The sequence below is a fragment of the Mauremys mutica genome, chromosome 13 (assembly GCF_020497125.1).
Source record: "Mauremys mutica isolate MM-2020 ecotype Southern chromosome 13, ASM2049712v1, whole genome shotgun sequence".
NCBI classification, from domain to species: Eukaryota; Metazoa; Chordata; order Testudines; family Geoemydidae; genus Mauremys; species Mauremys mutica.
This window is the reverse complement of record NC_059084.1, coordinates 38,400,377-38,544,555: the sequence shown is the minus strand read 5'-3', so window position 1 is coordinate 38,544,555 and position 144,179 is coordinate 38,400,377. Positions and strand designations below refer to the sequence as shown.

The 144,179-nt window shown below is 45.0% G+C and overlaps 6 protein-coding genes across 9 annotated transcripts; 4 read left to right on the top strand and 2 right to left on the bottom strand.

The window, feature by feature from the left end:
* Positions 1–548: 548 nt before the first annotated feature.
* LOC123348370 (olfactory receptor 6N1-like) lies at positions 549–1,514 on the bottom strand. The gene has a single exon (XM_044985889.1). The coding sequence runs from the start codon at positions 1,512–1,514 to the stop codon at positions 549–551; it is 966 nt and encodes a 321-aa protein (XP_044841824.1).
* A 30,455-nt stretch (positions 1,515–31,969) lies between these two features.
* Positions 31,970–55,709, top strand: LOC123348368 (olfactory receptor 7G2-like; the record flags this gene model as incomplete). Its single annotated transcript, XM_044985888.1, has 4 exons — positions 31,970–32,227; positions 33,731–33,954; positions 38,858–38,910; positions 55,406–55,709. Coding segments are annotated over exons 1-4 (696 nt in total), but the record flags the coding sequence as incomplete, so codon positions are not given.
* A 75-nt stretch (positions 55,710–55,784) lies between these two features.
* Positions 55,785–56,372, top strand: LOC123348367 (olfactory receptor 11A1-like). The gene has a single exon (XM_044985887.1). The coding sequence runs from the start codon at positions 55,785–55,787 to the stop codon at positions 56,370–56,372; it is 588 nt and encodes a 195-aa protein (XP_044841822.1).
* Positions 56,373–65,244: 8,872 nt separating this feature from the next.
* On the top strand, positions 65,245–67,165 carry LOC123348832 (olfactory receptor 11A1-like). The gene has a single exon (XM_044986493.1). It carries the CDS (start codon positions 65,269–65,271, stop codon positions 66,223–66,225), a length of 957 nt encoding a protein of 318 aa, XP_044842428.1. The 5' UTR covers positions 65,245–65,268; the 3' UTR covers positions 66,226–67,165.
* A 9,802-nt stretch (positions 67,166–76,967) lies between these two features.
* On the bottom strand, positions 76,968–97,385 carry LOC123348766 (olfactory receptor 10A7-like). Of its 4 annotated transcripts, XM_044986404.1 has the most exons (4): positions 91,343–91,534; positions 89,338–89,638; positions 80,962–81,258; positions 76,968–77,421 (listed from the first exon to the last, which is right to left on the bottom strand). In XM_044986404.1, exons 2-4 carry the CDS (start codon positions 89,500–89,502, stop codon positions 77,314–77,316), a joined length of 570 nt encoding a protein of 189 aa, XP_044842339.1. In that variant the 5' UTR covers positions 89,503–89,638; positions 91,343–91,534; the 3' UTR covers positions 76,968–77,313. The 4 variants fall into 4 exon arrangements, with proteins under 4 accessions (XP_044842339.1, XP_044842337.1, XP_044842336.1 ...); XM_044986402.1 differs by lacking the exons at positions 76,968–77,421; positions 91,343–91,534 and adding an exon at positions 97,310–97,358 and having other exon boundaries at positions 79,986–81,258; XM_044986401.1 differs by lacking the exon at positions 76,968–77,421 and having other exon boundaries at positions 79,986–81,258.
* Positions 97,386–106,354: 8,969 nt separating this feature from the next.
* Positions 106,355–130,985, top strand: LOC123347193 (histo-blood group ABO system transferase 1-like). The gene is made up of 8 exons (XM_044984576.1): positions 106,355–106,419; positions 111,594–111,668; positions 116,545–116,583; positions 125,989–126,027; positions 127,024–127,062; positions 127,757–127,792; positions 128,645–128,779; positions 130,034–130,985. Exons 2-8 carry the CDS (start codon positions 111,604–111,606, stop codon positions 130,716–130,718), a joined length of 1,038 nt encoding a protein of 345 aa, XP_044840511.1. The 5' UTR covers positions 106,355–106,419; positions 111,594–111,603; the 3' UTR covers positions 130,719–130,985.
* The last annotated feature ends 13,194 nt before the right edge of the window (positions 130,986–144,179 follow it).

Here is a 144,179-nt window from a genome sequence, read left to right as displayed (position 1 = left end):
TGCCAAGCCCGCCACAGGGGGTATAAGAAATAATTTGGAAAAACAAATCTTATGATACTGTCACTCACTGTGTTTTATTTGTATTAGGCTGTCAGAATTTGATTACCAGATTTCATTGTCTAAAACAGAGAAACAATGAACAACAGGGGATCTACACAGAGATTTGCTTTGATATTTAGTGGAGTTTGTGCCTTACACAATGTGACAGCTCAGTATTATCAGATGTGATAAACCCTCCTCACCCGGGGTGAATGTGCAACTAACACCATGGAGAAAATAACAGCATCTTGTATGTATAAGTGCTGCACTGCTGAACAGTAGGTTAAAACAGGTTAAAGAACTGTACACAAAACTCATGTTCCTATATGTTACATGGACACAGTGCGGGACCATAAACACTCTGCCTCAGTCACTCCATGCAGATTATGTCCATTTCTTTTTCACATCAGCGCTGACATATTCAATGGGAATTTTCAACTTAGTTGCAGTGGGGGCTGTTTGCCTAAATCACTTGGGCAGCTTTGAACATCTCAGCCTCAGTGATTGATCTAGGAATCTCTGCAGATTTTTCTGAATGCCACACATTTACTGTATGTTTTGCTCAAGGCTTCCCTGACCTCTCTGTTTCTCAGGCTGTAGATGAGGGGGTTCACCAGGGGAGTCAGGACTGTGTAGCAAAGAGAGAGCACTTTCTTTACCACACTCAGTGTATCAAGTGTTGGTAGCATGGAGACACTCACTATGGTTCCATAGTAAATTGTCACCACAATGAGGTGAGAGGAGCAGGTGGAAAAGGCCTTCTGCCTCCCGGTGGTGGAAGAGATTCTCAGGATGGTGGTGATGATACAAACATAGGATGTCAGGGTTAGTAAGAACGGAGGCAGGGTGAATACACCTGCTAGGATAAAATCCAGCAACACCATCAGACGTGTGTCACTGCAGGCGAGTTTAATCACTGGGATGATATCACAGTAGAAATTGTCTATTTCATTCGGGCCACAGAATATTAACTGTGACATCAATAATATGAAGATGGTTGTAGCCAAACAACCATTTAACCAGGACCCAGCCACCAACTGGAGGCAAAACCTGGCATTCATCAGAGCTGAATAGTGCAGGGGTTTACATATAGCTAAATACCGATCATAAGACATTGCTGCTAGCAGATAGCATTCTGTAGCTGCCAGAACACCAAAGAAGTAAATTTGTGTGATACAGCCACTGACTGAGATGGTTCTGTCCCCAGTCAGGAGATGGGCCAGCATCCTGGGCAGGATGGTGGAGCTGTAGCAAATCTCCAAGCAGGACAAGTTCCCCAGGAAGAAGTACATGGAGGTGTGAAGGTGCTGATCAGCCACAATGAGCACTGTGACAAGGATGTTTCCTGCCACCGTTGCAATGTAGATCACTAGGAACAGCAGGAAGAGAAAAAATTGCAGGTCAGGAATATCCCTGAATCCCAGGAGGATGAATATTGTGATGGCTGTTTGGTTTCCCCAGCCTGTGTCAGCCATGGGTTGAGTCTAGGAACAATAAAATGAACTGTGCAATCAAATCAGTAGAACATCAAGTGTCAGGAATTCATTTAATAAATTTTCAAAAACTCCTCCCCTGCTTCTGGTTACCCGCTGAAATGTTAAGGCTAAATAGAAACTTAAGAGCAACGTGCCTGGAGTGTCAGTCCAAGAACAGAACTTTGGTCTCCCTGCTGACTCACCCTTGCTGTATCAGAGCAATAAATACGATAACAACAGTCCATTTCTCTGGTAGCCCAATTAGTGATGTGACTGGTCAGTCCTGTACTTGATCTGCTGTCATATCCCATCTACTGACATACTGGGGTTTAACAATGATCCTTCAAAGCAGTGTTCCACTTGTGGCCATGACCAGAATCATGTCATGTCTGGAGGAGTCAAAATCAAAAACTCCATCAATGCAAATCTTGGAGTGTGGTTTTCAATACAATCTAGAGTCTGTTAGAATTTATGGGAGTTAATCTAATAATAGATCTTGGCATATTGAGCATTTCAGTGTCCTATAAGAAAAGGAATAACTATTTTCATCCCCGCACAAGAGATCAGTTTGTCATAAATTATGAAGTGGTGTCAGTTCTTCCTTACTTCATGTAATAATAATAATGAAGAGGAGGCAATGCAGAGGGACTGGCAATGCATTTTGTGTTTTCTATTCGAGTTCCCTGTGTTGCCTATGAAGCAATAATAATATACAGCTCTCTTCAGGGTGGCTTTCAGGACAGGGCAAAACCAGGCTGATCTGCAGTTCTAACTGGGGAGTGACTCTCCGCACTGCGTAAGGACTGAGGGCTGATAATACAGGAACAAGAAGGGCACTGGGCAAGAAAGATGCTGTCTCTGAACTCAGAAACCATCTGACATGTGCTACCCTGGGATCTTGGCTACTCACATTTTATCACCACTCGCCGCCCCCACTCCACCATTGGGACTCACACTGAGCCAGATCCCAGCTGGAGTCAATTGGCTGTAGCTCCATTGGAGTCAATGGGCCAGATCCCTGGCTGAGGACCTTTCACAAGACATGTATCTCAATTTCCCCATTATTAAATGGTTCTATTAACACGGACTGGCACTGCTGTGGGAAGTTAAGGCCAAAACTCTTAATATTTCACAAAACACATTCATGCCCCAGTTTCGAAGGTGATCTAGAAAGGTAGTCAGGAAACTAACCTGGATGGCTCAAGCATGAAGCAATGAGCTCGTATGTCTCTAGGTTTAGCTGCCAGAACTCAGGTTCTTCAGCTGTGGTTTTTGTCTCATCATTCTGCAGAATCTGGATCTTCTCAGTCGAGAGACCTGCATGGACATGAACGGACAAACAGCTGCCGTGATCTGTCTTAGCACAGGCTCTTCCCCCTCAATGTACAAAATGCAGACGTCTCCTCAGACTTGTATCCTTCTCCATGGCAGGCTCCGTCTCCCTTGAGTCCACCTCTGAAGGGCTGAGCCTGGGGAGTTAGCTCTGTGTTTTCTGTGCAGACAGTACAAACAACTGTCCTGATGCAACCAACCTCCCACAACTCAGAATAATTGACTTTCTGCTACCTGCTGTCTGAGATCATTGCTCTGAATGACTGAAATGTAACACAGAGCTCATGGTGTGCATGACCCTGCAGAGACTGACTCTGCTCTGTAAGCTTTACTCATATCAGTTGTCCCATAACCTTCAATGGCAAAAAAGTGCATGAATAACAATGGCTAAAATCAGTCAGGTCTAGCAGACTGGGTGTTGAAGCTGTGAAGTTTAACGAAAGCACAGGAAACTGAATGTAAATTAAATTTAATCTGTAGTTTAAAATAGAAATATTTGGATGAAAGGAAATCTCTCGCTCTCGCTCTCGTTCTATCACACACAGACAGACATACAAAGGCAAATGAAATTTTTCTCCCAAGGAAGTAGGATGTGATTAGTAATTACTACTGTATACTTATTTATTTAACAATATTGTCTCCCTTCTGCTAAGAAGAAGTGGAATTCCAGGCCTTCCAGTGAATTATGGCCCATTGTCCATCACTTCTTGTTATAGGATACTAAAGTGAGCAAAAGTGCATTTCTGTTCGTCGATTACACTGTGACTTGTTATGTCTTTCAGTACATTATTATTAGTCTGGAGAAGAGAAGACAAAGAGGGGACATGATAATAGTTTTCAAGTCAGTAAAAGGTTGTTACAAGGAGGAGGGAGAAAAATTGTTCTCCTTAACCTCTGAGAACAGGAAAAGAAGCAATGGGATTAAATTGCAGTAAGGGTGGTTTAGATTGGACATTAGGAAAAACACTGAAATAAATTTACCAAGGAGGTTGTGGAATCTCCATCATTTGAGATTTTTAAGAGCAGGTTAGACAAACACCTGTCAGGGATGGTCTAGATAATACTTAGTCCTGCCAAGAGTGCAGGGGATTGGACCAGATGACCTCTCAAGATCCCTTCCAGTCCTACACTTCTATGATTCTATGTTTTCTATATAGCCAGAAAAATAGTCCACTATCACCAGGTAATGATTTCCTCTGCATACACATAAACGTGCAGCTACAAGGGCTCTTTGGTAGAGATATTTGTACAGTGTCTTGTTCAGCATTGTTTCTCAATTTGATTTTTACTGGATTGCCTTTCAAAAGTCCAGTATCATTAAACCCTCTCTTGAGTTCTTCCACCTTTCTCACTAGGCCTGTCATGACTGCCTTGCTGCAGCTGACAAGGTTGTTGGTCCTTGATCCTTGATTACATGCACTCTGAATGCATAGGCTTCTGTCTTTGTGAGTTGTTTCTGTGGTAAATGGCCCATAAATATCAGAATACCTCCAGGGCTAGTCAGAGCTGTGTCAGGTGACCTCTGTGACACTGCACACCATATTCGTCATAGTTGTATAGTTATGATATGATTATGACATAATTACGATACATCTTGTACAAAACATGTTTTGTGAGGTGTCTATGGAAAAGTTATAATTTGATGAGTATGAGTATCCTATTTGTGTGCATGTGTCATTTTAATATCTGGAGTTATGAGTATTGACTAGGTATCTGTATTTCAAAAGTACTTATTCTGGGTAACATACATAGCTACCCCTTCAGGTATAACAATGAAGAAGCTAGACAGTGTTGATGGCTAGGCATTAAAGACAATGGACCATGGAACAGCTTAGCCTTCCTGTAAATGTTTCAGCCAGCCGGTAAGTAATGGGTGCTATGAGCCAGCAAGGCATTCAAGGGCATGTGACCAAAGCACTTGACACTGAACTCCATTTTGGTACCTGTATTTTTCCACAAATTAGACTGGGAACTGAGTTTGAAACAAAGGGTTCCTGTCTTATGGAAAAGCTATGGAAGGTGGGTTGTGACATCGTCTCTTGGCCTCACTCCCAACACAAGAAGAACTCCTGGAAACATCTGAGGATCAAAGACTGAACTGGAGGAAGTGCTGGTCTATCTATCCTGGATTTCTATCCTGTATATGGAAACTTGGAGGACTGCTTGTATCATCAGTCAGGGTGAGAAATTGCTAATTCAAGCCCTATCCTTCTAGTATGTTATGCTTAGTTTGTATTTTTGTTTATTTGTTAGGTAATCTGCTTTGATCTGTTTGTTATCACTTATACTCACTTAAGATCTATCTTTCTGTAGTCAATAAACCTGTTTTATGTTTTTTCTTGACAAGTGAGTTTCAAGTGAAGTGTCTGGGGAAAATCTCGCCTTGTTGTGCATATCTTTACCACATCAAGAGGAAAGCAAACTATATTAATGAGCTTACATTGTACAGATCCCTGTGCAGTGTAAAATGGTATAATTCTGGGTTTATACTCCAGTGGGAGTGCATGGCTGGGGAGCTGTGAAATTGGCTGTCTGTCCTTGAGTGGCTTAGGTAAAGCACTCAGGTAGCTTAGTTGGGTTGTGGCACCATCTGCTGTTGTGATGGGAGATAGGGCTTGGAGAGGCTGTGTGTGTGTCACCAGAAGAGCAGTATAAGCGTGGCCAGCCCACCTGGATGGCTAGAGGGCACAGTGGTTCCACCAGCTCCTAGACTGCACTCCAAGGGTGAAAACACACCACAACCTCATTCTGCAATGACTGTGGTGCTGACTCCTGAGTAATTTATAAAGTCATAGCCTTGCCTTGAATATTCATTTTCACTGTCCAGGCAGACTCTGTGTCATAACAGGTGACAGATCCCAGAAACAATGGCTCATAATTGTCTGTGATATGAGTCAACTCCCTGACTGCCTGGGTGAGGCAAATGGCTGCAAAATGTACATATTTCATGCATTTATTACACCATTCCCTCAAGTTCCTGTTTACAGTTTATAACCTAAATACAGGTTTTTCAAATTGATCCTTGATACTGTTAAGTAAATAGGTATACATTAGCAGTTAGTAATCACATCAAGTTCCTTGGGATAAATATATCCATTGCGTTTGTGGGTTTCTGGGTGAGAAAGAGAGAGTGAGATGCAGAGAGCAATTTACTTCATCCAGATGTTTCAATTGCAAAGTACAGCTTATATTTACTCTAAATTCAGTTTCCAGCGTCTTTGTTAAACTGCACATCTTCAACACCTAATCTGGTGAGCCTGACTCATTTTAGCTATTGCTATTCATGGAATTTTTCCATTGAAGGCAAAGGGAGAGTTGCAATGAGTAAAGATTACTGAGCAGACTCAGTCTCTGCAGGACACTGTGTTACATTTTAGCCATGCAGAACAATGACTTCATATAGCAGGGAGCAGAAAGGCAATTCCTCTGGGTGTGGAAGGTTGATTTCATCAGGACAGTTGTTTGTACTGTCTGCACCGAAACCACAGTGCTAACTCCCCAGGCGCAGCCTTTTCAGAGGTGGAATCAAGGGAGACGCAGCTTGCCATGGAGAAGGATACAAGTATGAGGAGATGTTGGCACTTTGTAAACAGAGAACTAAAAAGGGGTTCAAAACAGATTGTGGCAGAAGTCTGTCCATTAAGATAAATACAGGTCTCCGTACTGATTAAATGTAGTTTCTGCAGAATGATGAGAGACAAGAAATTGAGCATTGGATCCTGGGACCTGGCAGCCAAACTCTGAGACATATGAGCTCATCGCTTCAAGCTTCTGCTGTGGTTACAGGTGAGCTCCATCTTCCTGACTGCATTTCTATAGCACCTTCCAGACAGGGCATGAGTGTGCTTTGTGAATATTAGCAAGGCAAGATGGGTGAGGTGATATCTTTAAGTTATCTAACTTCTGGTGATGAGAGAGACAAGCTTTTGAGCCACAGAGAGCTCTTCTTCAGGTCTATTACCTCACCCACCTTGCATCTCTAATATCCTAGGACTAACATGGCTACAACAGCACTGCATACAAGTTTCTAATATTAGCAGTTTCTGCCTCACCATTCCACAGCAGAGCCAGTCGGGGTTAATAGCAACATTTAACATTGAGGAAATTTAGATACATGTCTTGTAAAAGTCCTCAACTGGGGAACTGGCCCATTGACTCCAATTGAGCTATGGCCAATTGACATCAATGGGGGATCTGGCTCAGTGTGAGTCCTCATGGGGGGCAAGTGGTAATGAAATGTTACTAGCCTAGATCACATTTAGCACATGGTAGATTGTTTCTGAGATCAGAGGCAGCATCTTTCTTTCCCAGTGCTTTTCTTATTCCTGTATTATAAGCTCTCTGATATTATGCAGTGCAAAGAGTCACACCCCAATTAGAATTGCACATCAGCCTGGTTTTCCTCTTTCCTAAAATCCAGCCTCAAGAGAGCTGTATGTTATTATTGCTTCATAGTTAACACAGGAAATGCAAATCTGAAACAGAAAAGGCATTGCCATTCCCTCAGCATGTCACCACCACCACCATCAATCATCATCATCATTATCATTACATGAAGTAAGGAAGACCTGACTCCACTTCATAATTTATGACATAAACTGATCTCTTCTGGGGGTGAGAATGTTCATTCCTTTTCCTGTAGGACCCTAAAATTCAGAATTTACCAAGATCTATTATTAGATTAACTCCCATAAATTCTAACAGAAGATCAGAGCCTAAGGAAACTAGATGTTACTGAAAAATCTCAGTCGAAGATTTGAGTTTATGGACTCATTGATTCTGACTCATCCTAAGACAAAACATGATTCTGGCCATGGCCACCAGTGCAATGCTGCTTTGAAGAATCATTTTTAAGCCTCAGTGTGCCCGTAGATGAAATATGACAGCAGATCAAGAAGGGGTCTGATCAGTCACATCACTTATTGGGCTACCAGAGAAATAGGCTGTTGTAATCATAATGAGTGCTCTGATACAGCAGAAGGTGAATCTGCAGGGATACCAAAGATCTTTTCTCACACTGCGACTCTAGGGAATTTGCTCTGAAAGCTATATTTAGCCTTAACATTTCAGTGGGTAAGAGGAAGCGGCAGGGGGAGTTTTTGAAAATTTATGGAATGAATTCTTGACACTTGATTAACTTTCAGCTCTCTGTTCTACCAATTCGATTGCACAGCTTGTTTTGTGGTTCCTAGACTCAACCCATGGCAGACATGGACTGGGGAAACCAAATGGCCATCATAGAATTCATTCTCTTGGGATTTGAGGAGATCCCTGACCTGCAAATTCTTCTCTTTCTGCTATTCCTAGTGATCTACATGGCAACTGTGGCCAGGATCAGGCTCATCATGGTGCTAATAGTGGCTGATCAGCACCTGCACACCTCCATGATGTCCTTATTCATGGGGAACTTGTCCTGCTTGGAGATCTGCTACACATCCACAATCCTGCCCAGGATACTGGACAGCCTCCTGACTGAGGACAGAACCATCTCAGTCAGTGGCTGCATCACACAATGTACTTCTTTGGTGTTCTGGCAGCTACAGAATGCTATCTGCTAGCAGCGATGTCTTATGATCAGTATTTAGTGATATGTAAACCCCTGCACTATTCAGCATTTATGAATGCCAGATTTTGCCTCCAAGTGGCTGCTGGAACCTGGATAAATGGCTGTTTGCCTGTTGCTATCTTTATATTATTCATCTCACAGTTAGTATTCAGCTTGAAACTGGCATCAACATAATGGATAAAAATCAAAATATATATACACTTTAGGTGTATTTCAGGTGCCCAACACATTGGTAACTGAGCATTTTGATGGCTACCTGATGTAATGGCACTATGGACTGTTATTACAATAACATTATTGATCTGTAGTTTTTATCAATTGATCTCTTCAAAATGAAGCTCTGCTGATCAGCTAACAATGAAAGGATGTTCATGTTAATGGGTCCCACGGGGCATTATTAAAAAGTCTTTTACAATGATCATGAAAAATGTTCCAACTTCAAACAGGTTTCAGAGAGGATTGTTAAAATTCAGAGGGCTCAATTGGTGTAGCACCACTGGAGTGCACCATGTTACATTCAGGATGAATTTGGCCCATTGCACTAAATGCATAGAGATAGGAGGTGCTTACGGACTTCTCTAAGAGAAGTCTGCCACCACCTGGGACCCCCAATCAATTCAAGCTTCATGGAGTGATGAGAAACCATCTCTCTCTCTCTCTCTCTCTCTCTCTCTCTCTCTCTCTTTCTTTCTCTCTCTCTAGTTAAGGCTAAAATGAAATTGATGTTAATTTACAGCAATTAAATGAGACTGTGTGGTAGTGATCAAACAGGACGAACAAAACTTGCTGGGCCAGATTCTCAGCTGGTGTAAAAATTGGCCTCACCCCATACAAGTCAATGGAGCTATGTTGACTTTCATCACTGATGCGCTGGTTCCATTATGTGTTGCAGAATTGATGTATGACTTCATTCTAATGAAAGAAATATCCCCAACACTCATCCCCACTGGGCCCCAGAGAAGCAAATGGTAGAAATGTCTTTGGGGCTAAGGCAATGCTTCCTCAGGAGAGACAAAACAGCTATTAACTCCAAAGGGCATTGAGGTGAATCCAGCTAGTTCTATGTAAACATCAGGAGGTCAGATTTGACACCAGAGTAACTCCACTCTAGGCAGTGGAATTACACCATGGGTTTGCTTGGTCCATGTGCTATTAGCAGAACCATGAGAACAGTTAAGGGCTCCACAGCTCCGGGAATGGGATGCAGATTGTGTTTCAAGCTCATGTCACACTGGTTAAAATCTGCCACCAAGGGTGCTAGTGACCAGTGCTTGGCCATCTTACCCCCTTGGTCACATTAATGAATAGTTACACACACAAATAATCCCACTGAATTCAATGGAGCTATGAGTGACAGTAACTGATTTCCAGTATAAGTGAAGAAATCACAATCTAGCCTTTACAAAGCCCTCCAACCGCTGCCAATTTAAAGGCCCAATTCTTCCTTGCTCACTCACATGGGGCAGTACCTTATTCTATGACTAATCCCCTTGATTTAGAATCATAGAAGATTAGGGTTGGAAGAGAACTCAGGAGGTCATCTAGTCAAACCCCCTGCTCAAAACAGGACCAACCCCAACTAAATCATCCCAGCCAGGGCTTTGTCAAGCCTGGCCTTAAAAGCCTCTAAGGAAGGAGATTCCACCACCTCCCTAGGTATCCCATTCCAGTGCTTCACCACACTCCTAGTGAAATAGTTTTTCCTAATATTCAACCTAGACCTCCCCCACTGCAACTTGAGACCATTACTCCTTGTTCGGTCATCTGTCACTACTGAGAACAGCCGAGCTCCATCCTCTTTGGAAACCCCCTTCAGGTAGTTGAAGGCTGCTATCAAATCCTCCCCTCCCCCCAACTCTTCTCTTCTGCAGACTAAATAAGCCCAGTTCCCTCAGCCTCTCCTCCTAAGTCATGTGCTCCAGCCCCCTAACCATTTTCATTGCCCTCCACTGGAATCTCTTCAATTTATCCACATCCTTTCTGTAGTGGGGGGCCCAAAACTGGACACAATACTCCAGATGTGGCCTCACCAGTGCCAAATAGAGGGGCATAAACACTTCCCTCGATCTGCTGGCAATGCTCCTACTAATGCAGTCTAATATGCTGTTAGCCTTCTTGGCAACAAGGACACACTGATGACTCGTATCCAGCTTCTCATCCACTGTAATACCCAGGTCTTTTTCTTCAGAACTGCCGCTTATCCAGTCAGTCCCCAGCCTGTAGCAGTGCAAGGGATTCTTCTATCCTAAGTGCTGGACTCCGTACTTGTGCTTGTTGAACCTCATCAGATTTCTTTTGGCCCAACCCTGCAATTTGTCTAGGTCACTCTGAACCCTATGCCTACCCTCCAGTGTATCTACCTCTTCCCCCAGCTTAGTGTCATCTGCGAACTTGCTGAGGGTGCAATTTATCCCATCATCCAGATCATTAATGAAGATATTGAACAAAACTGGCACCAGGACCGACTCTTGGAGCACTCCGCTTTAACTTACTGGCAAGAATACTGTGGGAGCCTTCATCGAAAGATTTGCTAAAGTCAAGATATATCACATCCTCCGCTTTCCCCATATCCACAGAGCCAGTTATCTCATCATAGAAAGCAATCAGGTTGGTCAGGCATGATTTGACCTTGGTGAATACATGTTGACTGTTCCTGATCACTTTCCTCTCGTCCAAGTGCTTCAAAATGGATTCCTTGAGGACCTGTTCCATGATTTTGCTGTGGACTGAAGTGAGGCTGACAAGTTTGTAGTTCCCCAGGTTCTTCTTCTTCCTTTTTTTAAATATGGGCACTATATGTGCCTTTTTCCAGTCATCAAGGACCTCCCCTGATTGCCACAAGTTTTCAAAGATAATGGCCAATGGTGTACAGTCACATCAACCAATTCCCTCAGCACCCTCGGATGCATTGCATCCAGACTCATGGACTTGTACATGTCCAGCTTTTCTAAATAGTCTTTAACCTGTTCTTTCACCACAGAGTGCTGCTCACCTCCTCCCCATACTGTGCTGCCCAGTGCAGCAGTCTGGAAGCTGACCTTGTCTGTGAAGGCAGAGGCAAAAAAAGCATTGAGTACTTCAGCTTTTTCCACATCATCTCTCACTAGGTTGCCTCCCCCATTCAGTAAGGATCCCACACTTTCCCTGACCTTCTTCTTGTTGATAACATACCTGTAGAAACCCTTCTAGTTACCCTTCACATCCCTTGCTAGCTGCAACTCCAACTGTGCTTTGGCCTTCCTGATTACACCCCTTCATGATCGAGCAATATCTTTATACCGCTCCCTAATCATATGTCCAAGTTTCCACTTCTTGTAAGATTCCTTTTTGTGTTTAAGCTCACCAAAGTTTTCTCTCTTAAGTGTTACCTAGCAGCTCTGTGTTCTTGGGGAACCAGGGTGCAGTACCCAGCCTGTCTAACTCACAAAAGCCCCTTCCCCCCCGGAGCCTCTGCTTGAACCAAATCTGCATCAGAAGAAAGACTTACAAAAAGCAATGAAAAGGCAGTGGGAGACACAGCTAAACCCATGGGATAAGGATGATAAGGATGTTAATTAACCCACACCTGCACACACCCAGCTCAGTAGTTATCAGACCAATTCTAGTAATAAATCCTTTATTGGTATCCAAAATAATGAAGCTTCCTAATTGCATTGTGAGCTCCCTCCAAGGAACACCGTCCATAGCCAGGAATGAGCAGCTCCCATGGTCTAGCCTGAACAAAACAACTTTGGTATCTCCCTTGTTTACACATAAACAAATCTAGTTTTCTCCCTTGAACCATTGTTGTTTCTCTATAAAATTCCCTACTCGTGCTCAAGTAAGTGTTCTGATGCCTGGATCCAAAATCTCCATCAGTTCCACTAGGCTGCATTGGTGGTATAATGGTGAGCATAGCTGATTGCAAAGCCGTTAATCTGGGTTCATTTCCCAGTTAATGCAGTCATGTAATATTTGGGGCAGGAGGAATAGCACAGTGGTTTGAGCATTGATCTGCTAAACCTAAGGCTCTGAGTTCAGCCCTTGATGGGGCCATTTAGGGAACTGGTGTAAAGATCTCTCTGGGGGTTAGCCCTGCTTTGAGCAAGGGATGGGACTCAAAGACTTCCTGAGGTCCCTTCCAGTTTTCATATTCTATTACTTCATCTTCTGATTGATCCTGCTGCCTGTTTCCAGACCTGCCCTTCTCTCTTCTCCCCTTGGGGATGTGTTTTTTGGTTTCCTCATTCACTCTGCAGCAACGCTCCTCATACCTAAGCTAAAAGATTCCTGCAGTGCCCAAAATTCCTGTGGGGTTTGCTCATCAAGTGGGTTACTAGCAGAGCAATTGTAATGTGAAAGCAGGGATAGGGACGTGCTGAATCTGGGACATATGAGGGTGGCAGCTGTGAAGTGCTGCTCGACCAAGTCTGTTGAGTCCAGGGGCCTATGGGGGTGGCAGATTTAAACTGCTGCTCGACCTTGACTACTGAGTCCAGGGACACATAAGGGGTCAGCTTGGGAATGCTGATTAACCCAGTACTCTCAGATGCATTCTGTTAATGTGTTTGTGTGCGTGCTCATCTGAACCTGGGTCCTGCAGGATAGCTCCATTGGGAAGGAACTTGCAGCAGGAACTTGTGGAGAAGTAGAGCTCCACATGAGAACACACGTGACAGAAGCAGTACATTGATAGAAGTACAGGAACCCCCACCCCCAAAAGAGTAACACTAATAAATGAGCATGCCCCAAAGTAATGGGCAAAGCTGGTAACACTTTGGAACCCCCATTCAGGTAGTTGAAGGCTGCTATCAAATCACCCCTCATTCTTCTCTTCTGCAGACTAAATAACCCCAGTTCCCTCAGCTTCTCCTCATGCTCTACTCTGTGCTGGTTAGGCCTCAACTGGAGTATTGTGTCCAGTTCTGGGCACCGCATTTCAAGAAAGATGTGGAGAAATTGGAGAGGGTCCAGAGAAGAGCAACAAGAATGATTAACGGTCTTGAGAACATGACCTACAAAGGAAGGCTGAAAGAATTGGGTTTGTTTAGTTTGGAAAAGAGAAGACTGAGAGGGGACATGATAGCAGTTTTCAGGTATCTAAAAGGGTGTCATCAGGAGGAGGGAGAAAATTTGTTCACCTTAGCCTCTAATGTTAGAACAAGAAGCAATGGGCTTAAACTGCAGCAAGGGAGGTTTAGGTTGGACATTAGGAAAAAGTTCCTAACTGTCAGGGTAGTTAAACACTGAAATAAATTGCCTAGGGAGGTTGTGGAATCTCCATCTCTGGAGATATTTAAGAGTAGGTTAGATAAATGTCTATCAGGGATGGTCTAGACAGTATTTGGTCCTGCCATGAGGGCAAGGGACTGGACTCGATGACCTCTCAAGGTCCCTTCCAGTACTAGAGTCTATGAATCTATGAAACTATGAAAGTCATATACTCCAGCCCGCTCATCATTTTCGTTGCCCTCCAGTGGACTCTCTCCAATTTGTCCACATCCCTTCTGAAGTGGGGGCTTTAGGTGTGTCTCCCACTGCCTTTTCATTGCTTTTTGTAAGTCTTTCTTCTGATTATTTTTGGTTCAATCAGAGGCTGGCGGGGTGGGGAGCATTTTCTGAGTCAGACATGCCGGGTACTGCACCCTGGTTCCCCAAGAACACAGAGCTGATAGGTAACAAAAGAGGGTGAAGTTAGGGTGCTCTCAGTGGTGGCAGATGACAGAACAAGAAGCAATGGTCTCAAGTTACAGTGGGGGAGGACTAGGTTGGATATTAGGAAATACTATTTCACTGCTTTGATCAAGGGGTTGGACTAGATGACCTCCAGAGGTCTCTTCCAACCCTAATCTTCTATGATTCTAAATCAATGGGACTAGTCACAGAATAAGGTACTGCCCCATCTGAGTGAGCAAGGAAGAATTGGGCCTTTAAATTGGCAGTGGTTGGAGTGCTTTGTAAAGGCTAGATTGTGATTTCGTCACAATATTTGAAAGCCTATATTTATTTTTGTGTGTCTCAGCCATTGGGTAGCCCTACTTGAGACACCTAGATTTTTCAGAGTGCACAGAATTTTCATAACCTGTTGTATTTTCAATGGTGGGAAATGGTCAGTTAATGTCACCCTATCTAGCTCCATTACCAGGTCCTCACCAAAATACTAACTTAACAACCCACAGTCATTAATAATGGGATACCTCAAGAAAGAATAGCTCATTGTCGTACAGAGCAGCTATGTGAATATGAAGAAATTTGGACCCCGTTTTTAAAAATATTTGGATAAAGAATGCGGAAATAATTCCAGACTTCCATTCCACCTGACCTCTGCTTTTTCCCTTGCACTTCTCTCCCATTTTCCCCACCTTCTCTTAGTCACAATTTGTCTGTCTTTTTTTTAAGTATTGTTACCCCCACCCTCACATGTGCAATATTTGTCTGATTTTGTATTCTCTCCTCTTGCATCTTTGACAAGAGGTAAAGTTGCATAATGGCATAATTCTATTCCGTATCCTAAGAAATCTGTGGTACTGGTTACCACAGACAGGCTATCACAATGTTTATTGCTTGTTTCCCTCTGAAAATTAATAAAATTGAATCACAAAAATTAAATGACAGGACACCTCACAATTACTGGCAGAAGGTAAGGGAGGAATATCACACATCTATTTTCATCAAAAATGGGTTTGTGCTGAGAATTAAAAAATGGTGAAAATTATGTCTCCCTCCACCCCCAGTTAAAAACTCCATGATGCGACCATGATTATGGTCACCTCCTTCTCTGGCCCTTCCACTTAGATGGAAAACACTGACCTGTGACCTCCAGTCTGTCCTTGGGGCACAAGAAATGATTTACAGCAACAAACCTTCTGATACTGTCACCCACACTGTTTTATTTGCATTAGGCTGCTGGAATTTAATTACCAGATGTTATTGTCGAACACAGAGTAACAATGAACAACAGAGAATATACACAGGGATTTGCACTTTTATTTAGTGGAGTTTGTGCCTTACATGACAAGACAGCTCTGTGCATTATCAGATGCCATCAACACTCCTCACATAAGGTGAATGTTAAGCCAACACCATGCAGAAAAAAAAAAGCATCTTGTATATGTCAGTGCTGCGCTGCTGGACATGAGAGGGGGATAGAATTCTCCACAACCTCATGTTCCTCTTTGTTACATAGACACAGCAGGGGACCATAAACACCCTGCCTCAGTAACTTCATGCAGATCGTCTCCATTGCTTCACCCCATCAGCCCTGACATATTCAATGGGAGTTTTCAACTTGATATCAGTGGGGGCTCTTTGCCTAAATCAGCCGGGCAGCTTTGAAAACCTCGGCTTCGGTAACAATCTAGGAGTCTCTGCATGTTTTTTTGAAAGCCACATATTGACTGAGTGCTTTGCTCAAGGCTTCCCTGACCTCTCTGTTTCTCAGGCTGTAGATGAGGGGGTTCACCAGGGGAGTCAGGACCGTGTAGCAAAGAGAGAGCACTTTCTTTAGCACTCTCAGTGTATCGAGTGTTGGTAGCATGGAGACACTCATTAGAGTTCCATAGAAAATTGTTACCACAATGAGGTGGGAGGAGCAGGTGGAAAAGGCTTTGTGCCTCCCAGTGGTGGACGGGATTCTCAGGATGGTGGTGATGATGCACACGTAGGATGTCAGGGTTAACAGGAACGGAGGCAGGGTGAATACACAGGCTAGGATGAAATTCAACAACATGATCAGGAGTGTGTCCCCACAGGAATGTTTTATCAGTGGGACAGGATCACAATACAAATGGTCAATTTCATTCGGACCACAGAATACTGACTGTAACATGAGTAATGTAACGGTGGTAATAGCCAAACAACCGTTGAACCATGACCCAGCTGCCAACTGGAGGCAAAACCTGGCATTCATCAGAGCTGAATAGTGCAGGGGTTTACATATCGCTAAATACCGATCATAAGACATCACTGCTAGCAGATAGCATTCTGTACCTACCAGACCACCAAAGAAATACAGTTGTGTGATGCAGCCACTGACTGAGATAGTTTTGTCCCCAGTCAGGAGACTGGCCAGGATCCTGGGCAGGATGGTGGAGGAGTAGCAGATCTCTAAGCAGGACAAGTTCCCCAGGAAGAAGTACATGGGAGTGTGAAGGTGCTGATCAGCCACAACTAGCACAACCATGAGGGTGTTTCCGGCCACAGTTGCAATGTAGATCACTAGAAACAGCAGGAAGAGAAGAATTTGCAGCTCAGGGAGATCCCCAAATCCCAGGAGGATGAATTCTGTGATGGCCGTTTGGTTTCCCCGGTCTCTGTCTGCCATGGGTTGAGATTAGGAACCAGAAAACAAGCCGTGCCAGCGAATTGGAAGAACATAGAGCTGAAAGTTAATCAAGTGTCAGGAATTCATTCCATGAACTTTCAAAAACTCCTCCCCCGCTTCCAGTTACCCACTGAAATGTTAAGGCTAAATATAGATTTCAGAGTAAAGTGCCAAGAGTCTCAGTCTGAGAACAGAACTGTGGTATCCCTGCAGACTCACCCTCTGCTATATCAGAGCCATAACTACGATTACAACAGCCTATTTCTCTGGTAGCCCAATTAGTGATGTGACTGATCAAACCCCTTCTTGATCTGCTGTCATATCTTATCCACTGACACACTACGGCTTAACAATGATACTTCAAAGCAGCATTGCACTGGTGGCCATGGCCAGAATTATGTCATGTCTTAGGAGAAGTCAAAATCAATGATTTCAAATGAGATTTTCAATACTTCCCAGTATCCTTAGGCTCCGGTCTCCTGTTAGAATTTATGGGAGTTAATTTAATAATCGATCTCGATAAAATCAGAATTTTAGTGTCCTACAGGAAAAGGAATAATTATTTTTACCTCCACAAGAGATCAGTTTATGTCAAAAATTATGAAATGGAGTCAGTTCTTCCTTACTTCATGTAATGATGATGATGGTGGTGGTGGTGGTTACATGATGAGGGACTGGCAATGCCTTTTCTGTTTCATAGTCACATTCCCTGTGTTGACTATGAAACAATAATAACATACAGCTCTCTTCGGGTGGATTTTAGGAAAGGGCAAAACCAGGCTGATCTGCAACCCTAACTGGGGTGTGACTCTCGCACTGCGTAATGATTGAGGGCTGATAATACAAGAACGAGAAGGGAACTGGGGAACAAAGATGCTGCCCCTGAAGTCAGAGTGCATCTGGCATGTGCTAAATGTGATCTGGGGACTCACACTGTCCCAGATCCCAGTCAATCAACCCTAGCTCCATTGGAGTCAATGGGCCAGATCCCCACCTAAGGACCTTTCACAAGACATATATCTTAATTTCCCCATTGTTAAATGGCACGGTTAACATCAACTGGCTCTGCCATGAGGAGCTGCAGCCAAAAGTGCTAAAATTCAAAAGTTGTATGCAGGTTTATTGTCATCAATTCAGTCCTAGGATATTAGAAACGCAAGGTGGGTGAAGTAATGGAGCTGAAGGAGAGCTCTGTTTGCCTCGAAAGCTTGTCTCTCTCACCACCAGAAGTTGGTCCAAGAAAATATATCACCTCACCCGCCTTGTCTTGCTAATATTCAAAAAGCACACACATGCCCTGTCTGGAAGGTGCTATAGAAATGCTGTCAGGAAGATGGAGCTCACCTGTAACCACAGGAGAAGCTTGAAGAGATGAGTTCTGATATCTCAGGGTTCAGCCGCCAGGACTCAGGCTGGATCTTCTCAGTAAATAGACCTGCACCTACCTGAATGGACGAACAGCTGCCATGACCTGTCTTAGAACATGCTCTTCCCCCTTCGTTTACAAAGTGCAGATGTCTCCTTATACTTGTATCCTTCTCCATGGCAGGCTGCATCTCCCTTGAGTCCACCTCTGAAGGGGCTGAGCCTGGGGAGTTAGTGCTGTGTTTTCTGCGCAGACAGTACAAACAACTTTCCTGATGCAACCAACCTCCCACAGCCAGAGGAATTGCCTTTCTTCTCCCTGCTCTATGAGGTCATTGCTGTTCATGTCAGAAATATAACACAGTGCCCATGAAGTGTATGGCCCCGCAGAGACTGCCTCTGCTTAGTAACCTTCACTCATGTAAATTGTCCCATTGCTTTCAACAGAACAAGTGCATGAATAATAATGGATGAAATCAGTCAGGTGTGCCAGATTGGGTGTTGAAGCTGTGCAGTTTAACAAACACACAGAAGACTGAATGTAAAGTAAATTTAATCCGTACTTTGCAAATGAAAGATTTGCATGACAGGAAATCTTTCTCTCTCGCTCTCTTTCCCTTTCACACACAGACATACACATACAAACCTAATGGAAATATTTCTCCCCGAGAACTTGGATGTGATTAGTGCCTGTTAATGTTTGTTTATTTATTTCCCAATATTGTCTCCCCTTTGCTGAGCAGCAGCAGAAATCAGGGTCTTGCAGATTGGTTTGCCATGGGAGGAGAATCTAGTGATCTGGAGTCTGGTAATTCCTTAGTGTAACTTGTTTATTGACATTATGTGCACCAGTCCTGGAGCAGAGATGGTCACAAATACCATGCAGGGAATCCCATATTTAAGGAATCTCATCCCCATGCTTCAGGAGCAGGGCTAGCCTGCAGAACCTTCCCCCACACAATGAGTTCCGCCAAGAACCATAAGGGTGAATGCTGGGTCATCCCAATGAGTGGGAGCTGGACAAGGGCAGGGTACGATCCCCTCTGGATTGCACAGCACCTGCTTGAGGAGTAGCTTAAAGCTCAGCTCTAATGCTGTTGCTTGAACTAAATTTTTACATACAGAAGTACCTCAGAGTTACGAACACCAGAGTTATGGACTGACCAGTCAACTGCACACCTCACTTGGAATCGGAAGTACGCAATCAGGTAGAAGCAGATTTTAGACATGCAGATTCACCCCTGTGGTGCCTCCTGCTGGTGACTTCCGGGAATTAGCTCATTCCAGCCCTGGAGCACCCTCCGCAGGCCGGTGATCCACCTGACCTCTGGCCCCCCTGGATCCCAGTGCCTCTTTAACTGAGGTGCTGGCCCCTGGCAATACCCCACCAATCTGGGTCTCCCCTCCCTGGGGAACCCCCAACCCACTATCCCCACTTTGCCTCAGTTTTGGCTACTGCCCAGTCTCCATCTAGCCCCCATTCACTGGAGCAGACTGCAGTATCATCCACTCATCATAGGCAAAGGGGTCTGGACTGGCTGCCTTTACCCACCCTCAGGCTGCCCCTCTGCAAGCCCAATACCTAGATGGGCCTAGAACTAGGCCCTGCATCCTGGGGAGTTGCTGGCCTAGGGCTTCCCAGCTCTGCCTCACTCTAGGGCTCCTGGGTGAGTTCCCCAGCAGCCAGGCTTGTCTCCCTCTCCAGTCAGAGAGACTGATTCTTCTGACATCCCAGGCCTTCTTATAAGGCCCTGCTGCTCAGTTTGGGGCATGGCCCCAGCTGCAGCCACTTCCCCCAATCAGCCAAGGTTTTACCTTGCCCAGCCCTGGCCCTCTGCTGGGCTTTTCCAACCCCTTCCGGGCTGGAGCGGGTGGTCACCTTGCTACACAGATACAATAAATAAATAATGCAGTACTACAGTAAAGTACCGTGTTAAACAAAAGCTACTTAAAAATAAAGGGAGACTTGAAAAACAGATTTGACAAGGTAAGGAAACCTGTTTCTGTGCTTGTTTCATTTAAATCAAGATGGTTAAAAGCAGCATTTTTCTTCTGCATAATAAAGTTTCAAAGCTGTATCTAGTCAATGTTCAGTTGTAAACTTTTGAAACAACAATAATATTTTGTTCAGTGTTATGAACAACCTCGATTCCTGAGGTGTTCTAGCTCTGAGGTTCTACTGTATTTCTGATGGGACGGTATGTGGTGAACAGTTTGCTAATTGCTATTCCAATCGCCTTTGTAGTTCCCATGTAGTTCCTGGCGTGAGTTGTATGGGTTGCTTGTCCATTTCTCTCTGTTGGATTCTCATTTTGGAGAGGTTGCTGCCTCTCCCAAAGGAACAGAAAATAAATCATTTGAAATGGGAAATAAAATTTCTGGGATTCAGTCCTGTGGCAAGTGCCCCCAAATGGAAATATTTTGTTTAAAAAATGCTGCCACTGTAGAGGGACAAAATAAGAAAAACTAGGTGCCTAAGCCACTGTCAACTATTGGGAGAGTCTATCAATTACTTTGCTTATTGCTAGGAATAGTTATTTAGAAGGTCTTTGCAGTAACTTAGGTTAGTTAAGGCGAATTCAGAAGGGAGGAGGGGTGAACCTGATCCTCTGTGCTCTGAACCTAACCTTCTGGGCTGTTTTCTTGGAGTGGGGGGGTTCAACTCTGTGAAAAACAGGCAGTCTGGAAATATGTACATCTGCCAGATAAATGACCCAAAAACCACAAAACCCGCATCCTGTTTTGGCATGCCTTCTCACCTTTGCTTTTGCTCCATTTGACCAGCTATGCAATACTCTTGATTGACATGTTTTTGTAATTTGTGGGGTACAAAAGGGGAATTAGGAGTCTGGGTCAAGCAGATCGCTTTGTAGACACATCAAGAAGATCTCCAGACAGACAGGTGGCCACTGGAACTCTATGGCTGAAATTACCCAAACATAAGAATGGCCATAATGGGTCAGATCAAAGGTCCATCTAGCTCAGTATCCTGTCATCTGACAGTGGCCAATGCCAGGTGCCCCAGAGGTAAAGAACAGAACAGGCAATCATCAAGTGATCCATTTCCTGTCATTCATTCCCAGCTTTTGGCAAACAGAGGCTAGGGACACCATCCCTGCTCATCCTGGCTAACAGCCATTGGTGGACCTATCTTCCATGGATTTATCTAGTTCTTTTTTGAACCTGTTATAGTCTTGGCCTTCACAACATACTCAGGCCATGAGTACTTCCTTTGTTTGTTTTAAACCTGCTGCCTATTAATTTCATGACGTGACCCCTAGTTCTTGTGTTATGAAGAGTGAATAACATTTCCTTATTTATTTTCTACACGCCAGTCATGATTTTTATAGACCTAAATCATATCACCGCTTTACTCATCTCTTTTCCAAGCTGAAAAGTCACATTTTTGTTAATCTCTCCTCATACTGAAGCAGTTCCATACCCCTAATCATTTTCTTGCCCTTTTCTGTACCTTTTCCAAATCTGATATGTCTTTTTTTTTCCAGTGAGGCAACCACATCTGCATGTAGTATTCAAGATGTGGGCATACCATGGATTTATATAGAGGCAATATGATATTTTCTTTCTAATTATCTATCCCTTTGTTAATGATGCCCAACATTCTGTTTGCTTTTTTGACTGACACTGCATATTGAGTGGATGTTTTCAGAGAACTATCTACAATGAGTCCAAGATCTCTTTCTTGAGTGGTAACAGCTAATTTAGACCACATCATTTCATATGTATAGTTGGATTATGTTTTCCAATGTGCATTACTTTGCATTTATCGACACTGAATTTCATCTGCCATTTTGTTGTCCAGTCACCTAGTTTTTAGAGATTCCTTTGTAGCTTCTCACAGTCTGCCTGGGACTTAACTAGCCTGAGTAGTTTTGAATCATCTGCAAATTTTGTCATTTCACTGTTTACCCCTTTTTCCAGATCATTTATGAATATGTTGAATAGGACTGGGAGCAATACAGACCCCTGTGGGACACCACTATTTACCTCTCTCCATTCTGAACACTGACCATTTATTCCTACCCTTTGTTTCCTATCTTTTAACCAGTTAACAATCCATGAGAGGACCTTCCCTCTTGTCCTATGACTGCTTACTTTGCTTAAGAGCCTTTGGTGAGGGACCTTGTCAAAGGTTTTCTGAAACTCTAAGTACACTATATCCACTGGCTCCCCCTTGTCCACATGCTTGTTGACCCCCCTCAGAGAATTCTAGTAGATTGGTGAAGCATGATTTTCCTTTACAAAAACAATGTTGACTCTTCCCCAACAAATTATGTTCATCTGTGTACCTGACAAATTTGTTCTCTACTATAGTTTCAACCAGTTTGCCCGGTACTGAAGTCAGGCTTACCAGCCTGTAATTGCCAGGATTACCTTTAGAGCCCTTTTTTAAAATTGGTGTCATATTACCTATCCTCCAATCAGTTGGTACAGAAGCTGCTTTGAATGATAGGTTACAGAGTACAGTTAGTAGTTCTGCAATTTCACATTTGAGTTCCTTCAGAACTCTTAGGTGAATACCATCTGGTCCTGGTGACTTATTACTGTTTAATTTTAAAAATTGTTCCAAAACCTCCTCTAATGACACCTCAATCTGGGACAGTTCCTCAGATTTGTCTCCTAAAAAGAATGGCTCAGATTTGGGAATCTCCCTCAAATCCTCAGCCATGAAGACCGATGCACTGAATTCATTTAGTTTCTCCACAGTGTGCTTATCATCCTTGAGTGCTCCTTTAGCATCTCGATTGTCCAGTGGCCCCACTGACTGTTTAGCAGGCTTCTTGCTTCTGATGTACTTAAAAAAAATTTTGCTATTACTTTCTGAGTCTTTGGCTAGTTGTTGTTCAAATTATTTTTTGACCTTCCTAATTATATTTTTACACATCATTTGCCAGAGTTTATGCTCCTTTCTATTTTCCTCGCTAGGATTTAACTTCCACGTGTTAAATGATGCCTTTTTGCCTCTCACTGCTTCTTTTACTTTGTTCTTTAGCCACAGTGGCACTTTTTTGGTTCTCTTACTATGTTATTTTAATTTGGGATATACACTTAATTTGAGCCTCTATTATGGTGTCTTTAAAACGTTTCCATGCACCTTGCAGAGATTTCACTTTTGGCCCTGTACCTTTTAATTTCACTAACATCCTCATTTTTGTGTAGTTCCCCCTTTCTAAAATTAAATGCTTCAGTGTGGGCCGCTGTGGTGTTTTCCCCACCACAGGGAAGTTAAATTTAATTATATTATGGTCACAATTACCAAGCAGTCCAGCTATATTCACCTCTTGAACCAGACTCTGTGCTTCACTTAGGACAACATCAAGAATTCCCTCGCCTCTTGTGGGTTCCAGGACTAGCTGCTCCAAGCAGCAGGCCTTTAAGGTGTCAAGCAACTTTATCTTTACAGTCCTGAGGTGATATGTACCCAGTCAATATGGAGATAGTTAAAATCCCACATTATTATTGAGTTTTTTATTTTAATAACCTCTCTAATCTCCCTCAGCATTTCACAGTCACTATCATCATCCTGGTCAGGTGGTCAGTAATATATCCCTACTGCTATATTCTTATAATTTGAGCATGGAATTATTATCCATAGAGATTCTATAGTACCGTTTGGTTCATTTAAGATTTGATTCTATACTTTCTTTCACAGATAGTGCCACTCCCCTATCAGCACAACCTGTTCTGTCCTTCCAACATATTTTGTACCCTGAAATTACTGTGTCCCATTGATTAGCCTCATTCCACCAAGTTTCTGTTATATCAATATCCTCCTTTAATACGAGGCACTCTAATTCACCCATCTTATTATTTAGGTTTCTAACACTGGTATTTAAGCACTTTAAAAACTTGTCACTAGTTAGCTGTCTGCCATTACATGATGTAATTGAATGGGACTTTTTTTTCATTTGACTGTTTCTCATCAGATCCTACCTGTTTTTTATCATCTTCCATCCTCTCCTCCTTATTAGGACACAGAGAATCTCCATTAGTAGATCTTGCCATAAGGGATGTCTCTGTTTGAACCATGTGCTCCTCCCCACAGGTCAGCTTCCTCCCAGATCTTAGTTTAAAAACTGCTTAACAACTTTTTTTATTTTAAGTGCCAGCAATCTGGTTCCATTTTCACAGAATATCAGGGTTGGAAGAGACCTCAGCAGGTCATCTAGCCCAACCCCCTGCTCAAAGCAGGACCAATCCCCAACTAAATCATCCCAGCCAGGGCTTTGTCAAGCCTCACCTTAAAAATCTCTAGGGAAGGAGATTCCACCACCTCCCTAGGTAACCCATTCCACTGCTTCACCACCCTCCTAGTGAAAAAGTTTTTCCTATTATCCAACCTAAGCCTCCCCCACTGCAACTTGAGACCATTACTCCTTGTTCTGTCCTCTGCTACCACTGAGAACAGTCTAGATCCATCCTCTTTGGAACCCCCTTTCAGGTAGTTGAATGCAGCTCTCAAATCCCTGCTCATTCTTCTCTTCTGCAGACTAAACAACCCCAGTTCCCTCAGCCTCTCCTCATAAGTCATGTGCTCCAGCCCCCTAATCATTTTTGTTGCCCTCCGCTGGACTCTTTCCAATTTTTACACATCCTTCTTGTAGTGTGGAGCCCAAAACTGGACACAGTACTCCAGATGAGGCCTCACCAATGTTGAATAGAGGGGAATGATCACATCCCTCGATCTGCTGGCAATGCCGCTACTTATACAGCCCAAAATGCCATTAGCCTTCTTGGCAACAAAGGCACACTGTTGTCTCATATCCAGCTTCTCGTCCACTGTAACCCCTAGGTCCTTTTCTGCAGAACTGCTGCCTAGCCATTCGGTCCCTAGTCTGTAGCAGTGCATGGGATTCTTCTGACCTAAGTGCAGAACTCTGCACTTGTCTTTGTTGAACCTCATCAGGTTTCTTTTGGCCCAGTCCTCTCATTTGTTTAGGTCCCTCTGTATCCTATCCCTACCCTCCAGTGTATCAACCACTCCTCCCAGTTTAGTGTCATCTGCAAACTTGCTGAGAGTGCAGTCCACACCATCCTCCAGATCATTAATGAAGATACTGAACAAAACCATCCCGAGGACCGACCCATGGGCACTCCGCTTGAAACCGGCTGCCAACTAGACATGGAGCCGTTGATCACTACCCATTGAGCCTGATGATCTAGCCAGTTTTCTATCCACCATATAGTCCATTCATCCATACTTCTTTAACTTGCTGGCAAGAATACTGTGGGAGACTGTATCAAAAGCTTTGCTAAAGTCAAAGAATAACACATCCACTGCTTTCCCCTCATCCACAGACCCAGTTTTCTCATCATAGAAGGCAATTAGGTTAGTCAGGCATGACTTGCCCTTGGTGAATCCGTGCTGACTGTTCCTGATCACTTTCCTCTCCTCTAAGTGCTTCAGAATTGATTCCTTGAGGACCTGCTCCATGATTTTTCCAGGGACTGAGGTGAGGCTGACTGGCCTGTAGTTCCCCGGATCCTCCTTCTTCCCTTTTTTAAAGATGGGCACTACATTAGCCTTTTTCCAGTCATCTGGGACCTCCCGCGTTCGCCATGAGTTTTCAAAGATAATGGCCAATGGCTCTGCAATCACATCCGCCAACTCCTTTAGCACCCTTGGATGCACCGCATCCGGCCCCATGGACTTGTGCTCGTCCAGTTTTTCTAAATAGTCTGGAACCACTTCTTTCTCTACAGAGGGGTGGTCACCTTCTCCCCATACTGTGCTGCCCAGTGCAGCAATCTGGGAGCTGACCTTGTTTGTGAAGACAGAGGCAAAAAAATCATTGAGTACATTAGCTTTTTCCACCTCCTCTCTCACTAGGTTGCCTCCCTCATTCAGTAAGGGATCCACACTTTCCTTGACTTTCTTCTTGCTGCTAACATATCTGAAGAAACCCTTCTTGTTACTCTTAACATCTCTTGCTAGCTGCAACTCCAAGTGTGATTTGGCCTTCCTGATTTCACTCCTTCATGCCTGAGCAATATTTTTATACTCCTCCCTGGTCATTTGTCCAATCTTCCACTTCTTGTAAGCTTCTTTTTTGAATTTTAGATCAGCAAGGATTTCACTGTTAAGCCAAGCTGGTCGTCTGCCATATTTATTATTCTCCTACACATTGGGACGTTTTTTTCCAGCAACCTCAATAAGGATTCTTTAAAATACAGCCAGCTCTCCTGGACTCCTTTCCCTCTCATGTTGTTTTCCCAGGGGATCCTGTCCATCAGCTCCCTGAGTGAGTCAAAGTCTGCTTTTCTGAAGTCCAGGGTCTGTATTCTGCTGCTTTCCTTTCTTCCTTGTGTCAGGATCCTGAACTCGACCATCTCATGGTCACTGCCTCCCAGGTTCCCATCTACTTTTGCTTCCCCTACTAACTCTTCTCTGTTTGTGAGCAGCAGGTCAAGAAGAGCTCTGCCCCTAGTTGGTTCCTCCAGCACTTGGACCAGGAAATTGTCCCCTACACTTTCCAAAAACTTCCTGGATTGTCTGTGCACCGCTGTATTGCTCTCCCAGCAGATATCTAGTAACTTCCGCTAGATCTAGTAACTTCTGCTAGTTGCTGGAAGAAAGCCTCATCCACCTCATCCCCCTGGTCTGGTGGTCTATAGCAGACTCCCACCACGACATCACCCTTGTTGCTACACTTCTAAACTTAATCCAGAGACTCTCAGGTTTTTCTGCAGTTTCATACCGGAGCTCTGAGCAGTCATACTGCTCTCATACATAAAATGGAACTCCCCCACCTTTTCTGCCCTGCCTGTCCCTCCTGAACAGTTTATATCCATCCATGACAGTACTCCAGTCATGTGAGTTATCCCACCAAGTCTCTGTTATTCCAATATCATCATAGTTCCTTGACTGTGACAGGACTTCCATTTCTCCCTGCTTGTTTCCCAGGCTTCTTGCATTTGTGTATAGGCACTTAAGATAATTCGCTGATTGTCCCGCTTTCTTGGTCTGAGACAGGAGTCCTCCCCTCTTGCACTGTCCTGCTCGTGCTTCCTCCCGGTATCCCATTTCCCCATTTACCTCAGGGCTTTGGTCTCTTTCCCCCGGTGAACCTAGTTTAAAGCCCTCCTCACTAGGAGGGTGGATGACTAGAGGCTGTCATGCTTGTCGATCTTCCTCAGAAGCGGTTGGGTTTCGGGGTTGGGTTCCGACGTATCCATCAATGGCTGAGCAAAAGGGTTTCCCTCAGCTGCTCCCTCCTCTTCATCAGAACTATCGCTGATGTAGTGCTTTCTCTGCGGGTGGTTGAAGGCCCTCGGAGCTAAAACAAAATCTGAAGTTCTCATGGGGGTGGTGAAGGAGTCCATGTTCCCTCTCACTCTTTCCACAATTTCTAAAACATGTGTTCTTGGAACAACATGGACTCTTTCATACAGCACTGGGACTTCCCAGGGCAGTGCTGCTCTCTGATTGATACAGGGCAGAAGGGGAAGCTCTTAGAGGGGGTCACATGACCCTCTTCTGGGCAGGTCACCCCCCACCCCAGAACTTCCCCCAATTGGTCACATCCACTCCTGGGGAGGTCCTGTGGGGGTGAAACCCATCCTGGTTGGTAAAGGGTGGTGGGATGAGGTCTTAGAGGGGTCACATGACACGCTTTGCTTCCAGTCATGTGTCCGTCTTGACCTCAGAAGTAATACCCTAGGGAACGTGTCTTAGGGTGACAGGTGGGTGGGGCCTGATGGGTCATGGGGCAGGGCTACATTTGATTGATGATAGGCCCTGTCACAGGGTCCACACAGGTTTCTGCCTTCTCACACTGTGCCCTGTGCATAGGCTGGTAAAGTAAGAGTCCTCACGCCGGCTTCTGATGTTCACCCTTGCGCTTTATCTTGCAGTGCCACCATGCAGTCCCCTTTATCCCCCAACAGTTATCCCCTTTCCAACCCGTTCCAGGGTCTCTTGGCCCTTGAGGCTCCCTTCCTGTGGTGAGGAGACAGAGCTGTAGCCTCCTGTCCCCTCCCAGGTTAGCCTCCTGACTGAGTTTGGTTCAGGGCTTTTATAGCCCGCCCAGCCTTCAGCCCAACTGTCGCTGCTTAGCTCAGTCTATTGCAGTGAGCCAGCCCTCGTTAGGGCCCGCAGCTGGGCTCCCTGCTGGCAGCTTTGCACCCCTGCCCGTGGCCTCTGCCTGAAAGCAGGGCTTAATCAGCATTTTAGCAGGGCAGTCAAGGGGTTTTACCCCTGCCCTGCCACAGGCCCCTTATTATGTCTTTTAGTACATTATTATTAGTCTAGAGAAGAGAAGACAAAATGGGGACATGATAACAGTTTTCAAGTCCATAAAAGGTTGTTACAAGGCGGAGGGAGAAAAATTGTTCTCCTTAGCCTCTGAGAACAGGAAGAGAAGCAATGGGATTAAACTGCAGTAAGGGTGGTTTAGATTGGACATTAGGAAAAACACTGAAATAAATTTACCAAGGAGGTTGTGGAATCTCCATCATTTGAGATTTTTAAGAGCAGGTTAGACAAACACCTGTCAGGAATGGTCTAGATAGTACTTAGTCCTGCCACGAATGAAGGGGACTGGACTAGATGACCTCTCAAGATCCCTTCCAGTCCTACACTTCTATGATTCTGTGTTTTCTATATACCTTGAAAAATAGTCCACTATCACCAGGTAATGATGTCTTCTGCATACACATAAATGTGCAGCTACAAGGGCTCTTTGGTAGAGATATTTGTACAGTGTCTCGTTAAGCATTGTTTCTTAAGTTGACTTGTACTGGATCACCTTTCAAAAGTCCAATATCATCAAATCCTCTCTTGAGTTCTTGAACCTTTCTCACTAGGCCCGTCATGACTGCCTTGCTGCAGCTGACAAGGTTGTTGGTCTTTGATCCTTGATTACATGCACTCTGAATGCATAGGTTTCTGTCTTTGTAAGCTGTTTCTGTGGTAAATGGCCCATGAAATTCAGAATACCTCCAGGGCTAGTCAGAGCTGTGTCAGGTGACCTCTGTGACACTGCACACCATATTCATCATAATTGTATGATTATGATATGATTATGATGTAATTATGATACACCTTGTACAAGACATATCTTGTGAGGTGTCTATGGAAAAGTTATGATTTGCTGAATAAGAGTATCCTGTTTGTGCACAAGTCATTTTTATATCTGGAGTTATGAGTATTGACTAGGTATCTGTATTTCAAATGTGTTTACTCTGGGTAACACACATAGCTACCCCTTCAGGTACAACAATGAAGAAGCTAGACAGTGCTGATGGCTAGGCATTAAAGACAATGGACCATGGAAGAGCTTAGCCTTCCTGTAAATGTTTCAGCCACCTGTAAGTAATGGGTGCTACTAGCCAGCAAGGCATTCAAGGGCATGTGACCAAACCACAAGACACTGAACTCCATTTTGGTACCTGTATTTTTCCACAAATTGGACTGGGAACTGAGTTTGAAACAAAGGGTTCCTGTCTTATGGAAAAGCTATGGAAGGTGGGTTGTGACATCATCTCCTCATCTCACTCCCCACACAAGAGAACTCCTGGAAACATCTGAGGAACAAAGACTGAACTGGGGGAAGTGCTAAAGGGATATCTAGCCTGTGTATGGAAACTTGGTGGACTGCTTGTATCATCAGTCAGGGTGAGAAATTGGTAATACAAACCTTATCCATGTAGTATGTTAGGCTTAGTTTGTATTTTTGTTAATTTGCTAGGTAATCTGCTTTGATCTGTTTGTTATCACTTATAATCACTTAAAATCTATCTTTCTGTAGTTAATAAACTTGTTTTATGCTTTATCTTTACCAGTGAGTTTCAAGTGAAGTGTCTGGGGAAAATCTCACCTTGTTGTGCGTATCTTTCCCACATCCAGGGAAAAGCAAACTGTATTAATGAGCTCACGTCGTACAGATCCCTGTGCAGTGTAAGATGGTATAACGCTGGGTTTATACTCCAGAAGGGGTGCAAGACTGGAAAGAGAAATTGTCTGTTTTGTCCTTGAGTGGCTTAGGTAAAGCACTCAGGTAGGTTTGTGGGTTTCTGCTTGAGAAACCTTTTTCAGCGTGGTAGCCGTGTTAGTCTGTATCAGCATCTTCATCATCTGGACCCATGGAAAAGAAGCCCTTGAGGAATTCCACCATAAGTTCAACAATTTCCATCCCATCAACAACCTCAGCCTGGATCAGTCCACACAAGAGATCCACTTCCTGAACACTACTGTGCTAATAAGTGATGGTCACATAAACACCACCCTATACTGGAAACCTACTGACCACTATACTTACTTACATACCTCGAGCTTTCATCAAGACCACATCACACAATCCATTGTCTACAGCCAAGCTCTAAGATACAACTGCATTTGCTCCAATCCCTCCAACGGAGACAAACACCTACAAGATCTCTATCAAGCGTACTTAAAACTACAATACCCACCTGCTGAAGTGAAGAAACAGATTGACAGAGCCAGAAGAAAACCCAGAAGTCACCTACACAGGACAGGCCCAACAAATAAAGTAACAGAACACCACTAGCAGTCACCTTCAGCCCCCAACTAAAACCTCTCCAGTGCATCATCAAAGATCTACATCCTATCCTGAAGGACGATCTCTCACTCTCACAGATCTTGGGAGACAGACCAGTCCTCCCTTACAGACAGCCCCTCAACCTGAAGCAAATATTCACCAGCAACTACACACCACATGACAAAAACACTAACCCAGGAACCAATCCCTGCAACAAACCCCGTTGCCATCTCTGTCCACATATCTATTCAAGGGACACTATCATAGGACCTAATCACATCAGCCATGCCATTAGAGGCTTGTTCACCTGCACATCTACCAAAGTGATATCTGCCATCATGTGCCAGCAATGCCCCTCTGCCATGTACATTGCCCACACCGGACAGTCTCTACGTAAAAGAATAAATGGACACAAGTCAGACGTCAAGAATTATAACATTCTAAAACCAGTCGGAGAACACTTCAACCTCCCTGGTCACTCAATTACACACCTAAAAGTTGCAATTCTGCAACAAAAAAACTTCAGAAACAGACTCCAACAAGAAACTGCAGAACTGGAATTAATTTGCACACTGGACACCATTAAATTAGGCTTGAATGAGGACTGGGAGTGGATGGGTCATTACACAAAGTAAAAACTATTACCCTATGCTAATTTCCCCCCTACTGTTACTCACGCCTTCTTTTCAACTGTTTGAAATGGGCCAGCCTGATTATCACTACAAACATTTTTTTCTCCTGCTGATAATAGCCCACCTTAATTGATTAGTCTCGTTAGAGTTGGTATGGCAACACCCATTTTTCATGTCCTCTGTGTATATATATCTTCCTACTGTATTTTCCACTGCATGCATCTGACGAAGTGGGCTTTAGCCCATGAAAGCTTATGCCCAAATAAATGTATTAGTCTCTAAGGTGCCACAAGTACTTCTCATTCTTTTTGTGTGAGAAAGAGAGCGTGAGATGCAAAGAGCAATTTATTTTCATTCAAATGTTTCAATAGCAAAGTACAGATTATATTTACTTTAAATTCGGTTTCCAGAGTCTTTGTTAAACTGCATGGCTTCAACTCCAAATCTGGTGAGCCCGACTCAGCTATTGTTACTCATGGAATTGTTCCACTGAAGGCAATGGAAGAATTGCAATGAGTAAAGATTAACAAGCAGAGTCAGTATCCGCAGGGTCATGCACTGCATGGGCACTTGGTTACATTTCAGCTATGCAGAGCAATGACCGCAGACAGCAGGGAGCAGACAGATGATTCCTCTGGCTGTGGGAGGTTGGTTGCATCAGGACAGTTGTTTGTACTGTCTGCACAGAAAACACAGCGCTAACTGCCCGGGCTCAGCCCTTTCGGAGGTGGACTCAAGGGAGACGCAGCCTGCCATGGAGAAGGATACAAATATGAGGAGCTGTCGGCACTTTATAAACAGAGGGAGAAGAGCGTGTTCAAAGCAGATTGTGGCAGCATTTTCATCCATTCAGGTAGATGCAGGTCACTATACTGATTAAATGCAGTTTCTGCAGAATGATGAGAGACAAGAACCTGAGTGGTGGAACCTGAGACCTGGCAGCCAAACTCTGAGACATATGAGCTCATCGCTTCAAGCTTCTCCTGTGGTTACAGGTGAGCTCCATCTTCCTGACTTCATTTCTACAGCATCTTCCAGAGAGGGCATGAGTGTGCTTTGTGAATATTATTGAGACGAGGTGGGTGAGGTGATATCTTTAATTTGGCTAACTTCTGGTGGTGAGAGAGACAAGCTTTCAAGCCACAGAGAGCTCTTCTTCAGGTCTATTACCTCGCCCACCTTGCATCTCTAATATCCTAGGACTGACATGGCTACAGCAGCACTGCATACAACTTTCTAATATTACCAGTTTTCTCCTCACAATCCCACAGCAGAGCCCATCAAGGTTAACAGTGCCATTTAACAATGGGTAAATTGAGGTACATCTTGTAAAAGGACCTCAACTGAGGATCAGGCCCATTGACTCCAACTGAGCTATGGCCGATTGACATCAATGGGGGATCTGGCTCAGTGTGAGTCCCCATGGGGGACAAGTGGTGATAACATGTTACTAGCCAAGATCCCATTTAGCACATGACAGATTGTTTCTGAGTTCAGGGGCAACATCTTTCTTCCCCAGTGCCTTTCTTGTTCCTGTATTATCAGCTTTCAGTTATTAAACAGTTCGGAGAGTCAGTCCCCAAGTAGGATTGCACATCAGCCTTGTTTTCCCCTTCCCTAATATCCACCCTGAAGAGAGACAATGTGTTATATTTGTTTCATAGTTAACACAGGAAATGCGAAACAGAAAAGCCATTGCCAGTCCCTCATCATGTCACCACCATCATCATTATCATTATCATTACATGAAGTAAGGAAGAACTGACTCCACTTCATAATTATTACATAAACTGATCTCTTGTGGGGGTGAAAATGTTTATTCCTTTTCCTGTAGGACCCTAAAATTCTGAATTTGCCAAGATCTATTATTAGATTAACTCCCATAAATTCTAACAGAAGATGGCTGCCTAAGGACACCAGATGTTATTGAAAATCTCAGTCCAAGATTTGAGTTGATGTATTTATTGATTTTGACTCCTCCTAAGACATGACATGATTCTGGCCATAGCCACCAGTACAATGCTGCTTTGATGTATCATTGTTAAGCCCCAGTGCGTCAGCAGACGGGATATGACAGCAGATCAAGAAGGGGTCTGGTCAGTCACATCACTAATTGGGCTACCAGAGAAATGGACTGTTGTTATCATAATTATTGCTCTGACATGGCAGAGGGTGAGTCTGCAGGGATACCAAAGTTGTGTTCTCAGACTGAGACTCCTGGCACTTTGCTCTGAAATCTATATTTAGCTTTAACATTTCAGCAGGTAACCAGAAGCGGGGGAGGAGTTTTTGAAAATTTATGGAATGAATTCCTGACAGTTGATTAACTTTCAGCTCTATGAACATTCCAATTCAATTGCACAGTTCATTTTATTGTTCCTAGACTCAACCCATGGCAGACTCGTCCTGGGGAAACCAAACAGCTGTCACAGAATTCATCCTCCTGGGATTCGGGGATCTCCCTGACCTACAAATTCTTCTCTTCCTGCTGTTCCTAGTGATCTACATGGCAACCGTGGCCGGGAACAGCCTCGTCATGGTGCTAATTGTAGCTGATCAGCACTTTCACACCCCCATGTATTTCTTCCTGGGGAACTTGTCCTGCTTGGAGACCTGCTACACTTCCACCATCCTGCCCAGGATACTGGTCAATCTCCTGACTGGAGACAGAACCATCTCAGTCAGTGGCTGCATCACACAGCTGTATTTCTTTGGTGGTCTGGTAGGTACAGAATGCTCTCTCCTAGCAGTCATGTCTTATGATCGTTATTTAGCAATATGTAAACCCCTGCACTATTCAGCACTTATGAATACCAGATTTTGCATCCAACTGGCGGCTGGGACCTGGATAAATGGTTTTTTTGCTGTTACTATCTTTATATTCTTCATGTCACAGTCAGTATTCTGTGGCCTGAATGAAATTGACCATTTCTATTGTGATCCCGTCCCATTGATAAAACTCTCCTGTGCAGACACACACCTGATCATATTGTTGGATTTCATGTTCTCCTTTATATTCACTCTGCCTCCATTTCTACTAACCCTAACATCTTACGTTTGTATCATTTCCACCATCCTGAGAATCCCTTCCACCAGAGGGAGGCAGAAGACCTTTTCCACCTGCTCCTCTCACCTCATTGTGGTGACAATTTTCTATGGGACCATAATGATTGTCTACATGCTACCAAAACGTGATACACTGAGAGCGCTAAAGAAAGTGCTGTCTCTTTGGTACACAGTCCTGACTCCCCTGGTAAACCCCCTTATCTACAGCCTGAGAAACAGAGAGGTCAGAGAAGCCTTGAGTAAAGCACTCAGTCAATATGTGACTTTCAAAAAAACATGCAGAGACTCCTAGATCATTATTGAGGCTGAGGGTTTCAAAGCGGCCTGGGTGACTTAGATAATCAGCTCCCACTGAAATTAAGTTGGAAACTCCCATTGAATATATTAGTGGCAATGTGGAAAAGCATAGAGTTACTGAGGCAGGGTGCTTATGGATCCCTGCTGTGTCCATATAACGAAGAGGAACATGAGGCTGTGGAGTATCAGAGGGGTAGCTGTGTTAGTCTGGTTCTGTAAAAGCAGCAAAGAATCCTGAGGCTGTGGAGAATTCTATCCCACTCTCATGTTCAGCAGCGCAGCACTGACACATACAAGATGCTGGTATTTTTTCTCCGTGGTGTTGGCTTAACATTCACCTTATGTGAGGAGCATTGATGGTATCTGATAATGCACAGAGCTGTCTTGTCATGTAAGGAACAAACTCCACTAAATAAAAGTGCAAATTGCTGTGTATATTCCCTGTTGTTCATTGTTTCTCTGTGTTAGACAATGACATCTGGTAACCAAATTCTGACAGCCTAGTACAAATAAAACACTGTGGGTGACAGTATCAGAAGGTTCGTTACTCCATATTATTTTTTATGCCCTCAGGGACACAAAGGAGAATCCAGCCAGAGTTGGGATCAGTGTGGTCCATCTAAGCTGAAAGACCAGGGAGAGAGGTGGCTATCACCATCTTCCCATCATGCAGTTTTTAACTGGGCACTGGTCAGAGTGGAGACAACATTTTCACCAATTTTTTTCTTGCCAGCAAAATGCCATTTTCCATCAAAATAAATGTTTGGAGAATAAAAACACTAACTCCTGGTGCAGCATGTGGGGACATTGGCCTGGGAAACCTGCCACCCCAAACACGGTGCCTCTTGCCATCACCACCATATCCCTTGCAAACCAGCCACCTCCATTCCACTCCCACAGGTGAGATGCAAACAGCCAGACCTCTGGGCACTTCAGCAGGAACAGCTACATAGCTTGTATCTAGGCTACTTCCGGCTGTGACCAGCTCTGGCAAAGCACCAGCCCCAGGCTCATCAGGCCCATGGTGCAGGGAAGTTGGGCAACCACTAAGAAGTAGACTCAGAGCCAGGTCAGTGGGGACAGTCATACGCAGCTGAGGGTTTGTCAGGGCGCTAGGAGATGCGCACACATAGAACGGAGGTCCTGAGTCTGGCCTGTCCAACGGTCACTGAGAAGGGACTGGCATGTAGCACTGTAGGTCAACAGCTGCTCGGCTGCTGCCAACCGCACGGAGCAGTTCAAAGGCAGGGATCTATTCCAGTGAATGTCCCCAAAACTGGTTGCAACAAGTGCAATGTCTGTGGGAGCAAGTTCTCAGGGCATGGTGTCTAGCCAGCCCCAGGTGCCATATAGATTCCTCTCTTTGGGGCATGAGGCAACCTATGGCCAGAGGAAGCTACCATCTAGAAATAGGCAGAACTCCTGTGATGGAAAACACAGACGTGCTGGCTCAGTCACTGGGAGCACATCAGGGCTTGGCTGGACCCAGGGGAGCTGGGCACCAGTGAGAATTGTAGGGCCTCAACTCTGCAGAATCAATTTCCCAAGGTGCCTAGTGGAGTTAGGGTCCCAAATCCCTTTGACACAGGTGCTGTTTCAATGTTCAGCTCTCTATAGAGTTGGAAAGTTTTTCCTGATATCTAACCTACAATGTGACAGTTAATGTAAATAAATCAATAGATATATAAACCCCCAGAAACCTTCGTTCTTAACGTTGGAATTTTCAGTATAGTGCCCAAATCACATTTCAATAGGCACCTAGTTCCCTTATCCAAAGAACTGAACAGACACACCCAGAGAGGAGCTGTTTAATAAAGGCCAGAAAAGATCACTCCTGAGGGAATTCTGCATCAAAACACACAAAATTCTGAACACAACATTTTAAAATTCTGCCAAATTCTGAATATTTTATTTGTCAAAATAACACAATCCAGAAGAACCTCAGAGTTACAAACCCCTCGGGAATGGAGGTCATTCATTACTCTGAAGTGTTGATAACTCTGAACACAATGTCATAGTTGTTCTTTCAAACGTTTACAACTGAACATTGACTAAATACAGCTTTGAAATTTTATTGCAGGGCCGACTGGGGGGGGGGGGGCAAGAGGGACAATTTGCCCCAGGCCCCACAGGGGCCCCCACGAGAGTTTTTCGGGGCCCCTGGAGTGGGGTCCTTCACTCGCTCCAGAGGCCCCGGAAAACTCTCGCGGGGCCCGGGCCCCCAGAGCTTCTTCCGCTCCGGGTCATCGTTGGCAATTCAGAGGTGGGGGGTCCTTCCGCTCCGGGACCTGTTGCTGAAGTGCCCTGAAGACCTGCAGCGGGGGGCCCTGCTGCCGAATTGCCGCTGAAGACCCAGCACTTCGGCGGCGAGTCCCGGGGCGGGTCTTCAGCAGCAATTCAGCGGCAGGCGGGTCCTTCCAAAGTGCCAAAGACCCCAGGCCCCTGAATACTCTGGGCAGCCCTGCTTTATTGTACCCCCAAATTTGCAGATGACACTAAGCTGAATGGGATCCTGAGCCCATGCCCCAGTCTGTCTCCCCTCACTAGCACTTCTGGAATCCCCCAGTAGCCCCATGTGCACTGCTCTGTCCATCCTGTGCCTCTCACCTGGGACAGTTGTGAGGAATGCAGCCTCTCGCCCTCCCACTCTGCCATCTGGCTGCTCTCTCTTCTGGTGCCACAGCAGCCCCTAGTGAGCGAAAGGTGAAACTGCAGCACCTTTCCCGCAGCATCTATATTCTGCGGAGAAAAAAATTCTGTGGAGGACATGAATTCTGCATGTGTGCCATGGTGCAGAATTCTCCCAGGAGTAAGAAATCAGATCAGCACCTTTGAAAATTCCAGCCTACACTCCACTCAAACCAAGCAATTGTCCCATCCTGCAAGCCCAAGAAGAGAGGTGTCCTTTGTCTTTAGAAGTGTAACCCTTCTGCCGGGCCGAAACGATAGCAGCAAGGGCCGAGTTCAATACATAGGGGTCCCTTCCCCACAACATAATGCAAAACCAGCTCGAGCCCCCACCCAGTGACCTGGGAAAAACTTACACACACCCCTGGGTGCCTCGAGGAGGCAATACTTCCCCTCTCGCAAGCACAGAGTCTTGGTGTAGCAGAAAAGGTTTAATTACATGTGATAAACAACAAGCATTAAATTGGGAAAATACCTCAGCTAGGTACCTCATAGGTCAAACCGTGAGCAAAGACCCACCCCAGCAAATTGGGCCGTGTCCTTCTCTCTGGGCCCTTGAGTCCAGCAACCCCCAAATCACCCACAGTCCCAAAAGTCCCACAATCCCAAAAGTCTCTGTCCCGGGTCAGTGCAGCCCCAGAGTTCCAAGAGTCTCTCTGCAGAGGTCCCCCTCCCCAGCCTGGGTAGAAAGGGGCACCTTACGTGGTTTCGGGGCCAACTGCCCTGCCTCTTCGTGGGGTTCTGCTTCCACTAGTCATCCCCGCCAACAGCTCAGCTCCGCTTGCTCTGTAGGCTGCTCCGCTCTGCCAGCTGCTCTGGTTCACCAGCTGTCCTGTGATCCACTCCAGCCATCCTCACGAGCTGCTTGGCTCCACTCACCCAGTGGCTGCACAAACTGCTCCACTCTGCTCTGCCAGCTGCTCTGCTCCATGGTATTGCTTCAGGCTCCCCCACTCATTAGCACATTGCTCAGTGCTCTCAGCTCAGCAAGTCCAGCTCTTCAGTGATTTCAGCTCTTAGTGATTCCAGCTCATAGTAGGGGAGCCCCAGTGCCAGTGAGTTCAGCTCATTAACCTGTATCTAGAGTCTTAAGGGAATCAAAAATTAACTCTGACATTCCACAGTGGAGAGAGGCATAGGTGGAACTGGTGCTTCTGGCTCACACAAGGAGCCTGCACCACCAAGTACAGATATCTGTCCCCAACCTCTCTCTCCTGATTGGGTTTTGGAACCCATGTCCCTTGTCTAGCAAGTGCTATTTAGTTGATAATGAAACCCTCTATCGTAAGACAGTTTAGTAGTTCCTCATTTACTTAATTGGGGTGACAACATTTTATTGCTCCTGCCCCAATAACAACGAAATTGGGGCTCCCATAGCTGTGAAAATAACCATCCCAGGCTGCTGTGGACTATGCTAAGTGCGGTGGGAGTGCCAATGCAAATCTAATATGAATACTTGACACTTCTTTCTGCACTCCCCATACTCTACCACCAGATGTCAGGGTAGAGCTCATCCTGACTCTGCTTACAGAAGACTGAATGCATCAGGGCTGTTCTTTGTTCTCTCTACACAGACAATTCAGGAGGAACTGCCCAGACTCAGGCCTGATCTACACTACAAAATTAGGTGAGCTCAAATATGTCGCTCAGAAATCCATTTGTCTGAGCAGCTTAGTTAAGCCACCCTAAGCCTCCCTAAGTCCCTGTGTAGACATCTCTGTTTGGTACACGGTCATGACTCCCCTGGTAAACCCCCTCATCTACAGCCTGAGAAACAGAGAGGTCAAGGAGGCCCTAAGGAAAACTTGCAGGAAATTCAGGTTTGGACGATGCTAGCTGATCAGTTTCCTTAGGTTAAAATGAAATAGATATCCCATAGGCTGGTTTAGGGCCAGAATCAAAGCCTACAAAAATACAAGGTCATGTTTCCATTTGCTTCCATGAGCTTCTTGTCATGCTCTTATGGAGTCAAAGCTGTGGAAGAAATGGAGGTGTGTAGACCTTTAAAAATCTGTTACCCCGTTCCTGTCAGGACCCAATGCAGATGCCACAGGTGGGACACAACTGGGCGGGTGGGAGACTTGAACTGATGGCTGGTCAAAATAAAGAGAGTCGGGGGAGACTGTAGTCAGTGAGAGGGTGCAGGTATTGTACATCATTCGGCTGTGTGCGTGTGTCCTCTCTGTGTGCTGCACCAGCTCTGTGCAGATGGCCAACACAGCAGACCTCAATCAAATGGCCCAAGAGGACCACCAGACTCCAATTCAGTAGTGAAGTTGCTCAGCCAGGTTTATTATTAACGAAGCACGATCCTGGTATCCCGTAGACTCCACAGGGCCACTAATACATGTAGGCCCATTACAATGGACCAGTTCAGTCAGTGATGGGACTTTCCACTGCCCGCTAGGCCAGACAATGGGTTAAGGTAAGGTATCCCAACATTTTTAGGCTGAGACAAATAGCCTGGGATAAACAACTTACGCGTCACTTTATGCGTTTCATGATGTGTTTGTTACCTCCCCTTGTACATTTCTCCTGATGTTTCAGATAAAATACCACTCTTTATCACTTCTGTCAAACCATTATACCATGATCTAGGTTAGGGGGTTCTTGTGCTGGCCTGCTGTGTGTTTTAGCAATGCATATTCCGTATGTTTTAGTAATGCTAGAAACACTGGTGCCGAGTTCATGTACCAGACGCTGACTTGCCAGCAAGCACCTGCTTTTGACAGGGCCTGACTGTTGCTCATAGCATAACTTCTGCTGACTTTGGTTCAGGTTTCAGGTCTTGCACCAGGCCCATGCTTCAGGCTGTCTCTTTCTACTACAGCATGCAAAATGGACACAGTGAGAAGTACTCCCAGACACACACAATGCCTACATTATAAAAATATAACGTTAGCATGGAACTCTAGTGTTAGGAAATTGTACAATTAACTTTTTTTCTGATAGTTAATCTCCTCCCACTGGACATTGTTCACTGCTCCAGGCCAATGGGGGCTGCGGGAAGCGGCGCGGGCCAAACTCTGATAATCCAAGAAAAATGACTTCTTGCATTAAAATGGAATGCTGAGAATCGACACTGATTTTCCAAGTCAAAAGGGATTGACTGATGGAAAGTCTGTTCTTTAAAAAATACAATTATGTGAGCAACAAATATTCAACACTGGGCATTATGAAAAAAAAGCTTTGGCAACACAAAATTACTCACATAGGTGATAAACTGGACTGAGTCCTTATTACATGGTTAGGGAGCCAATGATGCTAGAAGAGGACTGTGGATAACAACATTCTAGTTTGTTTTGCATTCAGAAATAAGTGGATATTTGTATTCTTCTGTAAAGGCTGGAACAAACCTTTCCTTCAGGGCTAGAAGTGGCTGTATGTTAAAAATGTTGTGCTGAAAAAGCCCAGTTTTTAATCAAATTGCAGAATATGCTGTAATACACACAAATGGAATGATCGCAGTCACTGTATCCAAAAAGGATCATGAACTGGCTGGTGGGAATATATAACCAATCCAGTAGAAGAGAGTAATCAATAATTTTCTGATGGTTATCATACACTCCAGTAGACCAGCAAGGTGTCTATAATTTTGGTACAAGATTCTCTAATTTGTATAATTGCCATGACACTGAAGATCCCTGAAACTTTTCTGGGATATGTGAAGAAACCATTTGCACTTTACAATCTCAGGTGGTTAACAATTCAGTGGGAGCTGGGTGTTTATTGTATTTATTACCCCTCCCCCTTTAAAAATCCCAAGCTATATTTGTAAATCACTTTGTTACACCTGCATTTTATCTGAGCAACAATCTTCATTTGCTCTTTTCAGCAATGTCTGACCAGGAGGCTTTGAACTAAGGATAACATTTTGAAAAAACACTTGAGCGAATTTCAAAAGGGGTTTAGGCGCCTAAGACGCATTGACTTTCAGTGAGATTTGGCTGCTAAGGCTTAGTAACAAAGATACTATTAAAGCAACAAAGAATCCTGTGGCACCTTATAGACTAACAGACGTTTTGCAGCATGAGCTTTCGTGGGTGAATACCCACTTCTTCAGATGCAAGAATACCCACTTCTTCTTGCATCTGAAGAAGTGGGTATTCACCCACGAAAGCTCATGCTGCAAAACGTCTGTTAGTCTATAAGGTGCCACAGGATTCTTTGTTGCTTTTACAGATCCAGACTAACACGGCTACCCCTCTGATAAAAGATACTATTGAATGTTGTATTCTTAATGGCTGCATCCTTTTCACTGGGGTATTTAGGTTCCTCGTGGGTGTTTCTAAAGCACCGAGGCTCCTCAAACGCACTGATTTCCAGGGCCGCCCAGAGGATTCAGGGGACCTGGGGCAGGGCCAGGTCTTCGGCGGCAATTCAGCGGACCCGCCGCCGAAGAATGAAGCGGCAGCAGTAGAGCTGCCACTGATCACGGCTTTTTTCTTTTTCTTTTTTTTTTCTGCCTCCTACTCACTAGGCAGCGCTCCAAGGCTTTGGCAGCACTTCAGCGGCGGGTGCTTCACTCACTCCGAGTCTTCCGCTGCACTGAAGGACCCTCCACCAAAGACCTGGAGTGAGTGAAGGGCCAGCCGCTGAAGTGCCACCGAAAACCTGGAGTGGCTCGCGGGGCTCCTGCGGGGCCTGGGGCAAATTGCCCCACTTGCCCCCCCCGCCCCCCACCGGGCGGCCCTGCTGATTTCAAAGGGTGTTTGGCACTTTGAGATTTTCAAAAATCCTGCCACAGGCTGGCTTCCACAAAGGGTCTGGGGTAATTATCTCAATCTGCAATATTTCCTCCATAGATTAATTGAAAAATATAAACCAAAAAAAAATAGAATCTCTTTGTGAAAAATGCAGTTATGTGCGACACAAATATTCAACATTAGGGATTATGCTTTGGAGACACAAAATTGCTCACTTGATGGTAAACTGGAATGAGATCTTATTGTATGTTTGAGAGCTAATTATGTTAGAAGAGTCCAGGGAATACCAATCTTCTCATTTGTTTTGCATTCAGAAATAAGTGAATATTTGTATTCTTCCGTAAAGTCTGGAACAAACCTTTCCTTAGAGGGAAGAAGTGGCAGTATGTGAAAACACATCATGCTGAAGAAGCAGCTTTTGGAATCAAGTTGCAGAATATATTGTCATATATACAAATGAAATGGTTATATTGATAGTACCCAAATAGAAGAATGAACTGGCTAGTGTAAATGTATAACACTGACCTCTACAGGACAGGATGAGAACAGTTCTGTTGCTTATCATACTCCCCTATAGACTACTAAGGAGCCTGAAGTTCTGCTATAAGATTATAGACTCATATAAATCAGAAGGGACCATCATGATCATCTAGTGTGACCTGCACATTGCAGGCCACAGAACCTCACCCACCCACTCCTGTAAAAGACCTCTAACCTCTGGCTGAGTTACTGAAGTCTTCAAATCAAGGTTTAAAGACATCAAGTTACAGAGAATCCACCATTACACTAGTTTAAACCTGCAAGCGATCCGTGCCCCATGCTGCAGAGGAAGGCAAAACATCCCAAGGTCTCTGCCAATCTGACATGCATGCATCTGACGAAGTGGGTATTCACCCACGAAAGCTCATGCTCCAAAACTTCTGTTAGTCTATAAGGTGCCACAGGACTCTTTGCTGCTGACCTGGGGGGAAATTCCTTCTTGACCCCAAATATGATGACCAATTAGCCCCTGAGCATGTGGGCAAGACCCATCAGGCAGTAACTTGTACAATTTCTGTGGCACTGAAGATCCATATGACCCTGAAACTTTTCAGGATTTGAGAAGAAACTATTCACACTTTATAATCTCAGGTCTCTGGCCTCAATACTTGCACACTCTGGGCGTTTCCAAGAAGCCTAAGGGAATTAGGTGCCAAACTCTCATAGCAACTCAGTTGGAGTTGGATGCTTGTTGTGTACATTACATCGCTTTGAAAAATCCAGCCCAAATGTATCAACCAGCTTGTTGCACCTGCATTTTATTTGAGCAACAACCAGCATTTGCTCTTCTTGGGAATGATTGACCAGGAGGCCTTGAACTGAGAGTAACATTTTCAAAAGCACTCGAGAAAAATTTCAAAAGTGACTTAGGAGCCTAAGTCTGATTGACTTTGGATGGGGACTGGGTGCATGTTTTGTTCCTATTGAGGGCAACGGGACATTTGGTTGGTGAAATTGTAGGCTCAGCTAACTATGCTGAGATTTTCAAAGCTGCTCAAGGGAGTTGGGTAGGAACTCAGTGTCTAAATCACTTAGGCAGCTCTGACAATCCCATACCTAAACTTTATTTTTTAGAATTAGTGAGTTATTTCTTCACAGTTGATGCAGCATTCACTCAAGAAACAGAGAGAATCGTTTTAGGATTAGAAGTGTCTTCCCTCTCCAGGACTTTCCCTTTCAGATTAGAAGTTTGACTCTACTGACACAGAGTGAAATTAAAGATGATATTAACTTTTCCTTGCCTGTTATGTTCCCCTGCACCTTCCCTCAGAAAGAAATATAATGAATCAGAAAAGATGTTCTCCATTTAGTGGAGGGTACGATGCACAGGGCACGTTGCCAGACACGGCAACAGAGCCATGCTAGCCCATCTGGGATATCACATTCTATCTGCTACGAAAACAGAAGTAAGTGAGGTGGGGAGAGAATGAGGTGGGGAGAGAAAATGGACAGAATAACCTGGACCCTGGGCCCTGAAATCCTGAGTAAGGAGGTGACATCACAGACTCTGGCTTGTAATGGACCTACTGTAAAGGTTCCTTGAAGGCCCCAGTTTTTGAAGCAATGTACATTTGTTAGGTAACTAAATTCCATGGAATTCAAGGAGAATTTGGCAATGATCTCTCTCAAACTCCCAACCCAAGGCAAAATGATTGAATTTGAAAAACCTGTCAGGTCACCTCTATCCTCCTAGCTCCTTCTCTGGCCCTCATCTCTATGCTATCTGAGCACCTCTCTTTCTTTCATGTATCTATATCCCCAACACTCCTGTGAGTTGCTATTATTCCTTCTTTACAGATGAGGCACTGATGCACAGAGGGACAGATTTACAGAGGTACTTTGTTACCTAAAGACACACAACCCCCGCGCCCCTCCCCCCAGCAGGATTTTAAATCAATGGGCGTCAGATACTGAACCTACCCTGGTACCAGTCTGCATTTTTAGATTCTTACAGACCTTTGAAAATCTGGCCAAACTCACACAAGAGACCTGTGACAAACTATGATATTGAACCATCCTCTACCAATTCCAAAGAAAACTTTTTAAGTGCTGAAAGAGTATTGTGCCACTTTAAACTTTCCTCCCTGCTACAGGAAAGATTGTACTCTTGATAGTGTCTATGGAGAATCTATTCTGTGATCCACACAAAGTAGTAAGTATAGCAGCTGAGTCACGTTTGTCCATTGAGAATTTTGATTTTGACTGGAAAGTTCAGTTTTCATACTGGGATCAAGCCATGACATGACTACCTCACTGCTAATGGATTTCTTTAGTTCCTCAAACGCATTTTTATGTTCATCTGTCCAAGCCCATATTCAATCCTTCCTGGTTAGATTTCTCAGATCTAGCAGCTAATCTCAGAATAAATCTGCCACACTAATTTGCAAGCCCTAGCAGGCTCTAAACTTCAGTGGGACTGTAGACATGGAGGCATTGTGAACATCCTTCACTTTCTTAGGCTCTCCTGAGACACCATCTTTGGGGATGTAAAGGCCAAGACTATAACAAGGTTCAAAACAGAACTAGGTAAGTTCATGGAGGATAGGTCCACCAGTGGCTATTAGCCAGGATGGGCAGGAGTGGTGTCCCTAGCCTCTGTTTGCCAGAAGCGGGGAATGGGTGACAGGGGATGGATCACTTGATGATTCCCTGTTCTGTTCATTCCCTCTGGGGCACCTGGTATCGGCCAGACAGGATACTGGGCTAGATGGACCTTTGGTCTGACCCACTGTGACCGTTCTTATATTTTTCTGTTCTTATGGGAATATGCATCCAAAAAATTCTAAATGATAAAGCTTTGCATTTTTGAATCTCAACATCTACAGTCATTAAATAATTATTGTCTAGCCCCCACTTTTGTCTGCCTCTCCATAATTTCCTGCAACTGTGAAAATTTAAATTCATAAAAATAAAAAAGCTGAATACCCATAATTCTGTGCAACTATGAACATTTAAATAGATACAAATTGCACAAAAATGTTTAAAAATAAACATCAATATTATCCACCAAAATTATAAAAAAAAGGAAAATAAATTCTGCCAAGCCTATACATAAAGTGTGTTGTGTTTTGTTGTATATAAATGGTACTCAATATTTTAAGAGTTAATCCAATTAAATTTAAACAATTGTAAAATTTTCCATTGTGGTCATCAAGTCTGACCTCCTGTATAATTCAGGGCAAAGAACTTCCCCAAAATAATTCCAGTTTCAATTTCTATTGAACCATCTTATGTCTTGAAATTTGTTTTCTGCTCTCAATCTGTTATTCTGTAGCAGGGTGGTTACCACGCTTCTGCCCTGCAGGAGTTAAAAGCAGCCCTAGGGAGGGCTGTGGTGGGGAGAAAGCAGCGGCGGCTGGGTTATGCCCCAGTCAGGCCACAGCTGGCCCTATAAAAGGCCAGTGAGCCAGGAGCTGACACAGTCTCTCTCTGCTTTCAGAGAGATGGGGGCCTGGCTGCTGGGAAGCTCAGGGTGCCTAGAGTGAGGCAGGGCTGGGGAAAGGCCAGAGGGGCTGGGGAGCTCCAGGCTGGCAACTCCCCAGGCTGCAGGGCCTTGTCCAAGGTCCCATAGAGGTACTGTGTTGCAGAGAAAAGCAGCAGGTCCAAAAACCCTCTTGCCTGTGACGAGTGGCTTATACTGCAGTCTGCCCCAGGGAGTGGGGGCTAGTTGGTGACTGGCAGTAGCCTATGACTGAGGCGAGAGGGGGATAGAGGGTGGGGGGAGGGGAGACCCAGATCTGTGGGGTATTGCCTGGAGGGGAAGCACCCCAGGTAAAAGGGCACCAGGGTCCTGGGAGGGACATGGGGGTCAGCGGCAGCAGGACACTGGCCTGCAGAGGGCGCTCGGTGTTGGAAAGAGCTAATTCCCTGAGATGACCAGCAGGAGGCGCTGCAGCAGCGAGTCCCACACTGTCACACATTCCTTACTTGTTCTTTGTTTTGCCCTTTCCTTTCAACTGGACTTTTTAAGTGTCTTCTTTGGGTTTGTCAGTGGAGCCTAGCTGCTTTTGGCACCTTTGAATATCCAGTGAGAATTCATAGACATCGGGAGGTCTAGTCCACCCCCCATGTTGAGGCAGGACCAAGTAAACCTTGACTATCCCTGACAGGTGTTTGTCCAACCTGTTATCAAAAACCTCCAGTGATGGGGATTCCAGCACCTCCCTTGGAAGCCTGTTCCAGAGCTTATCTACCCTGAGAGTGAGAAATGTTTTTTTAACATGTAACCTAAATATCCCTTGCGGCAGATTAAGCCCATTACTTCTTGTCCTGTCTCCAGTAGACACAGATCAACTGAGCCTCGTCCTCTTTATACGAGCCCTTAACATATTTGAAAACTGTTATCAGCTCTTCTCCCACCCCCAGGTCAGGTTTTCTAACCCTTTTAACAGTTTTGTTGCTCTCCTCTGGACTCTCTCCAATTTCTCCACATCTTTCCTAAAGTGTGGGGCACAGAACTGGACATAGTACTCCAGCTGAGGCCTCAGGAGTACTGAGTAAAGTGAGACGATTACCTCCTATGTCTGACATACAACTATCCTGTTAATAAACCCCAGCATGATATTTGCCTTTTTCATTCAAGCTGTGATCCACTATAACCCCAGATCCCTTTCAGCAGTACGACCACCTAGCCAGTTTTTCCCGTTTTTGTAGTTGTACAGTTAATTTTTCCTTTCTAAGTGTCATACATTGCACTTGTCTTAGTTGAATTTCATCTTGTTGATTTCAGGCCAATTCTCCAATTTGTCAAGGCCATTTTGAATTCTAATCCTGTCCTCTCCGAGCTTGATGTCATTCACACTCCATTCTCCAAGTCACTGATGAAAATATTGAATAGTACCGAACCCACGACTGATCCCTGTGAGATCCAACTAGAGGAGCCCTCCCAACTGGACAGTGAATGACTCATGTGAGAAAACCTATAGAATGACCCTACTGCTGCGCTGGTGAGAAAGCACATGGAATAGCATGTCCTGTTCTGGTGTCCAGACTCAAAAAAGAACATTGAATATTTGGCGATGGTTCAGAGAAGAGTTGCGAGAATGATTGGTGGCCTGGAGAACCTGCCAACATGGAGTTAGGAGGCATGGAAAGCACAGCCAGCCTTCCACCAACAGTCCTAGTAGCTGCTAAATCAGGGCCATGCCTCCAATCCTCAACTCTCTCTGCTGGTGCTCTGGTAGAAGACAAAATCTATGTACAGTGTTTATCTGTCCTGCATTCTCATTATATCTAACCATCTCACAGCCTTTCATGTACATATCCTCACAACATCCCTGCATGGTAGGGATGTGCAGTCATCCCCATGATACACTTGGGCCATGGAGGCATAGTTCCACGAAGGAACTTAGGTGCCAAACTCCTATGTGAGGTGCCTAAGTCCTATATTTGGGTACCACTAAGCCCTGCACAGCCACCTCCTAATTCTGGAGGTACTTAACATCCCTCAGTGCCTTAATGGTCACCGTAAAATTCCCCAGCATACCCAAGTTTCTGCCTCTGGGCACGTGTGCTACACTAGGAGGCCTATTTCACACCTAAGCCCCGGTGCGATCCTGAAACCAGGTGAACCTAGGCACTGCTCCACCTATCTTGCCCACAGGGTCTGATCTGATAACCCCACCCAAAATAGCCATGAGAGAAGAGGCCTCCCTTATAACCTTTAGCTCAGTGGTTGGAGCATTCACCTGGGATGTGGGAGACCCCTGGTCAATTCCCCTCTCTGCCTGAAGCGAGAAGGGATTTGAACACAGACTTCCCACCTCTCTGGTGAGTATGACTGTGCGATTCAGCTCTGAGCATCTCTCATTTTCTGACATTGATGTTGTTCCACTGTGTTTAACAATTAAACAATTAATATGAATTAGGTCAGAGATGCTTTGGATTTTCAAAGGAACCTAACCGAGTTTGGTGACCAAATTCCATTAAATTCAGTGAAAGCTGAGTGTCTAATTCCCTTGGGCTACTTAGGAAACCTTACTCTCCTGTTCTCCAGGGCCAATCTCATCCATATTGGTGACAGGTACTGCCTACAAAAATCTTGCTAATGTTGATTTAAAATTGGCAGTATATTTCACTGCATTTGCTCTTCTCCCGGGTGACGGACATGGAGTAGCTGGAGGACACTTGACATCTGAAATTAGTAGCCTGGGGAAGGGGTTCATTTTTTATGGCAACTGACGACATCAGGTTTAATTGCACAAAGGATACAGACCTTTAAACTTTATCCCTGGACCTGTTGGGTTATTATGTTACTCTTAATATATTATCTCTCCTGATACAGACTTGATAATGAGAGAGAAACAAACAGAAACCAGAGAGAAGAGATTTCCTTTGAGGTTAGACATTCTCCTCTCCCCATTTCTTTCCTTGTCAGGTTAGGAGTGTGACTCTCTTAACAATGTCTAAACTTTTCTTTGGATGCTAATTGAAAATTCCCATCTGCAGAAATGCCCAGAGAGATTTATCTTCCTGCATGAAGGATAAATAATGAGACAGTGGGGAGAGCCACTTTTATACACGGCACAGTGCGCACCAAGCAGGGCAGCAGAACCAGGACATCCTATGCACAGGTTACTTTGCCGAAGGGAATCAAATACAATGAGAGATTGTGTTAGAACCTGCATCCTAGCCCCTGAACCTGAAGTTCAGAGAGAAGGGGTCATATTGAATGATTCCAGCTTGAAATAGGCCTGAGATAAAGGTAAATCAATCTTCGTTATGCTTTTCAGTTAAATGAGAGCTACAGACAGACAGGAGCCGGAAGCTGATAATGTCCATTTGCTCTGCTCGGTGCTTGATTTTACCTTTCAGGATGGGATCTGCCTCACTGGGATGTTAGGAAGATAGATAGATAGAGAAAAATTGTTAACATCCATCTAACTATAGAGGCTGAATCTTTCCAGCTCCCCTAGGAAGGTTTGGCTGTCTCTTGGACCCACAGAAATGGCTCTGCTGGATCAGGGCATTGGTCCATCCAGTGTCTTGTTGTCAATAGTTACATGCACAAGCTGATTGAGAGGGAGGTATTCTAGGTAATGTAACTCTGGCTGTTCTAGCTATCCATATAAATGCTCAGTCCTTTTTTGCATCATTGCCTCATTGCTTGTGGCAGTGAGTCCTGCAGGCTAATATTTCTTTACAGGGCTGTTGGAGGTGGGGGAATGGTACCGAGGCTCCAAGCAATGGGCCTGCTGCCTTATGTGTGAGAAATCATTTCTGTCTTGTCCATTTTAGATCCTGCATTTCATTTCTGTGCCATGCCTCCTCTGCTGTATCATCCATTACGTTGTTTGCCTTTGTCAGAGCCCTTCTCATTTTTTTCTGGGCTGGGAATTTCGAAGGCCCTAGCAGAGGAGGGCTTTGAATTTCAGAGAGACTTGGGTTACTAAGGAATTCAGGCACTTCAAGAAGCAGATAGACAGTTAGAGGGATTTTGGTTTCAATGAAAGTATGGCGTGTTTCTGAAAATCCTCGTAGGTGCTTATGTCAGTTATCTGCTTCTTTAGATGACTAGATGCCTTTAAAAATCTATCCCTAACGCCCTTGAAAATCTGCCCCTTCTCTCTAATCTGTATGGTATGACTCTAGTACAGAACTGTGTGACAGCCCACTGGCAACACTTCCAATAATGGAAACTGCCCATTTATTCCCATCCTTTGCATTCTGCCTTTGAACTAGACTGCTGATCCCTTATTTCTTAGTGTTGAGGGAGTGAATTCTCACAGGAAATCAAATCAATTCACAGGAATAGTGCCCATCTATAAAAAGGGAAATAAAGACAATCCAGGAAATTACAGACCAGTCATCTTATCGTCTGTACCTGGAAAGATAATGGAGCAAATAATTAAGCAATCAATTTGCAAACATCTAGAAGATAATAAGGGGTTAAGTACCAGTCAGCATGGATTTGTCAAGAACAAATCTTGTCAAACCAACCTGAAAGCTTTCTTTGACAGGGTAACAAGCCTTGTGGATGGGGGGGAAGTGGTAGATGTGGTATATTTTGACTTTAGTAAGGCTTTGATACTGTCTCACATAACCTTCTCATTAACAAACTAGGGAAACGCAACCTAGGTGGAGCTACTATGAAGTGGGTGCAAAAGTGGTTGGAAAACCGTTCCCAGAGAGTAGTTATCAGTGGTTCACCGTCATGCTGGAAGGGCATAACGAGTGGGGTCCCGCAGGGATCAGTTCTGGGTCAGGTTCTGTTCAACCTAACCTAATTGCCTTCTATGAGGAGATAACTGGGTCTGTTGATGAGGGGAAAGAAGTGGATGTGTTATTCCTTGACTTTAGCAAAGCTTTTGATATGGTCTCCCACAGTATTCTTGCCAGCAAGTTAAAGAAGTATGGGCTGGATGATTGGACTATAAGGTGGTGTGACAGACCCAGGCCAGTGGGGTACAGGAGTCTGGTAGAGAGCAAATATACTGGTCACTGGCTGAGTAGTTTTCTGTTCCCTGAGTGACCAGAGCAGGGGCTGCTCTAGAGTAATCAGGAACCTGTTAGAACCAATTAAGGCAGACAGGCTGAATAGATCACCTGGAGACAATCAAGGCAGGCTAATCAGGGCACCTGGTTTAAAAAGGAGCTCACTCCAGTCGGGAGGAGAGGAGCCAGAGGAGAGAAGTGCGTGTGAGGAGCTGGGAGCAAGAGGCACAAGGAGCTGAGAGTGAGAGGGTGTAGCTGCTGGAGGACTAAGGAGTACAAGCATTATCAGACACCAGGAGGAAGGTCCTGTGGTGAGGATAAAGAAGGTGTTTGGAGGAGGCCATGGGGAAGTAGCCCAGGGAGGTGTAGCTGTCATGCAGCTGTTACAGGAGGCACTATAGACAGCTGCAATCCACAGGGCCCTGGGCTGGAACCCGGAGTAGAGGGCGGGCCCGGGTTCCCCCCAAACCTCCCAACTCCTGATCAGACACAGGAGAAGTTGACCCAGACTGTGGGGAAGTTCACTGAGGTGAGCAAATCTGCCAATAAGCGCAGGACCCACCAAGGTAGAGGAGGAACTTTGTCACAGTGGATAGAAAGCTGGCTAGATCGTCAGGCTCAACAGGTAGTGATCAATGGCTCCATGTCTAGTTGGCAGCCGGTATCAAGTGGAGTGCCCCAAGGGTCGGTCCTGGGGCCGGTTTTGTTCAATATCTTCATTAATGATCTGGAGGATGGTGTGGACTGCACCCTCAGCAAGTTTGCAGATGACACGAAACTGGCAGGAGTGGTAGATACGCTGGAGGGAAGGGATAGGATACAGAGGGACCTAAACAAATTAGAGGACTGGGCCAAAAGAAACCTGATGAGGTTCAACAAGGACAAATGCAGAGTCCTGCACTTAGGACGGAAGAATCCCATTCACTCTTACAGACTAGGGACCGAATGGCTAGGAAGCAGTTCTGCAGAAAAGGACCTAGCGGTTACAGTGGACGAGAAGCTGGATATGAGTCAACAGTGTGCCCTTGTTGCCAAGAAGGCTAACGGCATTTTGGGCTGTATCAGTAGGAGCATTGCTGGCAGATCAAGGGATGTGATCATTCCCCTCTATTCGACATTGATGAGGCCTCATCTGGAGTACTGTGTCCAGTTTTGGGCCCCACACTACAAGAAGGATATGGAAAAATTGGAAAGAGTCCAGTGGAGGGTGACAAAAATGATTAGGGGGCTGGAGCACATGACTTATGAGGAGAGGCTGAGGGAACTGGGATTGTTTAGTCTGCAGAAGAGAAGAATGAGGGGGGATTTGAGAGCTGCTTTCAACTACCTGAAAGGGGGTTCCAAAGAGGATGGATCTAGACTGTTCTCAGTGGTACCTGATGACAGAACAAGGAGTAATAGTCTCAAGTTGCAGTGGGGGAGGTTTAGGTTGGATATTAGAAAAAACTTTTTCACTCAAGAGAGTGGTGAAGCACTGGAATGGGTTACCTAGGGAGGTGGTGGAATTTCCTTCCTTAGAGGTTTTTAAGGTCAGGCTTGATAAAGCCTTGGCTGGGATGATTTAGTTGGGAATTGGTCCTGCTTTGAGCAGGGGGTTGGACTAGATGATCTCCTGAGGTCCCTTCCAACCCTGATATTCTATGATTCTATGATTTTATGAATATTTTCATTAATGATTTAGATAATGGCGTAGAGAGTACACTTACAAAGTTTGCAGATGATACCAACCTGGGAAAGTGCTTTGCAAGTGGTTTGGAAGATAGGATTAAAATTCAAAATGATCTGGACAAACTGGAGAAATGATCTGAAGTAAATAGGATGAAATTCAATAAGGACAAATGCAAAATACTCCATTTTAGGAAGGAACAATCAGTTCACGCATACAAAATGGGAAATGACTGCCTAGAAAGGAGCACTGTGGAAAGGAATCTGGGGGTCATAGTGGACCACATGCTAAATATGAGTCAACAGTGTAACACTGTTGCAAAAAAATGAACATCATTCTGGGATGTATTAGCAGCAGTGTTGTAAGCAAGACATGGGAAGTAATTCTTCTGCTCTACTCTGCGCTGATTAGTCCTAAAGTTCAGTATTGTGTCCAGTTCTGGGTGCCACATTTCAGGAAAGATGTTCACAAATTGGCAAAAGTCCAGAGGAGATCACCAAAAGCTATTAAGGATCTAGAAAACATGACCCATGGGGAAAAGATTGAAAAAACTGGGCTTGTTTAGTCTGAAAATGACCAGAGCTGGAAATTGTTGTGGAAAGTATAACAAACAAACAAAAACCCCGACCAGAATACGTGTACGGCTCATTCCCAAAACATCAGTGTTCTACAATATCAAATATTCATGCAGATCCACCAAGGGAACCAATTTACTTACTTTTTAAAAGGAAGAAATTCTTTCTTATAATCCAATGTCTGTCTACATAACTATCGCTCTGTCTTTCTCTTCATCTGTCTAAATACTTACTGGTACAGGTGTAGCTTGTAACTAATAAATGTATCTGTTATAAGAGCTGGATATATGAGACTAAAACATGATAGGTAATGGGTAAAAGAGTTTAAGGCAGGGGGCTGAAAACTGGGGGTCACAACCCCTCAGAGAATCGCAAGTTTTTTACAGTAACAATGCAGAAGTAACTTTTTGGGGGGCTTGTCACAGCCTGAAAAGTTTGAGCACCCCTGTCAGGTTTAAAGCTGAAATGTTTAGCTTAGCCAAATGAAGACTTAGTACTGAGGATACGTTACCTATGTTATAAAGATAATTTAGCATAAGTAAGTTAATAATAAGCCCAATGAGTTTGTGTCTATGTTTGTACTCTGATGTTTTGGAAATAACTGCTGAGTTTGGAGGGGCTCCAGAGATCAGTTGACACCACAAGATGACTTGATAGTCAGGGCAAAATGTGAGAGTATGTCTATACTGTGATAAAATATCCACAGCACTGAGTCTCAGGCCCTGGGTCAGCTGATTCAGACCCACAGAGCTTGGGCTGCAGGGCTACAAATTGCAGTGTACATGCTCAGAATCGGGCTGGAGCCCGGGCTCTGAGACCCGCCCCCTCCTCACAGTGATCCAGTGACATAAATGCTGAGGAGTAAATAGGAGCACTGTCCAATTTTCCTATCAAGTGAAAACCCCCGATAAATTCCAAAGATGGACACATGGGATTCATGCCTATTAATAACCTTTTGTGGGTGTATGCGTAACTTATTATAAATGGGGCCCAGCTGCTGGCTAGAGCGCCTCACTTCCTAGAGGTCATTTTGTCCCCTCATCTTCAACAGGAGCCAGGATTCCACACCGAGATGTGAGTATGAAAGAATTAGAAAGACTGGCGGTGGACACCTTGTCCTACCCATTGCAATCTATGTGGCAGTTATAGGGGAGGTTTCTGCGTGAAAAAGGTACATCCAATTAAATGTGAGTGTGCTTGCTCTTTCTCACCTGCTCCTCAAGTCTCCAATCCCTGCCATGATGCTATCCCACATAATGGTGTTAGCACTAATTTTTAAAATAACGGAGAAGCTATGTAGACCAGATCTTCAACTAATACTAGAGTTTAAATGGGTTATCGATATCATTCAATACTATACTTAATAAAGGCTTTTTCACTCAGAGAGTGGTGAAATACCCTTTTAAAAAAGAGAGATGCCTGTATATATTTAAATAATTAGTAATAACTAAGGTGCTAGGTCATTGAGTAAAAGATTAGGCAGCATTTTTCCTGGGTTTGCGGCTCCAATACAATGTTATTCTGCATTGCAGCTCTTTGCATGCAGCTATTAACATGTGTACATAACTAGGACAACCAGAACATCTCGCCTTATGTCATGCCTTGAATCTGACTATAATAGGATTAAAAAAAGAACTAGATACGTTTATGGAGGATAGGTCCATCAATGGCTATTAGCCAGGATGGGCAGGGACGGTGTCCCTAGACTCTGTTGCCAGAAGCTGGGAATGGGCAACAGAGGATGGATCACTTGATGATTACCTGTTCTGTTCTGTTCCTCTGAAGCACCTGGCATTGGCACTGTCAGAAGACAGGATACTGGGCTAGATGGACCATTGATCTAACACAGTATGGCCGTTCTTATGTTCTCATCCATAAACAATGATAATTTGTTGAACTATTTTAGAAGAAATGAATAATCTGTTACAGGAATGCAGATTCCTCGCAATTGCCATCCCAGTAATTCATTTTGTAACCAGAAGGGAAGAATTTTTAAAAAGGAAACGTCCATAGGTTCACAAATTCCAAGGGCAGAAGGGACCATCTGAGCACAAACAGCTCATAGAACTTCCCTAAAATAGTTCACATTTGAACTAGAGCAGATCTTTAAAAGAACATACCAGTCTTGATTTTAAAACTTATGTAATGATTTGCTGACAGTGCACTAAACTTGAAGTAGATTTTCTCTGTATTTGCTTCTAGGGTTTGTTGGATACATCTCATGGCAAAGGCAAGCTGGGATAATAAAACGTCTGTCACGGAATTCATCCTCCTGGGATTCGGAGATCTCCCTGAGCTGCAGACCCTTCTCTTCCTCCTGTTTCTGGTGATCTACATTGTCACCATGGCTGGGAACATCCTCATCTTTGTGCTTGTTGTGACTGATCAGCACCTTCACACTCCCATGTACTACTTCCTGGGGAACCTGTCCTGCTTGGAGACCTGCTGCAGCTGCACCATCCTGCCCAGGGTGCTGGCCAGTTTCTCAACAAAGACAACTGAAATGTCATTTACTGGTTGTTTCATCCAATTATATGTCTTTGCTTCTCTGACAGGTGTAGAGTGTTATCTCCTTTCTGTGATGTCTTATGATCGGTATCTAGCAATATGCAAACCCCTGCACTATGGAGCCCGTATGAACGGCAGGTTCTGCCTCCAGCTAGCAGCTGGGTCTTGGCTAAGTGGATTTCTAGCTAGTTCCATCATAATATCATTGGCTTCCGAACTAATTTTCTGTGGTCCCAACAAAATTGACCATTTCTTCTGTGATTTCACCCCAATAGTCAAACTCTCTTGCAGCAACACCCGCCTTGTCACACTTTTGGATATGGTGCTGTCATCTGTATTCACTTTGCCCCCATTTCTGTTGACCCTGACATCCTACATTTGTATCATCACCACCATCTTGAGAATCCCTTCCACTGCCGGGAGGCAAAAGGCCTTTTCCACCTGCTCCTCCCACCTCATTGTGGTGACAATTTTCTACGGGACCCTGATGATTGTCTATATGTTACCAAACACCAAGAGACTGAGAGATCTGCACAAATTTTTCTCCCTTTCCTACACAGTCTTGACTCCCATGATCAACCCGCTCATCTACAGCCTGAGAAACAAAGAGGTCAAGGAGGCCCTTAGAAAAGGGGTGTGGAAATGCGTGTCTCGCACATGACAACATGGATCCAAGATTTTTTTTGTTCAATAAAATGAAATGGGGAGGGGGTATAGTTGCATATATAAAACAAAGCCCCTAATATCGGGATGGTCCCAATAATATTGAGACTTCTGGTCTCCCTAGCTGAGCTATGGAAAATTCAGGACTTCCAGGTTTCCAATGTCCATAAATCTGCCTTTGCCCAACAGCAAAAGTCTGGTCAGTTTCCCAGCTTATAGTCAGTTGACAGGAACTGCAGTTGTGGGGTGACAGTAGGGCGGGCTTGCTCTGCACCCCACCCCCACCCTACAGGGCCTCCCGTCCTCACTGGGGACATGACCCACCCTCTCCCTGAGCCTCCCACAATAAAATGAAATAAACCAAAATTCCAAAAAACAAAAGAATTTACTCATCGTATCTTAAGGAGGCATGATTGAGGCTGGGACTTTGCAAAGCCCCTTAGGTGATTCAGGCACTGATTCCCATTACACTTACTCAGAATTGGGTATCTAAATACCTTTGGCTTTCAAAGTCTGAGCCTGAAAGCTTCATGCCCCTCATAGAGTTAAAATGCATGCTCTTTGATCCCCACTGCTACTCTGATTTCTACTACAGTTAGACCTAGAAGCCACTTCTGAGGATGCACAAATATTTGCTGACCTGAAGAGCTTCTACTTCAAAAAGAGACAGAGGATAGGAGGGTAAGCAGAGGCTCAGAGAGGGAAAGTACTTTTCCCTATGTAGCAAGTGTACCAGGCTTGCATCCTCAACACTCAGGAGAAAAGGTTAAACAGTTTCCACCTACATTGTTTATGCCAACACCAAATGGCAAGATAAAGTTACCAGCACAGAGATTCTTCAAAGGGAAAATTTACCAGATGTGACAACCCTGCTCAAGCAAAGATGACTGTGTGGGCTGGGCCACCTGAGTAGGTTGAAAGATGGACACAATCTCAAGGACATGCTATACAGGGAGCTATCAGAGGGAACAAGAACAACAGGACGTCCCAAATTTCACTATAAAGACACATGCAAGTGAGATATGAAGGAATTTTGAATTGAATCTGACCAATGGGAAAACTTGGCAAATGATGTTAAGAAGCGGCACCATTGTCTCTATCAGAGATATCAAAGTCCATGGCAGGAGCTGACTCCTACATCTTGAAGAGAAAAGAGACCATAGGTAGCCATCAGCTCCCAACCAAGATACCTACATTTTCAATAACTGCCAAAGATCATGCAAATCTTGGATTGGACTATTCAGTCACATGAGACATTGCAAACCTTCTACCTCATAGGATGCAATTCCCACCGTCTCTCATAGATGAAAGGATGCCAACAACATATGTAGCATGGCTGAGAATAAAAGCCAGGTTTTCTAACACCAGCCAAGGTCTCTATTCTCTAGGTCAAAAGGGATTTCTAGGCATAGCAAACAAATGGGCGTCCAATATTGGCAGCACTGGTGAAGAACAGGACACGGGAGCATGGACACTTGACCAGAGAAAGGAATGGATATTTAAGGAGGCACAGAGTTCTGAGTCTTAGAAGTGAGGGCGCTCTTCTGTTTAAAGCAAAAAGCTTCAACAAAATAAGAGAGAAATCCCAATATTTTCAATATATCTAGGCTTGGAAGAATTCATTTTTTTTATATATGTAATGTTGACTGCAATACTGGTGTTTATTCTTTAGTATTTTTTCTATATTTAATCTATTTAAATTCACAAGTGTGGGACATTATGGGGGGGGTCAGACAATGGGGAGAGGAGACAAATTTAATAACAGCTGACATCAAGATGGAAAAAGTTACAGCTTTATAACCATTAGAACACAAATTGTCAAACTCACACATCCACATATACATGGCAAATAGCCTCAAATCAAATTGTAATGAGTTCTCAGGCCACATGTTTCTTATTTTGATGCTCTGTAAATTTTGATTATTATTGAGGGAAGTATTTTTTTTTCATTGGTTTGTGTATGTGAATGGTAAGATTGACATTTACCAATAAAAATCTAATCCTTCCAAACCTAAATATAGCAAAACAAGTGAAGAAAATGTTGAAATGGGAAAGGACCGATATTAACCTATAGCTTCAACTAGAGGGTGACAGAGTGCAATAGATCATAAAAAAAAGCTTCCTGTCCAGCAGAACATGGCAAGAGAGCTGGAGTAAACAAAAGATTAGAGTAGGATTTAGGAAGGAGGAATCCCATGCACTGCTATAGGCCAGGGACCGAGTGGCTAGGCAGCAGTTCTGCAGAAAAGGACCTGGGGATTACAGTGGATGAGAAGCTGGATATGAGTCAGCAGTGTGCCCTTGTTGCCAAGAAGGCCAACGGCATATTGGGCTGCATTAGTAGGAGCATTGCCAGCAGATCAGGGAAGTGATTATTCCCCTCTATTTGGCACTGGTGAGGCCACATCTGGAGTACTGCATCCAGTCTTCCCCGCTCCCCACCCCCCAGTACAGAAATAATGTGGACAAATTGGAGAGAGTCCAGAAGAAGGCAACAAAATTGATTAGGGGGCTGGGGCACATGACTTATGACGAGAGACTTATCAGGCGAGGCTGAGGGAACTGGGCGTATTTAGTCTGCAGAAGAGAAGAGTGAGGGGGGATTTGATAGCAGCCTTCAACTCCCAGAATGGGGGGTTCCAAAGAGGTTGGAGCTGGCTGCTCTCAGTGGTGGCAGATGACAGAACAAGGAGCAATGCTCTCAAGTTGCAGAGGGGGAGGTCTACGTTGGATATTAGGAAAAGCTATTTCACTAGGAGGGTTGTGAAGCACTGGAATGTGTTACCTAGGGAGGTGATGGAATCTCTAGCCTTAGAGGTTTTTAAGGCCTGGCTTGACAAAGCCCTGGCTGAGATGATTTAGTTGGGGTTGGTCCAGCTTTGAACAGGGGGTTGGACTAGATGACCTCCTGAGGTCTCGTCCAACCCTGATATTCTATGACACTGTGATTCTATGATCACTGGAGAATTTTCTGATGGAGGGGGAATCTCCAGCCACAGCAGTGCTAATAGAGGCAGCCTCCTCCACCAGCACCATCTTAAAGGTCCATCAATGGCTATTAGCCAAGATGGCTAAGCCCCTGATGGACAGATGCTGGGACTGGATGACAAGGGATGGATCACTCAATAATTGCCCTGTTCTGTCCCTTCTCCCTGAAGCATTTAGCTCTAGACAGGATACTGGGCTATATGGCCATTGGCCTGACCCATTATGGCCATTCTTATGTTCTTAAATAAGGCACATTTTTAACAATGACCATAATTCATTATTGGAATAACGTATCTAGAGTCGTGGTGAATTCGCCCTCACTTCGAGTCTTTAAATCAAGAGTGAATATCTTTCTAAAAGATACACTCTTGCTCAAACAAAATGTACAGATTGATTGAACAATCGGTGGGAGAAGATCTTGGCCCTGTGTTCTGCAGGAAGTCAGATTTTTTATTCGATAATGGGCCCTTCTCCCCTTAAAAGCTATGAATTTATGAATGAGCCATTCACAGCCTGCAATAAGTGTGTCCACACTGGAATTTGCACCAGTCTGACAACTGGTTTAATGGAAATGGTGCACATTTGTGTGTTGAAAAGGCCTCTGTTTAAAAACAACAATTCAAGTTAAACCTAGTGCTATCTCTATGCATGCAGAAGGCTCGGAAAACAGAGAGAGAGAACGTGAGCTCCTAAAAAACATTTGACGTCAATACATCTAGGAACAATTCTCTCCAGCTCCCATGAAACATAAAGATCATTTAATGAGCTCATCGGAGATCCAGCGCTCTGAGCAATTTTAGGCACTCTGTCCTCAATTGCCTTGATTTCAGATATAAAGAGCATATCTTGCAAACCTCATACACTGTTGAAACAGAATACATCTGCACACCAGAGTGTTAGACTTCTATCTCTCCCACAGATAGTAGGTTTGGTAACAATAGCCTCCAACAGGGCTGGTTCTAGAAGCTGGAACTAGCACTGATTTCAATCAGATCCGTTTGTTCAATGAAATTAGATCTCATTAAAAGGCTGGCTACTGGTATTCATACCTGAATTGGTTTCTTTTTTTTTTCTTTTTCTTTTTCTTTTTTTTTTCTATTTTGAATAAAATGAGACCCAGTGATGACAAGACCCTGAAATCTGCCTGGTAAGTGCATGCTATTTATATTATATCTCACCATGTGGGAGAGGCAAGAAGAAAATTACTGCAAAATTGACTTCCAAAATTTTGCCATTTTCCAAAGTGGCCTATAATGTTGGTTTCCTTGCTTTTTGGTTGCCCACTTGTAGACCAATGTCAAGGTGGATTAACTCCATTGGCCTCTTTGTAGAAGCTGACCTAAAATTGTCTAACTGAGGAACCAGTGCAAAATATGAGTGCGTAGATTATTTCCTGAATTATAATAGACTCTAATTCTGATCTTAATTTCACCAGTTTTACGTTACTATCATCTCATCCTTGGTCACTGCAACACCTTTGACCCTGACTCCCAGACACACACTGTGACCCCCGTCATTCCATACAAAAGGCAGCCCCTAAACGCCTCTTTCTTGCCCATCACTTTGATCATGTAATTCCCCTTGGAATCCTTCCGTTGTCTTTCCAACCAATATTGTATCATATTGAATCTTTGTGTCACTGCCTTCATTGCTCTACATAGCTTTGTCCCTCCTTCATGATCTGCTCTTTGTCAAACCTTCCGCCCCGTCAGATTCTCACCCATTCACCTCTGTGCCATCTTCCATGCAGCCACCTCTTCATAGTCCAGCCTCTCTGAGCTCTTCCGACCCTCACCACATGTGACTCCCTCTTAAACACCCAGTCCTGCCACTCAGTGTATGCTGAATCTTGCTGATTTATCTACATACAGGACTTTAAATCATATATATGTAGCCTCTGGTTATTCCCCTTCGCCTGACTTCTGTCTACTTGTCTGTCCTCAAATTGTGAGTTCCTCATAGCAGGGAATGTCCTTCTTAAGTGTTTGGAAAGTGCCTAACACATAGAGGGGAATATTCTTCTTCTTAGAAGAAGAAAGTGTATATATTATTATATATTAGTGTATTCCAACTGTTATAGTAATTATTATAACAACAATGGACTTCAAAGGACTTACTCCTGTGGCTTGATCTAGTGTAGGTCTGCATAGTTCCAGTGACTTCACAAGAACTACACTGATTTATACCAGCTAAGGATACACCCCTCCTATCTATCTATCTATCTATCTATCTATCTATCTATCTATCTATCTATCTATCTATCTATCTATCATACCTCACCTTTCAAAATCTGTGTGGCTACATTAGCTTGAGATCAGAATCTGGTCCAGAACACTTTCTCTTAAACTATATTTTCTAGAGATAAAACAGTCCGGTCCTGTTCATGTTGAAGTCAACAGGAGTTTTGTAACGAACATCAGTGGGAACAGGAGAGAGTCCAAATATTGATTAATGACAGAGAATAAGAATGTCCATCTCCTGTACTTGTTGATTCAAGTTGCTGCGGGAGGATGGACAGAAATCTGTCAATCTTGGGATAACATTAAATAAAACAGATTCCTTCAGCCCTGTGAGCACCACCTTGCAGTTTGACAGTAATTTCCATTTGATCTATTGACTAGCTATAAGGGCCCTGATTCCCCTCTGCCTTGCACCTTGTCTCATCATTAATTCTTGCACAATGAGAGTGCAAAAGATAATTGATAATGGCTGTTATTTCCCAAGGTGCCTATCTACATCTGTAGAGACCTAAAGACCTCTGAAAATCTGGCCATTAGTTGCTTTTTGAACATTTCACCCTTTCTCTAGACACCTGAGTTCAACACAGACGTCAACTGCAATCTTCTCTGGTCCACCTCTCTATTGTTTCTCCTGTTTAGAATCTACATCATCCCTCCACCAGAGTTGTACACTGCTCCACAGCAGAGGAAAGTGTTGATAGAGGTATGTTTGATGGGAGTGTTGGGGAGGGGGTTTAAAAGGAAATGAAGAGAGCTTGGCATCCAAATCCCATTGATTTGGGCTCCTCAATCCCTTCTGCTTCTGTTGAAACCCAAAACTTCATTTCTCCAACTTCCCCACTAGCTTATTTCTGTATTTCATTTTAAAGAACCGTATCGCAAACTAAGAGCACCTGCAGCAGTGAAAGGGACAAGAAGAGCTAAAATAATTTGCTCTTCTGATTGTCATACGTTCGTCAATTTTAAGGCCAGCTGGGATGATGAGGGTTGTCTAATCTGACCTTCTCCATTGCACAGATTTGGCTAGAGGTGCCCAGGACTGTTCATTTTTGTACCAATCAAAATAAGTTACCAAGACATAAAATAATGGTGAAAAATCAGTATTAAATATCGGACAAGACCCTGAGCTGGGGTGAATGTGTGTGGATCCAGTTACAGCATAATGGAGCTGTGGTGCAAAACTGGAAGATCATGGGGTCCCGGCACAAATGTGTGATGCAGCCCACCAACCTCAGCCATGGAATTTGGAGTAGCTCTTGGATATAGAATCATAGAATCATAGGACAGGAAGGGACCTTGAGAGGTCATCTAGTCCAGTCCCCTGCACTCATAGCAGGATTAAATATTATCAGAACAATCCCTGACAGGTGTTTGTCCAACCTGCTCTTAAAAACCTCCAATGACAGTGATTCCACAACCTCCCTAGGCAATTTATTCCAATGCTTAACTACCCTGACAGTTAGGAAGTTTTTCCTAGTGTCCAACCTTCTTGCTGCTTGGCCTATCCTCAGAGGTTAAAGAGAACAATTGGTCTCCCTCCTCCTTGTAACAACCTGTTATGTACTTGAAAATTGTTATCATGTCCCCTCTCAGCCTTTAACCCTCTTCCCAAAGCTTTCATACAATCATAGACATGTAGGACTGGAAGGGACCTCGAGAGGTCTAATCCAGCCCCCTGCACACAAGGCAGGACTAAGGCACATGGGAAACTAGGGATCAGATTAAAGGTTTTCATTAAATGTTCTCTCAGCGTCCCCCCGTCCAGTTCTTAACACCTCAACAGGAAATCCCTTCGGATTCCCTCTGTGTCACCTCTTTCCCTTGGCCGATACGTTCATGCCTGACTTTTAAAGTTCTGTCCCCAACGGGTGGTCTGGCGCCCACAGGCTGTTTTACCTCCAGCTCTGAATGCTGAAAGGAATCACAATTTCAATTTAGTGAGACCTCGTCAGCATGGAACAAACAGAGCCTCGTCTTCCTCGCTTCATTTCTGCTGTGAAAAGGGGTCATTTTAAAACAGTTCCCTTAGAACAGCGTTTCTCAAACTGGGGTCCACACCAGGAACTGCGACCAATGGGAGCTGCGGGGGCAGCGCCTGCAGGAGTGAGGGCAGCAGACAGAGCCTCACTGGCCACTCCTGTGCCTAGGAGTTGCAGGGTCCTAGCGGCCACTTCCAGGAGCCATGGTAAGCACCACTGGGACCCCGCACTCCTCACCCCCACCCCCGCACCTCAATCCCCTGCCCCAGCCAAGAGTTCCCTCCTGCACCTAAAATCCCTCCCAGAATCTGCACCCCCCCAACCCCCCAACCCAGAGCCCCCTCCTGCAACCCAAACACCTCATTCCTGGCCCCAGGCCAGAGCCCGCACCCCCAGCTGGAGCCCTCACCCCCCCCCAACACACAATCCCCTGCCCAAGCCTGGAGCCCCCTCCTGCACTTCAGATCCCTCATTCCTGGCCCCAGCCCACAGCCCACACTCCCAGCCAGAGCCCTCATCCCCCTACACCCCAAACCGCTGCCCCAGCCTGGTGAAAGTGAATGAGGGTGGGGAAAAGTGAGCAACAAAGAGAGCGGGGGATGGAGTGAGTGGGGGTGAGGGCTCGGAGAAGGGGAGGGGCAGGGACAGGGCCTCTGTGAAGGGGAGGGCAGGAGGTCTCCGAATTTTTTTAAATCAAAATGGGGTTCCTCGGGTTGCTAAAGTTTGAGAACCACCGCTTTAGAACATGAGAACGGCCATATTGGGTCAGACATAATGGTCCATCTAGCCCAGTATCCTGTCTTCCAACAGTGGCCAATGCCAGGTGCCCCAGAAGGAATGAACAGAACAGGGAATCATCAAGTGATCATTGATTTTCTGAGCTGAGCTAATTTAGTTACTGGGGCAGATCTTTTAATGTTTTTAGGCACCTAACGATTCAGATAAGTGCTGATTGAGATTTTCTAAAGTGCCTAGGCACCTCTCATTGATTCCAATGGGAGTTAGGGACTCAAACTGCTTATGTACTGTTGTCAATCCCACTAGGCAACGATCTGCATCTTTAGGTGCCTTTGGAAATCTGACCCCCACTTTTTTTATTTAAGACAAGGAGCAACATTGACTGTTCAAATTCTATTCTTAGATAACTATTAAAAGAGTGGGTGGCAACTAACAAAAAGGTCTGGGGAACCAGCAGAACTGAGATGTAGATCTTAATACTCAATGAGTAACAGCTGGGATTTTTGTAGTGTAATTGGAGTTGCATGCCAAACCCCCATATGCCAACAACAGGTAAACATATAGGAAGAATATTCAAAGCCCCCTGATAGACTTGGGTGCTTAATTCCCATTACAATTAATGGAAATTTGGCATCCAAATCCCGACGGCAAATTTTGAATCTCATCCATTGTTTCTGTGTTCAATGAGCGGTTGGTCCTATCAGTTCATTCAATTTGACCCATCTTTCCTTGAATAGGTACAGGAGTAATCTAATGCAGGCAGTAAGACCTTCCTGTTCTTTCTCTTCTTTGTGAGTGGTCAACCATCTTTCAGCAAAGGGTGTTTTCAACCGTAGGGATAAAAGATATTTATTGAGCTTTAAAAGCTGGGTCTAGTCCCCGAATTGTTCTGGTTTATTGTCTGTCTGTGCTTTATTGGTGCGTTGTGCTTTCTCTAGACACTGCGCACATGGCAGATGTTGAGAGAGGAAACCAAAGCAACGTTACAGAATTCATCCTCCGCGGGTTCAGGATCTTCTACCCATTCCAGATTGCTCCCTTTGTGCTGGTTCTGCTAATGTACCTCACCACCATGGCTGGGAACACCCTGATCATTGTCACCGTTCTGGTTGACCGAGGCCTTCACACCCCTATGTATTTCTTCCTGGGGAACTTGTCCTTCTTGGAGATCTGGTACACATCCAACATCGTCCCCAAAATGCTACAAGGTTTCCTGGCTGAGAAGGGTGTGGCGATCTCCTTCAGCGGCTGTGTCACGCAGCTTTATATCTTTGGCTCCCAGGCAGCCACCGAAAGCTTCCTGCTAACGGTGATGGCCTACGATCGCTATTTGGCAATATGCAACCCGCTGCGTTACACGGCCCTCATGAATGCGAGGGTGTGCGTCGAGCTGGCTTTCTGCTCTTGGCTGGGTGGCTTCCTCTTCAACCCGGTGATAATGGCCTGGATTTACAGACTACATTTCTGTGGCCCTAATGAAATCGACCATTTCTTCTGTGACTTCATGCCCCTGGTCAAGCTGTCGTGCAGTGACACGCAACTGATCACCTTAGCAGCATTCTTGCTCTCCGCTACAGCCACCCTGATCCCCTTCCTGCTAACCCTCATATCCTACGCATTCATCATAACAGCGATAGTAAAAAACCCTTCCAGCACTGGGAGGCGGAAGGCCTTCTCCACCTGCACCTCTCACCTTACTGTGGTCAGCACTTTCTACGGGGCACTGGCCATTGTCTATGTGGTGCCGACAGCCAATTCTGCTGTCAACCTAAACAAAACATTCTCCCTTCTCTACAGCCTGGTCACCCCATTGCTCAACCCCCTGATCTACTCCTTGAGGAACAAGGATGTGAATGACGCCCTGAGGACAATGGCTGCTAGACTGATGGATTTTCTAAGGAAGTAGAGAAAAAAAGGGAGGTTTTAAAATGAAAAACATTGGGTCACATTCAGATGGTGCAAACTGGCGTAACTCCGTCTAAATCAGTGGAGATGTGCAAGTTTGTACAAGCTGCAGATGCGGTCCAGGCCCCACCAGATTTAGCAGCCAAGGAAATCCCATGTTGTACTCCCAACTGCATCCATAGCATGGCCTCCTTGTGCATGAGTATTGGTCTAGATCTGCCCCGTACCTATTTCTCCACGTGCTGCATTTGCCATCAGAAGCTGTATCCTAGCTGGTGCCCTCCATGGACCACAGTAACCTGGGGTTTGCTGTCCAGCAGGACACGCTCCAAGGGATGGTTACGGGACAGATTTAAAAAAGTATTTAGGTGCCTAAGGATGGAGATAAAACACCTAGTGGGGGTTTTCCAAACCACCACGGAGCCTAATGTCTATTAATTTCAAAGGCAGTTAGACATCTAGGCACTTCTGACAATCCCATAGTATGTCCCAGTATGGACAAGCCCTTACGGTTGAGTTCAGCACCTAAAGCAAGGATTCAGCTGCTTCTGTTTGCATGAACAGTATAATGTATACTCCCCAAAATGTGCTCTTTGTATAGCATTGAGGTGCTACATTCCCAGCATAGCTCCATTTCAATTGATGACCCAGATCTCCTACTGGTATAAATCGGCGTCACTATGCTGAAATAAGCATAATGATACCGAATTACAACAACTGAGGATCTGGCTCATAATTTACATTCTCGTGATGGTTTCCAAGCTGTGGCAAGGATCTTGATGCCCAATTTATATATATATATATATATATATATATATATATATACACACACACACACACAATGTAACTGTAACTGATACCTGGATTCATCCATTTATGAATAGATCAGGATAAATATCATAAACCATTTCCCAGAACCCTTTCCTCAAAAATTAAATTAAATCCACATCCTGAATAAAGATTCATTTGGAATGAATTGTTGTTGTTTTTCTTTATTCTTGTGGTAGGGAACCAAAGTTGCAGCCAGAACTGGGGCCTCGTTCTGCTTAGTGTTTTACACCATCCCTGCCCCCAGAGAGGATACAAACTAAAAAGATTTGAATTTGCCCTTTAACAGCTGGGTGGAAGGATGGTACAGTGGTTAAAGCACCAGGTGTGGGAGACCCAGCTTCAATTTGTCTCTGTGTGCTGGGTGTTCAGCGGTATTTAGGTGCCTACCCTGCTTAAATGCTTTTCTGAATCCCAGCAGGAGCTAGATTCACAAAGGGATTTAGGAGCTAACCCCTAATTTAAAAGCTTAAATCCCATAATCAGACTGAGGGGGCCTTGCATTGGAAGTCTATAGCCCAACGATGAGGGCACCCACCTGAGACATGACAAATCCTTTCCCTCCATCAACTGATGGGTGACTTTCAGCCAGGGGTCCCCCACATCCCAGGTGCACCCTGTACCCATTCGGCTAAAAGTGAGGTGGGGGCTCCACATCCTCATTTTGTGCGAGTTCACCTACAGGCCCCCATCTGCATGTTCTGAGCTTCTTTCTCAGACCAGGCCTGCAGGGGACTCAGGCGGAGGAACATCTTTCTCCCCCTACTTCGTGCATCGCGCTCGGGCTTAGGCATCTGGGTGCCCAGAGTAGAGCAGCAGCATGTGAGCTCAGAGACCAAAACACCCGTACCTAGGGAACTTTTACTGCAAAAATGTAGGCACTGACTCCAAGCGAGTTTAGGCACCTACAGGCTTCAGAGGCAGCTGAGTGAGGAGGTTGTGAATCGCGGTGATATCTGATTCTGGGATTTAGGAGCCTAGAGTGGCAGTTAGGCACCTAAGCTATAAAACTGGTTCATGCTTCTTCTTCAGAGCAAATGAAGAACCTAAGAACAAAATTGTCCTTGGACAGTGCAACTACTCACAGCCCCTTCAGAGGGCTCCTGCCAAAGTCCTTCGTGTGAGTTCACTTCCATAGATGTTTCCTTTCCTTGAATGTCTCTTTGCAGGTTTTTCATCAAGGATGTTCCACAAACAGCAAACTCAGTGCAAATCTGCACAGCATTCAGAACACTGAGCACACCCAGCGGTAAGTGTAGGCCAACACCTACACTCAGCCAATCAGGAAAGAGAATTATGCCATGTGGTTTGTGCACCCAATGAAAATAACTCAAGCTCTGGATGTCACATAGCCTGAAAATGAATGTTAGCCCATGGAATGTACAAATAATATTCTTGGTGAATAAACCTGACAGTCCTCCTCAGCTGATCAACCGTTTCGGAACAAAAAATATTTCATAGAAAAATGATTATTTTTCACCCAAACTGAACATTGGCAAAAAGTATAGCCACACTGTAGAAATTTTGAATTTGGGAGAAAAATTATATGGCATTTTGTGTTCAGTTCAATACAAACTTGGTAAGTGAAATTATTAATTCACCCAACAGCAGTAAATAGATTTAAAAAAAAATTAAAATCCACATGTTCCATATTTGCAAAATTCAGTAACTGCCTTCCACATGTTTTTCATAAAATATTTTTTAAAATACTCTGTGAAAAAACTCAGACCCCTGAAAAATGGCTCAGATCCCAACCCCTCCAAAAGAGAACAACTTTGAAATAACACTTTTTAAATTCAGCTAGGTTTTTTTTTTCTTTTTTTCATTTCTGACCAACTTTTGCCCATGGACAATGCGCAAACAGAGAAAGATTTTATTTATTAAAGAAATTGTTCTGTACCAATTAGTCACTCCTTCCCACCTGGGATGAGTTAAAAAGCCACAGACAGGGGCAACCCAAGCAGTGGCTCTTGGATCCATTTTTCTTTGGCCTATCTAACTTAGCTTGGATCGCTGGAATGCTTTTGAAAGCCATAAATTTACTGAGAGCTTTTCTCAGGGATTCCATGATCTTTTATTTTGGGGCCATGGCGTAAGGGCTGTGGAGAAACCAGAGCAGTGTCCTTGCAAGCAGGTATATGGGATCTTGGGGAGCAATTACCACACGGGTGGGGTGCAAAATAAACTTTATTAAGAAAATACAAAAACAGGGAAAATTCAATAGTGAGGGGTATGGGGTTGTTAAGGTAGACAATTGGGGAGGGGTTTCTTTTTGGTGAACAGTAAGGGGGTTTCAATAGTGGGGTACAACACAGTAGGATACAATACAGTGGGTAATCAGTTAACACTGAGGTATAAATGTAACAGGTAGCTAGCGATTTCTATGTAAAAAGGTGTCACAGCAGCATATAACCAACTAACAGTTATGGATAAAATGTGTTAAATAACAAACAATTTTAAGTAAAAATGTGTCACAGTGGTGTAAATGTAGAATGTGATGGGTATCAGAGAGGAAGAAAGTAACCAATGGGGTTTTATGCTAGAGATTTAAACTTAGTGAGACAGAACAAACAGGCTGCAAGCTTAAGCAGCAGAGAGAGTGTAACAAGGTAGAAAGACACAGAGAAGCTGGGGGGGTTGCAGTGGTAAGACAGACAATTACAATTATACAGAACACAGCAAAATCTTATCTATGATCTAACTTAACTAAGACTACACAAATTAAACACAATGCAACAATTCTCAAAGCCTAATTTACAAAGTATAATGCTAAACTTAACTTAATGGGTGCACCTTATGCTAAGGATAGTTCCAGAGGGCTGAGTGGTGTGTGTCCAGGACACAGCTCCAAAGAGGGGGGGGGGTGACTGCAGCAGTGGGGTGTGGCTGCAAGCAGGCTTATTTCTACCAGCAAAGGCACTGCAGAACTAGAAACAGATTACAGATACAGACCAAGGAGTTAGCTTGGGTCTGTCTGTTGGGGAAACAGAACCAGCAGCCAGGATGGGGGGGTGGGTGTAAGAGAGGTTTTAAGACACAGACCAAGGTTTAGCTTGAGTCTGTGTGCTGGGGAGACAGAGCCAGCAACTAAAATAATAAAATAAAAGTATAGAAAGTTTCACAGAGGGATTCTTACCAGCCCCCAAGGCAGCAGCAGAGGCAGAAGCAGGCACAGCAGCAGCATCAGAGGATGCAGAGAGGACTCAATTCGTTCACAATAATCAGGAGATCTCCAGGCAGCAATTCGTTCTTTGTGGGGGGGGTTCAAAAAACGGGGGTACGCTCAAAAATAAAACGAGAGCGGAGAAAGGACCCCCAGAACCCCTGGTTGATCAGACCAGGCAGCAATGCAAGAACCTTTCTAAAGTCTGTTCAAAAAATGTCTGTTTTTAAAGGCAAACCCTGGCAGCTTCCCGCCAGTAACTCTGATTGGCTCCCCCTCTTACAGGGAGGAGAGAAGGCAGAGAAAAAACTGCAGGCAGCCACAGAGGCATGTTTGGACTAGCCCTGAGCCCAGAGGTATGACTCATGCCCAGGATCTTAAAAACACAATAGGTCTTGCAGCTCTGGACAGTGCCCACCCTACACCAAGCCCAGGTTTTAACAAGGTGATAACAGGACTAACCCTTTGAACAGGGCAGTGGTCCCACTTAGCATAAGTGGCCATCCCTTTGAGAAGGGCAATGGCTCTGGTTAAACAGCTTAAGGGGCCCTCCCTTTGAGAAGGGCAGAGGTTCTGGTAAACAACTTAACAGCCAGGGAGGGGCGGCCACAGGAGGAAAACAAGAACAAAATGGAGTAAGGGGACAGCTGTAAGAACAAAATGGAGCTGCAGCTCACGAAAGCTCATGCTAAAATAAATTTGTTAGTCTTTAAGGTGCCACAAGTACTCCTGTTCTTTTTGCGGATACAGACTAACATGGCTGCTACTCTGAAACCTGTCAAAATGGAGCTGTAACAGACAAGCAGGTCTTCAAATTGAATACAGTAATGAGATTCTCTTTCAGATAAAATCATAATCACAGAACAATGCATGACAGCCTAAACCCAACAGCAATATTGAAATCCTAGGCATGGAATAAAACCATCTCCACCATCTTTTCATGCACAGTTTGGAACAATGTGACTGTCCCCATCCCTAAATTGCCCTGCCATAGAATGAGTGCATTTAGGAGATGGCTACCATAGAATCTGGATTGAATCCTTTTTCCTAAGAGTCTAACTCTGGCTTTGCCCTTCCCAAGACAGTGTTCTCGGGAATTCTTTCTGGGCACTTTCCTAACATCACGGTCCACAGACACCCACTGCAAATGACACAAGTTGAGTACAGGGCTCTGCCACAGACAAGCAAGGTTGCATTCATCCCTGCTGTGTACCAGTGTCGTGTAGCTGTTTTTGATGGAAAATTGGGTTTTCAATTAAACACATTTTTGGGGGAGTGGGATGGGATTTCTGCTTTCTGTGAAAAATGTCCTTATTTTGGTCAAAAGATTTCTGCAATAAAATGATTATCATCCTGAAACGATTCCTTCAGACATGTTCAGTAAGATACATTTCATATTCCTCAAGATATAGCTTAATTTTCATGTTGAACTCCATTATGTATAGTTTAATGAGTGGAGGAAAAAATATTCTCTTCAGGGAAATGTCATATACAAAGCAATTCCTTCATGTAGGGTTCACATTTTTACACATCTGCTTTCTTGTAAATATAAAATGTGATGTAACTTTAATAAAGTAAACATATTGAATGGAAGAATATATCCTGATAATATACATTCTTTTTTCTTTCTTTTATTTTCTGGACAGCTGCATTCAAATCTGAAATGTTATCCATCCTCAAATGTAAGCCAAAATGAAATATATTTTAAAATGCCAATTTTTGCCTTCTATATTAAAAATGTATATATTTGGACTGAGGTTGAGTTGGAAATAGGAGACAGACTTGTCGAAAATCTCTGGGTAAGGATAAAAGGGGTAAAAAACAAGGGTGAGGTCATGGTAGGGGTCTACTACAGACCACCAAACCAAGAAGAAGAGGTAGATGAGGCTTTTTTTAAACAACCAACGAAATCATCCAAAGCACAGGACTGGGTGGTGATGGGGAACATCAGCTACTAAGACATCTTTTGGGATAACAACACAGCAAGGCACAGATTATCCAACAAGTTCTTGGAATGTATTGGAGACAATTTTTTATTTGAGAAGGTGGAGAAAGCTACTATGAGACAGGGTGTTCTAGATTTGATTTTGACAAATAGGGAGGAACTGGTTGAGAATTTGAAAGCTGAAGGCAGCTTGGGTGAAAGTGATCATGAAATGGTAGAGTTCATGATTCTAAGGAATGGTAGGAGGGAGAACAGCAAAATAAAGACAATGGATTTCAAGAGGGCAGACTTTAGCAAACTCAGGGAGTTGGTAGGTAAGATCCCATGGGAAGCAAGTCTAGGGGGAAAAACAATTGAAGACAGTTGGCAGTTTTTCAAAGAGACATTATTAAGGGCACTAGAGGAAACTATCCCACGCATAGGAAAGATAGGAAATATGGCAAGAGACCACCTTGGTTTAACCAGGAGATCTTCAACGATCTAAAAAAAAAGAGTCCTACAAAAAGTGGAAACTCGGTCAAATTACAAAGGATTCATATAAACAAATAACACAAGACTGTAGGGACAAAATTAGAAAGGCCAAGGCACAAACGAGATCAAACTAGCTAGAGACATAAAGAGTAACAAGAAAACATTCTACCAATAGATAAGAAGCAAGAAGACGACCAAGGACAGGGTACGACCTTTACCCAATGAAAGGGGGAAAACAATAACAGAAAATGTGGAAATGTCAGAGGTGCTTAATGGCTTCTTTATTTCAGTTTTCACCAAGAAGGTTGATGGTGATTAGACATCTAACATAGTGAATCCCAGTGAAAATGAGGTAGGATCAGAAGAGGCTAAAATAGGGAAAGAACAAGTTAAAAATTACTTAGACCAATTAGATGTCTTCAAGTCACCAGGGCCTGATGAAATACATCCTAGAATACTCAAGGAGCTGACTGAGGAGATACCTGAGCCATTAGCAAGTATCTTTGAAAAGTCATGGAAGATGCTTGTAAGTGCTTATCTACTTGCCAGTTAAACTGGATACTAGTTGAAATTTCAAGACCATCAGCAACTATTCAACCAAATGAAATTCTAAACACAGAAATTATTTTATTACTGAAATATCAATTTAACCCAAAGTTATCTTCTTATATAATTACAAAAGGAAAGGAATGGGAAGTTGAAATGAAACATTTTGACAATAAAACAAAACAAGAAAGCTGAAACAAATTGCTTCCAAATTTCTCATCTAACATTTTGTAAAAATTGGCCCATTCCCATAAAACATTTCATTTTCTCAAAGCAGCGTTTCCTGACAGAAGACTGTTTTGTTAAACAAAAAGTTTCAACTAGCTCTAAAAATAACTATAGGTGTGAATTCCAACTGATTTATTATTTCAGTAGCAGTTTGTATGTGGACTAGACTGCATGTGTGTGTGTGTGTGCGCGCGTTCACATGCTCATACTTGCTTATTGGAGATGATAAATTGCAATCGTGGACCAGAAAATAGGAATCAAATTTCTTTAGCTACAGCACTGAATATAGCCCTGAATCAGTTTAGGAACAAACCTGAGTGAACATCAATCTGGGGCCAGAAGTATTTCATACAATAAACGCCCAGGCACTTCACATGAACCAGGGGCTGTCAGCATGAAGATAGAGAGCAAACAAGAGAAGATTCTTCTCTGATGTGCCAAATATCCCAAGGAATCAAAGCAGGAGTGAAAAAAAAAGGCCTCTCTAGAAATATGAGGTTGTTCTTTTATTGCAAAAATAATCCCGGGACACCAATTGGCTTTAACATACTATATACTGTGCTTAAATATAATGGTCTTTCTGGCCTTAGCAATTCTTGATGTTAATTACACCACCTGAGTCTTGGATTGTGGTGAGGTTAAAGCAGATAAGAAAATGCTGCCAATATTTTTATTGGACACAAATTGGCTTTTTTAACTAAGAGGAAACTGCCAGTCACAAAAATAAGTTTTTGTCTAAAACAGCGATATTCTTTTTTGTTGAAGCATAAAACTGGCACCAGTAAATGGATTTTTTTTTCTGGATTTAAGTGGAGCATTTTGGTTTTCATTTGCCAAAACTGAATATACATTCATATACATACATATTAGTTTGGGGGGTTCAGTTTTTCAATGAAAATCTGTTTCTCTCCCAACCCCTGTTTTCTGGGCAGCTCAAATCGGATGTTCTGGCTCTACACTGACACTACACCAACCTAAGTACATCAACCTTGACTCTACAGCTCGGTGGAGGTGAAGTCATTAAGTTGGCATAATGGGCGACTTACATCAGCGAGAGCGAAGTTTTAGTGTAGACACTGATGTAGAGAGGTCGACGTGAGCTGCCTTGTCTCGGCCTAACTGCAATGTAGACCGGGTTCCAAACAGTTTTAGAAAATGCTGGAAATGAGCATCGACTTACACCCTGATGTCCTATAAATAAGAATCACCCAAGTTCAGGGTCCACATAATTCCTTTAACTCCAAACCTTAAGAAGTTACTAAATAGAAAGGACATTCACATTATCCAAATCAGTACCAGTATGGCCCAGTCCGAGGAACAACTAGCTGGATGATCTAGTTCATGATGGCAGGCCTGCAGTATCAATGACACATGTGATTAGAGGTAGGATTTAGGTTTTTCTTGTACTAATGCCATTAGTTGTATTAATTCTGTTTGTCATTTACAGTTTTTAATTCCCAACTTTAAATCTCGTCTTGAAGCACTCTCTGTGGCTACATATGTGAGTGTTTCTAATGGAAGGTTAATCAGATAAGATGTTACCATAATTAATTGTTAGTTGAAGCTTTGCAATGTTCGTCTAAGAAAGACAATAAAGAATTGTTAGCCAGCAGATTTTACATGGCCTACCAAGAAGAAAATATATCTAAAGGTCATGAGCCATTGGTGCAGCTGTTTCAAATTAGTGTATGCTTTATGATTGGTTATGCTACCTAACAGGTTATGGTTGGTACAATCTCTGTGGAGGTGCAGAACGGGAATGGGACCTGGAGACTGGACTTCCCTTTGCACCATCCAGATGGGCTTCGCAGATCAGAGCCAACTGATTGGTCCTTCAGAAGGACCAATCAGCCGGTTGGTGATCATTAGTGACAGTGGGTGGAAATCATGAAATCAATGGGAGTTAGGCATAGTTGAGGACCCTGCTAGGCACCTATCTGAATATTTAGGTGTCTAAATGCCTTTAACACTTGGCCGTTAGGCACTTTTCAACATTTCACTCCTCATATCCTCCGCTGCCCAGAAGAGGTTTATGTCAGGACATGTCATCGTTCCCCAGGACACCTTGTCAAGCATTCCGTGTGCCCATGTTTAAATCCTGCAGAGTGTGACAAGGCTGTAATGTCAACCCAGGGATTCAGTTGTCAATAGGAAGTGGAGCACCCGGGACACATGGAGAATTCACACTGTCCACTGGGAACGCAGAGCTGTGATTATCCCCAGTTGGCATTGCAGGAATTCAGTAGAAAACCACTTGAGACTGGGCCAAATTCATCTGGTGTGAATCCACTGGATTCCAGGGAGTTACACCAGGAATTGAAATGCTGTGGGAGTTGGGTGCCTAAACCCCTTATAGGCTCATGTGAAAACTCCACCTGAAGTTATCTGTTTTTCAAAAAAACACATAGAAGCAGAGTTTGTGGCTAGATACAGTTCCTCCACTCCCTGTTCCCGGTCAATGTGCTTCAACCTCCTCTGCAGGAAGCCCTTTTGTGAGTGACAGGAAAATCCATTCTCCAAGGTCCATGGCTCCAGTCTCATTATCAGCAAGAGAAGAAACTAGTGAGTTTTGTTTGCACACTCCCCAGTCTCTTCTATCTGCATGAATGAGGGAGGAGACCAATGACTTCCCATGGTTATTCTTGCTGAGGGCAGATAATGGAGCACTAAACCTTCTGATTAATTTCTGTCTATGCTGCAATCACAAGTAAAACTGATTGAAAAATTCCTGTCCAATCTGTTTTTCCACTGAAAATTTGGTTTTCAACCAAAGGAACATTTGGCAAAAAAATGTCTGCTATCTGGGGAAAACAAACACCTCAACATTTTTTGTTTGAAAACTGAAAACTTTCAGGTCTCTGCTCTGAAATGCAGCCACAGCATCTCATGGGAGCTGTACTTCAGTTGGATCATGATCATATTCTCCTTTATGGGCTGGACTCCCTAGCTAGACTACATCCCCCATGAAGCACTGCAGCCATGGGATTCCCATGATGCACCACAGTAGCTCAGGAAGAAGGAATCCCATGGCACAGATGTTGTCAAGCGAGGAAACCATAGAGGTGAATGGAGGGTGATTTTTTTGTCATAAAGTCCAAATTTTCCACTTCTACTTTTTTCATTAAAAAAAGGATATTTTAAAAGCAAACAAATTTTTGTTTCAACAAAATCATTTTTTAATGAGGTGAAAAAAATCCCGAAACAAACACATTTTTGAATGAAGGAAATTACACCAATGAGGCAGCAGTCCCAGTACAGAAGTGAACTACACAAAAATAAAACAAGACAATGGTGTCCTGGATCTAGAAACAGGCAAGTCTCTCACCTAGCAGAAAAGGCCTCCTGAGAACAGGTAACTGAGCCTGGTCTTGCAGCCAGCCCTGGACATGAGATCTGGTTCCCAATGAGCAGCCCAGACTGTAACCCCAGCAAAATGCAGGCAGAACAATGCATTGCATACCAGTGCAGCTCAGTGACCTAAGCCCGCTAACTGGGCCCTGCCAGGGATTCACTGATGACAAAGCCAAGATTTGCCACCACAAACTAGCTTCAACTTGTGTCATCACCCGTGAGTGGGTGCTGAGCAGTGCTCAGGTGTGTTTGTTAGACTGCCTATCCCGCACTGCATGTCTTCATCTCCGTCGCTGCTGCATTTACTCACGGGACGCAAATTTCTGCAGCAACAGCCCATTCCATTGCAACAGCCTCTTGCTACATGAGACATGCTGGTATCACTCACTGGGCGCCCTTGGTTTGATCACATCTGCGTGTCAGGATTCTCATTCCCCAGCTGCTTCTGCCTCTACCAAACGCACATAAAGGAAATCATTGGAAGGATCTCAGGATTGAGTCCAGTTGACCATTCACAGTGCCCCTATGAGGGTAGCCTACCACCTCAATTGGACTTGTTAACAATCTCTTTGATTGAACTTCTGAAAATCCTGTGAAGTTTTGGGCAGGAAGGGACTTCTATAACTGGGGGCTTTCTTGTCCTGTTGTGTTTGAAGTCCTTTGGCCTGTTTACAAAAAGAAATTAAACATGGATCACTTAAAAACATCTAAGCTCTCAGGCCACGTCTACACTATAAAATTACATCAACCTAATTTACATCGGCATGCAGCCGCCACAGTAATTACATCCCTTGTGCATGTCTGCACTTTGTGCCTTGTGTTGGCAGTGCATGTCTGAACCACGAGGGCTTGTATCGATTGTACTGTCAGTTCAAGGCATTGTGTGACATCTCCTGAAAGCCAGTAACAGTCAACATGAGCAACGCAGTGTCTATGCTGACACTGCATCAACCTAATTACATCAACCTTGACTCTATGCCACTCCTGGAGGTGGAGTTATTAAGTTGGTGTAGTGGGACAGTTACATTGGCGGGAGTGAAATTTAAGTGAAGACACTTCCATACTTAGATAGATATAAGCTGCCTTGCATTGACCTACTTCTATAGCGTAAACCAAGCCTGAGATTTCTTCCTCAAACTTTTCTCCATAAAAACAAAACAGATCTTTCCTCTTCCTTCACTTGCACACAACCCCGCACAAAAACTAAGAATATTGAGACAAACACCTTGTGTGTGACCAAGAGTTCATGGTCAGAGGGAAGATCAAACACCTGTGAAGAAGTGTTTGAATTGATTCTCATGTCTCAACCCCTAAACATCATGGTGGCACTACATAGGTGAGGCTCAAACATTGGAACTGATTCTTGACCACATACGAATTTTGGATGAAACCTAAAGGAATCAGGCACCCATGTCCAGCTGGGGTTTGGTGCTTAATTCCCTTAGGTTCCTTTGGAAATCCTGGCTTTCCTGGTTGGTAGACACCAAGGCTATCCCAGATTTGGAAGTACTGGCTCTAACTTGAGCTCAAGAGAACATGCTCTCCAAGATGTAGAAAAGAGCAAACTTGAGAAGATCTAAGACCAGGAAGAAGAGGACAGTGGTTTCTGCAGATGGACACACATGCACATATGTGTCTATAGACACACCAATTAATGTAAACAGTCTTCCATAGTCTATGTAACCACTGCATTGTGCATCACCCTGTATTGTCCACATCTGATATTTTCATTAGTAAATTTCCTGTCCTACATTGATCTGAATTATACCATTGTTTTGGGGGAAGAATAAAACTATCCACTTATTTCTGACAGCAAAAGTACATCAGAGATTTATATTCACTGTCCAATTCCCAAAATTTTCGAGTCCCAAAACTTTTTAATCACGTCTCACTTCAACCTGTCGCCATTATGGACAATTTGGTGTCTTCGAAGCTTTGTTCTTAACAATGCCTGGTGTGACCTGACTTCTGTTTCCCCAAAAGTAATTGCAATTATTGAAACAGACTCAATGTGACTCTTGGGGGAAACATTTCACATCATGATGAAACACTAGTTTATCTATCTGAGAGGTGCCTGTCTGATATGATGGACCACTACAAGGTACTGTCTCTTTGCTATTCATTCTCTGCTGCCTTTCAATGGTTAATTTCCTGAAATAACTGCCCAGTGCACATTCCTGACACAATTCTTCCAGCTAGTGGTTCTCTTGCAGAATAAATCTCCCCTTCCCAACAGGTATCCTCTACTGACAGTTAATGGCCAATATATACTGGAGGCCACTTTTTTTGGTGTGTGGGGGGGAGATAGACAAGATGGGTGAGGTAATATATTTTATTAGACCAACTCCCTTGGGGAGAAAGACAAACTTTAGAGCTACACAGAGCTCTTCTTCAGGTCTTGAGAACTTAACCAGAGTGCTGCAGCTAAATACAAAGTGGGACAAACCATTCATCTTAAGGGGTTAACACATGTTGAAGGAGACCATTTAAAATGAACTCAGGAATGAGCATCTCTGTAGTCATAGGACACTGTTGGGTTAGTGGGCAGCAGAGTGTGCTACAGATTGTGGTGGACCATAAAACCAATAAAGCTACATGTGAAGAAAACTAATCTCCCAAACCTCCCCCCATCATTTTTGACCAGATCGATCAAAAATAAGCCACACGTTCATGTCATTAGCATTTTTTTATTTTCATTGCTAATCAAATTCGCAATCAAAATATTTGAAGATGACAGTGCTAGTCAAAGTAGTTAAAATTCCGTTTTCATTCGCTGTTTAAGATACATTGATCCTGGAGTTTATTTCTGTCCATGGGTTTTTCTGTCAACACAGTCTCACAAGTCACTTAATCTTTGCATCCTGCATTGCAAAAGCTTTAATAGAAGACCCCAGAATCTTAAAAACTGTGAAAATTTCTGTGAACATTTTTGGAAAGAAAACAACCAGCTCTCACTTTGTCTGACATTTTGACTGTTCCAAGGAATATTTGTAACTGGTTTTAATTTGGGGAAATTCCTCCCTCCCTCCCCTTTCTCTCACATGCTAATTTTCCCATTTTTTTCTAATTAACCCCCTCTCCCACTCTCACTCACACACTTTACCTCAGTTTTCACTTCTTCATTCTTCTTGTTTTAAAGGCAGGGAGGGCAGGGTTGTAGAAAGTGTTATTTCATCTCTGTTTTAAATTTTCACATTAAAGAAAATTACTTTTCTCCTCTGAGAAAGAAAGAAAGAAAGAAAGAAAGAAAGAAAGAAAGAAAGAAAGAAAGAAAGAAAGAAAGAAAGAAACTCAGTGGGGGGAGGGAATTAAAATATATAAGAAAGTCGGGGGAGGTTCCCCCGTTTTCTCTCTAAGATTAAACAATTATAGCTCGTATACAAGACGGGCTTTCAGCGGGAAGTTAATATGCAATAGCTAGGGTGTGCATTTACAGTGCATTACCTATTCTGCACTGACACCACCATTCCACACCAAGTTATTTGCACTAACTATGCTGGGCCTTTTCCCTATCTACAAAAGCCCTTAGTTTGAAATGTGTCAATTCCTGTACACATTAAAAAGGCACTGACAGCTCTTTTCAGGGCCTCCTTGACCTCCCTGTTCCTCAGGCTGTAGATGAGGGGGTTAACCATAGGAGTCAGAATCGTATAGAAGATGGAGAATACTTTGTTAAGGACCTTCAGTGTGTCAGTATCTGGGAGCATGTAGACAATCATCAGCGTCCCATAGAAAAGTGTCACCACGATGAGGTGGGAGGAGCAGGTGGAAAAGGCCTTTTGCCTCCTGGTGGTGGAAGGGATTCTCAGGATGGTGGCAATGATGCAAACATAGGATGCCAGGGTCAATAGAAATGGGGGCAGGGTGAATATTGAAGCCAGAATGAAAGCCAAAAGATCCATCAGCCTGGTGTCACCGCAGGACAGTTTTTTTACTGGAGCAAAATCACAAAAAAAATGGTCAACTTCATTGGGGCCACAAAAAGATAACTGTGACATCAAGGATGTCAGTATATTACTAGCCAGAAGCCCATTTATCCAAGACCCAGCTGCTAGCTGGAGGCAGAGCCTGCCATTCATGAGGGCTGTATAATGCAGCGGTTTGCATATCGCTAAATACCGATCGTAAGACATCGCAGACAAGAGGCAACACTCAACACCTGCCAAAAAACTAAAGAAATAATATTGCATGATACAGATTCTTACTGAGATGGTTCTGTCACCAGTCAGGAGACTGGCCAGCATCCTGGGCAGGATGCTGGAGCTGTAGCAGGTTTCCAAGCAGGACAAGTTCCCCAGGAAGAAGTACATGGGGGTGTGAAGGTGCTGATCAGTCACAACCAGTGCAACAATGAGGATGTTCCCAGCCACAGTCACCATGTAGATCACTAGAAACAGCAGGAAGAGAAGAAGCTGCAGTTCTGGAAGATTTCCAAATCCCAGGAGGATGAATTCTGAGATGGACGTTTGATTTCTGCCTTCTGTGTTAGCCATCAGGTGTGTCTATGGGAAAGGAAACACATTATAGGTTGTCATTATGGTAAGAATCTCATATGGACCAGCAAAGCAGGAATGGAAGGTGGATGAGGCATTTCTAGAACAAATAACACAACTGTTCAAAACACAAGACCTGGTACTAATAGGAGACTTTAACTATCCAGACATCAGTTGGAAAAGTAATACAGCAAAACACAACATTTTCAATAATGTCTTGGAATGTGTTGGGGACAACTTTTTGTTTCAAAAAGTAAATGATGTACCCGGGGGAAAACCATTTTAGATTTGATTCTCACCAACAGGGAGGAATTGGTTGTGAATCGGAAGGAGGAAGGCAATTTGGGTGAAAGTTATAGTGAAAAGCTAGATTTCCTAATTCTAAGGAAAGGAAGGAGAGGGAGCCGCAGAATAAAGATGACGGACGTCCAAAAGCCAGACTTTAACGAACTCAGAGGACTGGTAGGTGAGTTCCCCCGGGAAGAAAATCTAAGAGCTAAAGGAGTTCAGGAGAGTTGGCAGTTTCAGAAGGAGACAATATTAAAGGCACAACTGCCAGATATTGCGATCGAAGGAAAAACAGGAAGAAGAGCAACAGGCCAATATGTCTCCATCGGGAGCTCTTTAATTACCTGAAAATCAGAAAGGAAGCCTACAAAAAGTGGACACATGGATAAATTACTAAGGAGGAATATAAAAAACAGCACAAGCACGTAGGGACAAAATCAGAAAGGCTAAGGCAGAAAATGAGTTACACCTGGCGAAGGACATAAAGGCAATAAGAAGAGAGGTTTTTTTAAAATACACTAGGAGCAAGACAAAGGGAAGTGTAGGTCTTCTACTTGGTGGGGAAGGTGGAGTGTTTAATGCCTACTTTGCTTCATTTTTCACTAAAAAGGTTAATGGTGACCAGATACTCAACACAATTAGTATTAACAACAAAGCGGAAGGAACACTAACCAAAATCAACAAAGAACAGTTAAAGCATAAGAAAATGAGGTGGGATTTTCAAAAATGCCTTGGTGGTTAGATGCCCCAAACCTTATGAAAGTCCTTTGAAAGTCCCAGCCACCTTTCAGTTTTCAGTACTTTTGTAAATCTCACTCTTAATTTTTCCCCCCTATTTAATGTATATCATATCAGGCACTTTTTGTATCTACCTGAATGTGAGATCCTCAGTTAATGTGTAGAACTCACTGGTGCAGAAAAGCAAGGATTGGGGGAAAAGGCTTAGAGAATTATTTTGAATAATAAGAAGAATGGCCACAGCTCTAGTAGCATGGACTGAAATGTAAAAGGGGACTAAATGCTGATATTTGAGCTCATAACCAGACATCGGCAACCAGGAGTTATGAAGACACTTCCATTACTGGGTTATTAATTCCTAGTTGTCCATTTCAGGGATTTTATACTTTTTCTGTCCATCACAGGAGCCAGGATAGCAAAATTCATGCACTGAGGATGTAAAAGGTTGAACAGCCAAATGGCAACATTTGAAAGCTTCTCCAAGTTCAATTTCTCTAACACCCTTCTAGCATTATGGATTGTGAACAAAGGGCATTGACGACCTTGTGTTTGCTAATCCATAGAGTTATCAATGACATCCTCATATTCCCAGGCTAGCCAAGTGCTTAGTTATACTGACCATTTTCACAAAAGTCTTTTTTATGCTCTTTAGATATATCCGTCTTATTAGCCAACATGTGAGACAAACAAGTGATACCTGAATGTCTCATTTCCAGAATCATGGAATATACATTATTGACATGTGCCCTAAAACTCCCAGAAGCACTGACAATGAGGCTTACCCAAAACTCTGGTACATTTCTAGCTTGGAATGATGTTCTCTGATTTCTCTGGGATTCGGTTCGACTCTTTCAGTCACCTCTCAAATTTAATGACTCACTAAAGAGAAACGCTGGAGCCACAATTTATCCTGGAACATGTTCTTTCCCTGCTAGTCTGAAAAGTAGACACCTCATTCACCAGGGAAGATGGGATGTCCCCTGTCACCATTGAAGAAGATTTGGAATGACTGAGCCAGGAAAGTTCCTGGGTTTTCTGTGTAGATGGCACAAATAATGATCCCAAAGCAATCAGCCTTTCCCTCTCCAAGGACATCTCTCCTCTGATACCTGATCAACGGGGTAATTACTCTGCATGATGCATGTAAAGTCTGGCTCATCTTAGTATGACCCAGGGGAGGCTTCTCTGAGGTGGCATGCATGAGGTCAGAGATGCAGGCAGGGCAGTAAAAATAGAGAAGCCGTCAAGTGAGCTGAGTGCAGGAGTCAAACGGAAAACAGAGACTCGGGGCCGGTCTATACTACAAAGTGAGGTCATCTTAACTACACGGGCTGTGCGATGTAAATAAGACAACTTAAGCCCTGCTGTAGACATTGCTGGGTTCATGAAAGAACTTCCATCGCTGTAGTAAATGTCTATGTGAGGCTACTTCAGAGCCACAGCTGTGCCACTTTAGCATTTCTACTGTAGACACCCAAAGACAGCCCCACGCGAGACCTAGTGAGAATTCAGGATTTGCTGCCATATCTTTCCCCCTTTCTTAAATGAACTCACGTGGAAAACTAATAAAAGACGAGGACACCCTCTCCTGTAAGGACCTGTGGGATGAGAATGTGGTTTTGTGGAGCCAGGGTTAGCTGACAGCACCACATCACCACCAGAGGCTGTATAGCAGTATAGACAAGGAGCAAGGCAGAGATTAAGCAGTGCAGGAAGTACAGTCCAAAGGGTCCAGAGTGACAGCACCCTGAGGCCCTCTGATTGCCCCATGTTCACTATTAAACCCTGGAGGGTGGCCCACAAAGATGTCTGCGTAACCACACAAACTTCCGGCCTGCTGTGACTCCAGACCTAACCTGGCTTTCCGACCTCTGGACACTGACTCTTGCTTATCAATCCCATCTCTAGCAACTAGTCCAATCCCTGCCTGCTCACCAGCACCATGTGGCTGACCTTGACCTGTGGATACCAGCCCAGCTGTGACTGTAGGCCAGACAGCCTGCGCCCTGGTCCCTTAGAAGATAGTCTGTGGGTGAACACTTTTCACAAAGTTGTCATTCCATGTCAGACCTCTCAGGCCTCATCCTCAGAGCAAACTTCCCCAACAGCTTTAAAAGGAGAGCCTGGGAGCTTAAATTCACAACCTCCCTAGAGACTAAAAACCATGAATGTAATAAAGAAACTAGGTGTATGGGTAATTGCAACAATCTTGTTATCCACAAAACCCTTTTTTTGTTTTAAGACTACAGAGGAGTTAACTGGCCACTTCTCGAAGCACCTGTTCCACTGTGTATGTTTCCTAGAAGAGCTCTCTGTAGCCCAAAAGCTTATCTGTCTCACCAACAGAAGCTGGTCCAATAAACAATATGACCTCACCTACTTTTGAATTTCTCAGCTAATACAATGTGTAGCCATCTACTGGACATGACACAGTATAACTATCTGACATTCATAACAACCCCTAATGACATCTAGTGCCCCTTCTACAGAATAGCGGCCACTTCCCACCCCCACCCTCTGCTGCCCCCTAGTGCCCATTATACAGTATAGCCAGCCCTCCCCCATCCCCACCCTCTGCTGCCCATAGTGCCCATTATACAATATAGCCTCCCCTTCCCCATCCCCACCCTCTGCTGCCCCCTAGTGCCCATTATACAGTATAACCGCCCCTTCCCCACCCCCACCCTCTGATGCCCCCTAGTGCCCATTATACCGTAGACCAGCCCTTCCCCAGCCCCCACACTGCTACCCTAGAGTGCATTATACAGTATAGATACCCATTCCCAGCTCTCACTGTCTCCTACCCCTAGTGCCCATTATACAGTATAGCCACCCCTTCCCCGCCCCTCACCCTTTGCTGCCCCAATGCCCATTATACACTATAGACACCTCTTCCCTGGCCCCACCCTCTGCTTCCCCTAGTGCCTGTTATACAGTATAGCCACCCCTGCCCCTCCCCTCATGCTCTGCTGTTCCTAGCACCCATTATACAGTATAGCTGCCCCTCCCCACCCCCATCCTCTGCTGCCCCCAGTCCCCATTATACAGTGTAGACACCCTGTGACGTGTTCGGTCACAGAGACCCCCTTGAGGCTGTCACCTGATGTGCTTGAATTACCTCTGAGCCCATTTTCCACTGCCAGCTTGGGACTCCAGAACCCTGCCTTGTTGAGCCAGACACACTAGCCTGCTGCAACACAGACCCATGTCTGGTCCATGCCCCCAAAGCTGCAGACTAACCAAAAACTACTCAGCATGTCACCTATCTCCAACACCCAGACACGCAGTTCCCAATGGGATCCAAACCCCAAATAAATCCATTTTATTCTGTATAAAGCTTATACAGGGTAAACTCATAAATTGTCCGCCCTCTATAACACTGATAGAGAAATATGCACAGCTGTTTGCTTCCCCCAGGTATTAATCACTTACTCTGCATTTGTTAATAAACAAAAGTGATTTTCTTAAGTATAAAAAGTAGGATTTAAGTAGTTTTAAGTAATAACAGACAGAACAAAGTAAGTTACCAAGCAAAATAAAACAAAAAACGCAAGTCTAAGCCTAATACATTTAAGAAACTGAATACAGGTAAATCTCACCCTCAGAGATGTTCCAATAAGCTTCTTTCACAGACTAGACTCCTTCTTAGTCTGGGCACGATCCTTTCCCCGGTACAGTTCTTGTTAGTTCCAGCTCAAGTGGTAACTAGGGGATTTGTCATGACTGGCAGCCCCCTTTGTTCTGCTCCACCCCCTTTTATATCTTTGTCACAAGGCAGGAATCTTTTGTCTCTCTGGGTCCCCAACCCTCCTTCTAAATGGAAAAGCGCCAGGTTTAAGATGTATTCCAGCACCAGATGACATGATCACATGTCACTGTAAGGCCTCAATCTCCATTCTTTCAGGGCTGGCCTGCACCGAGTAAACAGCCATTCACAGCCAATTGTCCTAGTTAATGGGAGCCATCAAGATTCCAAGCCACCATTAATGGCCCACACTTTCCATAATTACAATAGGACTTCAGAGTAATACCTCATATTTCTAGCTTCAGATACAAGAATAATACATTCATACAAATAGGATGAGCACACATAGTAGATTATAAGGTTTGTAATGATACCCTACAAGAGGCCTTTTGCATAAAGCATATTTCAGTTATATTATATTTACACTCAAGCATATTTCCATAAACAATGTCACAAACCCCTTCCCCACCCCCACACTTTGCTGCCCCCTAGTGCCCATTATACAGTACAGCCGCCCCTTCCCCACCCCACCCTCTGCTGCCCCCTAGAGCCCATTATGCAGTATAGCTGCCCCTTCCCTGCCCCCACCCTCTGCTTCCCTAGTGCCCATTATACAGTATAGCCGCTCCTTCCCCTCCCCCACCCTCTGCTGCCCCCTAGAGCCCATTATACAATATAGGTGCCCATCCCCACTCCTCACCCCCTGCTGCCCCTAGTCCCTATTATACAGTATAGCCGACCCTTCCCCTCCCCAACCTCTCCTGCCCCTTGTGCACATGATGTAGTACAGAGTCCCTTTTCCCCCCACACCCTCTGCTGCCCCTAGTGCCCATGATACTGTATGGCAGTCCCTTCCCTACCCCCACCCTGTGCTGCCCCTAGTGTCCATTATACAGTATAGCTGGCCATTCTGCATTATCTGCTGCCTCCCTCTGTGGCTATTATACTATATAGTCAGTCCCATTTTGTGGTCCATCTAGTATCCATTTTTTCAAGTACATACTTTTAGCATAATTAATTTGTCGAACACAGAAAGAAGATCAATTTTATTTTTGCACCAGATGCTAGTATCTCGTTTTATTATTTTGAAAAGAAAATGAAGTATATATTGAAAACCCATTTCCCCGTGATATTTTCCACAGGACAAGTTGCATTTCTCTATTATTTAAACTTTAATTGAGTGTTATCCATACAGGAATCAGACCAGGTGCTTCAGATTTTGAAAGATCCCTAAGGGAGTTAGAAGCCCATATCTGAGAAATGACCCAGGAGGGGAAATAAGTGGGAGTGAGACACAAAGGCTTGTGAGGACATGCTTTAACCCACCAAGAGGGGACTTTTCACCCTGTTGATTAAATTGTTGGACAGTCACAGAACTCCAATTTAAAGGGAGTCGAGGTAAAATTGGAGAGAGTCCAAAAAAGAGCTACGAGAATGATTAAATGAATAGAAAACCTGCCTGATAGCGATAGAGTCAGGGAGGTCAATCTATTTAGCTCAACAAAGAGAAGGTTCAGGGGTGACTTGATCCCAGTCTATAAGCAACTACCTGGCAAAAAATATTTAATAATCGGCTCTTCAATCGAGCAGAAACTCATCTAAAATGATCCAATCTCTGGAAGATGAAGCTAGACAAATTCAGACTGGAAATAAGGTATAATTTTTTTAATAGGGAGAGTAATTAGACATTGGAACAACTTACCAAGGGTCATGGTGGATTCTTCAGCACTGACAATTTTTAAATCAAGATGGGATATTTTTCTAACAGATCTGCTCTAGCAATTATTTGGGAGCAGTTCTCTGGCCTGTCCTATGTCCTAGGAAGTCAGACTAGATGATCACAATGGACCCTTATGGCCTTGGAATCTATGAAAATCAAGGTTGGAAAGAACTCTGTACAGAGAGTGAAGCCACATCTGGAGAAGGAAAATGACCATTAAATGTTACCAGCAGTGAGTGTTTTGGAATCACTGAAATAATGTTTTCACTTTCCCAAGTGTTTGTGGATCTGTACATTCCTCCCAAGTAGGGCTGCCAAAAAATTTCTATCAGGACTTTTTTTGATGGAAAGTTGGGTTTTTTTGACTAAATGTGAATTTTTATAGAAAGGGTCTGATTTCCTTGACAGAGTTCCATTACTTGTCACAAAACTGAAAATAGTTTTGGACAAAAGTTTTTGACGGTTCTTGGCAGAAAACTTTTGCATCATTCAGCTGACACTGCTGTAAAATTGGAACAATTTGCAGGTAGGGGGTCAAATTTTCAGCTTTGCAGAGCTTCACTTTTCCCACAAACTCAAAATTTTCCATACAACATTTGCATAAGAAAGAAAGAAAGAAAGAAAGAAAGAAAGAAAGAAAGAAAGAAAGAAAGAAACTTTTTTTCACAATTAAAATATAGGAGAATATATGAGGAATTAAAATATATGAGAAAGTGTGGTGAGGTTCCCCATTTTCTTTCTAAGATGAAACAATTGCAGCTTGTATACAAAATGGGTTTTCAGCGGGAAGTTATTACAAAAAAACTAGGGTGTGAATTTACACTGCATTAGCTATTCTGCACTGATGCCACCATTCCACACCAATAGCTATTTGCAATCACCACACTGGGCTTTTTCCCCTTGTACACAAGCCCTTGAATTTGACCCCTGTCTCAATTCCTGTGAATGTTAAAAAGGTATTGATGGCTCTTCTCAGGGCCTTCTTGACCTCTCTGTTCCTCAGGCTGTAGATGAGGGGGTTAATCATGGGAGTCAGAACAGTGTAGAGGATGGAGAACACTTTGTTAAGGACCTTCAGTGTGTTGGTGTCTGGGAGCATGTAGACAATTATCAGTGTCCCATAGAAAGTTGTCACAACAATGAGGTGAGAAGAGCAGGTGGAAAAGGCTTTCTTCCTCCCGGTGGTGGAAGGAACTCTCAGGATAGTGGTGATGATACAAATGTAGGATGTCAGTGTCAATAGAAATGGGGGCAGGGTGAATATTGCAGTCATAAGGAAAGCCACAATGTCCAGCAGCCTGGTGTTGCTGCAGGACAGTTTTTTTACTCGAGTGAAATCACACAAAAAATGGTCAACTTCATTGGGGCCACAAAAAGATAACTGTGACATCAAGAATGTCATTGTGCTACTAACCAGAAGCCCATTTATCCAAGACCCAGCTGCTAGCAGGAGGCAGAGCCTGCCATTCATGAGGGTTGCATAATGCAGAGGTTTGCATATTGCTAAATACCGATCGTAAGACATCACAGACAAGAGGCAACACTCAACACCTAACAGAAAAGCAAAGAAATAATATTGGATGATGCAAATTCTTACTGAGATGTTTCTGTCACCAGTCAGGAGACTGGCCAGCATCCTGGGCAGGATGGTGGAGGTGTAGCAGGTCTCCAAGCAGGACAAGTTCCCCAGGAAGAAGTACATGGGGGTGTGAAAATGCTGATCAGTCACAACAATTGTAACAATGATGATGTTCCCAGCCATGGTCACAATGTATGTAGATCACTAGAAACAGCAGGAAGAGAAGAAGCTGCAGTTCTAGAAGATTTCCAAATCCCAGGAGGACGAATTCTGAGACTGATGTTCGATTTCCCCATTTTGTGTTCACCATTGGGTGCATCTATGGAAAAGGAAACAAATTATACGATTGTCATCATGGTAAAGGAAGGGAAGGTGGATGAGGCATTTCTAGAACAAATAGTGGAACATCCAAAACAAAAGACCTGGTACTAATGGAGGACGTTAATGACTGGAAAAGTAATACAGCAAAACACCACATTTCCAATAACATCATGGAACGTGTTGGGGACAACTCTTTCTATCAGAAAGTCAATGAAGTAACCAGGGGGTCAGCCATTTTAGATTTGATTCTGACCAACAGGGAGAAATAGCTTGTGACTCGGAAGGAGGAAGGCAATTTGGGTGAAAGTGATCATGAAGTGCTAGATTTCATGATTCTAAGGAAAGGAAGGAGAGAGAGCAGCAGAATAAGGATGATGGATGTCCAAAAGCCAGACTTTAACAAACTCAGAGAACTGGTAGGTAAGGTCCCAGAGGAAGAAAATCTAAGGGATAAAGGAATTTCAGGAGAGGTGGCCAGTTCTCAAGCAGAAAATATTAAAGGCACAACTGCCAGCTATTCCGATATGAAGAAAAGATGGAAAGAAGAGCAAGAGCCAATATGGCTCCATCAGGAGCTCTTTTTAATTACCTGAAAATCAAAAAAGAAGCCTACAAAATATGGAAACATGGACAAATTGCTAAGGAGGAGTAGAAAAGAACAGCACAAGCATGTAGGGACAAAATCAGACCGGCTAATGTACAAAATGAGTTACAGCTGGCGAAGGACATAAAAGGCAATAAGAAGAGGTTTTTTTAAAATACACTAGGAGCAAGACAAAGGAAAATGTAGGTCTTCTACTTTGTGGGAAAAGCGGAGGTGTTTAATGCCTATTTTCCTTCAGTCTTCACTAAAAAGTTTAATGGTGACCAGATATTCAAGACAACTATTATTAACAGCAAAGGAGTAGGAACACAAGCCAAAATCAGCGAAGAACAGTTAAAGCATAAGAAAATTAAGTGGGATTTTCAAAAGTGCCTTGAGAGTTAGACACCCCAAACCTTATGAAAGTCCTTTGAAAGTCCCAGCCATCTTTCAGTTTTCAGTACTTTTGTCAATCTTGTCTTAATTTTTTTCCTATTTAGTTTATATCATATCAGGTACATTTTGTATCTACATGAATGTCAGTTAACGTGTGGAACTCGCTGGTGCAGAAAGGCAAAGATAGGGGGGAAAGGCTAAGAGAATTATTCTGAATAATAAGAAGAATGGGCACAGACCTAATAGCTCAGATAGAAATGTATAAGGGGAATAAATCCTTCTATTTCATGTTATAACCAGACACTGGCAACCAGGAGTTATGAAGAAACTTCCATTATGAGTTTATTACTCCCCAGTTGTCTATTACAGGGATTTTATACTTTCTTCTGTCCATCACAGGCTAACCAACTGCTTAATTACATTGACCAGTCTTTTTTATGCTCCTTAATATGCCCGTCTTATTAGCCCACCTGTCAGACACATGGGTTATTCCTGAGTGTCTCATTTCTGAGGTCTATGATGAGGTGAAATCCTACCACTGTGGAAGTGAATGGGAGTTCTCCTATATATTTCAACAGAGCCAGGATTTTACCCAGTATTTTGGAAAGTGGAGATATACCTATCTCATAGAACTGGTGATTCTTACTTATTTCCACAATTTATTGAATATACATTATTGACATCCACCCTAAAACTCCCAGAAGCATGGACGATGGGGCTTACCTGAATCTCTGGTATATTTCAAGCTTGAAATGATGGTCTCTCATTTCTCCGGGATTCAGGTTCCACTCTCTCAGTCACTGCTCAAATTTAAGGACTCACTAAAAAGAAATGCAGGTGCTAGAGCCACAATCTGTCCTGGAACGTGTTCCTTCCCTTCTAGTCCCGAAAGGCAGACACCTCTTTGTGTATATATCATTCACCATGGAAGATAGGGTGTCCCCAGACATCGCTGACAGAGATTTGGAATGACTGAGCAAGGGGAATTCCTGGGTTTTCTGTGCAGACAGCACAAATAATGATCCCAAATCAATCAGCCTTTTCCCTCCAAGGACATCGCTCCTCTGACACCTGATCGACTGGGTAATTGCTCTGCATGATGCATGTAAAGTCTGTCTCATCTTAGCATGACCCAGGGGAGGCTTCTCTGAGGTGACATGCATGAGGTCAGAGATGCAGGCAGGGCAGTAAAAATAGAGAAGCCGTCAAGTGAGCTGAGTGCAGGAGTCAAAGGGAAAACACAGACTCCGGGCCGGTGTACACTACAAAGTGAGGTCAGCCTCACTACACAGCCTGTACGATGTAAATAAGCTGACCTAAGTCCTGCTGTAGATACTGCTAAGTTGATGGATGAACTCCTTCCATCGCTGTAGTAAGTATCTATGCAACGCTGCTTCAGATCTGTAGACGTATTCTAAAACAGCCCCACCTGAGGCCTAGTGAGAATTCAGGATTTGCTGACACCTCTCTGCCCCTTTCTCAAATGAACTCACACTGAACAGCTAATGGTTCCACATCACCAACAAGATGCCATACAGAGGTGTAGCCAAGGAGCAATGAAAAGATCAGGCACTGCAGGAAGTACCACCCAAAGCATCCAGACAGCACCCTCTGATTGGCCCATGCTCACTACTGAACACTGGAGGGTGGCCCTGGAAGATGTCTGGGTAGCTACACAGACTTCCGGCCTGCTGTAACTCCAGCCCTCACCTGGCTTTCTGATCTCTGGTCTCTAACTCTGGCCTGACTCTGACCCTTACTCTTGCCTATCAGTCCTGGACTCAGCAACTTCTCACTCACCACTGCCATGTGGCGATCCTTGACCTGTGCATGCCAGCCCAGCTGTGAGCAGTGGGACAGACTGCCTCCATCCTGGTCCCTTACAATATCACCCATGGACAAACATTTTTCACAAACTTGTCACTCCATGTCTGACTTCTCAGTCCTCATCCTCAGAGCAAACCTGCCCAACAGATGAGCCAGCGAGCCAAAATTCACAACTTTCACAGATGCTAAAAATCATGGACTTAATAAAGAAACTGGATTTATGGCTATTTACAACAATATCTTATCCACTAACTCCTTCCCCTTTATTGTCCTATCACTCCCGAGGCGTTAACTAGTCACTTATCCTTGAATGGTCTTTTACAATATATGTTAACTACTTATGTGTAACCCTTCTGCTCATCCTGATTCTGCTTACATATGTTAAGCAACCTGTTCCACAATGTATTTATCTGTGACTTTCTGAGGGTATGGCTACACTTGCAGCTGTACAGCGCTGGGAGTTAAACCTGTCTTCGTACAGCTGAGTAGGGAAAATGCTGCAGTCTGTCCACACTGCCAGCTGCCAGCGCATTGTCGTGGCCACATTTGCAGCATCTGCAGAGGCATTGGGAGCGGTGCATTATGGGCAGCTATCCCAGCGTTCAAGTGGCTGCAACGTGCTTTTCAAAGTGGGGTGTGGAGTGTGACAGGGAGAGTGGGGGAGAGAGAGAGTGGATTTTTGGAGCCAACACTGTGTCAGCACCCTGCCTTGCAAGTTCTGACCCACTCCCCGACCCCTCTCTCACTCACTGAAAGCAAACAGCAGCTGTTTTTTTCCTCACAGACCGGATAAGCAGCTGCTGCTGAAACGGAACCCCCCCCCCCCACCCGCCCATCCGCCGCGCTGCTTCTCTCCTCAAGCAAACACTAGCTGTGGGCGTTCCAAAGGGAGCCCCACTGCCTCTGCTCATTCACAACAAACTGGAGCTGTGTTTTTTTGATAAGCAGCTCCTGGAGCCCGGAGTTCACAACAAAACAAAGAGCGGGACCTTCACTTAAAAGGATTATGGGAAGCTTCCGGAGGTCAGTTACAGCGTACTAAGGTTATTCCCTGTTTACACTGGTGCCCCAGCGCAGCAGCAGCAGCGCTATACTCTTTATTCCTCTCGGGGAGGTGGAGTACAAGCAGCGCTGTAGCCACGGAGATACAGCACTGTATGTGCCTTGCCAGTGTGGACGGGGAGTGAGTTACAGCGCTGTTGGTGGCTTTATTGCGCTGTAACTCTCAAGTGTAGCCAAGGCCTCTGAGTATCTTTCCTAGAAGAGCTCTCTGTAGCCCAAAGGTTTATCTGTCTCACCAACAGAAGTTGGTCCAATAAAATATATGACCTCACCTACCTTTGTCTTTCTCAAATATTACACTGTGCAGCCATCTACTGGCAGTGACATAGTATAACAATATGACATTCAAAACTACCTCTGCTGCCCCTAGTGCCCATTATACAGTATAGCCGCCCCTTCCCCACCCGCACTCTCTGCTGCCCCTAGTGACCATTATACAGCATAGCTTTTCTCATTTGGTGGACCATCTAGTGGCCATTTATCCATGTGGGTACTTTTAGTTTATTTTGTTTGGCCAATACAAGAAAAGAATCAATTTTCCATCTGTACCTCATGCAAGTATCACATTTTATTACTTAGAAAAGAAAATGTGAAAAAGAACTATATATTGAAAAACCGTTTCCCCACAATATTTTCCACAGCACAATTTATATTTTTCTATTTGTTAAAATGTAATTGATTGTGATCAATACAAGAAACAGACCATATAGCTCAGATTTTCAAACATGTCTAAGGGAGCTAGGTACCCAACTCAGAGAGTTGGGTGCCTGACTTCCCTAACACCCTTTGAAAACTGCAGTGGTGTAAAAGACTATTGAATGGAGCTGAAGGATCCTGGAACATTCTTGGCTAATCTTTACAGTGTCTTGTGTTCTCTAGACTGAGTCTTGAGCAATCTGGAATCCATCACCACAATCTGTTTCATAGCTATTGAGAAATATCTAATGGGCTAGAATATAATCTGACGGGTCTAGAATGCCTCTTCAGGGATGTGGAACATTGCTTGATATGTCGCTGATGGTTTTTTGCAGTGTCTTTTGCAATCTGTAAAATATTTTCAGAAATCTGTAAGGAGACAAAAAAATTATCAGAAGAAACCCAGATATTTCCTTGAGGAAACTGGAATCAGTCTGGAAGATTCAGTAAATTACCCAGAAGAATGAACAATGTGTCAGGGTATTTGGAACATGTCCAAAGGAGCTTCTCATGTAGTTTTGCCCAATAATTTTTGACCTAAAAGCTTCCAAATGGCACCTTTCACTTCCCTGTTCCTCAGCCTGTAGATGATGGGGTTAAGCATCGGAACAAGACCTGTGTAGATAAGGAAGAGGAGTTTGTCAATGTCCCTTGAGCCAGTTGATTTCGGTTGTAAATACACAACCGTTCCTGAGCCATGGAACAGAGTCACCCCAAGGAGGTGTGAGGAGCAGGTGGAGAAGGCCTTATGTCTGCCTTCAGCTGCCAGCATCTTCAGGACAGTGCAGATTCTTTTAATATCAGAGATAAGTATGAGAAGAAAGGGGTGGGGGTCTGCAAAGAATAAGGCACCTGTGAACATAGTTATCTTATTCCAATAGGTGTGTGCAAATGACAATTCCATCATTGTCATGGTTAGAAGAAATGGTTGCTTTCAGGAGAGCCGCAGAAAGGCAAAGAAAGCACAAATCACGTTGGCAATGCGGGTTATGGAGAAATAAAGGAAGGCAGCTTGCAAGGATGAGGGTATCCCCTTCACATCTCTACACCTCTCCATTCAAGCCTCCATTGACCTTTGTGCAGGGAGTCTGCTCCCAGAAATCTCTGGACAGTCTCGGTAGCTCAGGAAGACTGCAGTTGCTCAGGAAAAGCACTGGCCAGAGACAAGCTAACTCTATTCACCCCAATCCAGAGCCATTTTAGGTGCATAGCACTTTATCTTCTTCAGCTGAGACTTTCAAAGCAACCTAAGGGATTTGGATGCCCACTTCCCATTAACATTCATCAGAATTGAGTGTCCAATTCCCTTCAACATCTCTCTAAATTGAAGCCTTAAAGCTTTCACTCTGGAAAATAGAAGAACGGGTGAGATACAAAAGTTGACCCAGAAGGGAAAATAAGTGGCAGTGAGACAGAAAGGCTTGTGAGTATGTGAGGAGGATTACATCCATCAATAGGGGACAATCCCCCTGTTGATTAAATTGTTGGCCATTCAGAGAAGTCCACTTCAAAGGAATTGAGGTAAAATTGGAGAGGGTTCAAAGAAGAGCCACAAGAATGATTAATGGTTTAGAAAACATGCCTGATGGTGATAGACTCACGGAGCACAATCTATTCAGCTCAGCAAAGAGAAGGTTCAGGAGTGACTTGATCCTAGTCTGTAAGCACTAACCTGGGGAACAAATATTTAATAATGGATAGTTCAATCTAGCAGACAAAGGTCTAACATCCAATGGCTGGAAGATGAAGCTAGACAAAATCAGACTGGAAATAAGGTATTCCCCATCACTTACAATTTTTAAATCAAGATGGGATAGTTTTCTAACCGATCTGCTCTAGGAATTATTTTGGGGGCATGTCTCTGGTCTGTGTTCTCCAGGAAGTCAGACTAGATTATCACAATGGACCCTTCTGGCCTTAGAATCTATGAATCTATGAAAATCAAGGTTGGAAAGAGCTCTGTACAGAGAGGGAAGCCATATGCAGTAAAGGAAACAGACCATTAAATGTTATCAGCAGTGAGTGTTTCGGTCTCATTGAAATAATATTTTCCCCTTCCCAAGTGTTTGTGGGCCTGTATATTCCTCCAAGAAGGGCTGGTCAAAAAATTTCTATTAGAACATTTTTTGATGGAAACTTGGGTTTTCGACTAAATGTGAATTTTTGTGAAAAGGGTCTGATTGCCTGGAAAGAGTTCCATTTTTCATCACAAAACTGAAAAGAGTTTGGCCAAAGGTTTTTGGTGGTTCTCAGCAGCTGACAGAGTGCTGTAAACTAGGGGGAAAATTTCAGGTTTCCCACAAAACTCAAAATTTTCCATGGAACACTCGCATGAAAATGACAATACAAAAGAAAGAAAGAAAGAAAGAAAGAAAGAAAGAAAGAAAGAAAGAAAGTTAAATTAAAACCTTTTTCCCCACAATTTACCAGTTGGGGAAGGAATTAAAATATATGAGAAATTGTGGGGAGGGTTCCCCATTTTCTCTGCAAGGTGAAACAATTATAGATCACATACAAGATGGGTTTTCAGCGGGAACTTAGTATGAAAGAGCTAGGGTATAGATTTACATTACTTATTATATGTTATATAAGTATAAATAGGTTTTACTTTGTGTAATGACCCTGCTGATAATAGCCCACCTTAACTGATTACTCTCGTTTTAGTTAGTATGGCACCACCCATTTTTTCATGTCCTCTGTGTATATATGTCTTCCTACTGCATTTTCCACTGCATGCACCCGATGAAGTGGGCTGTAACCCACGAAAGCTTATGCCCAAATACATTTGTTAGTCTCTAAGGTGCCACAAGTACTCCATATTTTGTTTTTTTCAAATGTTAAGAAAGTTACTAAAGAGACCTTTTCTAAGGCTGTAACAACCAGGTAGAATTAAGAGCACACCGGGAGGGGTTTTGTTTGTTTGTTTGTTTATTAACAAAAGTCCTCAGGATCCATTGAGTATTTCAAGAAAAAAGATTGAGAAGCAGACGTATGTACAATACTTCCTCTGATTTCCATCAAGAGCAACTGAAATGTCTCAGGGAAGCACTGCCTGTGACGCTGAAAATAAAACCAATCAGCTTTAGACTTGAGATCAGCACTCACCAGGTCCCTTCTCTCAGCCAAGGTTAGGCAGACACTGCTCTCGCCTGGGTCTCATCCTATCCACTGGGTGGGATCTATTTACCCACATGAAGTGCTTTGAGTGCACCTCTGGCGCAGGCGCTGCTAGCGCTGCTGCTGGCTGCCGTGGGGGGGGCGGATTTCTACCTCGCCCAGGCTCTCAGCCGCTCAGCCTGAGTGAGGGGGCATTTGAGAAACTCATTACAGACGCCCGCTGTGTGCGAAGGGGTGGGACGGGCAGAGCAATGCAGACAGCTCGCCTGCTCCCAGCCTCGGAGCAGCAGCAGCCTGCACATTTCCCAGAGCTGAGGGGGAAAGAGGAGCTGCTGCTTCAGCTCCTGTGGGACAGCCGCCTCCACTTCTTGCTCAGGGAGGAGTGAAGGCCTGCTCTGCCCTGGAAACGGACCACTTCCGCCTGCCCTGGGAGCTGGGTTCGAAACTGCAGTCACACGCCGCTCACCTGCTGGCTCCCTGCAAAAACAGCTGATTGGCGGCTGCGCACTACAGTAGATTGACTAGAAACAGCTAATCCAGCTGCCCATCAAAAGTTCATGGGGCTATGCATGCGAGAGCTGATTTGCAGCAGCCACAACTGATAGTCCTGGTGGGTGCAGAGCACCCACTCTTTGTTTCCATGGGTGCTCCAGCTAGGGTGACCAGACAGCAAATGTGAAAAATCCAGCCAGAGGTGGGGGGTAATAGGAGCCTATATAAGAAAAAGACCCAAAAATCCAGACAGTCCCTATAAAATTGAGACATCTGGTCACCCTGGCTCCAGCCATAGCTGCCAACTTTACCAGGCTTTGGTGGGTGCTCACGCCTCCGGTCCCCAGCCCTGCCCCAACTCCACCCCTTCCCCAAATCCCCAGCCTCGCCTCCTCCCCCGGCACGCGATGGATTTCCTCCCCCTCCCTCCCAGGCTCATCGCGAATCAGCTGTTTCCGCGGCCAGCCTGGGAGGGAGGGGGAGAAGCGGAGTGGCAGCGCACTCGGGGGAGGAGGCAGAGCAGAGGTGGGCTGGGGCAGGGAGCAGTTCCTCTGCACCACCCCGCATCAAGGTTACTTCCTTTCCTGCGGCCCTCCCCCTCCAGTTCACCTCCACTCCCGACTGTGCTGCCACTCCACTTCTCCCCCTCCCTCCCAGGCTCGCCACGGAAACAGCTGATTCGCGGCAAGCCTGGGAGGGAGGGGGAGACAGGGCTGGCTCCAGGCACCAGTGGAGGAAGCATGTGCCTGGGGCGGCACGGCGGCACTCCCTCCATTCTTGGGGCAGCAGAGTCTGGGCAGCTTTTTTTTTCTTTCCCTCCTTGGGGCAGCAAAAATGGTAGAGCCGGCCCTGGTGGGAGAACTGGAGCATTGGCAGCACGCTCAGGGGAGGAGGTGGAGTGGAGGTGAGCTGGAGTGGGGGGAGCTGTGGCAGAGAGCTGCCAGTGGGGGCTGAGCACCCACCAATTTTTCCCTGTGGGTGCTCCAGCCCTGGAGCACCACGGAGTCGGTGCCTATGGCTCCAGCCCTGGAGCACCACGGAGTCGGTGCCTATGGCTCCAGCCCTGGAGCACCACAGAGTCGGCGCCTATGGCTCCAACCCCTGGAGCACCACAGAGTCGGCACCTATGGCTCCAGCCCTGGAGCACCACAGAGTCGGCACCTATGGCTCCTGCCTCGGAGCACCCATGGAGTCGGCGCCTATGGCTCCAACCCCTGGAGCACCCACAGAGCCAGCGCCAATGGCTCCAGCCCTGAAGCACCCACAGAGTTGGTGCCTATGGCTCCAGCCCTGGAGCACCACAGAGTCGGCACTTATAGCTCCTGCCCTGGAGCACCCATGGAGTCAGTGCCTATGGCTCCAGCCCTGGAGCACCCACAGAGTTGGTGCCTATGGCTCCAGCCCTGGAGCACCCACGGAGTCAGTGCCTATGGCTCCTGCCCTGGAGCACCCACGGAGTCGGTGCCTATGGCTCCAGCCCTGGAGCACCCACAGAGTTGGTGCCTATGGCTCCAGCCCTGGAGCACCCACAGAGCCAGCGCCAATGGCTCCTGCCCTGGAGCACCCATGGAGTCAGTGCCCATGGCTCCAGCCCTGGAGCACCCACGGAGTCGGTGCCTATGGCTCCAGCCCTGGAGCACCCACAGAGTTGGTGCCTATGGCTCCAACCCCTGGAGCACCCACAGAGCCAGCGCCAATGGCTCCAGCCCTGAAGCACCCACAGAGTTGGTGCCTATGGCTCCAGCCCTGGAGCACCCACGGAGTCAGTGCCTATGGCTCCTGCCCTGGAGCACCCACGGAGTCGGTGCCTATGGCTCCAGCCCTGGAGCACCCACGGAGTCGGTGCCTATGGCTCCAGCCCTGGAGCACCCACAGAGTTGGTGCCTATGGCTCCTGCCCTGGAGCACCCACAGAGTTGGTGCCTATGGCTCCTGCCCTGGAGCACCCACAGAGTTGGCGCCTATGGCACTCAGGGCAGGACAGGGGAGCTGCCATTACCTCTTTTCCTGGAGCCGTATCTAAATACTCCTCCAGGCTTCCTGTCCCTCAGTGACAGGTAACCGGGCTCTTAGTCAGGTCCCCATCCAGTCGAAAACTGGACACCTGGCAACCCTAAGCTGGGGCCAGGGGGCTGGGAGGGGAGCAGCAGCTGGGGCTGGGGACAGAGTGGAGCTGGGCGCAGAGCGGGGCTCTGTGGCACTCGCTCCCCGCCCCCAGCAGGCTGCCCCAGGCGTGCCGCGCCCCCCCCAACAATGTTCCACCCCTCCTAGAGGGGCACGCCCCACAGTTTGGAGCCCACTGGATTAGAGGGACAATGTAAGTCCCCTCACCTGCATGTCCAGTGGGGAAAATGTTTAAAAAGAAGAAAACAAAGGGGGGGGGGAATAATCCAAAAAGTTGGGGTTTTTTTTTGTTTTTTTTAGATATTTGACAACAGAATCAAGACACAAATTGAGATCAGAAAACAGTGAAAATGTTCATTGCAATGTGCTTTTTCCTATCCAGAAAACTCCTTGAGAGCCCCCTGTTTTGCATGAAATATGTTGATTTATACGAAATTATAACCCTCTTCTCCTGCCGGCAATCCTCCTCCTCGTGGGTGCAGCTGGATCGGCAAGATGCTGGGCCCTTCCCTGAGCCAGGCCCGCAGGACTGAAACCGCCAGGAGATTGTAACAGGAAATTATACAGCCTCCCAGAAACAAGCCGGACGTTCCCTCAGCTGTTGGCAAATGGAGAATGCCCCAAGGGTCGGTCCTGGGGCCAGTTTTGTTCAATATCTTCATTAATCATCTGGAGGATGGCGTGGATTGCACCCTCAGCAAGTTTGCAGATGACACTAAACTGGGAGGAGTGGTAGATACGCTGGAGGGGAGGGATAGGATACAGAGGGATCTAGACAAATTAGAGGACTTGGCCAAAAGAAACCTGATGAGGTTCAACAAGGACAAGTGCAGAGTCCTGCCACTTAGAACGGAAGAATCCCATTCACTCTTACAGACTAGGGACCAAATGGCTAGGAAGCAGTTCTGCAGAAAAGGACCTAGGGGTTACAGTGGACGACAAGCTGGATATGAGTCAACAGTGTGCCCTTGTTGCCAAGAAGGCTAACGGCATTTTGGGCTGTATAAGTAGAAGCATTGCCAGCAGATTGACGGACGTGATCATTCCCCTCTATTTGACATTGGTGAGGCCTCATCTGGAGTACTGTGTCCAGTTTTGGGCCCCACACTACAAGAAGGATGTGGAAAAATTGGAAAGAGTCCAGCGGAGGGCAACAAAAATGATTAGGGGGCTGGAGCACATGACTTATGAGGAGAGGCTGAGGGAACTGGGATTGTTTAGTCTGCAGAAGAGAAGAATGAGGGGGGATTTGATAGCTGCTTTCAACTACCTGAAAGGGGGTTCCAAAGAGGATGGATCTAGACTGTTCTCAATGGTAGCATATGACAGAACAAGGAGTAATGGTCTCAAGTTGCAGTAGGGGAGGTTTAGATTGGATATTAGGAAAAACTTTTTCACTAGGAGGGTGGTGAAGCACTGGAATGGGTTACTTAGCGAGGTGGTGGAATCTCCTTCCTTAGAGGTTTCTAAGGTCAGGCTTGACAAAGCCCTGGCTGGGATGATTTAGTTGGGAATTGGTCCTGCTTTGAGCAGGGGGTTGGACTTGATGACCTCCTGAGGTCCCTTCCAACCCTGAGATTCTATGATTCTATGATTCTATGTATTAACTATAAAGATAGATTTTAAGTGACTATAAGTCAAAGCACAAGAAGTCAGATTTGATCAAATTAAATAAAAGCAAAACACATTCTAAGCTGATCTTAACACTTTCAATGTCCTTAAAAACTTAGTTGCTTCTCATCAGAGGCTGGCTGGTTACTTTTCAGCCAGGCTCTCCCCTTTGATCAGCCTTTCAGTCACTTGGTGGTGGTGGTGGTGTCTGTAGATGTAGATGGAAGAGAGAAAGCATGGCAAATGTCTCTCCCTTTTATCATGTCCTTTCTTTCCTCTTGGCTTTGTCCCCTTCAGAGTCAGGTGAGCATTACATCATCACAGTCCCAAACTGCCCAAAGGTAGGGGGTTGACTCCCTCGAGAGTTTAACGGATTCTTTTGTTGCTGCCTAAGCCAGTGTCCATTGTTCCTGTGAGACTGGGCTGGGTTTCTCCCATCTATGCCCTGACAAGGTGTGAACTGCCTCTCTGTTCTTGGAGAGTTTTTGCCTGAGCTTGCTTTAAGCCATGAGGCTACATTTTCAGCCTCATAACTATATACATGAAATTATAACCTATAACCTTACTGTAACAATTACTGTAACAATTACTATAACATCACTATAACAACCATGCTCAGTGCATCATGAACCTTCCGAAAACACCCAGCATGACAAACTTTGCACTGGATACCACACAATCATTTTATAAAGATGAACATGGAGGTGTTGGGTGTTCCCCCAAGGTACAGAGCATCACTCCTCCCCTCTTAGTTTACTGCAAGAGGGTTAGTCACTGACTATCTCAAAGGCAGTTTGTTCTTATAGTTCTCTTGGCATCCAGCCATTAAGGTCTGATAGGGAAAATTTGCCCCACCTGTCCAGCCTAGGTTATTATTTGCTTGCAGCTTTTATTGTAGTAGGCCCAAAGGCCTATAGTCTAAACAATTGTGATATATAAAGCCAAGGTTTGCATTTTTGCATTAATATGTTTATCTGTATAAAGGGCATTCAGGGAAAATAAGGAACCGAAAGAAGGAAATAAGATAGGAGTGTTCAGCTTGTTTTTTTGATTGCTGTATGAATTTTAGCTGGCATAAGTAACCGCAAAGAAAAGGGTCTTAAGACTGGCAGACCACCAACAAAAACTGCCCAGAAACAATGAAAGGAAAAACCATATATGGAAGAAGATTGAAGTAGCTTGCCTAATTTGCGGTTTTAACCTTTATAAGCTTGGTAAAATTTGTAACAGGCAGAGGGAAGCTTAACCCTTACAGGGGAAAATGCTACCTCTCTCCCTGCATGCATGTTTGTACTCCAATAAAGTGCCTCAGGCTGCCTGATTCTAAATTCAAAGGTGTGGTCAATTTTTTCACAACAGGTCATGAGGCAGCGTGCCTCAGTTTCCCCATTCACACACAGCAAACAAGGTGTTTTTTTAATGGTTTCTCTCCTGTGGTAAAGCTTTTAACCTGTTTACAGGTATTTAATTTAAAAGTAGCATTACCATAAGGGTTAACATCAGTAACAAAATTCTTATCCCAAAACTTAACATTAATATTAAAAATTTGATCTCAGCTGTGCTTTTACAAGTATCATTATGATATCACGCCCTCTGTTCAGGGCTGGTGCAAGTTTTACCCTGTGTTCCCCCTTCCAGCACTGAGTCCTTCCCTGCCCGCTAGAGGGCTGTGATCTGTGCTCTCTGGGCTAGGTCTGTTTACCTTTTGATCAGATTCACCCTTTCCCAGCAGCTTTCCCATAACTGATCTTTGTGTCTCACCAGCCTGGGGAACGAACGAACGAACACACACACACGCGCGCACGCGCACACGCACACACGCACACACGCTGGGTCGTTTGTGTTCTCACAAACTACCACCTGGCAATTTCCTGGTCTCAACTCCTCTGCTGTTACAGAAGTTGGAGCTGCATCTTGATGTAAAGAGACACAGGGATGTAAAGGGCTCTAGGGAGCACAGAGAAATGTGTCTTAGGAGGAGACCCAGAGGAGGAAACTGGGGAAGGAATAGTGGGGATACAGGAATGTCTCCTCACTAGTCACTTGGGGCACAGGGCCGCCCAGAGGATTCAGGGAGCCTGGGATCTTCGGCGGTGGGGGGCCCCCGTCGCCGAATTGCTGCCGAAGACCCAGCACTTTGGCGGCGGGTCCCGGAGCGGAAGGACCCCCCACTGCTGAATTGCCGCCGAAGACCTGGAGCGGAAGAAGCTCCGGGCCCCGCGAGAGTTTTCCAGGGCCCCTGGAGCGAGTGAAGGACCCCGCTCCAGGGGCCCCGAAAAACTCTCGTGGGGGCCTGGGGCAAATTGCCCCACTTGCCCCCCCCCGGGCGGCCCTGCTAGGGCCTTGGCTACACTTGAGAGTTACAGCACAATAAAGCCACCCACAGTGCTGTACCTCACTCCCCGTCCACATTGGCAAGGCACGTACGGAGCTGTATCTCCATGGCTACAGCGCTGCTGGTACGCCACCTCCCGGAGAGGAATAACAGCTGTTTCGTAGTGGCTGAGACGCTGTTGCTCCAGTGTAAATGGGGAGTAACGTTATTACGCAGTAATTGATCTCCACAAAGTCCCCATAATCCTTTTAACTGAAGCTTCTTCTCTTTGTTTTGTTGTGAACTCCGGATGCCCTTTCAAAGCTCTGTTTTGGGGGCTGCGTATCAAAAAACCAAACACAGGGCTGGTGCAACCATTTAGGCAACCTAGGCGGTCGCCTAGGGCACTGGGATTTCGGGGGCACCATTTTCTTCGGCAGCGACCATGGTGGTCAGATCTTCAGCCGCTCCGGTCGCCACCGGCATTTAGGCGGAGGGAGCTGGGGCAGGGGAGCATGGGGAGGGCCGCCTGCAGCAAGTAAAGGTGGGGCGGCACGCAGGGGAACTCCCCGCCCCGTCCCGGAGCACGCTGTGGCTGCTTCACTTCTCCCGCCTCCCAGGCTTGCGGCGCCAATCAGCTTAGGCACCGCAAGCCTGGGAGGCAGGAGAAGTGAAGCAGCCACAGCGTGCTCGGTGTGCTTGTGCTCATGCATGGAGCAGGGGTGAGCTGGGGTGGGGGGGTACCTCAGGGCGGAGGGTGGGGAGCTGCTGCAAGGGAGGCGCCTCAGGGCAGAGGGGGGGAGCTGTTGCGAGGGGGGCACCTCAGGGCGGAGCGGGGGAGCTGCCGTGGGGGGGCGCAAGGTGGAAGTTTCGCCTAGGGCGCGAAACATCCTTGCACCAGCCCTGCAAACACAGCTACTGTTTGCTTTGAATGAGTAGGGGCAGGCAGGGGGCCCTGTTTGGAATGCAGACAGTTAATGTTTACTTGAAGAGAGAGGCGGCAAGGGGAGGGTTGGGGTCTGTTTCGGGCTCAGCGGCTGCTTATCTGGTGTATGAGAAAAAAACAAACAGCTGCTGTTTGCTTTCAGTGAGTGAGAGTGGGTGGGGTCGGAACTTACAAGGCAGCGAGCTGGCACACTCTCAGCACTCCAAAAACCCACTCTCTCTCCCCCCACACTCCCTGTCACACCTCAACCCACCCCACCCCACCCTTTTGAAAAGCACGTTGCAACCACTTGAATGCTACCCCCAGGAGTCCTGGGACATGGTGAAGGGACAAAAAGCTTGCCCACCCACCCCCCTTCCAGCCCCCTGGAGCGGGCCATCAAAATGGGGGCTATGTGGCTGCAGTCCAGGTGGTGGGCAGCCCCACACTAGCGGGTGGCAGCAGTTGTTGGTGAGATGAGGATGGTAAATTACCTGAAAACCTGGCCTTGCATGGGGACTTCAGGACCCTTCGGCAGGCAGGCTGAGAGGAAAGGGCACTGGGGGGGGAAGGAGGGGGGGGAGAGAGGAGTGAAGGGGCTCCCTTGATCACGGCACACACATGTGGGGGGCAGGGAGCGGGGCTCTGTCCCACCTAGGGGCTGGGCCCTTGAGATCTCGGCGCACGCACAGGAGCGGGGAGCATGTGGGGCTGACAGTTGCCCCTGCACCTGTTCTCCCCAGTGTTCCACTCCCCAACACGTCCAACCCCAACCTCTCTTCCCTCCCCTGCCACCCATCCCTGTTTATCCTCCTCCCCATAGCCCCCTCTCCTCGCTGCAGCCCCAAATCCCTTTCCTCCTGTTCCCCGCCAATTCCCCTCCCCAGGAACCATTCACAGAGTGATTTTTCCCCAAATACTTTGGGGAGTGTGTGGGGGGAGGGAGTGTTGGGGTGCAGCAGCAAAGCTGGGGGTATAGGGGTGGGGGATGCAGGGGCAGGGCTGGGGTACAGGGCAGAGCTGGGGGTACAGGGCTGGGGGATGTAGGGGCAGAGCTGGGAGTATAGGGATGCAGGAGATTGGGGTGCATGGGGAGAGCTGGGGTGCACTGGCAGGGCTGGGGGTACAGGGATGGGGGATGCAGGGGCAGAGCTGGGAGAATAGGGATAGGGGATGCAGGAGATCAGGGTGCTTGGGGAGAGCTGGGGTGCACTGGCGGAGCTGGGGGTGAAGCTACGGTGCAGGGTTGGGGTGCATAGGGAGAACTGGTAGTACAGGGTCTGAGGGTGCATGGGGAGAGCTGGGGTGCACTGGCAGGGCTGGGATACAGAGGGGCTGCTGTGCAGGGACAGATCGGGGTACAGGGATGGGGGATGCAGGGGCAGGCAGATCTGGGGATGCAGGAGGTTGGGGCGCACGGGGAGAGCCGGGGGCGCAGGCCCATACACCCTCTCCCCTCTCCATCCCCCACCCAGCGCGGGGGCGGGGAGGCGCGCAGGGCATGCCGGGAGTTGCAGTCCCGCGCGGGGCATGCCGGGAGGTGCAGTCCCGCGCGGGGCATGCCGGGAGCGGTAGTCCAGCCCGCGGACACTGGATCCGAGCGGGGTCCCGGCGGAGCGCGGCGCCCCCTGCGGTAAGAGCTGGGCCGGGCCAGCGCTGGGGGGCGGGGGCGGCTTCGGCTGCTGGGCTCGGAACCCAGGAGTCCGGCCCCCTCCCCCAGCCACTAGACCCCCCCCCGGGCGGGGCTCGGAACCCAGGAGTCCGGGTTCCCCCTCCCCCAGCCACTAGACCCACCCCGGGCGGGGCTCGGAACCCAGGAGTCCTGATTCCCCCTCCCCTAGCCACTAGACCCCCCCCCCGGGCGGGGCTCGGAACCCAGGAGTCCGGCCCCCTCCCCCAGCCACTAGACCCCCCCCCCCGGGCGGGGCTCGGAACCCAGGAGTCCGGCCCCCTCCCCCAGCCACTAGACCCCCCCCCCCAGTGGGGCTCGGAACCCAGGAGGGTCCCAGCCCCCCAACACCACCCCCCACTAGTCCCCACTCCCCTCCCAGCGCTAGGCTCGGAACCCAGGAGTCCGGGTTCCACCACCCCACCCCCCCTGAACCACTAGACATCCCCCCTTTCCCCTGCTTCGCTTTTCTCCTAGAACTGGGATAGAACCCAGGAGTCCGGTCCCCTCCACCCCAGGTGGGGCTCGGAACCCAGGAGTCCGGCCCCCTCCCCCAGCCACTAGACCCCCCCCCCCGGGCGGGGCTCGGAACCCAGGAGTCCGGCCCCCTCCCCCAGCCACTAGACCCCCCCCCCCAGTGGGGCTCGGAACCCAGGAGGGTCCCAGCCCCCCAACACCACCCCCCACTAGTCCCCACTCCCCTCCCAGCGCTAGGCTCGGAACCCAGGAGTCCGGGTTCCACCACCCCACCCCCCCTGAACCACTAGACATCCCCCCTTTCCCCTGCTTCGCTTTTCTCCTAGAACTGGGATAGAACCCAGGAGTCCGGCCCCCTCCCCCAGCCACTAGACTCCCCCCGCCCCCGGGCGGGGCTTGAAACCCAGGAGGGTCCCAGTCCCCACTCCACTCCCAGCACTAGGCTCGGAACCCAGGAGTCTGGGTTCCCCGCCCTGCTTTCCTCCTAGAACTGGGATAGAACCCAGGGGAGTCCGGGCTGCCTTGTTGGCAGAGGTTGAGGAGGGGGAAGGGTTTCATCCTTTGAGGTGGTCAGTGCATTTGAGGGCAAGGTTCCTGAAGACTCAGAGTTTGTGGAAGAGGTGAGGACTAAGGGCAGAGCTCTCTCCATGTCTCAGTCCTGTAGTGAGTAAGGGCGGCATCTGCCTCACAGGACTCTAGGATGCCTCAGATGGCCCTTCCTTCCCATGTAATCCCCGTCCCGTCTCCTTCTCCCTCTTCTCGTCTCACTTGGAGTAATCGGTTTGCTCCTCTCATCTGGGCAGAGGAAATTGTTGGCCAGGAGGCAACTAAAGCGGTTATGGATGCTGAGGGCTGGTTTGACCCTGTTTTTAGTGACTTAATGTGTGTATTGCCTGATGTGATGATGATGTCCAGCATGTGAAGAATTTCAATTAAAAAAAAAAAATCAGCATGGAGGCAGCTGATTAGTCACAGGCAGTACTGGGCCCATCTCTCCTAAGGGGCCAGTTACCCAATGACAAGTCAATGTAGTTAGGTTTGAAAGCAGCAGTTTTTTATTGGCAAATGTCAGTAAACCTCAATTTCATCACACGCACACCAACTGATGGAAAAATATTGTCATAGATGATAATCAAAATGTGCTGCTAGGCAAAGTAAAGAAAATGCTCCTTGAGAATTAGAGTTTGATTAACGAATAGTTACTTTGTGTATCTTGTCATGCGGTGTTGACAGTTTGTGTTTTAATGGATATAAAGCATTAATTTTTTGAATTGCGCCATCAACTGTCATTAAATAAATATTGTCTGTCCCCTATTATCTCTCAAACATACTGTGATGGGTTGGATCACAGAGACTCCCTTGGGAACTGCCAACTGATGTGCCAAGACTACTTCTGCCCCTGCTTTCCCTGTCAGCTTGGGACCCCAGCACCCTGTCTGGCTGAGCCAGACACGCCCGTCTGCTCCAACACAGACCCACAGTCTGAACGACGTGCCCCAAAGCTGCTGACTTAACTGAAAGCAGCTGACAGAAGTGTTCCTGTCTTTAACACTCAGATGCCCAACTCCCAGTGGGGTCTAAAACCCAAATAAATCCATTTTACCTTGTATAAAGCTTATACAAGGCAAACTCATAAAAAAGGAGAGCAGCAGAATATGGACCCTGGATTTCAGAAAAGCAGACTTTGACTCCCTCAGGGAGCTGATGGGCAGGATCCCCTGGGAAAATAACATGAGGGGGAAAGGACTCCAGGAGAGCTGGCTGTATTTTAAAGAATCCTTATTGAGGTTGCAGGAAAAAAAATCCCGACGTGTAGGAAGAATAGTAAATATGGCAGGCGACCAGCTTGGCTTAACAGTGAAATCCTTGCTGATCTTAAACGCAAAAAAGAAGCTTACAAAAAGTGGCAGATTGGACAAATGACCAGGGAGGAGTATAAAAATATTGCTCAGGCATACAGGAGTGAAATCAGGAAGGCCAAATCACACTTGGAGTTGCAGCTAGCAAGAGATGTTAAGAGTAACAAGAAGGGTTTCTTAAGGTATGTTAGCAACAAGAAGACAGTCAAGGAAAGTGTGGGCCTCTTACTGAATGAGGGAGGCAACCTAGTGACAGAGGATGTGGAAAAAGCTAATGGACTCAATGATTTTTTTGCCTCTGTCTTCACAAACAAGGTCAGCTCCCAGACTGCTGCACTGGGCAGCACAGTATGCGGAGAAGGTGACCAGCCCTCTTTGGAGAAAGAAGTGGTTCCGGACTATTTAGAAAAACTGGACGAGCACAAGTCCATGGGGCCGGATGCGCTGCATCCAAGGGTGCTAAAGGAGTTGGCGGATGTGATTGCAGAGCCATTGGCCATTATCTTTGAAACCTCATGGCGAACGGGGGAGGTCCCGGATGACTGGAAAAAGTCTACTGTAGTGCCCATCTTTTAAAAAAGGGAAGGAGGAGGATCCAGGGAACAACAGCCCAGTCAGCTTCACCTCAGTCCTTGGAAAAATCATGGAGCAGGTCCTCAAGGAATCAATTCTGAAGCACTTAGAGGAGAGGAAAGTGATCAGGAACAGTCAGCATGGATTTACCAAGGGCAAGTCATGCCTGACTAACCTAATTGCCTTCTGTGAGGAAATAACTGGGTCTGTGGATGAGGGGAAAGCAGTGGATGTGTTATTCCTTGACTTTAGCAAAGCTTTTGTTACGGTCTCCCACAGTATTCTTGCCAGCAAGTTAAAGAAGAATGGGCTGGATGATTGGACTATAAGGTGGATAGAAAGCTGGCTAGATCGTCGGGCTAGTGATCAATGGCTCCATGTCTAGTTGGCAGCCAGTTTCAAGCGGAGTGCCCCAAGGGTCGGTCCTGGGGCCGGTTTTGTTCAATATCTTCATTAATGATCTGGAGGATGGCGTGGACTGCACTCTCAGCAGGTTTGCAGATGACACTAAACTGGGAGGAGTGGTAGATACGCTGGAGGTTAGGGATAGGATACAGAGGGACGTAAACAAATTAGAGGACTGGGCCAAAAGAAACCTGATAAGGTTCAACAAGGACAAGTGCAGAGTCCTGCACTTAGGACGGAAGAATCCCATTTACTGTTACAGACTAGCGACAGAATGGCTAGGAAGCAGTTCTGCAGAAAAGGACCTAGGATTTACAGTGGACGAGAAGCTGCAGTTACAGTAGCTTACAGAAAAGGAAGCCCGTTTCAGAACAGAAGACAGATTTGTGAAAATGCTGTAACATGATATACAGACGTCTTACACCCATGAAAAAGGACAAGGAATTCTTTGAAACATAAATGAGAATTATGAAGTTGTTGGGGAAGAGGGGGGTTTTTCCTGCTGGAAGGAAAGAGTGTTCAGTGTGTATATTTGTGTATGTGTTATGCCCTGCTGGAGGAAGCGTGTGTGTGTGTGTGTGTGTTTGTAACAAATATTCCACTGACCCAAATCTCCTAGAGACCAGCCCTTCCAAGCTATTTAGGCCCTGACCTGACAGAGCTGTCTCAGGAAGTCTGTACGATGCTCAGTGCATGTTGCCAGCTGTCTAGTTTTGTGGCCTTTGGATTGTCCCAGAAGTCCTGGTTTTTCATTGTACCTCAGAGGTAGTAACCCTAGAGGGGCAGGGTTCCGGGGTTGCTGATCTGGAGGGGAAAGGACGGGTAGAGGCTGGGAACTGCTGCATGGCTGTGCTGGCCTAGGGCACATTTTAACTGACCCCCTGTCAGATTATTTTATTTCCCCGGTGATTGAAGGATTCTTTCTCTAACTGTTTGCAGTCAGAGCTCAATTTGCTGCGTGCCTGCTCTCAAAGGGTGCTTTTTGCCCATGAGTTATGCAGAGGGAAAAGGTGAAAGTAGCAAAGTTACTACAGAGATTTTCCCAGGTGTCTGACTGGAGGGTCCTGCCCACATGCTCAAGGTCTAGCTGATCACCATATCTGGGATCTGGAAGGAATTTCCCCCCAGGTCAGATTAGCAGAGACCATGGGGGGTTTTTGCCTTCCTCTGTACTAGTGGTCCCCAACATTTTTGGCTGGCGGGCGCCAGCCGAAGGACCACTGCGGCGGTGGAGCAACCGCTGAAATGCTGCTGAATTTTGGTGGTGACACCTCTTGATGACACCGCTTGCCATTGACAAGTGACATCATCGAGAGGCGTCCCCGCCAAAATTCGGGAGCGATGCCTCTCGATGACGTCACTTGCCGATGGTCACCGTGTTGGGGACCACTGCTCTGTACCATGGGGCACGGGTCACTTGCAGGTTTAAACTAGTGTCAGTGGTGGATTCTCTGTACCTTGAAGTCTTTAAACCATGATTTGAGGACTTCAGTAACTCAGCCAGAGGTTAGGGCTCTTTTACAGGAGTGGATGGGTGAAGTTCTATGGCCTGCTATGTGCAGGAGGTCAGACTAGATGATCATGATGGTCCCTTCTGGCCTTAAAGTCTATGAAAGAGGAAAGCAATTCACAACATGAGAGACTACGTTGCAGTTACACCACCTAAAATAACCCTGGGAAAGGAAGAAACAGCATCTGTTGCTGGCTTACACATTTTAAATGCTGAAGCCTGAGTAAGGCTGTCAAGAACATTATTAATTAATCTGTTCTTTTCTGTGCTCTCATTACATTACTCCCTTCTGTACTTCACCTTTCTCATTTCAGCACCATCATCATGGTCATGAAAAAAGTACTCATTCTGGGTGGAATACTGATGGCTGGGATCATTGGATACTTTAGGTAAGTGTTTCAGTAAATACTTGGGCCTGATCTTCTGGTGGCATAAATCCATTTACACTAGTCAATAAGCTAGACCAGGGGTAGGCAACCTATGGCACGGGTGCCGAAGGCGGCACAGGAGCTGATTTTCAGTGACACTGCCCGGGTCCTGGCCACCGGTCTGGGGGGCTCTGCATTTTAATGTACTTTTAAATGAAGCTTCTTAAACATTTTAAAAGCCGTATTTACTTTACATACAACAATTATTTAGTTATATATTATAGACTTATAGAAAGAGACCTTATAAAAACATTAAAATGTATTACTGCCACGCGGAACCTTAAATCAGAGTGAATAAATGAAGACTCGGCATATCACTTCTGAAAGGTTGCCGACCCCTGAGCTAGACTTTCATTTCTCTTGGGGCTTGAATAGTCACAGGGAGAGAATAGATTCAGTAGAGCAGGTTGGAACCTTCTTCAAATGTTTTTTTCATCCAAAATCTTTTCATCCAAAACCATTCATTCAAAATTTTCACGGAAATTATTCATTAAAATAAACATTCCCTTTTCCAGTCCAATTAGGAAATGGAAACGTGTACACTTTTTTGGGTGAAGTGGGTTGTTCTTGTTCAGGGAGTGCATGGGTTGGGTTTTTTTGTGCATTTTTAGGGTTGTTTATGTCATTTTGTCCTTATTGGCCCACTTGTTCAGACACAAAAGGGCGGGGGGGAGAAAAGGGTACATGAAAGGGGAGGGGAAAGAAAGAAAAGTGAAAAACTGGAAAATTTTGAAATTCAAAAGACTTTGGAAAACCAACCAATAAAAACTTCCAATAAACAATAGAAAATCATGTCATTTTAATTTTGCAGGTTTTTTTAAAGACTCAAATTTCATTTTTTCCCTCCCCCACAGAATTTTGTTTTTCTTCATTTTTATGATCAGTTCTACTCAGGAAATTGGTGCATGTACAGATTGCTCTCAGTTAAATCTGAGTATACAGAGTAACTCCGGTGAAGACAAGAGGAGTCAGAATAAGGGGTAAAGTCAAAGATAGGGTTAGAAGAGAGAATCCAACATTAATGGTAGGGTTTTAATTTTGACTAAAAAAATTCCGAGCCAGAGCCCCAGCTGCGGTTGGTGTATGTATGGTGGCTAGCATATATATAATCACATTAATAATATGTATTTTTTCACCATATGCCTATTAATATGTATTCAGCAGAAATACTATAGCAGTTATATAGCTTAAATTGGCCTGTTCCTTTGTTATAATCCTGTTCACTTATGCTAAGTATCCCATAACACCTTGCATTTGCTGAAGAAAGTTTTGGCTTAAGTAAATATGGAAACTATCCAGATTAGGACATGCAGGTGTTTTACTATAGCAAGTGGTGGTCATTTCTCTCACAGACCAGTACCTGAAATGTCCCAGAGCAAAAGGATAAGGTATTAGTGCTCTATCTTGGTACAAATGTAGAAAGTAGGATCTTCAATGATCTGAAACTCAAAAAAAAAGGCGTACAAAAAGTGGTAACTAGGTCAGATTACAAAGGATGAATATGAACAAACAACACACGCATGTAGGGATAAAATTAGAAAGGCCAAGGCAAAAACGAGATTAAACTAGCTATAATCAGAAAGGATAACAAGAAAACATTTCTACAAATACATTAGAAGCAAGAGGAAGACCAAGGATGGGGTAGGTCAGTTGCTCAGCGAGGTGGGAAAAACAGTAATAGAAAATATGGAAACGGCAGAAGTGCTAAATGACTATTTTGTTTCATTTTTCACAAAAGGTTTAGTAGCAATTGGATGTCTAACATAGTGAACACCAGTGAAAATGTGGTAGTATCTGAGGCTAAAATAGGGACAGAACAAGTGAAAAATTACTTAGACAAGTTAAACGTCTTCAAGTTGCCAGAGCCTGACAAAATACATTCTACAATACTCAGGTAACTGACTGAGAAGATATCTGAGCCATTAGCAAACTGGAGAAAAGATCTGAAGTAAATAGGATGAAATTCAATAAGGACAAATGCAAAGTATTCCACTTAGGAAGGAACAATCAGTTGCACACATACAAAATGGGAAATGACTGCCTAGGAAGGAGCACTGCAGAATGGAATCTGGGGGTCATAGTGGATCACAAGCTAAACACGAGTCAACAGTGTAACAATGTTATGAAAAAGTTAACATCATTCTAGGATGTATTAGCAGGAGTGTTGTAAACAAAACACAAGAAGTAATTCTTCTGCTTTACTCCACTCTGATATGGCCTCAGCTGGAGTATTGTGTCCAGGTCTGGGTGCTACATTTCAGGAAGGATGTGGGCAAATTGGAGAAAGTCCAGAGAAGAGCAACAAAGGTGATATTAAAGGTCTAGAAAACATGACCTATGGGGAAACATTTTTAAAACAGGGTTTGTTTAGTCTGGAGAAGAGAAGACTAAGAGGGGACATGATAACAATTGTCTTAAATTGCAGCAAGGGAGGTTTAGGTGAGAGATTAGGAAAAACTTCCTAACTATTAGGGTGGTTAAGCACTGGAATAAATTGCCTAGGGAGGTTGTGGAATCTCTGTCATTGGAGGTTTTTAAGAGCAGGTTAGACAAACACTTCTCAGGGATGGTCTAGCGATAATATAATTCTATGATTATTGGCTTATAGCAATAAACCTGAGTGATATTGGTCATTTGTCCTCTTGAATTTATTTCATAATGAACCAAAGTGTGGTCGAGCAATTGGCTATACAGTTTATCAACACTGGAGCAAAGGATCCTTAGTTCTGATGGGGCCAGATCTACAGTTAGTGTTGATAAAAGTAGCTCTCTTAGAGTCTGCTTATCTATGCCAATTCTCAGCATCTGAGGATGTGGCCCTACAATATTGAGGCAGTTCCTTGTTGATACACTCCCAGTACTTCACAGTGGGTTTTTGTTGTTGTTGTTGATTTGTTCCCTCCCTATGCTCTCCCAAGAGTCACCTCCCATGTTTTTCATCCAGTGACTAAGCATTCATCACCTACCGAGAAGATGTGTCTCAGTAACTGAATGTGCTGCATTCCTGATGTTAAATAGTTGGGTTCAATTCCAGTTTCCACTGATGCATGTTACCATTTTAGGTATGCAATGTTGTTGTAGCCATGTGGGTCCCAGGATATTAGAGAGACAAGATGGGGGAGGTAATATCTTTTATTGGACCAACTTCTGTTGGTGAGAGAGAGAAGCTTTTGAGCTATACAGAGCTCTTCTTCATGTCTGGGAAAAGTACTCTGAATGTCACATCTGAATACAAGATCAAACAGATAGTTTAGCACCAGTAGTTAGCACATATCCTAAGGGACCAGGTGGTATTCACCCAAGAGTCCTGAAGGAACTCAAATTGAAATTGCAGGACTACTAACTGCAGTCTGTAACCTATCATTTAAATCAGCTTCTGTACCAAATGATTGGAGGATAGCTAATGTGATGCCAATTTTAAAAAAGGACTCCAGAGATGATCCTGGCACTTACAGGCTGGTAAGCCTGACTTCAGTACCGGGCAAACTGATTGAAACTATAGTAAAGAACAAAATTGTCAGTTACGTAGATGAACATAATTTGTTGAGGAAGAGCCAATTTGGCTGGGATGAGGGGAACTTCGTCCCTGTCCCATTCAACCGGGGGAGGCACCCGGCATAACAATTTGGCCACTGCTGCCCAGCGGGAGGTACTACTCCAGCCTGGTATCTTGTCGGTGGCCACAACCCCCCATCCTCGCTTACTCCACATCCGGCTACACCTCCCGGGGGTATCACTGATTGTATCCTGCCAACTACACCCAGGTGTTGTGCCAAAGGTGGGGCTCAGATACACTCAGTGAAGCCACACCAGGTGTATAAGTATAACCGGTTTTATTGCCAGAGTATAATAAACTTCCCAGCCTTCACACGTTACTAAATACGTGCTTTCCGGCAACCAAGCAGGCAAGCATCAATGCTTATACCCCTTCTGCTACGGACAGTCCCAGACCATCCAGCCTTGTCCTTGAGGGCTCATAGCAGGTGTTGCTCCAGCTTGGGGATTTGCTGGACACCTACAAGGCCAAAGTCCGCAGGTGACCAGCCTGGCCGGTCAAAGCCAGTTCATTACTAGCTCCACCTGGACCATCCTGTAATAACAGCAACGGTATCTTGCGGTCAATTCCACCTGCAGACGGACCATACTGCACTGAAGTGGGTTCACAAAGTCAAAGATACTAACAAAATACTGATTCAGTGGAGTTTAGCTCTTCAAAGCTTTGATTTTGAAATACAACATATTTGAAAATCACACAAGTTAAACACAAGGGACCAAATCCCTAGCTTGTGTAAATGTACTTCCCTTTAAATCAATGATGCCAAGTCCCACAGGGGGGGTACATCAGCAGAGCTCCCCTGAAATTGAGGTATGCCAATTTGATTGAAGATTTGGTGCTATTCTTGTAACCTAATGACTAGTAACTGGAAACTCATGCTGTTTTCTAGATGTCATTCATAAAGTCACGTGTGTTAAAAGCCAAAATGGCTGAGGACCTAAAAACTGGACAGCAGCAGACCGTGAATGCCAGTGATGGTTGTATCTGGTGATATTCTGAACAAAGACTCCACCACCATTCTTGTAGCTGTTTCCATCACTACATGATGACTCAACAGACATTGTATACTTCAGAGTGATGTTTGGGGTTGTTGCGTGTGCTGCTTGTGTTGCTGCGTGCAGGTTTTGTTGTGCTGGGAGCGTAGTGTAGATTTGTGCAGATGCCAAGTGAGGGGTGTAGAGTCAGTCTGAATATACAAGGCTGTAAGTGGGACCCTACATGCCTCATCCTGAAAGGATCATTCCATTTATATTAACCTGTGATGCTCTTCTGTTTCCCTAGCATACAACATATCAACCAGACCTCATGGGAACCTGTAAGGTAAGGACATCGTTTACCTACATCCAGCTCTCCCATAGCTGTGTTCTGTATTTATCTTCACCACTGTTGTGTTATGGCTTGACTAGGTGCCTTCTACTACCCTCGTGCATGTTAAGTAGTAACTGGAGTGGAGCGAAATTCGGAGTTCCTGTCCTGTGGGGAATTCCCACATTCCAACATCTATTTTTGTTCCAAAACAGGACAAAATATTTGAAATTTTCTGCAGAACACAAATAAAAAATGTCAGTTTGCAAATGTCAAAACATTTTATTTTGACTTTTTCTGTTGAAACAAAGCATTTTGACTTTCCTGAAATGGAAGCAATTCATTTTGGTTTGTTGAAGCACATTTCAACATTAAACTACCTTTCCCTGTTGTCCAACAGGAGTTGGTGGTCAAGCCCATGTTCTTTCCTAGGAGCCTGGCTCCCTGGGGAGACTAATTCTACTAGTTTGTTATAGTCCCTTTAGGAAGAAAAATCTCATAGCCACAGATGAGGATGTGTTGTCACTACAGCGACTAGCGTGGCACGGGTGTGGCTGTGCTGTTGTAGCACTGTAGTGTAGACGTTTCTTAATTTGATGGAATTTCTCTTGCTGTTGTTAATCCACCTATCCAATAGGCAGTAGCTCAGTTAATAGAAGATTCTTCTGTCACCTTAGCCGTGTCTGCACCAGGCATTAGACCAACTTACCTATATCACACAGGATGTGGAATTTTTCACAGCCCTGAGGGACGTAGATCGGTCGATCTAATTTTTAAGTGCACACTAGGCCTGCCTGACACTTTGATTCAGGGTTCAGCTTTCTAAACTCAACCCTAATTTCAGCTGCCTGTGATTTTTTGACTCAACTTTAGATAACATGGACATGGCCGTAAAACGGGCTGAGTACCCCCAACATGGAAGATGAATTCAATGAGAACTGAGTATGCTTCTCATCCCTTAACAATATAGCAAGACTTAGGTTCTCAAAGCTGCCTCAGGGATCTGGGTGCCTGATGGGGTCACAAATAGGAGCTCTGTCTGTCTCTCCCACTGTGGAATGTGGGCCTTTGTTCCCACCCAAATTTACAAGCTGCAATTTTCAAAGCCAACCAAGGGAGTTGGACCCACACAATTCCTGTTGAAAAGAATGGGTGAATTGCCTAGCACTTTGGGGCCCCACTCTTGGCTGGTTCTTAGGCATTTCTGCAATAGACATGTTAACTACAAATACGGGTGGCTTTGAAAATCCTGGCCTAGGTGACTACAACAGGTCATCCTAAAATTAAGGCCCCCCACAAAATAAATAAATTAAATGATCAGAATGTATTTTTGAAAAGTTTGTGCTTATTGGGCTAGATCAGGGGTAATCAATTATTCTTTGTCAAGGTCCAAGTTTCTTGGCAAAAGTATAGTCAAGATCCAGAGTCCAGAGAAAATAATACAAAAATAATAATAATAAGAAGAAGAATTATAATAAGTAACTAAAAAAATGTCATGGTCCTTTTAAAAGTGTCTGGAGTGTTTGCCTGCTGTCTGCAGCTGGGCTAGAACCTCAGTCAGTGCAAATCACATGGATGTCGATGGGGTATTTGCGAGGCATCTGGGCCTGCAGGCTCTTGGTGGGAGTCCAGGGAGATAAGTTGTAGTCGTCTGCTACTCTTGTTGCAGTTGGCCTTCACATGCCCTAGTTCATTACATTTAAAGCCTCACTCAGCTGACTCTGGCCTGGGGGGAGGTTGGTGGCTGGAGAGTGGGGTGGTGGAACGAAAGGGCATCTGGGGTCCCCCTGGCTGTGTGGAGGGCTTCTTCTTGCAAGGTGGGGCTTTGGGCTGAGTCCGATGGTGGGGTGCTGTCTCGGGTTGCCCCTTCCGGTATCTGCTCCAGCTGCTACTAGCTTTCATCTTCTCCGCCACCTCCACCCACTTGGTTCTGATCTCCCCCACCTCAATTACAGTTCTGGGCTTCCTATCTAGGATGTACCTTTCTATTTCCTCAGGTACATCCTCTGAGAAGTGCTCCATTTGCATTAGAACAGAAGAACAGCTGTACTGGGTCGGACGAAAGATCCATCAAGCCCAGTACCTTGTCCTCTGACAGTGGCCAATGGCAGGTGCCCCAAAGGGAATGAACAGACAGGTTATCATCAAGTGATCCATGCCCTGTCACCCAATCCCAGTTTCTGGCAAACAGAGACTAGGGACACCATCCCTGCCCATCCTGGCTAACAACCATTGATGGACCTATCTTCCATGAATCTATCAAGCTCCCTTTTGAACCCCCTTATAGTATTGGCCTTCACAACACCCTCTGATGAGGAGTTCCAGATGCTAACAGTGCGTTGTGTGAAAAAATACTTTGTGTTTGTTTTAAACCTGCTACCTATTAATTTCATTTGGTGGCCTCTTGTTCTTGTATTATGAGAACTAGTAAATAAGACTTCCTTATTTACTTTCTCTATACCACTCATGATTTTATAGAGTGGTCCCTCTATCATATCCCCCCTTAGTCTCCTCTTTTCCAAGCTGAAAAGTCCCAGTCTTATTCATCTCTCCTCATACAGAAGCCGTTCTATACCCCTAATCATTTTTGTTGCCCTTTTCTGAACCTTTTCCAATTCCAATATATATTTTTTGAGATGGGGCAGTCACATCTGCATGCTGTATTCAAGGTGTGGGCATACCATGGTATAAACGTGCGGGACTCACCTCTGCTGCGCCTCCTGCTGGTCATCTCATGGAATTAGCTCTTTTCCAGCCTGGCGCCCTCTGTCCCGCTTGAAGCTGGCCCTGTGTCCCTCCCAGACCCCGGTGCCCCTTTATCCTGGGGCTGCCTCCTTGCAATATCCCTACCAGTCTCTATGGGTCTCCCCTCTCTGGGAACACCCCCCCCACAACCCTCTAATCCCCACCTTGCCTCAGTCTGGGCTACTGCCAGTCATCACCACGCCCCTGCTCACTGGGGCAGACTGCAGTGTAAAAGCCACTCATCATAGGCAAGGGGGTTCGGACCTGCTGCCTTCCTCTGCCTCCCAGTACCTCTGTGGGCCTTGGACCAGGCCCTGCAGCCTGGGGAGTTGCCAGCCTTGAGCTCCCCTGCTTCTCTGGCCTTTCCCCAGCCCTGCTTCACTCCCAGTCCCCTTTCTGCAGGCAGCCAGGCCCTGCTCTCTCCCATCCTGGAGAGAGACTCCTCAGCCTCTGGCTCACAGCCTTTTTATACAGACCAGCTGTGGCCTGATTGGGGCATGACCCAGCTGCGGCCACTTCCCCAATCAGCCCAGCTCCGCAGCTCTCAACCGCAACCTTCTCCCAGGACTGACTTTAACCCTTTTCCACAGGAGTGGGGGAGCCGCCCCACTACACATGGATTTATATAGAGGCAATATGATATTTTCTGTCTTATTATCTATGCCTTCTTGATTATTCCCAACATTCTGTTAGCTTTTTTGACTGTCGCTGCACATTGAGTGGATGATTTAAGAAAACTATCCACAATGACTCCAAGATCTCTTTCTTGAGTGGTAACAGCTAATTTAGACCCCATCATTCTATATGTATAGTTAGGATTATGTTTTCCAATGTGCATTACTTTGCATTTATCAACATTAAATTTCATCTGCCATTTTGTTGCCCAGTCACCAAGTTTTGTGAGATCCTTTTGTAGCTCTTTGAAGTCTGCCTGAGACTTAACTATCTTGAGTAGTTTTGTATCATTTGCAAATTTTGCCGCCTCACTGTTGACCCCTTTTTCCAGATTGTTTATGAATATGTTAAATAGGACCGGGCCCTGTACAGATCCCTGGGGGACACCACTATTTACCTCTCTCCATTCTGAAAACTGACCATTTATTCCTATCCTTTGTTCTCTATCTTTTAACCAGTTACCAATCGATGAGAGAACCTTCCATCTTATCCCATGAGAAGGAATATAAATCCACACCGTTTAGAGATCAAGAATAGGAGTTTATTACCGGAGTGTCACCTTGCTTATTAGGCTCAGAGACACTGTCAATTAATTGATTACAATAGAATATATGGATTTTCCATGGGTGGGGGAAAGTGACGGGGTAGGCAGTTCCACACCCCGGGATAGGTTTTGCAGCAAGACAAGATAGCACACTGGCCAGTAGTTAAAAGGTTACATAATGTCTCCGCCCATGGTCTCAAGTTAGCAATTAATAATTTGATAAAATGTTACTAGTATAAAACATATATGTTGAATTCTGATTTACGGTCCATAGAAATGGAGTAGCTCCTCTGATTGTCCAGCAGATACATTTCTAGGGGTTAAAACAAAGAAACAGTGAAAATATATGGCAATACAGATTGTCTCCTTTCTGTTTTAAGGCAGATATTGGGGAGCTGGGAAAGGGAGGTGGGAGGAGGCCATATCTTATACTGACATGTGCCAATCTTTCATAAACTCAAGGTTGGATATGTGGGAGCAACATCTCCCTACAAAAGAAACTTAACAACCAAAACAGAGCTTCTTTGTTCAATCTGCAACTCTGAATAAGACACAATTATTTAGTTCTCAGCTCCAACACCTGGCACTTTGCTGGCTAGGCTTATTTTAGCAAAACAAGATTATCTGTTTACCCCAGCTTTCTCTTAGCTGATCACTATTTTCTAGGCCTTGACCATACTCTGGACTTTGGGCCTGTACACAATCCATATGCCACTTGCATATTAATCCTTCACCATGACTGCTTATTTTGCTTTGGTGAGAGACCTTGTCAAAGGCTTTCTGAAAATCTAAATATACTATATCCACTGGATCTCCTTTGTCCACATGCTTGTTGACCCCCTGTCATAGGTTTATTCCCCACTTTGAACCTTAGCATCCACAAGATGGGGACCCGCCATGGACTCCTCTAAACTAAAATCCTAGTTTAGATCTGGTACGCTGCCACCAGCCAGTTTGTTAGTGTCTGGCACACTCCCTGTTCCCCCAAACTTTCCCTGGGGAACACAGATCCAAAATCCTTGAATCTCAACACAAAGGGAAATAACCTATTTCCCCCACCTCCTTCCCCCCTCCCCTCTCCTAGTCTTTAGGAGAGATACCTTGATTCAAATTCATTGAATCAAACAAAGAGGGATTCACTTTTCTCCCCTCCCCTTCCCCTGAAAATCCAAACAAGGGAAGAAATCAATCAAGTTCTAAAAAGAAAATATTTTATTAAAAGAAAGAAAGAAAGTACACTATCTCTGTAACACCAAGATGGAAAATATACAGGGTCTAGCTATAAACCTGGAGAGGCTTCCCCCCACCTCCTTTCTCAGAATAATCAAAGTAACAGCAAACAGAAATAAAGATATTTCTTCAGCAAACACACAATTACAAATGTAGAAATTAATTATAAGACTAAACTGCCTTTCTAATACTCACTATACTGAATAGAAGAAAATACTTCAGGAAAACTGGGAGAGCTTGAAGATATATCTGGCCTCTCTTAGATCCAAAAAGAGAACGGCAACCCAAACAAAGGACACAGACAAAGACTTCCCTCCACAGAGATTTGAAATTATCTTGTCCCTTGATTGGTCCTCGGGTCAGGTGTTCATCAGGTTACTGAGCTTGTTAACCCTTAACTATCTGTTTATGATACCCCCTCAAAGAATTCTAGTAGATTGGTGAGGCATGATTTCCCTTTACAAAAACCATGTTGACTATTTCCCAACAAATTATGTTCATCTATGTGTCTGACAATTTTGTTCTTTACAATAGTTTCAACCAATTTGCCCGTTACTGAAGTGAGGCTTTCTAGCCTGTAGTTGCCAGGGTCACCTGTGGAGTCCTTTTAAAAAATTGGCATCACATTAGCTATCCTCCAGTCATTTGGTACAGAAGCTGATTTAAATGATAGGTTACAGATGACAGTTAGTAGTTCTGCGATTTCACATTTGAGTTCCTTCAGAACTCTTGGGTGAATACCATCAGGTCCTGGAGACTTACTACTGTTTAGTTTATCAATTTGTTCCAAAACCTCCTCTAAGGACACCTCAATTTGGGACAGTTCCTCAGAATCTGTCACCCAAAATGAATGGCTCAGGTTTTGTAATCTCCCTCACATCCTCAACAGTGAAGACCAATGCAAAGAATTAATTTAGATTGTCCCCAATGACCTTATCGTCTTTGAGTGCTCCTTTGGCATCTCGATAGTCCAGTGGCCCTACTGGTTGTTTATCAGGCTTTCTGCTTCTGATATATTTAAAAAAAAATTAGGAGAGACAGATCTTCCAGAGATTTAACATTTGCTCCTGATGTAAAGGCATCCCAATTTTAAAAAATGTGATAGGCATGTCGGGAAAATGCCACGTCTGGTTTCCACCTTAGGGCTCTGAACCACCGACGGGCATGCTCAGGTGTTACCCCCATTCTAATTCTAGCCTTTTGTTTTAAAAGTTCATACTCATTCATGTGTTCTTTAGGCATTTCAGCTGCCACCTCTGCTAAGGGTCCACTGAGTTGCAGCCTTAGCTCCACCATATACTGGTCTAGAGGAGTGTTGTACCCAAGGCAGGCCCCCAGTATCATCGCCTACCTTGTAGGTGGGGAATTTCTTGGAATGGGGAATGGTACCTGGAGGAGGACTGTTAGGGTTACCTGGTGGACTCAGCTAGCCCTTTCCAGCTCTAAGAACTTCAGCTCTAACTCCACCTCCAAGCCGCTTCATCACCTCTGTTAGCATGTTATTCTTATCCAGGAGAGCGCACTTATTGTTCGCCAGGACGCTGACATTCTTCTCTAGCTGCTTATTATCTGCTGACAGCTTTTGCACCATCGTCAGGAACAACCATCTCCATCCCCAATCCTTATAGAGTTTATTATGCCCATATAACTCTATTGCCTTCTCTCTCTGCTTGGCCAATTTGGCCAGGGTGAGGGGAACTTCGTCCCTGCCCCATCCAACCTGGGGAGGCACCCAGCATAACAATTTGGCAACCAGTGCCCAGCGGGAGGTACTACTCCAGCCGGGTTGTCATAGGTTTATTCCCCACCTTGAACTTTAGCGTTCACAAGATGGGGACCTGCATGGACTCCTCTAAACTAAAATCCTAGTTTAGATCTGGTTCTCGCTGCCACCAGTCAAGTTTTAAGTGTCTGACACACTCCCTGTTCCCCCAAAAACTTCCCCTGGGGAACACGGATCCAAACACCTTGAATCTCAACACAAAGGGAAATAATCCATTTCCCCCACCTTCTTCCCCCTCCCCTTGTCCTTGGGAGAGATACCTTGATTCAAACTCCTTGAATCAAACAAAGAGGGATTCACTTTACCCCCCTCCCCTTCCCCTGAAAATCCAAACAAGGGAAGAAATCAATCAAGTTCTAAAAAGAAAAGATTTTATTAAAGAAAGAAAAAAAAGTACACTATCTCTGTATTACCAGGATGCAAAAATACAGGGTCTAACTTATAAACCTGGAGAGACTTCCCCTCCCTCCTCCTCAGAATAATTAAAGTAACAGCAAACAGGAATAAAGAATTTCCTTCAGCAAACACACAATTGCAAATGCAGAAATTAAATTAGAAGACTAGTCCGCCTTTCTAATACTCACTAGACTGAATAGAAGAAAATACTCCAGGAGAACTTGGAGACATGTCTGGCCTCTCTTAGATCCAAAGAGAGCATGAACACTCAAACAAAGAACACAAAGACTTCCCTCCACAGAGATTTCAAATTATCTTGTCCCTTGATTGGTCCTCTGGTCAGGTGTTCATCAGGTTACTGAGCTTGTTAACCCTTTCCAGGTAAAAGAGACCTTAACCCTGATCTATCTGTTTATTTATGACACGGGTATCTTGTCAGTGGCCACAACCCCACATCCTCGCTTACCCCACATCCAGCTACACCTCCCGGGGGTATCACTGAGTGTATCCTGCCGACTACACCAGGTGTTGTGGCAAAGGGGTGCTCAGATACACTCAGTGAAGCCACACCAGGTGTATAAGTATAACCAGATTTATTGCCAGAGTATAAGAAGCTTCACGGCCTTCATGCATTATTAAATACGTGCTTTCCAGCAACCAAGCAGGCAAGCAAACATCAATGCTTATACCCCTTCTGCTACGGACAGTCCCAGACCATCCAGCCTTGTCCTTGAGGCCTCGTAGCAGGCGCTGCTTCAGCTTGGGGAGTTCCTGGGCACCCACAAGGCCAAGGTCCGCAGGTGAGACTGGCTGCAAGCCAGCCTGGCCAGTCAAAGCCAGTTCACTACTAGCGCCATCTGGACCATCCTATAATAACAGGCCAAGGTAACTTGCAGTCAGCCCCAACACTCCCGGGACGTCTCCAGTCCCCCATCCCCTCCCTGCATTGGTGTCATGGAGCTGTATGTCTGGGCTTGATCTGGGCCTGTCTTCTCCGTGGTGTCCTGCTTTGGGAAGACTGGTTTCTCTAGGGTTTCGTTGCCTGACCTCAACCTCATACACAGGCTGCCCTACTCTAGCCTAACTAATTCATTGCCACAAAGCTAGAAAAGAAAAAAAAATAAACTGCTTGTTGGACTTCCTGGCTTTGGGAGCTGTGACGGGCAAGGCTAGGGGCGTGGGAAGCATGCGGAGCTCTCTGGCTGCCCCTGTGCTTCAGAACCGAACGGGGGACATGCCAGTGCTTTCAGGAGTCACACAGAGCCATGGCACGCATAGAGCGGGTGCAGTCCTCTGACCCTGCTCCCCAGTGGGAGCTTGAGGGCCGGATTAAAAGGTCTGACAGGCCGGATGGGGCTCACGGGTCGTAGTTTGCCCACTCCTGATCTAGAGTTAATGAAACACAAAGTCACTGAGGTTGGCCCCCCAAATCACACAAGTTAAACACAAGGGACCAGATCCCCAGATGGTGTAAATGTACTTCCCTTGAAATCAATTGGGCCAAGTCCCACAGGGTGTAAATCAGCAGAGCTCCACTGATATTAAATGAGATATGCAAATTTGATTAAAGATTTAGTGCTATTCTTGTAACCTAATAACTAGTAACTAGTAGCTGAAAACTCGTGCTGTTTCCTGGATGTAATTCATAAAGTCATGTGTGTAAAAAGCCAAAAATGGCTGAGGACCTAAAAACTGGACAGCAGCAGACTGTGGATGCCAGTGATGGTTGAACCCGATGATATTCTGGACAAAGACTCCTCCACCATTCTTGTAACTGTTTCCATCACTTCATGATGACTCAACAGACATTCTAGACTTCAGAGTGATGTTTGGGGTTATTGCGTGTGCTGCTTCTGTTGCTGTGTGTGGGTTCTGTTGTGCTGGGAGACTAGTGTAAATTTGTGAGGATGCCGAGGGGTGTGTGCTGCCGTAAGGGGCTATATAGAGTCAGTCTGGATTTACACGGCTGTAAATAGGACCCTACATGCCTCATCCTGAAAGGATCATTCCATTTATATTAACCTGTGATGCTCTTCTGTTTCCCTAGCATACAACATATCAGCCAGCCCTCATGCCAGCCCGTAAGGTAAGGACATTGTTTACCTACATCCAGCTCTCCCGTAGCTGTGTTCTGTATTTATCTTCACCACTGTTGTGTTATGGCTTGACTAGGTGCCTTCTACTACCCTCGTGCATGTTAAGTAGTAACTAGAGTGGAGCAAAATTTGGATTTCCCACATTCCAACATCTATTTTTGTTCCAAAACAGGACAAAATATTTGAAATTTTCTGCAGAACACAAATAAAAAATATCAATTTGCAAATGTCAAAACATTTTATTTTGACTTTTTCTGTTGAAGCAAAGCATTTTGACCTTCCTGAAATGGAAGTAATTCATTTTAGTTTGTTGAAGCACATTTCAACATTAAACTACCTTTCCGTGTTGTCCTTTCCGTGTTCTTGGTCAAGCCCATGTTCTCTCCTAGGAGCCTGGCTCCCTGGGCAGACTAATTCTACTAGTTTGTGTTAATCCCTTTAGGAAGAAAAATCTCATAGCCACAGATGAGGATGTGTTGTCACTACAGCGACTAGCGTGGCACGGGTGTGGCTGTGCTGTTGTAGCACTGTAGTGTAGACATTTCTTAATTTGATGGAATTTCTCTTGCTATTGTTAATCCACTTATCCAAGAGGTGGTAGCTCGGTTAATAGAATGTATTTTTGAAAAGTTTGTGCTTATTGGGCTAGATCAGGGATAATCAATTATTCTTTGTCAAAGTCCAAGTTTCTTGGCAAAAGTATAGTCAAGATCCAGAGTCCAGAGAAAATAATACAAAAATAATAATAAGAAGAAGAATTAGAATAAGTAACTAAAAACAGTTCATGGTCCTTTTAAAAGTGTCTGGAGGTCCGGTGTTTGCCCGCTGTCTGCCTATTGACTATGGCTGGGCTAGAACCCCAGTCAGTGCAAATCACATGGATGTCGATGGATTGGCACTGATTGACACCAGGCGAGGATCTGTTCCATTATTTCTGTGATGCTAAGAGAGCAATGAAACATCTCTGGTTTCCTTCTCTTTCCTAGACAAACTGACTTGAATGAGAACTTCTCAGTGCTTCCACGGTAAGGATGCGGTGCCCTGCGTTCGTAATATATAACAAAATAAACAGCTGAGATTGTGGTCATAGCAGGCAAAGCAAAGAAGATCGAAGCAGGTGTAGTGCGGTGTCGTTATGTAGAAAATTTCCCCCTGACACATTCTATTCCCAGTTCCACAAAATTTAGGGGTGACCGTTGGGCCATTTATCTCTGTCAACGTTCACAGCCCTGAAGCCTTATGCTAAATCCTGAAGGCAGTGTCTCACAGGATACAGGTACAGTAAAGTATCAGTGTCTTACAGGATACAGTCCTGTAGGTTCCTTACATTACCGCTAAATATAATAAATGCTAAAGATAGCTCTATGGGCTACACAGGCGATAAATATATAGAAAGACAGAGTCTAGATAAGGCCTTGATAAAGTGGAAGGTGATTCTTCCCTGAGATCTTCTACTGTCTCCATACCTATTGATCATGTTTATGGTGGTTTGCAGGTTGGGCCATAGAGATGAAGAACGTCTCTTTAACCAGTACCTTAAAAGGAAATTACTCGCAGAATTGGTCTATGTAGAATACAACTCTATCATACTCATTTTTTCTAGTGCCCATTATATGGTATAGATGCCCATTTCTCATTCATTTTTCTGGCCATTATAAAAGGTTAAAGATACTACATACATACAGTTATATCCCAGTAATTCATATCTTCTTTCAACAGAATGTCATATCGTCAGCCATTTGTGGACAAGCCTCAGTAAGTCTCCCCTTCTCACATTTTGTTTTAAATTGGATAAATATTAAAAAAAAAAAAATTAAACAGGAAAAAAAAATGATAGTTTTATGTAGACCACAGTACTGCTCAGCAATTACAGGGATGAGAACCACTCTAAGAACCTACAGAATTAGCCCTGCCAACATCATAAATTGCATAGAGAAGTCTCAAAATTATTTCAGTTTGATTTTGTGACAACTGCCAGTTTGTTTAACTGACTTTTTTTTTCAGTAGAACACACCATTAAGTGCAAAAGATTTATTTTCACTTACAGGAGGATATTTTTAAGGGGAAAAATACAACTTTTTTTTGTCATTTTACATTTTAGAATTTTATCTGGCTTCCTATGCAAATCATTTAACATTTCCACTTGTCACAATGAATAAAAAAAAATTCATTTCATTTGGATTTTCAAGGGGTGCTATGCAGTCAAACCATTGTGTTTTAACATGACTGAAATGTCTCACTCCCCTCTGGTCCTTTGTAAATTCCAGCCACTGTGAACATTAACCAAGATTTCTGAGTGACAAAATATTCTGAAATGGAATTGTGAATATGTTTGTGTGAAAAGTCATGAAATTTGTCGTTATTTGCTCCCTGCTACATCATGTGCTCAGATCGATAGGAGAAGAATATGTACAACTTGGATTGGTTGGTAGATAGATACAATTGTCACTTATGGATAAGTTGCTCCATAATTGCCCAAAAGAGGGTCACTTGCACCTTCTCCTGAAGAGTCTAACGCTGGCCAATGATAGAGAGGGGATATCTGGCCCTTTGGACCGGTCTGATTCAATCTGGCCATTACTGAGTTTTCTCTCTCATTTCGTGCAGGAGAACTGATGTCTTGCTGATGTCCCCGTGGCTGGCTCCCATCGTGTGGGAAGGCACCTTCAACAGAGACATCCTGAATGCCCAGTACAGACAAAAAAATTTCGTTGTTGGGGTGGCCACATTTGCGGTAAAAAAGTACGACTTCCCTTGCACAATCCAAAACCTATGACACTACGCCTAGTTGTGCTGCACTATGGAGCGTGATAGATGTCCTTGAAAGGCTCCCTGTAATGCTCCTAGCCCCATTCCACCACACACTGAGGCCTTGTCTACACTACACGGCTAAATCGGCACCACTGTGATCGATACAGCGGTGTTGACATCTGTAATCCACTGCAATGAGAGGCGGAAGCTATGTTGACTTAAGTTACAGTACTTACTTAACTACCTTAACTTAGATCGATTTATAGTGTTAGTGTAGACCAGGCCTATGGCTGGGGTGTGCGGAGAGCCATTAAAGCACAGCGACAACTGAGATTCTGGAACTTGGCTCCACCCACCCCTTGTCACATAGCACCAGTCTCACTAACCCATCTCAACAGGCCGTAGGGCCACAAAAGAAAATATCTGGAATGTTTAAGCCCTAAGATAAGATTGTTAAATGGGGGATCCTGTGTGCAGTAACTCAGCTCCTGCTATGAAAGGAACTAGAGGCCTATATTTAAAACTGAATATTTTTTAAAGCCGGGGATTTCAACAAGGCCTTAACAGCCAGATTTTTAAATGTATTTAGGCACCTAACTCCAATTGATTTCAGTGGGAGTTGGGGCCTAAATAACTTTGAAGACCAGACCCTAAGGGAATTAAGAAGTGGCCAAATCAAATTGCAAGTAAACTATTATTATCATGGCCGCCTAGGTGCCCCACTCAAGAACCAGGAACCCAGTTGCATCAGGACACTCCCTCTGGGCTGTGAGAGACCCCCTAGTTCATGTCCCCTCTCTGCTTCAGGAGAAGAAGAAGAAGAAGGGATTTGAACAGGGATCTGCCATCTCTCTGGTGCATGCCTGAACCACTGGGCTGTGGGACATTCTGATGTGGAGTGCCCTCAATCTGTCTTGTTGAAGCTGTTCCATTGGGGATTGAATAATTAGTCATTGAGCGAGAGAGAGCAAGCATGAGAATGTGGACTCATTCCCAGGGGATGTTGTGAAGGCCAGAACTATAACAGGGTTCAAAAAAGAAAATGATAAATTCATGGAGGATAGGTCCATCAATGGCTATTAGCCAGGATGGGCAGGGATTCAGCCCCATTCTCTGAGTGTCCCTAGCCTCTGATTGCAAGAAACTGAGCGTGGATGATGGGATGGATCACTCAATGATTTCCTGTTCCATTCATTCCACACTGATAACTCATTTCATTCACTGTTGCACTCATTTTCCTTTCAGATACATCCGGTTCATAGAAGGGTTTCTTGGCTCCGCCAACAAATTCTTCCTCTCTGGGCACAGGGTCAACTTCTATCTCTTCACTGACAACCCAGAGAAAGTCCCATCCATTAAGCTGGCCCCTGAGAAGCGTCTCTTCATCATCCCTGTCCAGAACTACTCACGGTGGCAGGACATCTCCATGAACCGCATGGACATCATCAGCAATCACATCCGCAGCCACTGGCGCTATGAAGTAGACTACCTTTACTCCATGGACATTGACGTCCAGATGTTCGAGCACATTGGGGTGGAGATCATCGACACGCTTGTGGGGACCATCAGCTCCTGGCTATACACCACACCCCGGGATAGCAACTCCTATGAGAGGCGTCCGGAGTCGCGAGCCGCCATCCCCCGTGGGGAAGGGGATTTCTACTATGCAGCCAGCTTCTACGGAGGGAGCGTGTCTGAAGTCTACAAGTTGACCACAGCCTGCTTCAAAGGGGTCACGGAGGACAGAGCCAATGGCATCGAAGCCAAGTGGCATGAGGAAAGCCACCTGAATAAATACCTACTGTACCACAAGCCTACACGCCTGCTGTCCCCGGAGTACTACTGGGATGAGGAACTGATCAGACCTCGCATCATCAGGGTTAAGAGATTGTCGTCAGTGCGCAAAGATCTGAAAGAAGTCAGGTTCTGAAGGAAGGAAGAGACAGAGAAAGATATGGATGGATGGATGGAAGCTGTGGCAGATATGGCAATCTCCTGCAATACCCTTGAAAAAAACCTCGTTGAATTAAGTTTAAGTATCTTTAATGTATGGCTCAAACTTGTTGAATAACAGGCTCAATTGTAAAAGCAGCAAAGAATCCTGTGGCACCTTATAGACTAACAGACGTTTTGCAGCATGAGCTTTCGTGGGTGAATACCCACTTCTTCGGATGCAAGTAGTGGAAATTTCCAGGGGCAGGTATATATATGCAAGCAAGAAGCAAGCTAGAGATAACGAGTTTAGTTCAATCAGGGAGGATGAGGCCCTGTTCTAGCAGTAGAGGTGTGAAAACCAAGGGAGGAGAAACTGGTTTTGTAGTTGGCAAGCCATTCACAGTCTTTGTTTAATCCTGTAATTAAACAAATTACAGGATTAAACAAATTACAGGCTCAATTGTAATTACTTAAGCAAAGATTATACCAATCAGAGATTAGTGCAGCACTATACAGAATACAGAAAGAAATAGATACTAGGGCTGTCAGTTAATCACAGTTAACTCTCACGATTAACTCAAAAAAATTAAACGCAATTAAAAAAATGAATCATGATTACTCACAATTTTAATCACACTGTTAAACAATAGAATATCAACAGAATTTTATTAAATATTTTTGGAGGTTTTTCTTCATTTTCAGATACATTGATTTCAATTACAACACAGATTACAAAGTGTATAGTGCTCACTTAATCATTTTTACCATGAAAATATTTGTAATAAAAATAATAATATAAACAAAATAGTATTTTTCAATTCACCTCATACAAGTACCGTAGTGCAATCTCTCTATCGTGAAAATGGAACTTACAACTGTAGATTTTTTTGTTACATAACTGCACTCAAAAACAAAACAATGTAAAACTTTAGAGCCTACAAGTCCTCTTAATCCTACTTCTTGTTCAGCCAATTGCTAAAACATACAAGTTTGTTTACATTGACGGGAGATAATATTGCCTGCTTCTTATTTACAGTGTAAACAGAAAGTGAGAATAGGAGTTTGCATGGCACTTTTGTAGCCAGTATTGCAAGGTATTTCCTGCCAGAAATGGTAAAGATTCATATGCCCCTTCATGCTTCGGCCATCATTCCAGAGGACATGCTTCCATGCTGATGACTCTCGTTAAAATAAATGAGTTAATTAATTTTTTGACTGAACTCCTTGGGGGAGAGTAGTATGTCTCTTGCTCTGTTTTACCCACATTCTGTCATATATTTCATGTTATAACAGTCTTGGTGTTGACCCAGTACCTATTTGTTTTAAGAACACTTTCACTGCAAATTTGACAAAACGCAAAGAAGGTACCAATGTGAGATTTCTAAAGATAGCTACAGCACTTGACCCAAGATTTTGAGAGTTTGAAGTGCCTTCCAAAATCTGAGAGGTACGAGGTGCGGAGCATGCTTTCAGAAGTCTTAAAAGAACAACACTCCGATACAGAAACTACAGAACCTGAACCACCAAAAAAGAAAATCAACCTTCTGCCAGTGGCATGTGACTCACATGATGAAAGTGAACATGTGTCGATCCGCACTGATTTGGATCATTATCGAGCAGAACCCATCATCAGCACCAGCCTTACAGTGGTCTAACCTCAATCATTTCACTGCAGGAACTCCTGATTTATTCCAGTGAGGACAGAACCTTTCTGGGGCAAAATAGGCTCAAAATGTGTCCTCTCACTCACTTTCCACAGGTGTGAGTGTCTGTATGAGGCAAACTTTGCATGAACTGGGGTTGGAGCAAGTGACTCTGCATGTCCCATGTGGATAATGGAGATTCAGTTCAACATGCAGGATACTGCCTTCAGAGGTCCAGTGGACACCTGGCTTGCGTCTTTCCCTATACACTCTTCAGGCCCCCAAAAATACTGGACTACAAATGCTATGGGCCAATTTCATATGGTTTTGCTGCCTTTCTTGTGGTTGCCAACATACCATGTGGATAAAGGAGAGAGAGAGAGAGAGATTGTGCATGAAGACAGATATGTATATATAGAAAGAATGTCCTTCTGTATAACATACTGTGATAAATGAAGGGGGAGGGGGTAAAGCTCCATTTTATGGACACCCAGCCAGCCAGTTACTATAAAATTCCTCCTAGTAGCTGTTTATGACTTGGCACCCCATAATGCTTTATGGAAATATGCTTATCAATGTAAATATGATGTAACTTGGGTATGTTTTATGCTACATATGCAATGTAACATCTCTCTGCAAAGGTTATGATCTACTGAATATATTCATCCTATTTGTATGCATGGATCGTTTTTGTATTTGAGGTTATGAATATTGGCTGTGTACTTGTTTGATTTTAAGTAGCCTTAGTAAGGCATTTGGTCAGAGTCTTTAGAAAGAAATTTGCAAGTTAAGTGCCCAATCAAGAAACACTTAATGGACAATGGATCTTGGAAGGCTCCAATCCACATAAGAAGTCTACCTGAGGATTTTCAAGGAAGCATGTGAACAATAGCTGCTACCTGTAAGTTCTGAGTCATGCATGGACATGTGACTTACCCATGTGACTCCAAAACTCCATCTTGTAGCTGGGATTCTACATGGGGAGGGAGAGGTGTCCACCCACAAGAAAAAGTCTATTTAAACCCCTGGGAGACCCCTCCATTTTGTCTTCAGCTGACTAAAGAGAGGGCTCTCCACCCCCAAAGAATACCTAAAAGAAACTGGAACAAAGGACCACAGGGGTGTGAGTGATTATTGGACCCAGTCTAGAAGGAGGCTAGTCTGTAAAAGAGGCTTATTGGAACATCTCTCAGGGTGAGATTTTATCTGTATTTGGCTGCTTATTGTATTGGGGAGGAAGGGATAGCTCAGTGGTTTGAGCATTGGCCTGTTAAACCCAGGGTTGTGAGCTCAATCTCTGAGGGGGGCCATTTAGGGATCTGGGGCAAAAATCTGTCTGGGGATTGGTCCTGCTTTGAGCAGTGGGTTGGACTAGATGACCTCCTGAGGGCCCTTCTGTAACGATGCTGGTTCTGGCGGGACTCAACTGAGAGTGCCAATTCAGGACAAATTGCTTAAAACAGGGCAGTTACAGCCCAAGGCTGGGGTTTTTCCATGTCTAAGGTAAACCACACCAGTCAAACAAAGAGGACTTTGGTCTCACCCCACTGGCTAACCACAAGTCACACAAGCAATTCCCATAGACACTCCAGTTTCCCAGTATCACCCCAGTGCCACTCATCATGAGGATGAATGGTTATGAAAACCAACACCCCAGTAAAAGACAAAAGGTTCTCTCAATCCCAAAGAACCAAGCCCCAGACCCAGGTCAATATACAGATCAGATCTTACCCACAAATCACGCTGTTGCCAGTCCTTTCAAATCTAAAATCTAAAGGTTTATTCATAAAATGAAAAAGATATAGATGAGAGCTAGAATTAGTTAAATGGAATTAATTACATACAGTAATGGCAAAGTTCTTAGTTCAGGCTTGTAGCAGTGATGAAATAAACTGCAGGTTTAAATCAAGTCTCTGGAGTACATGGGATGAGTCATTCAGTCCTTTGTTCAGAGCTTCAGTTTGTAGCAAAGTCCCTCCAGAGGTAAGAAGCAGGACTGAAGACAATATGGAGATGAGGCATCAGCCTTTTATAGTCTTTTCCAGGCGTAAGAACACTTCTTTGTTCTTACTGTGGAAAATTACAGCAAAATGGAGTCTGAAGTCACATGGGCAAGTTCCTGCACACCCTGCTGAGTTACAAGGCGTATCTGCCTTCTCTCCATGGGTCAGTTGTATAGCTGATGGTCCGTAATGGGCCATCAAGCAGGCTAGGCAGAGATGACACCAACTTGTCTGGGATGTTACCCAGAAGCATAGCATAAGTTTGAAGTGCAGACAGTATAGAGCCAATATTCGTAACTTCAACTACAAAAATGATACACACATATAGACACCATAATTATAACCAGCAAACCATAACCTTGTCTTAGACACCTCATTTGACCCCCTTTATACAAGATTCGGTGCCACTACAGGACTTTGGTTGCAGCCAAGTTCTATATGGTCCCAGATTATGTCAATAACGTTGCACCTTCTAACCCTCATAGTCTAGGTTTCTATGTAGGGTTAGACTTGCATGTCTTATTTTATTTTGCTTGAAATTCACTTTGTTCTGTCTGTTAGCACCTGGAACCACTTAAATCCCACTTTCTGTATTTAATAAAATCACTTTTTACTTATTAATTAAGCCCAAGTATGCAATACAGGATAAAACAGGTTTATTTGGGGTTTGGACCCCATGGGGAGCTGGGTGTTAGACAGGAACACTTCTGTGAGCTGTTTTCAGTTAAGGCTGAAGCTTTTGGGGGGACGTGGTTCAGACCTGGATCTGGGATTGTAGCAGGCTAGCAGGTCTGGCTCAAACCAGGCAGGGCACTGAACCCCCCAGCTGGCAGAGAAAGTGGGCTTAGGGGTAATCTCGGCACACCAGGTGGCAGTTCCCAAGGGGTTTTCTGTGATCCAACCCATGACACTGTTCTCTACTTACTTTACTTGTGAAGGGTTAACAAGCCCACAGATAAAAGGAAGGGAGTGGGCACCTGACCAAAAGAGCCAATGGGAGGGCTAGAACTTTTTAAAATTGGGGAAAAAAACTTCCCTTTGTCTCTCTGTTGTTTGTTAGAAGAAGGAGCAGGTTGACCCAGAGGCGGATATGAGTACGGGCGTCTTTATTGCGATACTTGTTCCCCGGGACCCAATTGTCCAGTAAGCCCCGATTTAGTTACAGCACATGCTTTTTGTTTGTTAGTATGTACACGCCTACGTCTGTTCCAACACCACCAAAACCCAGGCATTTTACCTTGAAAATATATTTATTTGCCACAAATCTCCCTTGTCAGCAGTTTTTAGGGGAGGTAGGAAGGGGCCGTAAGCCAGGGCTTGTTTATGTAGCTGGGAAAGGAAGGGAGGAGGAGATAACACTGCTTTACCCAAAAGGTATCCTTTAGATCAGATGTGAGCAAACTATGGCCCACGGGCCGGATGTGGCCCGTGGGACCCTCCTGCCCAGCCCCTGAGCTCCTGGCCCGGGAGGCTAGCCCCCGGCTCCTCCCCTGCTGTTCCCCCGCCCCTGCTGCCTCATCTCACTGTGCCGCCGGCGCAGTGCTATGGGCGGCGGGTATGCGAGCTCTTGCTGGGCAGCAAAGCTGCAGAGCCATGGCCTGACCCGGTGCTCTGTGCTGCGCGGCGGCATGGCTGGCTCCAGATGAGCGGCGCAGCTGCCTGTCCTGGCGCTCTGCGTGGCACGGCTGTAGTGCCACCAGCCACCAGTGCTTCAGGCAGCGCGGTAAGGGGGCATGGAGTGGAGGGGGTTGGATAGAGGGCAGGGGAGTTTGGGGTGGTGGTCAGGGGGTGGGAGTGTGGATAGGGGTCAAAGAGGTCAGAGGGTGGGGAACGGGGGTTGAATGGGGGCAGGAGTCCCAGGGGAGCAGTCAGGAAGGGAGGGACATCAGGGGGCAGTCATGGGCGGGGGCATCCAGAGGTGGTCAGGGGACAGGGAGGGGTAGATGGGGCAGAAGTCCCAGGGGGGCCCTCAGGGGGCAAAAAGCGGGGGAGGGGGAAACATCTATTAAACAAAGAACTACAGCCTTCTTATGCCTTTGTCCCCTGAAGCCATGTCAGCACATTAGCAGCTTCCCGGGTCTCTGCTTAACCCACACATATCCCAACACTCCCCCACTATCTTCAAAGAAGGCTCCAGGCACCTCTCCTTGCACACTGAATGGCACAGCATTCAGGCTGGAGGCCCTGGCTCCAGCTAGCCTGATACCATGGTCCCCTGATCATGCTACAAGGAGAGAGACAAGGTAGGTCATAAAAAGGGATAAGCCAGTGAATTTACAAATATGGCTTCCCGGGAGAGGCTAAGGCAACACATAATTTTAAATCATAGAATCATAGAATATCAGGGTTGGAAGGGACCTCAGGAGGTCATCTAGTCCAACCCCCTGCTCAAAGCAGGACCAACACCAACTAAATCATCCCAGCCAGGGCTTTGTCAAGCCTGACCTTAAAAACCTCTAAGGAAGGAGATTCCACCGCCTCCCTCGGTAACCCATTCCAGTGCTTCACCACCCTACTAGGGAAATAGTGTTTCCTAATATCCACCCTAGACCTCCCCCACTGCAACTTGAGACCATTACTCCTTGTTCTGGCATCAGGTACCACTGAGAACAGTCTAGATCCATCCTCTTTGGAACCCCCCTTCAGGTAGTTGAAAGCAGCTATCAAATCCCCGCCTCATTCTTCTCTTCTGCAGATTAAACAATCCCAGTTCCCTCAGCCTCTCCTCGTAGGTCATGTGCTCCAGCCCCCTAATCATTTTTGTTGCCCTCTCTTGGCCTATTTCCAATTTTCCCACATCCTTGTAGTGTGGGGCCCAAAACTGGACACAATACTCCAGATGAGGCCTCACCAATGTCAACTAGAGGGGAATGATCACGTCCCTCGATCTGCTGGCAATGCCCTTACTTAAACAGCCCAAAATGCTGTTAGCCTTCTTGGCAACAAGGGCACACTGTTGACTCATATCCAGCTTCTCGTCCACTGTAACCCCTAGGTCCTTTTCTGCAGAACTGCTTCCTAGCCATTCGGTCCCTAGTCTGTAACAGTGAATGGGATTCTTCCATCCTAAATGCAGGACTCTGCACTTGTCCTTGTTGAACCTCATCAGGTTTCTTTTGGCCCAATCCTCTAATTTGTCTAGGTCTCTCTGTATCCTATCCCTACCCTTCAGCGCATCTACCACTCCTCCCAGTTTAGTGTCATCTGCAAACTTGCTGAGGATGCAATCCATGCCACCCTCCAGAGCATTAATGAAGATATTGAACAAAACCGGCCCCAGGACCAACCGTTGGGGCATCCCACTTGAAACCGGCTGCCAACTAGACATAGAGCCGTTGATCACTACCCGTTGAGCCCCACGATCTAGCCAGCTTTCTATCCACCTTATCGTCCAATCATCCAGCCCATTCTTCTTTAGCTTGCTGGTAAGAATACTGTGGGAGACCGTATCAAAAGCTTTGATAAAGTCAAGGAATAACATGTCCACTGCTTTCCCCTCATCCACAGACCTAGTTATCTCCTCATAGAAGGCAATTAGGTTAGTCAGGCATGACTTGCCCTTGGTGAATCCATGCTGACTGTTCCTGAGCACTTTCCTCTCCTCGAAGTGCTTCAAAAGTGTTTCCTTGAGGACCTGCTCCATGATTTTTCCAGGGACTGAGGTGAGGCTGACTGGCCTGTAGTTCCCTGGATCCTCCTTCTTCCCTTTTTTAAAGATGGGCACTACATTAGCCTTTTTCCAGTCATCCGGGACCTCCCCCGATCGCCATGAGTTTTCAAAGATAATGGCCAATGGCTCTGCAATCACATCCGCCAACTCCTTTAGCACCCTTGGATGCAGCACATCCGGCCCCATGGACTTGTGTTCGTCCAGTTTTTCTAAATAGTCCTGAACCACTTCTTTCTCCACGGAGGGTTGATCACCTTCTCCCCATACTGTGCTGCCCAGTGCAGCAGTCTGGGAGCTGACCTTGTTTGTAAAGACAGAGGCAAAAAAATCATTGAGTCCATTAGCTTTTTCCACATCCTCTGTCACTAGGTTGCCTCCCTCATTCAGTAAGGGACCCACACTTTCCTTGACTTTCTTCTTTTTGCTTACATACCTAAGAAATCCTTCTTGTTACTCTTAACATCTCTTGCTAGCTGCAACTCCAAGTGTGATTTAGCCTCCCTGATTTCACTCCTGCATGCCTGAGCAATATTTTTATACTCCTCCCTGGTCATTTGTCCAAGATTCCACTTCTTGTAAGCTTCTTTTTTGTGTTTAAGATCAGCAAGGATTTCACTGTTAAGCCAAGCTGGTCGCCTGCCATATTTACTATTTCTTTCTACACATCAAGATGGTTTGTTCCTGCAACCTCAATAAGGATTCTTTAAAATACAGCCAGCTCTCCTGGACTCCTTTCCCCCTCATGTTATTTTCCCAGGGGATCCTGCCCATCTGTTCCCTGAGGGAGTCAAAGCCTGCTTTTCTGAAGTCCAAGGTCCGTATTCTGCTGCTCTCCTTTCTTCCTTGTGTCAGGATCCTGAACTCAACCATCTCATGGTCACTGCCTCCCAAGTTCCCATTCACTTTTGCTTCCCCTACTAACTCTTCTGTGTTTGTGAGAAGTAGGTCAAGAAAAGCTTTGCCCCTAGTTGGTTCCTCCAGCACTTGCACCAGGAAATTATCCCCTACACGTTCCAAAAACTTCCTGGATTGTCTGTGCACCGCAGTATTGCTCTCCCAGCAGATATCAGGGTGATTAAAGTCTCCCATGAGAACCAGGGCCTGTGAGCTAGTAACTTCTGTTAGTTGCTGGAAGAAAGCATTGTCCACCTCATCCCCCTGGTCTGGTGGTCTATAGCAGACTCCCACTACAACATCACCCTTGTTGCTCACACTTCTAAACTTAATCCAGAGACTCTCAGGTTTTTCTGCAGTTTCATACCGGAGCTCTGAGCAGTCATACTGCTCTCTTACATACAATGCAACTCCCCCACCTTTTCTGCCCCGCCTGTCCCTCCTGAACAGTTTATATCCATCCATGACAGTACTCCAGTCATGTGAGTTATCCCACCAAGTCTCTGTTATTCCAATCACATCATATTTCCTTGACTGTGCCAGGACTTCCAGTTCTCCCTGCTTGTTTCCCAGGCTTCTTGCATTTGTGTATAGGCATTTAAGATAACTCGCTGATTGTCCCGCTTTCTTGGTCTGAGACAGGAGTCCTCCCCTCTTGCACTCTCCTGCTCGTGCTTCCTCCCAGTATCCCATTTCCCCACTTACTTCATGGCTTTGGTCTCCTTCCTCCGGTGAACCTAGTTTAAAGCCCTCCTCACTAGGTTAGCCAGCCTGCTTGCAAAGATGCTCTTCCCTCTCTTCGTTAGGTGGAGCACGTCTCTGCCTAGCACTCCTCCTTCTTGGAACACCATCCCATGGTCAAAGAATCCAAAGCCTTCTCTCCGACACCACCTGTGTTGCCATTCGTTGACTTCCACAATTCAACGATCTCTACCCAGGCCTTTTCCCTGCACAGGGAGGATGGACAAGAACACCACTTGTGCCTCAAACTCCTTCATCCTTCTTCCCAGAGCCACGTAGTCTGCAGTGATATGCTCAAGGTCATTCTTGGCAGTATCATTGGTGCCCATGTGGAGAAGCAGGAAGGGGTAGCGATCCGAGTGCTTGATGAGTCTCGGCAGTCTCTCTGTCACATCGTGAATCCTAGCTCCTGGCAAGCAGCACACCTCTCGGTTTTCTCGGTCAGGGCGGCAGATAGATGACTCAGTCCCCCTGAGGAGGGAGTCCCCAACCACCACCACCCTCCTCCTCCTCTTGGGAGTAGTGGTTGTGGAACCCCCATCCTTAGGACCGTGCATCTCGTGCCTTCCAATCGGTGGAGTCTCCTTCTGCTCCCTTCTCTCAGATGTATCATCTACTCCACTCTCTGCATTAGTATCCGTGGAGAGAACATGAAAATGGTTGCTCATCTGTATTTCCATTGCTGGTACATGGACACTCCTCTTTCTTCTTCTGGAGGTCACATGCTACCAAATTTCTGCACCGTCCCTCTCTCTCCTCTGCACAGCCTGCTCCAATTCTTCAGGACATTGTGCCCATAGAAGCATATCCTGACGTCTGTCCAGGAAATCTTCATTTTCTCTTATGCAACGCAGGGTCGATACTTGTTGCTCCAGACCTCAAAACTTCTCTTCCAATATGGAGACCAGCTTGCACTTTGTACAGACAAAGTCGTTTCTGTCCTGTGGAAGAAAGACAAACATGGCACAACCTGTGCAGGTTACAACAGCTGAACACTCACTTTCCGTTATTTCTTCCTTCTAAGAGCTTCCTCAGCTGTTGCAGCAACTCACAGAAGCCCTGTGGAAGCAGGGAAAGAATTAATAAGGATTTGAAGGAGATCTTAATGCATGTCAGTCAGTTAGCAAGAGTTAGCCCAGCTGTAACCCTAATGACATGAGACTTCTAGAAGCAAGGATAGTGTGAGGCAGAGGGAAAGAACTGTGTAAAAAGTTATTACGACCTTGTAACTGATAAACCAAATATGCAGACTGGTGTCTTCTAGGAGTGAGAAAAATAAGATAGCAGGATGGCTTATGTATAAACAAAATGCAGTTTTTGCTCATTATCGTCTGTATTATTGCTAGTTATTGTTTGTAACAAAGGTATAAATGCTTGCTGTAATTGTTTACCAGTTGAGAGACCTGTCCGGGACTGGGGCGACCCTGTGTCCTGGGGCACTCTCTCCCTCTATTGTAATTACTAGAGAAATAATAAAGTATTTGATTTTGCTGCACCCAAAAGAAAAAGCGAGAACTGAGTTTTTCTCCGACAATTTGGGGGCTCGTCCGGGATGGCAACGCCCACGGACCCACAGACGGCTACTACGGATCATTCCCCTTTGAACCCCATGGCGCCGCATCAGAGGTATGAGACCTTTTGAAATCTCTATTGGGGTATCGGAGGAGTCCGTGGGGACGTCTGTCTCTGTTGGGCTCATGCCATCTGAACTTATTGACTGTGCAGCAAGATCAGATGCAGAGTAGTATTGGGGAAAGGCCCCAACAAGGTTAGTTTATAGCAGTATTGGGAACTGCTGAGTTGGCCAACAAGGTAAATGCATAGATAAATGCATAAGGTAACGCATAGATAAATGCATTAGAATGCACCGGCGCTGAGGGGTTTTTACCACCTCAAGAGGGGTTGTCATACCGCCTCATGGTATTGGGTCCGGACCAGGTAAAGATGCATCATGGTTAAAAAAAAAAAGAGAGAAAAAAGTAAAATAAAAAAAGAGGCCTTGGTGTGTGTGTACACCAGTGTGAGTGACTGTTACCGGAAGACACCCAGAGTACCCTGTGAAGCGAAAGCTCGTGACCAGGACTACTCTAACGCAAGCCCGGTAACTAGTGGATCTTTAGGAGATCCGACCCACGGTGGGCTGACTTGGCCTGGCATAGTCCGGCGAGGAAGCTACCTGGGTCTAGGAGTGTGTGAACCCATCTTCCCTCCCCTTTCCCTTCCGTGTGGGCTACTGACAGTCTGATCATCTCACTGGATGCAATCAGAGTAAGCGGCGCCGTCTCCCAGACACTAGCCGATGCTCTTTGCTGAAGGGAGGTGTAGGAGAGTCGTGGTCATTCTCGTTAGTCTCTCCTGTGTGGAAAGATCCTTAGTTTATGAGCCGCTAGCACGGACAGGGCACCCTCCCTGTGTGTGTAAGTGGAAAATGGGGGAGGGACAGTCTAAACATTCCACCTTACCCCCTAAGGGTACCCCAGCATATTACATGTACGTACATTATGGTCCTATAACCTGCAGGTATTTAGAGAATTGGAGTCTTTACATGCGTGAAAATCCATCTAAACAATGCCCATAAGAAGGTACCTTCAATCTAGATAAGATCATACATCTCAGAGGAGCTTTTAATCACCAAAGAAAAGCCTCTGACACAGTGTGAGCAATTTGTCTAGGAACGGGTTAATTTGAAATTCAGCTTGGCTTAGAGATAAAGAGAAAGTTGCTCTACGTTCAAGGTCAAGAATCAACACAGACTATGCTAAGTACAAAGAAAAACTGCTTTCGGCCCCAGCTGGCTGTGGGAAAAATATAGACAGAGGTAAACCAAAGGCAATACAAGTTACAGAACAGTGTGCCTTTGCGACCCTGGAGCTGGTGTGGCTTGGTGACACTGGAGAAGCCACAGGCAGCCGACCTGGACTGGAATCTCTGAAAGAGACACCACAGGAGAGTCCACGGTGTAAAAGAACAGCCCTCCTAAGAGCAGAAGCATGTTGGAAATTCTGGACAAGCTGTATACAGGATAATCTCCTGTTCACCTATTCCCCTTCTCTGAACGTTATATACAGACGTGGCCAGTCTGGACATGTGTGAGTATTAAAGTGGCTTAAGGCTTGGAGCATTCATGTTTTTCCTGAGTGATGTGGGAGCGTTCCCAACACTCTCCATTGTTGTTTTATTATTTTTAATGAAGCTTTAAAATTCGGTTATATGGTGTGTTTTCTTTTTCCCTCAACGTCCTGCAATGTCAGCCTGATCACCTGACATGAGAGAGAGATTGGTAACAGAAATTTGTCACAGTTTGGTGAGCAATTGAGAATGGGGGAGCCCTGCAGAATTTACACCATCTATCTGTTTTACCCTTGTTATTTTATGTTTGCTTTGTTTGGTATTGTTGGTGTTATATGTTAAGAATTGCATGATTAAAGGTAAGCCCTAATAGAATAAGGAAACACTATCTGGTTTTGGTGCACTATCTGGTTTTGTTCTGTTCTGTTTAACCTGTTACTGTTGTTTTTTCTGCTCTGTTCATTTGGGCGTTAGGTGTGTGGGCGGAACTGAACTTCTCGTTCGTAATTCCTCAGGGTGGAAGCCATGTGTGCGATGAAGCTCTGAGGTTGTATTGAGATCCTTCTGTCCCGTCCCCTGTAACAGACAATGTAATAGAAGTAGGAAAATCTGGCTTAGACTGTACTTCTCTCTGCTCTCTGTGTAATTTTCTTTTCTGTTTAAGTGTCAGCAGACAAATGGGTGGGTCTCTGGATAAACCCCCTAAAGTGGTTTGGATTATATGTTAAGTAAATGGCCTTTACCCAATGGCCATGTATTTTTGCCCAGGTGGCAAGCCTCATGAGGGAGGATTCGAATAGCCTTGTGAGTAAGAATGTTTAAGAGAAGAGACCAGGAAGAGTGGGGGCTAGTTGAGAAGCCCACCCTCCTAGCTAAACTGGTATTGGAACAAGCTAGTGCCCATGGAAGGGACGGTTCAGCGAGAAAAACAGGATCGGGCCCGGGCGGGCAGGCAACAGACAAAGAGATTGGAAAACAGGTTGGAAACTTTTGAGGGTGTAGTGGAAGGAAGAAGTGAGTAAGTGTAAGCATGGGGATTTCAAATACCCAGGACAATACTTGAAATGGTGATTTGAGTTGATAAAAGTGACTGTTGGGAGACAAGCAAGTGATTTAAGGAAGTGAGAAGTTAACTCTGTAGTTGCTGGAGGGAACAGCAGTTAAACTTTGTAAAAATGCTAAAGAGGAAAGTTCTTGGTGTCTTTTGAAATGAAAAGAAATTATTAGATTGCGATCATTTGGCTATGAACAATTTAGTCAAATTAGCTAAAGAAATGTATACAGTGCTATGTAATTGAAATCCTATTAGGCTCTATGGGGCACTATAAGAAGTGCTTTTCTTTCAGTGTTTGAAAGCAGGAGTTAGAAGTAAAAAAAAAGGCATCAAAATTCTGGTAAAGATAATTATGTCCCTTTTATGGTAAGAATCTTTAAGC

What these genes read in the sequence shown, in the direction of transcription:
- LOC123348766 (XM_044986402.1), bottom strand. Translation starts at nt 89,502, where the DNA reads ATGGCTGGGAACATCATCATTGTTACAATTGTTGTGACTGATCAGCAT. An exon ending in CTGGTGACAGAAACATCTCA is followed by an intron (nt 81,259 to 89,337) that starts GTAAGAATTTGC and finishes CCTTTCCCATAG; the next exon opens with ACACACCTGATGGCTAACAC.
- LOC123347193 (XM_044984576.1), top strand. Translation starts at nt 111,604, where the DNA reads ATGGTCATGAAAAAAGTACTCATTCTGGGTGGAATACTGATGGCTGGG. An exon ending in CCATTTGTGGACAAGCCTCA is followed by an intron (nt 127,793 to 128,644) that starts GTAAGTCTCCCC and finishes CATTTCGTGCAG; the next exon opens with GAGAACTGATGTCTTGCTGA. An exon ending in GCCACATTTGCGGTAAAAAA is followed by an intron (nt 128,780 to 130,033) that starts GTACGACTTCCC and finishes TTTTCCTTTCAG; the next exon opens with ATACATCCGGTTCATAGAAG.
- LOC123348832 (XM_044986493.1), top strand. Translation starts at nt 65,269, where the DNA reads ATGGCAGATGTTGAGAGAGGAAACCAAAGCAACGTTACAGAATTCATC.
- LOC123348367 (XM_044985887.1), top strand. Translation starts at nt 55,785, where the DNA reads ATGTCTTATGATCGGTATCTAGCAATATGCAAACCCCTGCACTATGGA.
- LOC123348370 (XM_044985889.1), bottom strand. Translation starts at nt 1,514, where the DNA reads ATGGCTGACACAGGCTGGGGAAACCAAACAGCCATCACAATATTCATC.